Here is a 144179-nt window from a genome sequence, read left to right as displayed (position 1 = left end):
AAACGTATGGGGAACTTCTTAATTAATGTCTGTTTAGTAATTCATAGTTTATCCTTTATTTTCTTTCCAGAAGTCATATTTGAGCACACACGCATACATGTCGATTCCTTTAAATGTTAAGGGGAAGATTAAAAAAGAGAAACTGGATCTGTGAATTCTCACAGAAACATAATTGAATTCATATCTTGCTACTTAGACTATGTTTAGATGGAAACGATCTGAAGAGAAGACGCAAAAGTGGTGTTGCGTTATCACTTTTTATTTCGCGTTTAGACGAGCGTTTTGGGGGGTAAATCTGCGTGCATATGGTGACGCAAAAGTGTGTGAAATTCGATGTAGTATGCACACCAGGTGTCTAAGTGGTAGTGTGAAGCACCAATTCCACGCGCCTGCGTAGAACCTTCCTTCTACTTCTCTCTCTCATAGCACGAAACCAAAACATGGCGAGCTGACAATTTTGTCTGGACAGATGAAGAGGTGGCACAACAGGGCGTGGACTGGGAGTCCTGCCAGTCAAAATATATAGACATATGGACCGAATTTCTTAATATCCTGTACCTGGAGGGACGTCATATTCACACGAGAAAGACGCTATCTGTAAAAGGCAGATATCATCAAAGCTGAAAGCCATCCGGACCAAGTATAGGCAGGCTGTGGATACCCAACGGCGGAGTGGCCATGGGTGATTAATCACTCTATTTTTGATTCATGTAATGAAATATGGGGTGGGTCGCCAGCCACCACAGCAATAGAGGCTGCAGACTTTTGCACTTTTACCTTTTAGATGGGAACACGACGGTGGAGCGTTTTTAAGATTTCCACTCTGGAGATTGGTTTCACTTTTTTGCGTTTTTAAGCCCCAACAACGCCGTCACCGTTTAAATGAAAGGCAGATCTGATAAAATATTTTTACGTTTTCCCCCACGAGCGTTCTCGTGTAAACAGGGCCTCAGTCAGAATCTTATTAACCTGGAGTCCCAGTCTCTGTCACAATAATCATATATGTGATGTGTTAGGCCTATTGGCAGACATCCATTTAAAATGTAGGCAATGGCATATAAAGAGCCTTTTCTCCATGTCCACTGAAGTTTCTCAGCTTGCACTCTAGTAACATTTGTGTGGTCCAGGTAGCTTTGCATAAAAAATGGTTGTCATTCGTAAGGCTACTTTTACTTTTATACTTTAAGTAAATTTACAAGCCTGTACTTTACTTAAATCAGTATTTAGAGTATTTTTTAACACAAGTATCTGTACTTCTACTTGAGTATACGGGAAGTCAGTACTTTTGCCATCTCTGCTGCCATGACACAGAGCTGGATACAAATCTGCAAAGTATCACTTTAAGTAAAAAATATGTAAGCATTATCAGCAAAATGTTAATATTTAATTTCATAAATTGCGGGCAAGCTCCCCCAGATACTTTTCACAATTTTTTTTATTCTTTCTTCAGATATTCACTCGCACTCAACTAGGCAAAAAACAAAACAATTTGTCGTACATAAAGACAAAGACTATCAGAGGTGGTAACTCTGTTGATTGTATTTATTGTCTGACTCAAAGGCTTGTATTTTTGTTTGCCTTGTCTGTTTTCTTGCTTTATCTGTGTATAATTTCCTGATATATCTATACATTTTGTGTATGTTTACCTGTTTGTTGTATTGCTTGTTTTTTATTTTTTGTAGAAAAATGATGTTTTATTTGTATATTTTTGTCCCCTCTTTTGTAATAGGGGAGGCTTCTCTCCTCTCCTGCACTGTAATTGCTAGTTTTAAATTGTGATCTATGTATTTCATATTTTCATTCACAAAACAAAAACAAATGTACTTAAAAAAATAGTATTGATTGTGCGGTGAAATATTCCCATATATCTGATAAATATTCCCATAAATCTGAGGATTCTGGATAAATATTACTGCTGCATTAATGTGTGTGTTGTATTTTACTGCTGTAGATGTTTATTGCTGTATTAGGTTTAACTACTTTATGTTGCGTAGTTTAATGTAAAGCAGGGATGCACCGAATCCAGGATTCGGGTTCGGATTCGGCTGAATATTGGGCTTTTTGACGGGGTTGGATTTCTGCCGAACCTTAGAATTTTTTTCCACCGAACCGAACCACATGCTTGCACTACACTCGCTATGCTGGTCGACGTAATGACGCCGCCGTTGATTACGGGAAGGTGTTTACGTAGGTGGAGCGTTCAATGCAGTAGTCTGTGAGAAAGTGAAAATGGAACTTGTGAGCAGAAAAAGTGTAGTTTGGCAGTACTTTCAGTCAAAAGAAGGCCATTCAAGTCCAGCTACATGTTCAATTTGCAATGCCGATTTGTCTCGTGGTGGCGAGGACCCTAAACAATACACAACATCACCGCTGTTACAACATTTGGTATGAAACATCCAAAAGAATACGAGTTGTGCATGAAGGAATCTACAGACAGCAGCCAAAATGCAGCAACTTAAGGTACGGCAAAGAAAGGACAGTCACTGCTAAAAACTTGTGTTAACCAGACAGTGTCTCTCCCAGGCTGTCAGCTGTTCTCTTGGCAAATGAGTCTCCCTACAGTGGGAGCGGAGCAACCAAACAGCCGGCTGCTGCTCATTAGCTAACGTTAGCTTGCTAATTTCACCCTCATTACTGTGTTAATGGACTTAGGATGGGAGTAGGCTTCAGCAGAATCTTAACCAGTGGATTTGGTATTTGGCTGAACCCCAAAAATCTGGATTCGGTGCATCCCTAATTTAAAGCAACCCATAATATTCTGTAAGATCCTCAGATGTTTGTAGTGTCAATGTCCTGTGAGAACCACTTTATCTATAAAGTCAACTTTTCATGGAAAAACAGCCATAAAGGAACACTTCATCCTTCATTTAATAAAAAACATTCATCTGGAGACGAACAGTCTCTAAAGGGGATGAAATCTTTGTGTCATCTGAAAAGTAACTAAGGCTGTCAGAGAAATGTATTGGAGTAAAAAGTACAATGTTTACCTCTGAGATATAATTGAGTAAAATTCTGAAGTAGCAGGAATGGAAATACTCAAGTAAAGTACAAGTACTTTAAAGGGGCTGTACGTGACATTCAAAACATTAATATGCCAACATGTTATCACATGATTGAATGGGATTTGTTAAAAGTCCCCAAACAGAAGCCGTCTCACCATGCCTGAGGAAGAGAGGATAAATCAACCAATCCTGCGTGAGAAGGAACCGCCCCCCTTCAGGTGCAGCCAATTACCCCAATCAGAGGCTATATATATATATATATATATATATATATATATACACACACACACAACCTTCCTCCCTTTGATCCCTTCATTGTTCTCCACCTCAACCACGATGTGTATGTCCTCTAAGTTGATTTACTTTAACCCTCCTGTTGTCCTCTGGTCAAATTTGACCCATTTTAAAAAAGTTTCTATATCAGAAATTTTGTTTGAAAAAAATGATAAAAGAGCTATGAAAAAAAAGTGACCAAAAATGAAAAAAAAAAAAAACGCAGAAAAAATCAACCAAAATATCGGAATAATTGACAAAAAACTTGGGAAAAGTGACAAGAATGTCGGACAAAAGTGACAAACACATCAGGGAAAGTGACCAAAGTGTAAAAAAAAACCCCAAAAAATCTAAAAGTTGCATGCTCGACGGGAAGACAACACAAGGGTTCATGTTGATTTGAATTGCCCTTAATGCACACAACTTATGTTCATGTGTTTATTTACTGGTAATGAGTTTTTTTGCTGTCTCATTGCAGAGTTAACGCCACACGCAGACAGAAACGGAGGCAAGCTAAGAATTTGAATTTGCGTCCTCCGGTTTACCTGAAGTATTTCCTGCTGACAAATCGCTGCTCAATTTCATCTGGAGCCTGTCAGTGGCAAAAACAGCAACGTCTGGATGGAATTTGTAAACGCCCATTTGCCTTACATGATTAATCGCAGCCTGTTTCGCTGCTGCCGGTTACAGCGTTCCCGCTCAATACTGGACCAATTTCAAAGATTTTTGTTGCCGTTACAGACCAACCAGACGGCCGACCGTGGGCAGAAAAGGCAGTTGGACTGATCAGTCTCCCCGAGTTGGTCAAAAAAAGTGCCTCAGAACACACCAAAGAGACGAGACGTAATACGTCTCGATAACAGCAGGCGGCGCTAATCTGTATTGTCACCCAAAAGATGAAAACAGGCCGCTGACTGGACAAACGCATCACCTGGGTCTGGCTGCTGCTTCCGGATTTTGGATTTTTCAACCAGCCATTAATGGCGACTCATTCAGAATACAATCTCATATTTTACTAAAATAGTTCACCGAAACGTGTTTCTGAAAACATTTTAAGCGAGAAATAGGCCGTGCAGTTGCTGAATCTGTCTTCATTTCAGATCAACAAAGGTCAATTTAAAAGATTTTTGTCAGATTTTGAGAGGCTTAATTACGCTCATCCGCTCGCCATTTCCGGGTGAGTCCCGACTGCCCTGTCTCCGACTGAGCGTGTCAGGTCGGCTAAAATGAAGGCCGACAGCTCCTCCAATGGACGACGGCACGGAACACACCGAACAGACCCGAGTCACCGACCTCGTCAGACTGTGCAACGGCTGATTATCGGCCCGGCGTGTAGCTGCCTTAAGACACAAATGCACAGGAAAATAGGGTCCCGGTTGAAAGAGAAAATGACGCTTTAACGGTGTTGGAAGCTCTTACATTAGTTGGAAGATGAGACCAATTCTTGACTCGGTAACATTTATGCGTGGCACTTTGTCATAATTCTCCTAAAATGTTGTTTTTACTCAGAACGCCCGACGGCGGTCAAATCATGACTTTTCTTCCTGTTTTTATAGCATCAAATGAGTAATAAAAAACAATCTTATCAGAAAAATGAACACTTGAGCAAACATCAGCATGATCTGAACTACCTAAAATGACAGAAACCATCTTTGGGAAAAATTATTTCAGATGTACTTTGATTTATTAGTTTGGCCCATATTTCATCTCCTAACATGGAGGGGGGGGGGGGGGTTTATGACATACTGCAGCCAGCCACCAGGGGGAAACCGAGACGTTTTGGCTTCACTACTGTGTGTGTGTGTGTGTGTGTGTGTGTGTGTGTGTGTGTGTGTGTGTGTGTGTGTGTGTGTGTTCTTGTTTAACTATATTCATGGGATCCTAAAACCAGGAATACAGTATACTTGTACTCCAGACAGCTTACGTTTAAAGGGCTGTTTGAGGGTTAAGACTTGGTTTTAGGATTAAGGTTAGAATTAGGTTATGGTTAGGGTGAGGGTAAGGGTTAAGGTTAGGCATTTAGTGGTGATGGTTAAGGGGCTAGGGAATGCATTATGTCAATGACGGGTCCCCACAAAGATAGTGACACGCACTGTGTGTGTGTGTGTGTGTGTGTGTGTGTGTGTGCATCAGCATCAGTGTGCTCTTGTACTTTTCACAGCCTTTGTGAGGCGTTTTAGGACATTTTAAAGTTTTGGTTTTAGAGATAGGCCTCCTGCACACTGGCTGCGTGGCGTGAGCGTGGCGTTTCTGTTGTGTGGCGGCTGCGTGCCGTTTTCAATGTCTTTTCACACCAGAAAGGTGTCTGACGCAGTGCTGGTACTGCTGCTAGCTTTGTCTGTACACATGTATGTTTCCCATTGATAAAATGAAATAATAGCGTGTTCTTCAACTTTATTTTGTCAATATTTTTGTGTTTGTACATTTGTTTGCCACATATTTCGATTTAGATATTTTTATATTTCAATTCATACATTTCAACATAAATATAATTTTAATATAATAAAAATGTGATTACAGCAAAGACAACGTTGGCAGTGTTGATGGCAAAATAGGCTACAGAATATGTCGTTCTGTATTGACAGGTGCAATATTTGAAAATCGATAATTATTGTTTTTTAAATTACATTTATATCTGCATTTATGTCCATACCTAGAGACTTTCAAACATCAACATGTCATGTATTAAATGTATTTGTGTCAAAATGACATATCTTTTATGTATGCATAACATCTTTTCCTATTCTATTTTGCCTGGAAACGCTTCCAACACGCTTGCGTGTCGCGTGAAAAATATGCGTCGGTCTTATTTCTAGCGTGCATGCGTTTTCTGAGACGTGCGTGTCATGCAGGCAGCGTGCAAGCTCTAGCCTGTTAACATGGGAGCTGAAATAAAAACGGACACGCCACGCAGCTGACACGCTCACGCCACGCAGCCAGTGTGCAGGAGGCCTTAGCATTAGTCTAGGTTCCCTCTGATTGCTGCTATCAGCAGGTGTTTGAGGAACCTGAAGAAACACACACTTGCACAGTTCCCTCCTCCTCATATTTATCTCTTCACTTTCTCTTCCATTGCTTTGCTCAACACTGGAACCACTATGTGTTTCACCTTTTGTGTCGGCTGCAGTTGCAGTCTGGCGATGGAATGTCGTGCTTTTCTCTCTCTCTGGGTTCTTTATTGTCGCACTAGTTAAGCATTGAAGCAAGACGGGGTGTCACCAAAGTCACAAGAGGACGTGGAAACATGGGATGAAGGCATTCAACTTTTTCTCATTCACATCCTCTTCAATCCCTTTTAAATCTGCTCTGATCCCCTGCTGCTCCTCCTCCACTCAGCCTCCAGAGGCGTCTCCGTCTCCACCTGCAGCTTTTTAAAATCTCATCCAATCCTATTGACCTCACTTTGAGATTGACGAACACAACATTCAGGAGCAGGCAGACATTTAAATCCCATTTTCCAGTTATTCTTTACAGATGTTATCCATCCACTCCCAAACCTGGCTTTAAGCAAGTTGTTATATGGGATTGGTGTATAACAAAGGAGAGATTACAGTCTGATTATTGGGGGATTAAACTGAGAAAAACCCCAAAAGCTCTGCCATGCATCCACTTTCCCTCCTCTTGTTTTCCTCTTCCTCTATCTCATTCCTTGTACTCTTTTTCAGTAACATAGTTACTGCTTTGTTTCACCCTATACATAAACCTAAGGCCACAAAAGGCTTCGTTGAATGCAAATTGAATGATGTTTTTTTCTGGTATGTCACTTCAACATCACAAATGCGCAGAAAGCAGCATGGAAGCCATTTAAGTTATTTCTTTTTCATCTCTGTTACTTATTCAGTGTCTTATTCAAACTCTGTGCCGACTACTTTGGAAAGATGTTCGAGCGCTGCTTGCACGGAGATGAGCGGAATTTGTAGCTGAGATGAAAAAGAGTTGCAGAAGCTGTAGTCTATATCCATGACATCCCACTTCCAACATTGCTTCAGTGCCGCCAGAAATTCCGCTGGATGTCCTTCTTTTCAGCCGGATATCTGTTGCTTTCCTCTTTCTTTGTGTTGGCGTTCTAACCTCCATGGATTTCTGAGGACTATGGTTAACTGCTCCTCAGATCTCTGCAGGGTAAATCCAGACAGCTAGCTAGACTATCTGTCCAATCTGAGTTTTCTGTTGCACGACTAAAACTACTTTTGAACGTACACGTTCCACCAAAACAAGTTCCTTCACGAGGCTATTTAGCAGAGGCACCGTGGCTCCGTCTGGCGTGTAGCGCTGCCCAAGACGATTGTGATTGGTTTAAAGAAATGCCAATAAACCAGAGCATGTTTTTCCCCCCCATGCTGGAATTCTGTGTGGACTAGCCAGACCTTCGTCCGCAGCGCTGTGAAGGAAGGTCTGGCAATGCGAGACGCGGCGGTCGTCATAGCATTGCACGAGCAAAGGGGCCAAAATACGCGTATAAAAGTGGGCATCCATTGCTGCAGAGTTGGGAAATAAAATGTATTTGACAGATATAGTTATTGGTTATTTTAACAAGATTTCGCATCTTTTTAAAGTATATATATATTTACCCTGCAGAGATCTCTCTATCTCTCTCTATATATATATATATATCTTTGGGGTGTACTTTGGGCTTTTTCACTTTGTAAACCTATAACGTGCACACAAATAAATATATAACACAATAAAGGAAAGGGAAAAAGCCAAAAAGCATAATATGAGCACTTGAAGACATTTCTAAGACCCTGCGGGTGTATATACTGTAAGAAGTTCAAACTAGTTCCACCTCGACCAGCTACAACACGTCACATACTTAGCAGCTTTTGTATCAAAGTAAAAAACCCAATTGATTTCAATTTGGGTTAGATTTCTCTTGTTTTATCCCTCATATCAACCTCTGATCTTCTCACTGCTCAGGTCTGTCATCATGTCTGTGCCACATTTCCAGGTTTAACAGTACAGTGATAGAAATACAGGGCAAACTATGATCCTTTAACCCTGCTGTTGTCCTCGGGTCAAATTTGACCCGTTTTCAAAGATTCTATAACAGAAATGTGGGTTTCTTATAACCTAATTGCCCAAAAATCACACGGATGGATGGTTCCCTAAAACGCTCTTCACAAGTCAACTCAAGGATCAGATCACTACTTCCATTTGACTTTTGGGTGTTTTATTTAATGTTACTAGCCTAGAAATCTAGACCACCCTAGAGGCAGCAAATGTAATTTGCAGCCAGGGGGGTCTAGCAACTCTCCGAAAAACCAAACTCTAGTCAGGCCAATCACATCGTGTATAGAGTCGGTGGGCGGGCTTATGGCTGCTGCTGCTGGGAACAGTGGTCTTCTGGAAGACTTGGAGTTAAGCTTTTCTTTGAGAAAAGAACAAAGAACGAGATTCTTAAAAAAGGAAGCTGTCTTGCGGACAAGATACGGCAAAAGTTGAATCTATCAACTAGCGTTGCTCTGGTTGGCTGTAGTGCTATCCTATTGCGTGCAGAGAGAATTTGAAAGACAACCGTTTATCCCGCCCCTCGGATTGAGCCCAGTCAATGGTGAGATCCCAGACCCAACATCTGGATGTGGGTCCAGCTTGTCAGGCTATGATGTGACAGCATTATCCTGAAACTAAACTGACAATCTGTGATCATCCATAAAATGACCCATGAACATCCTCTGATTTAATTAGTCAAAATAATTCATAATTTCAGCTTTTTTAACACAAAAAATAGATATAATTTCACATAAAGGAGGTTTATGGAACATAAATTCCAAAAAATAAGTTTAAAACTAGTGGCAATCAGTTGGTGTATATACTGTACTGGTAGTAGTAAAAAAAAGAAATACTTTCAAACAGGTTTGGGGACTATTCTTGGACTTTGTTGAACAAAATGATGAGTGATATTGAGGGGGATTCTGAGTAATTTGGTATTTTTCATGCGGGAGAGAGATGTTTATATTGGCTTGTGACACTGATTGGTTAGATGCTCCAGATGTATCATACAAGAAGAGATCAGAGCAAGATGAAAGGTCATTTTGTCTATATTTACACTTCATAATTTTACATTTTATTTTACATAAGGGTTTTTTTATACATTTGGATTTTTATTTTTAGTCTGCTGCTGTGATTGCTGTCTGTAGTTTTGTTTTTGCTTCTATTGTTTTTCAGGGTTTGTCTGCATTTTTTTTTAAGCAGCAAAATACAGTGAGTGACAAAAACCCTCAACATTTGACCCGTGGGGGGGCAACACAAGGGTTAAGCCCAATTTCCCTACAACTAATGACTTTTATTCGGACAGTTAATTGTAGAGCTGTAGCGGCTGGCAGGACTGCAGAGCAACAGCTGACGTGTTTGTTTAAGATAAGAGAGCAACTGATAGTCAATCCCAACCTCATCAATAAACTCTGGAGATAAGAGACAGGCACATCTCCCACTGAAAATACCTCCAGATAACACAGAGAGAGAGAGAGAGAGAGAGAGAGAGAGAGAGAGAGAGAGAGAGAGAGAGAGAGAGAGAGAGAGCGAGAGAGAGAGAGAGCGAGAGAGAGAGAGAGGAATTAAGTTTGCAAATCAAAAAGAAAGTACTTCTTTTTAATAACATCGAGACATTTGCTGATGAAAGCATGTTTTCATTTGAAAAAGGTTAACTTTAAGGTGTTTTTTTTCCCAGGGTCACATTAATTTTAATGATGTAAATGTTTTTCCGGAGACCGTTTCTTACAACACAAACACTTAACACGTGCAACAAAACAATTTCATAAACCCATCGTCGACACACGTTTATATTTAAAAAAAGGACAAAATGTCACACCAGCTCATACATAGGTTGTGCAAACAGACAAAAGACAAAGTTGAAAAACTCTGCATCTTTTTACAAAGAAAAAAAAAGAAAATAATCACATTGAGCTATACAGAGCATAAAGTTACACCCAACAAAAAAAAAACTTTTCATAAAAAATCTTATGTACAGCTTCCTTCACATAAACTTTGTTCTTCAAGACACTGTAGATACACAGACGAGCTTCCACTGGAAGGAAAGGATCGAAGAAGCAGAGACACAAAAAGTTTGAACTTCAGTCGCTGCCGCGTTCACTGTTCCAACTGCCGATTCCCTTTAGAGGTTTGAAAAAGAGACTGGGAATGGATTTATGTGTGAAGCTGACAAGTTCTAAGCCTGCTCTTCATCATTATATATACAGTACCAAATCCTAAAATGTTAAATGGGTCGGCCAACGTCGGAACAAACACGGACCACCTCTGCCACAGGACGTACAGGCTAGCTGGATGTTTGGGTTGTGGTCTTTGCGGTGTGTTCAAGTGCAACTTTTTGGCGGAGGGCCGAGTGGTGTGGGTGGAGTCCTCAGAAAGATAAAAACACATTTCATATGGCCACCATTCAGAGGAGTTGGGGCCTAAACATGAACCGCAACATCGCACCAAAACAGTCTGACTGCAGCGGTTGAAATCCAGATTATCTGTATTTAACACCTCTTACTTAGAAAGTAGGATGTATTCCCTCATGATGGAACATCTCCTGTTTTCAGACTATATTTGACTCCTCCCCTGCAGTAGCATTTGGAAGAAAAAATTACAATAAATATTAGTTTGAAGCTTTGTAAAGCTCCGATAGGGGTACAGGAAAATGATCTTTAGTCCTGAAGAAGCAGCTCGAGAAATCGTGCGTAGTCTACAGCTGGTGTTGGTGTCCAGCATTGTTTTTTTTAAACCAATCAGAGGAGGGGAAGCAGGGGAAGAAGCAGCATCAGAAACAGGAAGCAGCCGGGCACAACTGTCCTGACAGCGGACGAGTGATACCAACGCACCTCCTCCGAGTCATCTGGGAAGAAAAGACCGAAAGCATTAGTATTGTAACTTTCTCATTTCATCACTATTCACTGACATTTCGTCTCAATACACTACACTCTGTGGTTACTATTTTATGGGCTGTGTATAGTATTTAGTTCCTTTTCACGTTTGTCTTTCAACGCTTAATTTTGTATATAGTAGATACATGTGTATAGTATTCAAGGTTTTAAGGTTACTTATCTATCTAACAATATTTCACTTAACCCTTGTGTTGTCTTCCCGTCGACCATGCAACTTTTGGTTTTTCTGGGTCAAAATGTAACCTTCCTGTTGTCCTCGGGGTCAAATTTGACCCATTTTTAAAAAATATATATATGTATTACGGTGTGGTATTGTTAAAAAAAACGACCGCAGAGAGGGCGTGGAGTAATTTCTTCCCTCCTTTAAAAGTACGTAGAATGTGGGACAACATGAATGTAAAATTTGCGTCTCCTCCGATGTTTCACCTGGATTTCCGGGTGAGACATCGAAGAATTTACACTGGGGGTAATTCTGCACCAGATCAATAAAAAATGTATCAGAAATTTGGGTTTCTTTCAACCAAATTCTCAACATAAAAAATGATGTGGATGGTTGCATACAACCATTACTCTTCACAGGTAAAATACATTATCAGGTCACTACTTTCATTGAATTTGGGTTTTTTTATTTAATTTTATAGCATTTGAAAAAAAAAAAAAAAAAAAAGATAAAAGCAAACGTCACAAAAATGTGTGTGGGGGGGGAGACACAAAAATGTCAACAACAAAAAAAACAGAAAAAAAAGTAACAAAAACTTGGGAAAAAACTGACAAACGTTCAAAAACGTAGTTTGACCCAGAAAAACAACAAAATGCATGGCTCGTGGTCGTTCAGAGGTGCGTTTACACCCAGTGGGAGGTCACTGTGAGCACCCGGGCCGTTGTTTTCTTTGGGATGGAAAGTGTGAACGACGCCGTTTTCTGACAGACGGGCCCGGCTGCCGGGCGTCGGCCACACTCCCGCTATTCATTCATGTGGAAAAACATGGCAGCTGGGGAACGTACAGCATGGAAAACTACAAACTCAATAGTCACGGGACTGAATGAGCACAGACTCTGACTCGGTCCGTGCGTGGCCATGAACGCTTCAGAGGGGGATGAGTTTTAATAAAGCCGAATCTGCTCTCCATGAGGCAAGAATTAAAAAAAAAAAAAACAACCTCTAACCATTTACACTCGGCCAAGTCTGTGCCGTTTTGATTTCCCATAGAAACAAACTGAAACCCACGACTGCCTGAAAGGACAAAAAAAAAAAGCTAAAAACGTGTCAGAGGTGTGTGCGTGTCTCACCACAGTCGTTATTGAAGACGTGGGGGAAGCAGTGCAGGACGCCGTAACCACAGCGACAGTAGGAGCATCCTTTCTGAACCCACTCGCCGTGAGGAATCGAACCGCAGCTCCTGAGGACAGACAGGAAAAAAAGTGCAACAACCACGGAATTAGCAAAGTGTGTACTCAAGGTTCCTTACATTATCCCCCACATATGATGTCAAGGCTCTGTCAAAACCTCCATTTCTATTGGTCAACGCAGTTGATAAAACCCAGTGTGGATGTGCGTCCCCTTCCTCTTTCTTTGTGTTGGCGTTCTAACCTCTGGTGGATTTCTGAGGACTATGGTTAACTGCTCCTCAGATCTCTGCAGGGTAAATCCAGACCTGGCTAGCTGATTGGTGCATCTGAACTACAGGCTGTAGGTGGTGCCAGAGGAGCCGGATTATTTTTTTTTTTAAATGACCTGCTTCATGTAGTTCTACTGGAACATAGGGTCAGTTTCAGCTAATATGACAGAAAGTTAGTTTTATAAGGCTACTGCACCTTTTAATGAAAAAAAAAAAAAAAAAAGGATGAATCTAATTGAAAATAATAGTTAGTTTCAGCCCTGCTTGCAGTGGAATATTTACTTGACAAATTACAGACATGGCAGGTTCTCACGGGATATTTGCAAATGATTACAAATGACTACAGGTCCCCAGGTATTACTGGTCCTGTGCAAATAGGGCTAAAGGAAGCAATGACTGATTAAGGTGGCGATTGAGAGCGTGGTGTACCTGATGCGCTGGTCGTACTCGCAGCTCCTCCCGGTGAAGAACGGAGGGCAGGCACAGAAGCTGCCCAGGATACAGGTTCCTCCGTTCTTACAGCAGCTCCGACTCTGCTCAGCACCTACAAGCCAGAGAGGGGGGAGGAGGGGGAGAGGGTTAGAACTTAAGAGACGATTTCTTGAGACAACAGTATGCTCGGACAAAGCTCAAAAGTACGTGTATTTCAATTTCTTGGGCTACTTTGGTGGAAATAATCTGACCGAATCAATCAAACAAAGTGTAAATATGTTGCAATTAAACAAAAAGAAAAAAAAGTCACAAAGATTTACTTTTGAAAAAGTACAGCATTGAGGAAGGAGAGTAGACCTAACGCAGCTTGATTATTGTTTCTATATTTGTTCTTCCTTATCTTAAGAGCTAGATAAAGTGGGATGTGAGTTGGGGTAGTGTTTTTTTTTTTTTTTTTTTTTTAAACGGTCTTGTTTGACTGGGGGGGGGGTAGGACCTACCTATTCCTTCACTTTCTTTTTATTGTCTTTGAAATCATTCAATACGATTTCATTCATTCGTACAAGCGAAAACACACCTAACAAACTTATGTTAATAATTTACTGTATAATATATATGTATGTATATATGTACAGTATGTGTGTATGTATGTATACATTTATAGTTTTTATTTATTATTTTTATTTATAGTTTATGATACCTTTGTTTATTTGTATTTTACTTCATTGTTGTTCTTGGTTTTTATCTGCTGTTTTTCTGTAACCTTGAAAAGAAAAGTGCTATAGAAATAAAGTGTATTATTATTATTATTATTATTATTATTATTACTTATTTTGTTATTTTCTCCATGTACCTAATGTATGAATCTGTAATGCATCTTTAGCTTTGTTTTGGTAGCTGCTTTTTAATGTTACTACTCTACTCTATGTGGGCTCCACTTGTTGACCAGAGACTCTTAACGTGACTTCCAGAGACCAGTGAGAGCAGCTGACGGCCGCTGCAGGGGCCCTCAGACCTCGGCTTGAGCCTCCCTGTGCCTCTGCCTGTATCTGTGAGATAAACCAGAGTCTCCATCTGGCAGCAAATTCCTGTCCTCGGCTCCACGTCAACAGACAAACGCCGAGAGTCAGAACAAACAGCCGAAAATAACAGAAACACACTAAAACTCAGCCAACGGTGCCCGGCCTGTCACTACTTCTCATCTGAGGATTTGCTTTGAGAGACTTTTTATTCGAAGAGACAGATATGTGGCCCCTTTGAATGTTACAAAGCAACGTACAAAGAATGTTAATACAATCAAACTATATCATATACAGTATTTTCACAACCTTTTTTAAAGATGGGAATGTGACGTGTGCAGCCTACTTTTCCCGCCTTATGGATTTTGAACTTTCTTTTCTCTATTTCATTATTTTATCTGAATCGCTTTAAAAAAAATGTTTTGATTTATTTTAGTTTTGATATTTTTATTCATTTTCCTTGAAATTAATTTCGTAAATGTGCAAAATAATTGTTAATAATGTTATACAGTCAGATGTACAAACTCTCTCTCTGTGTTTTTTGTGTAAAGTGGTCAGTTCTTTCCCTTGTTGGTTTTTGTGGCTTTGCCACCTCTGTCTGAGCACACGGAGGTGAAGTGTGAACTTACTGCCCGTGAGGCCGATGAAGGGCAGGACGGCGCTGGCGTCGCGGTGTTTACGGTCCCCGCCGTTTGGTGAGCTCACCTGGGTAAACTGGCCCAGGAAGTCCTTGGAGGGCTGCTGGGCTTTCACCACCGCGGAAGACGAAGAAGACAGAGAGGGGGATGAAGAGGAGGTCTGGGCTCTGCCGCACTCGTCTCCCTCACAGCCTGAAAAAAACAACAACAACAAAACGCAACAAACTCAGAATTGATCAAATCCTCAATCACATTAACTTTAAATCATAGCTAACTCTTTTGAAAAAAATATGTGGTTACAGGGTTTCCCCCAGAAAAGTTGTTAGGCCCGGTGGCAATCGGGGGCCCGACTAGGGCCAGTCACACACTGATGGCAGCATTAAAGTAGAACCTAATAGTCTCTGTGATAACAGAATCATGGATGGAATTGCTAAATTAAGAATTTAAAAAAGCTATAAGACAGATTCCATAGGGCCCTACATTAAGTCAGTGCTAAAAGCTAACTGGAGATTTTGAAAATATGACTACGTCTAAGTTTCCAACCATGCCCTAAAAAAGTAGTTTTAAGAAAACATCTGAAAATACATTAAGAAATAATTCCCAGTGGCTTAGGCCTGGTGGGCCACCAGCTTTGCAGTACACTGGGGGAAACACTGGGGTTAGTTGTTATCTTGACATTTAAATTGATGTTTTGTACATTTCCATTTCTGTTCATTGTGTAAATGAATGACTAGTGGGCGTCACGTCTGCATTAGTTTCTGTCAAAGTTGGAATGGGAGGAACAATGTGTCCAGAAACCTAAAACTGCACAGCCTTGAAATGATGAATGAATACATGTTATAGGCTATAGGACTTGTAGTGAACATTGTGTATGGTCCTTTAGGCTCATTTTTTTTACTCAAAAAGGTTTTTGAAGTCCAAATCAAACACATGGCCGCAAATTCAAATGATGTTGTAATATAGATTCTGAGTTAGGGCTGCACAATTTTATCGAAAATCGCAACATGGGCTAGTGCAATATCTAAATCGTGGGGGGGGGGGGGCAATATTTGTCTAAGGCAAAAGATGTGACAAACCTATCATACAGACGTAAGAACAAAATCTTTGGTACAGTCAGATCCTCACAAAAAAACATTTTTATATATATATATTTTTCAATGAAAACTAGTGAAACAAAAATCACCAATGTCGTGGATCATATCGCAATGGCAATACTGGTCAAAATAATCGATTTAGAATTTAGAATTTCGATGTGCAGCCCTAATTTGAGTCATTAAATTGTGTTTCAATGGACTTCACGGTCGTCTTTATTCATGTCAGTATTTAAAAAATAAAATATAGCCTACATAAAAACTCGAAATGATCAGCCACAGAGCAGAGAGGTGTGTATGGGGAGAGTGTTACCGACCTGCAGCGGGCGGAGCGGCAGCACAGCGGAGACAGGTCGCTGCGCAGAGCACAACCCTGAAAACACACGTACAACAACGTTATCAACAGGGACCGGCTATTCTAGCTACATTTTAAAAACAAACTAAATAATTGTTATTAATGAATTAAATAATAAGTCTCATTCTGTCTCCAGACTCACCTGAGAAGCTGTATCCAATTCATTTTTACCGGAGAGGTTGAAACAAATCCACAGTCTTAACTCTGCTGAATAAATCAAACTAAACAATTTCCCCAGACCAATGGCGGTAAACTTGTATCTACAGACTTCCAAAAATAGTACACGGTGATTCGTAGGCTACGTAGGTCTATGTTTTGCGGTTTCCAAAAGGTAAAAAGTGTCCATAAATTCCTGTGTGAGTGACTTGACTTCACGGCCAAAGACTTCACGGTTAGAAGATGCGAACTCGGCTTCGAACTCCCTCCTCCGGCGGCGGCGGTTAGTTTCTTCTGAAGGCTTCTCTCTGCTCTTCAGGTGACTCTCATACAGAGGGCTCCGGAAGCCCCGCCTACTCCCGATTGACTCGCATACAGGGGGCTCCAGAAGCCCCGCCCACTCCCGATTGCTCTCTGTTTCCGTCTGTCTGATGCGTTCACGTGGAATCCACAATAACGGAAACTCGCCTAAAGCTGTTGTTTTGTCACGTACGATACTACATGTGAGAAATACAATTTTCCTTATCAATCTCATAACATTCTTTGCAAGTTTAACATTCATAAATGTAAAGTTTCAAAGTAAAACCTCACAAGACACTTTTGGCGCTTTTTTGACGTTTAACACTTCTCTTCACTACTGTATAAACACCATTAACACCAATATATTACCACTAGTTACCACACTTATTTTTGAAATGCATGGTCAATAAACCTCATCTATAGGAAATTATACCTAATCCGAGAGTTAAAAAAGCTGAAATTATGAATTATTTAGACTAATGTTAAAGGAAGGTTAATCACAGTTATACGTCAACATTCAGTTTTGAAACATTTCAATGTTTTTTTCAAATGCTAAAAAATTGAATAAAACACCAAAAATTCAACAAAAGTGGAAATCCGATCTTTTGTTGTACTTGCGAACCGCGTTGTATGGAATCATCCGTGTTATTTTTTGGTAAATACAATTAGGCAGTTCAAAAAAACATTCTGTGTGTGTGTGTATATATATATATATATATATATATATATATATATATATATATATATATATATATATATATATACTTATATTGTTTGTTCTGTTTAACCTGTTTGTTTAACTTATTTTAGAGAATGTGTGACATGCACCTACAACACCAAAACAAATGTATTGCTGTTTATTCATACATCTATAACGCTTAGTGAGTTCAACTAAAGTAATACAAAAATTTTAAAAAGTTAACTGACCTAAGACCTAAAAGAAACTAGCAAATGTTAAAATTGCAAAGCCTTACAATTACAATAAAATATATATTGTCACTTGTAGGCTGATGATGATGATTTCAGATCATTTTGCTTTAGAAGTTCCTAATAAGATAGTTTCCCCAACCATCAAGGACCATGTTATCCTTTGGTGTATCTAAAAACTGAGTTTTCACTGGACAGACATGTTTGGAGAACTCACTGCAATTCAGTGTGATTGTATTGGCTGAAAAGTATTTCTAAACTATTCAGTATAGAGACTGAAAGTGAAGTGACGTTTATTTCAAGAAATAAATGAGAAAAGAGCCTAATAGCAGACAGTATTTGTGTGCCTGTTGCAGAGATGGGGACTCAAGTTTTGGGACTGGGACTCGAGTCGCACTTACAGTAGTCTCGCATTACCAGACCTTCCTCCACAGCGCTGCGGAGGAGGGTCTGGCTAGTCCACACAGCATTCCTGGTTTATTGGCATTTCTTTAAACCAATCACAATCGTCTTGGGCGGTGCTAAGCGCCGGACAGAGCCCCGGTGCTGCTGCAAAATAGCCTCTGGAAGGAACTTGTTTTGGTGGAACATGTGTACATTCAAAAGTAGTTTTAGTCGTGCAACAGAAAACTCAGATTGGACAGATAGTCTAGCTAGCTGTCTGGATTTACCCTGCAGAGATCTATCTATTTATTATTATATCCACCAGAGACTCAGGACTTGACTTGGACTCTAGCGCAAAGACTGGTCAGCATCTCTGGTCTGTTGATGCTGTTGACTTATGCATTAAAAAAAAATTGGGGAAAAAATTGCTTTTAACCATAGTGCCCCCGACTCCTGGAACAAATTACAACCCTTCCTTAATTAAAACCAACTCACTTTTAGAAGTCTACTTTTAAACCTGCAAACTTCTACTTGTAATTCCCTCACATAATTGTACTTTCTTGTGCATCCTTATTATCCTGATGTGTTTGTCAAGTCATTTTTTTCCCTATTCAGAAAGTTTTAAATAGTTTTATTGTCTTTCTATTTTTCTTATGATGGCTTCGCATCTTTTCTGTGTTGTTGTCTTGTCTTTTCTCTTCGTAATTTGACTCGATGTCATCCAAATGAGGGCCGCCCCTCAATTTCACGAATCAATTGTTAATTGGGAAAGAGAGCTTTTAACTTTGACGCTCCAGACGGATGGAACTGGCTTCAGGATTCTCTCCAATTAGAACAACTCGTTTCCATCGGGCACGTTCAAGATGATGCTTGAAAACGTGTCACACAGGGACTGCTCTTGTTTCTAACAGCCCTCTTATTCACCTACATCAGTGATTCTCATTTGTTTTCATCGTTTTATGTGTACTCTCATTTTGTGATTGTTACTTCATAAATTTGTTTTACATGTTGTAATTTGGGTATTGTTTTATGAGCAGATCATTTTCATGATCACATTATTTATGTGTACTGTTATTGAGATTATTTTTGTTTCTCTTCATTTGTGCTGTAATCAGGGCATCATTGGAAAAGAGAGCTTTCTCTTAATGGCCCTCCCTGAATAAATAAAGGTTATAATGAGAGCAAATAAAGAATTGATTTTAAAAAAAAGTTGCTTTTGGCCATATTTGGAACAGCTTCCTTGTCTCCTCTCCCTCTTTCTCACCTTGCACCTCCACCCTCCCCCCCTCTCTCAGTCTCTCTGTTTCTCTAGCTGCCCCCCCCTTCATACACATGTATAGCAGCCTTAGGCCCATACAGTCCTGCCTTCACGTGTTAATGACCCTGCTGCTGAAAGGGAATCCACCTTTTTAAAGGGCACGGCCCTTCTTCTCCACTGACAACAACAAGAAACTTTATGTTTTTTTTTCTTCCATTTTACATACATGCCATCCTTGACCACATATCTTTCTCTTCAATAGTAGTATTTTCAATGTTTATTTTAGTTTTCATAACAGGGCCACACATTCAATAGACTTAAAGGGTAACTACCGTTTTTTTCAACCTGGACTCTATTTTCCTATGTTTTTTTGTGTCTAAGTCACTGATGGGAACAACAGTATATACCAGTATTAAGCGAGATCGCTGCAGTCGGCAGTGACGAAACAAGCTACAATGTAAGTTAATAGGGCAATTGTCCAGCTTGTATTTACCTTCACAAAAGTGCTCGTTTTGCAAACTGACAGACTCAGATTATTATTCTAAGTGTCTGAATAATACTGCTCCGCCTTTCGTGTTTTCGCTGTCACATGATAATGATTGGACCTTTAATGACTTCATTCCAAGAAACCTGTGAGTACATCTCCGGTAAACACAAGATTTAAAGTGGCGCTTTTGCGTGATTTTTTTGTGGAGAAACTCGGTTTTATAGATCTATTATAGATATTAACCCTCTGAGGACGAAAGACGGACTGGCATTGCCTAGAAATGTTCATTTTACTGGAGAGAAGTAAGGGTATATTTTTTATCCATAATCTTGGGCGGAATTTTTCATTTTTTTGGTCAATCTGTTCTGCCCATTAATGATGAATTACTACTCTCATGCCCTTGTGATATGTATCCCCCACCCCCCTGCCTCTTCTTCTTTACTTAAAATGTTTGAACACCATTTAGTTTTTTCTAAAATGTAATTAAGCAGTCACAGAAAAAGTCAGTAAAAGTAACGAGTTTGTAGAGTGTGTTGATTGATCCTGAGCTGAGTGAGCAATAGGTTCATCCATGTGTTCAGGGTGGATGAGTGAGCTAATATGACTCTCTCTCAGACAATGTTGTATCTTTAATTCCTTCTTTTTTATTTTTTTATCTGGATCCTTTTTTTGTGGAGTAAAACCAGAAGAAAAGCCCCTCCATTCTCCTCTGGTTAATCTCTCTCTCCTTTGACCACAGAAGCACAATCAGAGGTGGAAATGGGTATTTTGTAATCTGTGGAGCATCACAATGCAGTCTGATCTCATGCGAATACACAGCAGGAGTAGTCGGCAGCAGGAGGGGAAACCTGATCTGAACACAACAGGCAATCTGCATGTGAAAGCTGTCAGACTGCTGCAAGACACAGAGGGGGAGAGGAAGGCACACACATATATGAAAAGAAAGCACAACTTTATCTTTATGATGCAAAGAAACGCTGTGGAAGTCTTCCCCCCGGACTGCTCGTGGTCATGGCCATGATAGCGCACAGAGGACTGACTTTCACATCACGTTTTTTTTATCTGAACTGCAAATTTAGGACCATATTTTATATAATATACCCCAAAGTTGTCCGTAAGCAAACATCTAACCTCCACTAATCGATAATGTTATGGCTGTCACAGTCGTGTTCTACGGCCAGGGGCCTTCAAACTTTCTGTTTATGTGACTGTACTGCTATGCTCTGCAGTGCCCTGCAACGCCATGAACTACTACAACTACTATTTCTAGTCATAGTTCCATTATCTTTATTGTGACTATTATTACCACTGTTCATCACCCCCCCCCAACCTGCACTGTCAGACACCGCCTACCAAGAACCTGGGTCTGCCGAGGTTTCTTCCTAAAAGGAGGTTTTCCTCGCCACTGTCGCACTGAATGCTTGCTCTTGGGGGAATTACTGGAATTGTTGGGGCTTTGTAAATTATAGTGTGTGGTCTAGACCTACTCTATCTGTAAAGTGTCTTGAGATAACTCTTGTTATGATTTGATACTATAAATAAAATAAAATTGAATTGAAAATAAATTTAATTGTATTTTAGATATGTGACTGTATTTGTTTCTTGTGAATTTGGGTTTTTTTGTTCATTTATTGTGTGGGTTTCCTGTGTCCACGCGACATATTATTGTTTATTGTTTATTGGCATTTCTTTTAACCAATCACAATTGTCTTAGTCGCAGGATGCAAGGCGGCACCAGAAATATCCCGTAAATCAGTGTTTCTCAAATGGGGGTACGTGTCCCCCTAGGGGTACTTTGGAGGGCTGCAGGGGGTAGGTGAGATTCTTTGCAAATGTTTTTCAGCTACAAGTCTGTTGTACTAGACCATTGTTCCTTTTCATATAGACTTAATATCGCTTTTTTCAAAGTTTTTGTCACTTTTTTTCGAAGTTTGTCACTTTTTAAAAAACATTTTTTGTCACTTGTTGATCTATTGTTGCATTACTTCCATCTTTCTACTATGTTTTTTTGTGAAGTTCTTGTTGCTTTTTTGAAGTTTATGTTACTATTATTGACCTATTCCTCCTTCCTTCTTTCTACCATCTTTTTCCAAGGTTTTGTAGTTAAAAAAAAAAAAAAAATGTTGTCACCTTTTCCTATTAGCATTTAAATGTTTTTCAGGTACAAGGCTGTTGTTTAGTAGCCTCGTGAGACTGTCCTGATCTTGCGAGCTCCAGTTTTCCACTCGCAGATCAGTCTGGCATCTTGAGACAGAGAAAATTTGGAGCCGTTCGCCAAACGACCGACTAATCAGCGTTGTTTTTTAGGCGGGTTTAGGTGTGACACAAGGAGAAGCGACTGTTAAGTCTAAACAACATGGCGGCTTCCACGGATGAGATGTGAGGTTAGTGATAGACAGATGGTTTATCCAATCAGCTAACCAGTATTTTCGCCACTTTCCAAAAGTTCTCCAACGGAAAGTTCCCAAATGGATATGCCGAGCAAAATGCGAAGCAATCCATCTGCCGGAGTCAGGTTAGTTGTTTAGTAAATCTATCGCTTAAATCGCTGTATTGTTCCTCTTTATTGAGACTTTTTTTTCTACCAAAAATGATTCTCGCTGGTCAGGGGGTACTTGGCTTAAAAACACAATTGAAAGGGGGAACATTATTGAAAAGAGTTTGAGAATCACTGTCATAAATGAATGGTCATCAATATAGACTAGTACCTTATGTCCCTGTGACCCCGCCCTGCTTGTCTACCCTTGTCAGCCTGTCTTTGGGTTCTCAGTCCTCGTTGTCATGTTTCCACTGTCATGTCATTTAGTTTCCTGTTTTATTTTGTCGTCTGTCTCTCCTGCGTCATGTCTTTTTTACTTCCTGCCTTATGTATATTCCCGCCTTTGCAGAATATCCACCTTTTAATACTACAAGGAACATTTCACATGCATAAAGCCACATTTTCAAAATCTGGGCCAACTTTTAATCACCTCAGAATTGAATTTCCGAATTTTGAGTCTATCCAAATTATTAATAATAAGCAAAGTATTCATACAGCTGACATACTACAATATTTTTTCAAGGAAATGTGATTATATAGCCTAGCTTTCAATTCAATGTTTTATTTATTTTATTTATTCTATTGTTTTAATTCTTAATTTATTTTCTTTTCTTACTGTATATTTGAATACCGTTCTTCTTTGTTTATGCTATGTCATCAATAAGGTTGTAGCGCTCATTGATTGAAAATGACCGCCTGATTTATATATATTGGTTTTTTTTAAGATTCAACAATCACATATTTGTAAAAATTTGCAAATAAAAAAAAAATATTTTCTCACCTTTGTGATTGTGTGCCCCGCCCTGATGTGTTCCACCTGTTCATCGGCCCTCATGTCACCTGTCCCGTGTTACTACCCTCGTTACCTTGTGTACTGATGCTACGTTTACACGTGGCTGGCTATTTTCATAAACGGACATTTCACCCTCTCCGTTTTCAAAAATAACATCGTGCACACCTGTCAGGTACAGAAAAGTGTCCGTTTACACGAACCCGTGTATATATGCCGTTAAGAGCATGCCAAACTTGTAGGTGGCGGTGTAACGAGAAGCTCAACCCCACGTTAGTCAATCAGAATCCCGGAAATAGCAACAACAGCAACGAATCACTTCCTCTTTCTCTTTTGAACAAAAATGGCGCCAGGCATTGCGTCGGCCTCAGCTGCCTAAACCTCCGTTTGTCTCAGTTTACATGCAAACGTGCAAACAAAGTTTTCCAAAATCTCCACCCTGGCCGGAGTTTTTAGAAAGAATTGTTTTCAGATGCGAATTCTCCGTTTGCGTGTAAACGAAGGGCACAAACGAAGGGAAATCTCCGTTTTTCAAAATAACTATGTACATGTAAACGGGGTAATAGTCTCTGTGCTTCCTTTGTCTGTTGTCAGATTGTTGTCATTCCATGCATCTCTCCATGTGTAGTCTATTCCTTGTGGTTTTTGCTACTTCTTAGTGTTTTCAGTATATTGATTTTTGTTTGGATCTTGGTTGCCAGTTTTTCCCTGCCTCCTTCAGGACCTTTTGTTTGGAAGCTGTTTTGATTTATTAAACATTTAAAATCTTCCTGCTGCCTCACCGTCTCCAAACTGCATTTTGGGTCCAAGCCTGCTATTGCACAAACCCTGACAATGGCTTTATTTATATAAAAAAAAAAAAAAAAAATGAGACTTTGCAGTAAAGCATATTTATTTTTATTTATTTATTTATTAAATCCCTTTTCATTATTTTGACAGTTTTTTGTTAATGTGAAGGTAAGATTTTACTTTTTGAATCAAACTTTTACATGTTGCTGTTAGATTGAACGTTGCACTGAATTCTAAAGAAAGGTTTGAAAGGAAGCTTGTCAGAACAGTAACTGCAGACTCACTCTTTATTTTTACTTTTATCAACTATTCCAACCAAAGAGACTAAAACCAAACTACAAATATTGCCTGTGTAGCCAAAGTCTGATCCAGCTATATGTTTCCAAGCTTTAAAACTTCTCTGTCACAACATAATCACTGCAGGGGAAATCTGCTGAGATGGACCGCAGAGAGTCAGTGACTCTGTGTCTCCATCTGGTGGCCGATTTACAACACACATTCAACATACATCAACGTTCTCCTTTGTTTTCAGCCAGCCAAGGACCCCTTACAAGATAGAGAATACACCGGGGACCCCTCATGTATGTCCCATTGAATAATTTGACGTAGCCTTTTTTTGGTACACTTCTATAGTTATAGTTATGTAAAAAAAAAAAGAACAACATAAGAAAAATGTATAAGAAAGATATTAGACATGTATCAAACATATTTGAAGTTTATAGAGATTTGTTTCGAGCTATGAATGAATTAGGAACTCTTGTATGTACTGTATATATACAGTATACAGTATATATCATGATAATTTAAATAAATAAATCTGAAAACCTTTCATGGATTCCCTGGCTGGCAGGGGGCTACAGACCCCATTTTGAGAATCACTGCCTTAGAGGCTCCAGTGTTTATTACAGTCACAAAAAAGAAGCACCAACTATCATGTCTAGCAAACCTATTATAACAATAGACCGTATAAAATAACATGCTGTATCTTGTTTGTTTAATCCACACACAAACGCGGGGGGTTTTAGGGGGGGGAGTTACATGCTGGAACTATTTCTTGAAGAACAACAGTGTATCCATCCTCCCTCTGCTTCTGTGCAGCATTGCCAGATAGTTAGTGAGTACAGGATTTAGTAGGTGTATTTTTGAACTTGGGACAGAGCCAGGCTAGCTGTTTCCCCATGCTTCTAGTCTTTATGCTAAGCTAGGCTAACCACAGCCTGACTCCAGCTCCATACTAAATGCACAGACATGAGATTGTGATCAAAAGTGCATCATCCAAAATTGTTGAACTGTTTTTTTGAATACGAACTGTATTCTTTGTTTGATATATATACGATTCATTACTTTAATAAATGCAGTTATATATTTATACATAATTTTAACCACAATGCTGTAAAGATACACAAACTGTTAAGACTGATCTGTGCATCGTCCTTCACATCTACCACTGAACATGACATTTTTGCACATTACATTTCCTACATATTTTGACAAATTCTTGGTCAACGTCCATCATCTCTCTTAAAGTGCTTCATATTCCCAGACTGTCACTACCTCATGTTAGCATTTAGTGTATCTAGTCCTTAACATGCTCATAGTGCATTCCGTTTACCCGGGAACTCGGAAGCCGGAGCTGGGAATGACTTCACACCCGAGTTGAATGCGTTCCATTTACAAGTCAGATTTTTCATTGTTTTCATTAGCTCTAGCCAGGTTAGCTATCGTTAGCAATACCAGTCGATAACAACGCTGTTTTTTTGTGCATACAAACAGTGTAACAACATGTCCACAGATAGAAGTTGGACAGCGCAGCTAACTGATTTAGTGAGACACAAATAAGACAAATATCTGTATATTACTACAGCTTTCACAACTGTTAATGCACGGGCAGCCATCTTGGATTTTGAGCTCGGTTTACTCTGAGGTTGTACGAGTTCCGAGCTCGGAAATCTGAGGTCAGGAGGCGTGTTTCCGACTTTGACCTCGAAAAATCTGACTTCAGAGTACTGATGGAAAGCACTATCACTCTTTGGTTAATGTTTTTGTATTAAAAATAGAAATTAGAAAGTTGTTGGCTAAATGTTCCAGTTTTTTTCAGTTGTCGCATCAATCTCACAATCTATCCTCAGTTGATTTTTGGTACATTTTCTTAATTTCAGCTTCACTTGGACAGTATTATTTCCCACCTGTGATCATGTGAATTGTGAAAATGTGTTGAACCTTGGCGAACCTTGTGTGTCTTTGGTACAAACATTAGCTTTATAGCAATGGAGGATAGTTAGCTAACATCAGCATTTTGTGACAGGACAGGGGAATCCGCTACAATTGTAGAAGACACAGAATTGACAATAATATTATTTTCTTGTATCAGGACATCTCCGTGTGCTTTACTCTTTTTCTTATTCTACCTTACTCTGATAGGTTATCATTTTACAATCATACAGTTTTATTAAACAGTCTTTCTACAACTTTCTACATATTCTTCCTTAAACATCTGAACTCACGAAGCTGTGTTTTTAATATGGGAATATGAGTACACAAAATATGGTGAATGATTCAGGGTTTTCTTTTCAGGATTACGCTAAGAAAGGAGAGTTCCTTCCCATTAACCTTTACTTAATACAATTTGCAAAAGAGCTTTCAGAAAATTTCAACTTTCCTCTTCTTCATTTTCCTCCTCCTCCTCTTCTACTTCAGTGTTTACATCCTTTTCTACAGTCTTGGTTTGTCTTCCAGCTGAGAGTCCATTCCCTCTTTGGCATCGCAGCATGCATCAGTCCAATGTATCTCTGACTCCGGTTCGCGGTGGAGAAGCACACCACCTCGTCATCGTCAGGCTTCCTCCAGTGGTAAATCCTCCACGACTCTTTCCAAGCCCGACACTCCTCTACCAACTCCTCATCCTCTTCCTCGTCCTCCTCTTCCTCTTCGTCTCCTCCTCTGCGAGCTACCGCCACCATCCACGACTTCTTCCAGGAGGAGAAGGACGTGTGTAGTTTATGGAATTGCAGATGGAGTGGGACATCAGGTTTGCGTTTGATTCGTTTCTTTTCTTTGTCTACGTTGTTTTCCTCTTCTTTCTCGTCTATCTTGTCACGGTTGCCGTCCTCCGCTTCGACCGTCTTCTCCTCTACTTCAGCATTGTATTCGTTAGTCTCCTCTTCGTCTACTACATCCTCTTCCTCGTCTACTTCTACATCCTCGCCTTTGTCTACTTCTACATCCTCTCCCTCGTCTACTTCTACATCCTCTCCCTCATCTACTTCTTCATCTTCTCCCTCATCTACTTCTTCATCCTCTTCCTCATTTACTACTTCTTCTTCTTTGTCCCTCTGATTCACTTCATCTTCCTCCTCCTCCTCCTCCTCGTCTACTTCTTTCTCCCAGCCTTTGTCTGCTTCGTCCTCCGTGTCCTCTCCTTCCTCCTCCTCCTTGTCTATTTCTTTCTCCCGGCCTTTGTCTGCTTCGTCCTCCATGTCCCCTCCTTCCTCTTCCTCGTCTACCTCTTCATCCTCCTCGCCTGTATCTACACTATCCTCATCTACATCTTCATTTTCCCCCTCCCTGTCTACTCTCTCCTTCTTCTCGTCTACTTCTCCGCCCTCCTGCTTGTCACCTTTGTCTGATTCTTTCTCTACCCAATCTTTGTTTAACTCTTCCTTTTCATCCTTGTATTCTGCTTCTTCCTTCTCCTCTTCTTCTTCCTCTTCCTCTTCTTTTTCCTCCTCCTTCTCATCCTCCTCCTCCACACTTTTATCTTCCTCTTTATTTGCTATTTTGTCCTCCTCCTTATCTACTTCTTCATTCTCCTCTTCGTCTGCATTCTCCTCTTCCTCTACGTCGTCCATTTTGTCTTTTTCTTTTGCTTCTATGTCCTCCTCTTCCTCATCTTTGTCTCTTTCCTTCTCATCTAATTCTTTGTCCCCCTCTTCCTCCTCCTCCTTCTGTACTTCTTCATCTTCATCCCCCTCACCGTTTTGGTTTACGGTTTTGTCCTCCTTGTGTTTGTCCCTCTCGTCATGTTCTTCCTCCTTGCCATCCTCGTCTTCTTTTGCATCTTCCTCCTCCTGCACGTCATGGTCATCACCCTTCTCCTTTACTTCTTTCTCCTTCTCTCTCCCCTCGTGTGCTTCTTTGTTCTCCTCTTCGTCATCTCCTTCTTTGCTTTCATCCTCCTGATCCAGATCTTTTTCTTCCTCCTCTTCATCTTCTTTTACGGTTTCGTCCTCCTGATCCAGATCTTTTTCTTCCTCCTCTTCGTCTTCTTTTACGGTTCCATCCTCCTGATCCAGATCTTTTTCTTCCTCATCTTTGTCTTCTTTTACGGTTTCATTCTCCTGATCCAGATCTTTTTCTTCCTCTTCTTCGTCTCCTTCTTCACTTTCATCCTCTATATCTAGGTCCTTGTCCTCATATTTCTTGTTTATCACATCATCCTCCTCGTTGTCGACTTCTTCGTCATCCTCTTCCTCCTCCTCCTCCTCCTCCTCCTCCTCTTCCTCCTCCTCCTCCTCCTCCTCATCTACGCCTTCATCCTCCTCCTCCTTCTTGTTCATTTCTTTTTCTTCCTTCTTGTGTATTTCTTTGCTCCTCTCCTCCTTGTATTCCTCCTTCTCCACCTCCTCATCTACTCCCTCGTCCTCCTCCTCCTCATCTACCTCTACATCCTTCTCGTTGTCTACCCCTTCATCCTCCTCCTCTGTGTCATCCATCATCTCCTCCACTTCCACGTCCTCCTGCGTCTCGGCCACTTTGTCCTCCTTTGCTTCGATCCATCTTTTAGGAATCCTCCAGGCCTCCGTCCACTCCGTGTTATCTGCTGTCTCCTCGTCCAGCCGTGATGTGAGGACTAGGTTTGTGGCTTTACGTCTCCTAGTCAGCATGGCGCTGTGTCGCTGATGGGACTCCAGTGAAGCCATGCACCACCTGCGGATATAGTTGTAGTTTGGGTTTGATTTTTTTGTTCAGATCAGTTTGATTAAAGAGCCCCTATTCAACTCCTATTCGGCGGTGTACTCTTGGAGTCTACTAGAATGGGTGTACATGCTTTGATGTTCAAAAATGTTTCTCATACTGCCCATTGCTGCAGTGCTACCACCTGAAACACTCTGTCTAAGCTCTTGGCCTGCCTTCCCGCAAAGCCCAGTCTGCTCTGATTGGTCAGCTTGCCCACTCTGTTGTGATTGGTCAACTAAATTCAGGTGGGCGGGCTGTGTTTGTTCAGACAGCACCTATAGGCTCCACATATAAAAAAAAATTAGGCTGGCTTTCTCAATTAATGACATCATGAAACAAGGAATTTCAGTGCTGTTTGTGGGAGAAAAAGCTCAATTTGGAGTGAAATGTGTTTTTTTGTACTTTATACATCGATTACATACACAAAAAAACTAAATAACACACTAAAAGACAAAAAACCCCAAAAAGCATAATAGGGGCTCTTTAAAAAAACATTTAAGCATGTACTAACTTAAGGATTGGAGAGCAAAAACACTTAATGTAACTTGGGCAGGTAATCACTGTAGCATTGTCAATGTGCAATCAATGTGTTGTTAATGGTTGCAATGGCGCGGTGCTAAGCTAAATGCTAAAGAGGGAAAGTTGCCACACACACAGACACATAACACACAAACATGCTTCAGGCTCATGAGAGGCATAAGTGAGCCTGCTACTTTGAGTCTATATGTTTGAACAAGCAACCCGTTCTCACTCCGAACTCGTAAAATACGGACGTTTGGACAGTGGCTGTCAGCGTCTGAAGCGACAAAAAAAGCGCCCTTCAGCGTGTTTGTATAACGTACCGGGGAGAGCAGCAGCTACAGGGGGTTTAGAGAGTAGTATGTAAGGGGGAAATTCCACGCAGGGAGGTTGGTCGGGGGGGTGGATGGGTCAAACACAGGATTTTCACCCAGGAGACCGGGGTTTGTGTCCCACGTGTGTCTTTAACCGCCCCGTTCTTCCCGCGAGTCACGGAAACGTAAGCCCACCCACAACCTTTTCCTAAACCCAACTGTCCCGTTATTCCCACGAGTCACAGAAACGTAAGCCCACCCAGGAGCTTTTCCTTAATCTAACTGCGTCAAAAGGGACGCCAATAGTCCCGACCAAGCGTGTTTAGTCAAAGCGCGTTATATGACGCTAAAGGAGACTTTTAGCGTCAATAACAACGACAAAGGCACCTGACCAAGCGTCCATATTTTACAAGATGGGAGTGAGAAAGTGTTGGAAGAAGACATAACTCTCCATGGTTCATTTCAGGAACACGTTGTAGCATACATTTTAAGATAAAAAAATGCCTTTTGAGTATAAAGCCCTTTTCAGACATGGAATATGGCTTCATCCATCTGTTAATAAAGTGATGGATTATTGTCATTCTAACATTGGTAACTTTTATGTTAATGTAGTGATGCACATTCCTGTCTCTCTCTCTCTACATGTTTCACCTTTTGTTGTGGCAGCAATTACGTTGGGACTAGGTAGGGGCCGGTTACCGGTTTCAAGGTATACCGTGGTTTGAAAAAGTCTCTCTGCCAGTGTGCAGTGTGTTTAAAAATTAAATAATAAATAATACATTTTAAAGCTGTAACTGCAATACCGCAATACTGTGAAACCATGATATTTCTGCTGAAGGTTAAGATACCGTCAGAAACTCATACCAGCCTATGCCTAATTGGGACCCTGGTGCGTATTCAGACATGTTAAACAGCCATGGGATAAACATGAATGGGTTCATGCCTGAAAGGTGCTGAACATTAGGCGAAGGGCACTCAGCACCGACCCACCTGATCTGCTGCCTGTATGCCCAGCAGGACTTCCAGTTTTTGTGACGTTCTTCTTCTTCCTCCAGGGGGGCAGCAGAGAGCAGCCAGGAGTCACTCCAGCCAGGCAGGAACACTTCGTTCAGCCTCATCATCACTGTGGTTTCAGTGCTGGAGGAGCCTGCAGTTGGTGTCTCATCCTCTGTGGTGTCTTTTGGTTCAAGTTCTGCCCCGGACAGTTTCCATGAATCCTCCCAGTCTGAGGGCTCCTCCTGTTTGACCATCACAACATACATTTTTAATAACAATAATGCAAATGGGTGTCCTGGTTGCTCAGTGATCATGTAGCATGACGTGTCAGTATTTTCTGTCTCAATTTGCTTCTACGTGGCCAACGAAGTTGAAAGAGCAAAAGACAACAATAAAACAAGAATTGTCTTCATGTTGATCCCCACCTGCTCCTCTAGTTGTTGTACTTTGTCAAACTTGTTGCTGAGGTTTTGTTGGAAATCAGGCCAGATACGATCCCAGTACTTTTGCTGCTGCCGGAAGGCAAAGTTGATGAACTTCCACGTACCGGCCCAGACGGGAAGAGTAAAGATTTCTATCTCAGCTTTGCCAACCGGTTTCCGTTCAAACAAAATCTCCCATTGGAATGGTTTCTCCTCAGTGCGCTCCAACTGGGCAGGGCTCTTCACCTGGACAATAGAACAATGGAGACAAAAGATGGTTAAACAGTTTTAACTGTGTTGCTTTGCACCTTTTAAACAGCTGTCTCTTCTTTTGTGATCTGGGAAGGCTATGGATGAATCAGCTTGACACACATGCTACAACAGGTGATCGACAGCTTTTTCTATCACTCAGACATTAACATGAACCCTTCCTACTCCTGACTGGACAAACGCATCACCTGGGTTTTGTCTCAGAACACTAAACTGGGAAAAAAGAGTGGATGTAGCAGCAGTGACGTCACCTATTGGTTTGTGGACCGAGTTTGGCAATTTGGCTGTCGCCATCTTGGTTTTTTGAAACCGAATGTGGCGAATTTTGATCAGAGGGTGGAGCTGGGGGGAATGATGTGGCCAAGCCAGGGTTGGGAGGGAAAGTTGCCAATTTTCAACCCGTGTGGAGCAAGTCATCCAGTGGAGATTTCCGGGGACTGCCGCCATTCATCTGCATGCACAGTAAAACATAAAATCGGAAAATCTTTTCCTTAAGCCAGTGCTAGCAGTAGATGGATATTTTCATGTACACAGTGCCATGGTTAGCATTGATACTGTAAGCCTAAGTCATGATTGACAGGTCGGCCAGACGGAGACAAAGATACCTCATGTAAATATCCGAGAATACGCCGAACAGCTTTAAGTTAAATGTAACTACGTTACAAGTTTTTGAAATTATATAATACACATGCAATATCAACACAATTCAGTTCAGTAAAACACTTCTTGATTTAATTAGTTGTCAGCTTTATGTAGCCTACAGCTTAATGAGGATAATGAAGCATATTGCTTTACTTCCCTCCTGCCCTACCTGCTGTTAGTGTTCCCTGCACTCTTGTGGTCTAAAAGGTGTGCATCAAATACTTAAAAACTCAAAATAGTCCAATATATTTTGAGATTTGAACCCAGGTATATCGAGGCAATACAACACTCAAACTTACCTGATACTAGCCAAAACACATCTTCCCCCCCTGACTCTCACACGTTGTCCAAAATATGACTAAAAACTGACCAAAAGTCTGGGATTTAGTGTCTTTTAATGTGATGCCATCAGTTTGTGTCTGTCTCAGTACCTGTTTCCAGGAGTTACTCCATTTTTCAGCAGGAGACTCCCAATCGGCCTCTGATCCGTACCCCTGTGGTTTGTACTCCCTGTTGTTAGTCAGCTCTATGGTTGTGAATCCTTGGATTCTAGTTTTCGTCTCCTTGGCCTTCAGATAAAGATACTTTGGAGGTTTCAGGCTCTTCCAGGAGTCTCTCCAGCACAGCCCGAACACATCCACTTCAACTTTACGTTTTTGCCTGCAAAGTTTGGGCGAAGCTGTTTTCCTGGGAGTAGGCGGAGCAGGGGCAGGCTCATATTTGGGTTTGGGAGGAGGGGGGACGACTTTAAATTTGATTTTTGGCTTGTTTTTTTCCGCATCGTCTTCACCGCTGGTGAGCTGATGGAAGTCTCCTTTGGAAACTAGTGACCAGTGATAATTCCACTTTGAGAAACATCTGCAGATTCAAAAAACATTCAAATAAACATACAAAACCAATTAATATATTATCATAATGAGTGAACACTGAGAAACGTAGTGCCCCCGCCAATGGAACAAAGCCGTCATTAACAGTGTTAGTTCCACCTGTGTGTAATATAAATATAGAGTATTTTATTATTATATAGAGAGTGATCATGTACACAGCTAACAACCCGATTTTGAATGCAATGTGTTTCTGTAGCACAACCACATTTGCCCTTTTTTAAATCCTATGTTTAAGTATGACCCACATCTAAGAGCATTTACATAACATAATGATGGGCAACATTTTTCTGAATAGTTGGTAGCTGGCCTGTGGTGTTAGCTAGCCAGGTAGATTTAAATGCTTCAGGGATTGTCGTCCCCCCCCCCACCCCCTGGAAATCATCCTTTGAGGTAGGTTGGATCCAGTTGCAGGTGATTCAGTTATTACTTGAATTTGTGTTTCACATCACATGGTAACCACCATTCCAGGATCATTCGGACATCCGGATGTCCCTCACCTTCCGCTCCGTATGCGTTGCCGTTCTCAAACTCTGTTTGCTTGGGGAAACAACAACAACCTTCGAGCTAGCAGGCTACACGCTGACAATGTCAAGTTTTTGGATCGTGCAACAAGGCAGACCTGCTTGGTTCTTTCGGGGAATATTGTAAATATTTACAAAGAATATGTTTAGGGCATTTCCTCTCTAACTGGGACGTTTTGGGACCGATTGGTGGGATTGTTGTGGACGAAGTACACACAGCAATACACTGGTAAGAGCAAATTACGTTTAACTGTATGTATCCAGCTAATTTAAATAGCTCACGTTACTTTATTGTGTGAACAGTTCAATTCATGTAATATTATATGTGGCATTTTCTTTTGTGGGGTGCAAATGTTCCACCAAAACAATTTCCTTCCTGAAACCATATAGCAGAGCCATCGTCTCTGTGTCCGGTGCTTAGCGCCTCCAGAGACCATTGTGATTGGTTTAAAGAAATGCAAACAAACCAGAGTGTTTTTTTTCCTATCCCAGAATGTATCTGTGGTGTAAGCAGACTGGAGATACCTGGGTCTGGCAATGCGAGACTACATAATAACCAACTGCTGAAGTACAGCAAAGACCTAGTAAAGCAAGAACCTTACAGCCTGTTCATCTCCAGTTTTTAATGATTGCTGCCACAGCAACATTTTCAATATCTCTACTGTGTGGTAATGTAGTGGGGAAGGCTTCCCTTAGTGCAGGTAAATGTGTAGTGGGCTTGAATGCAGCCTTGGCCTGACCCTGACCCCTCCCATGGCCAACCCCCTAATCAGGGCTAGGCTACAAAAGGCACCTGTGCTCTTTTGTCCTGTCTCTGCTTCCTGATCTGTCCATGCTGTGGCTGTAGGCTAGTGGTTGTTACCCCCAGGTATTGGAAAGGCACATTTATAGGCCATATGTCATGTATTGGCAAGTGAAACAGTTGGTAGTTGATCACCTTTCTGTTTAAATCACTGCCAGGAAACTCTGGTGGTCTCTCCTGCCCTGGGAAGGTGATGTTGTTCCCTTGATTGTCCCATCTCAGTGGTGGTGAGTAAGATAACAGTTTTTAATGGGATTTTAGTATTTAAAGTGCTCATATTATGCTCATTTTCAGGTTCATAATTGTATTTAGAGGTTATATCAGAATAAGTTTACATGGTTTAATTTATAAAAACACCATATATTTGTTGTACTACACATTGCTGCAGCTCCTCTTTTCACCCTGTGTGTTGAGCTCTCTGAGCTACAGAGTGAGACATCTCACTTCTCTTCCATCTTTGTTGGGAGTCGCACATGCTCAGTACCTAGGTAAGGACTACTAGCCAGTCAGAAGCAGAGTATGAGGGCGTGCCCTGACAGTACCTAGGTAAGGACTACTAGCCAGTCAGAAGCAGAGTATGAGGGCGTGCCCTGACAGTACCTAGGTAAGGACTACTAGCCAGTCAGAAGCAGAGTATGAGGGCGTGCCCTGACAGTACCTAGGTAAGGACTACTAGCCAGTCAGAAGCACAGTATGAGGGCGTGCCATGCTAGCAGCTAGGTGAGCATTATAACGTGTGTTCCAAAGTGACCACGTTTGTCTCTGAAGTAAAGGCTGGACTACAATAGAGCTGTTTGGAGCAGTTTGTGAACAGTGTTTTCTGTTGGAGTTGGTAAGTCCCTTTGGGGTGGACTTTGGGCTTTTTCACTCTGTCAACCTCTAACGTGCACAAAAAAGACATGACACAAAGGAAAGGGAAAAAGCCAAAACGCATAATATCAGCACTTTAAGTTGAACCTGGTTAATTGTACTTTCCCCTCCTTTCCAGGTTCCTCTTGCCTTTTAATTATTGCTGTTTTGCCCTTATGGTGTTTTGCCCATTTCTTAGTTTCGATGTTTGGTTTAGTTCTGGTTTGGTCTAGTTTTGTTATTTCTTATTTTTGTCTTCAGCTTGTGTTCATTTAGTTTAGGTTTGATTTGCATTTATTGTACTGCCTCTTTATTGTTTTTTTGTGAGTTTTCTTTACTTAACTAACTAGGTTACCGCATATTTGTTTGTGATTATTTTTGTATTTAGTTTATTTCTCTCAGAGCAGGTTGCACCCGTGGTGAGGTTCCTTCACTGTTTTTCATGTTAGTAAATGCCCAGGGACAGGATGTAGACTGCACCATTTCGCTGTGTTGCACCTGAGGTGAGTAGCGTTGGTACGGTGGCCGACGGCGGCAAACGCCCTGCAACTTAAAACACACGCAAATAGACAAAACCCAAGCAAATTCAGAAAACCTCTTCATTAATTTGACAACACATGCGCAGCATTTAGCAAACGTGCAGCATATACACACAACACAACCAAATACACAAACGCGCTGCAAATACACAAACGATGCAAAATGAGAAGCACACAAACCCAGAAAACAAATGCAACAGAAAAACGCTGCATCCAGATTACACGATGCTATGAAAACCTGTTGCTCTTTAATACTATTGTAAAAGACTAGGGCCAAACGTAAAAATAAATATGCACCTTTTCATGTCGCCTCTTTACTGCAATTTTTTCCGGTTTCCAAAACAAACTCTCTCTCTCTCTCTCTCTCTCTCTCTCTCTCTCTCTCTCTCTCTCTCTCCACGAGTGGCCTCTGCTTGGTTTGTTTATAGGTTATTTTGAGCTTAAATCTTATATTACACATGTATTTAAAGGTGCTCTAAGTGATGTTGGGTGACGTTACTTCTTGTTGACGTTCAAAGTATTTTCAAACAAAACGAGGCTAGCTCGCCCCTCCCTCCTCCTCATCCCGTCCCCTCCCTTCCAGGCACTAAGCCCCCCCAACCCCCACCCCCAAATCTGTCTTGTCAGTTATTGGCTGGAACGCTGGAACACTGTTTGTTATGTTTGGTGGTGCAGGTTGGCGCAGTTTGTTTTTGTTGGTGTTTGTGGAGCCTGGACTGTCTACAGACACCGCGTTTTTTTACAGTGTGTTCAGGGGACAGGCAGATAGCAGATAGTGAGGAGATGTTTGCTGTATGTGACAAAAAATGTTGTAGCCTAAAAAACATGTGACATCGCTTAGAGCACCTTCAACATTGCTATCAAGGCTGTTATTTTAACATTATTGTAATAAAGAATCATTTTAGTCACCCCACCATTTTTGTTTATTAACCCTTTTCTTTTTTGACAGCTGTTCAAGACCCTGCCTATTTTGATTTATTAGAAATAAAAACATTTGAAATACTTTGAAACACATCCTGCCTCATCAGTAACTGATCTGTGTTCCTTTTCTCTCATCAATCAATGTTCACATAGTATTTCTTAGGGTGCCATTCCCGAGGTGGCGTGTTTTTTCATTCAAATGTCTTACTGGTGACCCTCGCCACAGTAAGATTAATTTAGTAAGATGCTAAAGTTTTCTTTGCAGTTAAAAACTGTCATGCTTGTGATACAAAAAGCAAACTAAAACATATCACACTTTCTTACATTTTGTTGGAACTTTTCTTCTTCCATTCGGCCTCCTGTTTGTTCTGCTCCGAGATGCTCTGAGCTTTCTTCTCCCATTGGTCTCTCAGCGGCCCGTTGCTGAACGACCTCCGCTCCTCCTTTTTTGACAACATCCTGTTGCCTAGGAGACACAACCAACAAAAAAAACAATAGAAACGGCATCAATCGTGTCACCTGTGGCGTTTATGTTGCATTTCTACAGTGTAACATATACTGTCTCTCTGTGGTTGTTGGTGGTGTGTTCAAGTGCTTGGGAAGAATCTCCAGACATCCGATACTTGATGGGTTAGTTGTAAATTTTACTGCAGTACAAGCTTTGACTGGTAGAAGCGTCAGTCAGACATCTTGAAGTAATTATCATAATGAGGACAACTAATACTGCAACTAAACATTAGCCTATTTCCATCTATCAATTATAATAGTTGTTTTGTATTCATTCATTTGTTACAAAAAATACTGAATGTTCAACTAAATCAATCAACATGGATAAAGCATGTTGCAAAACATTTCTTCATCCCTAAACATTATTTGTAGGTTTTTTTTTTTTGTTTTTTTGTTTTTTAGGTTGTTTTTTTTGATGCAGGTAGCAATAGTGAATTAAATTTATATTATAATATAATCCATTTTAACAAAATGTTACAACATATTACGGCACAAATCTTTTAATCTATTTTTCAGCTCCTCTGCGTGTCTCTACCACGTGTAAAACGTTAGACGGCCAATCACAGACATTATTAGATTTGGTAGAAGCATGCTGCATGCTGATTGGCTCACTGACGCTATCGAGATGTACTCCTTTAGGTACTGAAATTGGGTATTGAATAACGAGGCATTTTTCGATACTCAATACTTTAGAGGCAATTCGGTTGGTGTCTAATAAGTATTCAATTCGGTACCCAGCCCTATTTATTTGAGATGAACCGAAAAACCTAAATTGGTCCGTTTAACTTTGGATTTTTATATTTTTTGATTTAGATAACACAAGCAGAAACTGTTTTTCATTTTTGGTATAAATTGAGAAAAAAAATGGTATTTCCATTTTTTATTCTTTCATTGGTTTAAAAGAACTTTTTCAAAACGTACACCGATCTAAATGAAGAACCATTTCTTCTTTTTGGCTATATAGATAGATATTTATAGATACATATATATCTCTCTCAATAAATGTTGCGATAGTGCTCTTGCTGTGCTTTTTTACAGATATATGAAACATTAAAGGTACACTGTGGAGTGTTGTAAGTATTTTATTAGCTAAAATCAATGTCTTCATTCATAAATATGTCCTCATTGGTGTAAAATGACCTCTGCCAATGATCTGACTTATCCTCGTAAGTGAAGAATTTCTTATCTGTATTTACATTGGACGGGCAAGTCCAAGGAGGCTTCCATGTCGTTCCGTCATTTTGAAAAACTCTAATCACTGAGATGGACATACAGCACTAGCCTACCTGTCTAGCTAATCCACAACGCGTTTTCGTTCAGAGCCAGCGTCACGTGACTGAAACCATCAGTGAGAGGAGCTTGTCACTGCCCCGGCAAATTTGAAAGCCTTAGCCCTAGTTCATAACGCAGGATCAAGGAATCCTCGTCGCCAAAAAACCGAAAATTGGAAGACATGTTGTCATAGCTTCTTGCCACATAATGGCTACCGTAGTTGGAACACGCATTTGAAAAAGCGAGGCGCTAGAGAGCACTATTCGTTTGAATGCAAAAAACAATTTCACCACTAGATGGGAGAAATTCCTACACAGTGTACCTTAAGTATATAGTATATAGTCATATGCAGAGTTCATTAGCTCCGGTATTCTTACATACCGACAATACAAGACAGATAAATGTTAGTCCAGTTTTGTTTCAGTCCTTAGAGCAGTGTCTTGTTGAAGACTCGCTGGTCAAACTGACACAACCAGACAGGCGTCACTCTATAATTAAACCCAGGTCAGCAATGTGCTTCAAGGAGCAACAACAACAAAACTACTTATACTAATCCTACTAATACTACTACTTGTAAAGGACCACAATGGAAACAAGCATCCTGTTTTATCCTCTGATTTCTAATGTATGATGTGTTTAATCATCAAATCAATACATTATTACTCTGCTACTACTCTGCTTCTGACTGGCTAGTAGTCCTTACCTAGGTACTGTCAGGGCACGCCCTCATACTCTGCTTCTGACTGGCTAGTAGTCCTTACCTAGGTACTGAGCATGTGTGATTCCCAACAAAGATGGAACAGTGAGAGGTCTCACTCTGTAGCTCAAACAGAGAGCTCAACACATGGTGAAAAGAGGAGCTGCAGCAATGTGCAGTACAACAAATATATGGTGTTTTTTGAAAATTAAATCATTTAAACCTATTCTGATATAACCTCTAAATACAATTATGAATCTGAAAATGAGAATAATATGAGCACTTTAAAACAAACTGTCTATGCCTTTTTTAATTGTGTGTACTTGAGACTTTTTCTTTTAGTAATGTATCTTTTTTGTATGACAGCTGGGGGTGTGGGTGAGAGAGGGTGAGCAAGTTGTCTGTATCTGTGTATTTGTAGTGTATGTATGTAAAGGCTCCCGTCTCTCAAAAAAGTGCCTCGGAACACACCGAAGCGGCGCCGACTTGAGCGTACATTCTGCTTCAGCGAGTCAAATTGGCCAAAATGAACGCTGACAGCTCCTCTGACGACGGCACGGAACACACCAAACCGACTCGAGTCACCGACCTCACCAGACTCTCCGACGGCCGATAATCGGGTTGGTGTGTCAGAGCCTTAACACAGTTCTGTTTGTATGCGTTTTATAATTATGTATTTGTGTTATAGGACCCCCTCGAAAATGAGATGTTACATCTCAAAGGGCTATCCTTCCAATAAATAATATTTTTTTTTCATAAAACCTTTTCTAAATTATATCTTTTTCATTCAAACTTCATGATTTTGTCCATATTTAGTCGGAAAGATGACATTGTGTATTTGGCCATTTGTTATTCAATTTAAATCTCTCGATGTCAGGATGTCTTTGTACACCCCAACAAAACACTTCCTGCTCTCAAATGTATGACCATGCAAAGATAATCAAACACTGACTGTGATGTAGAGATGGGTTGATGAGACCGGCGATCTGAAGCTTGTTTTACACCTGCTAAGGAAATAACGGTACTAACAGATGTGCCATCTTTAAGAGTGAAGTGCTGTGTAGTGGATAGAGACTTTAGTAAGAAACATTTAAAGTGTTAAATTTGCAATGGAATTTGGTGCGGGTTCCCCCCACCTGCCAGATCCCACTTTAACCCATGCACATGAGAATTAAAGCTATAGTGCAGTTTCTGTCGCCCCCATGAGGAATTCTAAGTAATGACAACGAAAACTGTCGGCGCGTCCTCCCTCTTCCACACAGTTGCTAGTAGCCAAGGAGGACACAAAAAAACATGATGCACTCTTCAGAAGAGGTCATTATATTCACTCTAGTTTCTGCATGGGAAAGTCACCGGACGCCACAATCTTCTGAACATAGTCATACTGAGAAATCCAGAGAGAGTTGTGTGGAGCTAATAGTCTTAATTAGCTTTGTAGCAACATTTGGCAATGGCTTAAATGTAACGGACGTTCATTAATATCAAAGTTATGCACTAAAGCTTTAATCTAGAAAAGTGCTTCGGCTGATCTTGAAGGGCTGCTCTACCTTTTGCAAGCTACCAGATGTCACTGTTTGCAGTGTTTGAAGCCCCAAAGCTTTGTAAAGCGTGATTAATGCTTCTGCGTAAAATCTACAGCGTAGCTACGTACGTAGGTACGTGGAGACACGGACCTTAGCTGGACCCTACAACTTAGCCTGACGTGCATCTCTCAAAAAATGTAACTACACGTTGCGGTGACGCATCGTTGTGGCTTGGCAGCGTTGCAGCTTGGCAGCGTTGCATTTCCCCCGACTCATTTCCTGGTTCTCCTTCTCCATTAACAACATGAAATCAAGGAGAGGGTTAACTTCTCCTGCTCCAGATTTCCCACCGTGGTCAGAAAGAACAGGGGAGACACTTTGTTTCTCTCACTATGACTCTAGAGTCGGTACTCGCTCCGAAGATAATCGCGGTCACTCTCTCACTCGATCTACCACACATTCCCAGCAAACACACACACACACACACGTCGGCCTTGCTACGAGATCGGCGCGCACACACCAACGCACAAGTATAATCTTCAGGCCACTTACGTAGGCTACGGCGAAAGTTCTGCGCGGAGCCTCCCCAGAACCATAAATCAAGCTTTAGGCTTCATTCACCCATCACTACTGAGATGGATTATCTGTCTAAAGTTCCGGTCTCTGTCAGCTGATTGATTTATAGAAATGAAGTGAAACCAATGGAAATCAATCTTTGGGATTTGGGAAATGATCTATAGCTAATGATCTGAACTATATATATGAAAAAAAAACATCTGGATGGTCCTTTTAAGTACTATAACATCGACAAGCCATAGAATCAAATGTGTTATAGAGAACTCTGTGTTAAATGGAGTTCACAGACTTTAATCCCTGTCTGTCTGGAGGATTTAGCAGTGACAGTGTGTTGATAATGAGGCTGACTTATCCAAACAACCATGACTCAAAATTAGGAAATGAGCTCAGGCGCCTGCACATGATGATGTTGAAGTCCCTGATGAAAACTGCTGAGAATCAAATAACACTGACATCTTAAGTGTCTTTCAACTATGGATACAAGTGGAGTCTCTGCTCCTGGGATACATGATCTTTTAAACATAATCAGAGTTGTTGGATGGTGGATTTTTCAATCTTTTGATTAGCTATAGTTAGCAGCTCTCTCTTAAGCTATGCTAAGATAGGACAAACACGTCTTGGACTTCTCTTGTCCCTTTCACACATGTACTGCAAACCTGAAATTCTTTAAACATTACCCAGCAGGGCCTTATGTGAGAACGCAAATGTCTGAACCAGTCAGTTCTGATCTCAACTGTTTACCCTGCCAGCTCCCCTGTACAACATCTCTGTAATCTCTGATTGAGCCCAAAGTGTGACAATTCGCAGCGAGCCAGTGGGCATGTTGATGACATTTAATGCCGCTCGCGCAAAATGGGAAGAAAACAAACATCCGAGGGTGAAGGAGGGTGATTTACATGACAACAGCAACAAAAAAGTCTATCTGGAGAGACTCTCCAGAGATGATGGAACTTCTCTTGGTAAGGGCAGACGCCAAAATCGTCAGACAAATTCAAGGAACCGCAAGAGACTCTGTTGTTTATGAATAAAGGACTCCATGACCCGGTGTGAACAACATCATGTCCTGTCTGCTGCCGGCTCTACCCAGGCCCGACCCCTCGTCTAAATCAAACCGAGTATTTCCAGTACGTGAACCAAGCTATTTTCCTGTGGAACCAGCTCCCAGTGTTGGTTCAGGAAGCAGACACCATCTCCGCATTTAAGAGTTGGCTTAAAACTCTCCTCTTTGATAAAGCTTATAGTTAGGGCTGGCTCAGATTTGCCTTTGACCAGCTCTTAGTTATGAGACTATAGGTTTAGACTGCCGGGGGACTTCCTATAAAACACTGAGCTCCTCTCTCCTCTCTCTCTTTCTCCATCTGTGTGCATTCATGTCCCATTAATGCATGTTACTAACTTAGTTCCTTCCCCGGAGTCCATGTGCTTTCTCGCTTCGCAGATTTCCCTGGATTGAGGTGGCACCTGGATCGTGGTTGCAGCTGCTGCCGTAGTCCTGCTTAACGCCCTGCACTGCTACTAGTATTATTAGTCATAGTTCTATTGTCTATACTGATACTATAATTGCCACTGTTCATCATGTCATTCCTAATATCAACTGCTATAATTGTTATGAGTCATACTTCTGTATTTATTGCAGTTATGCCCACCAAGAATCAGGTTACGTCTTAGGTTTCTGCTTGTTTTAAAAGACGTTTTTCCTCGCCACTGTCGCACTAAATGCTTGCTCTTGTGGAAAAATTGTTGGGTTTCTTTAAATCATGGAAATTATAGAGTGTGATCCCTACTCTATCTGTAAAGTGTCCTGAGACGTCTGTTATTATTTGACACTATAAATAAAACTGAATTGAACGCAACTGGCACGGACAATCTCCTGTTGTGTGCTACATGTGTGAATGGAAAACTCCAGACTATGTTGGGACCTGATTCACCGGACGTTGTCCGGAGTTCACATGTGAAAACGGCTTCTCTGCACTGGACACACATAGATCCAATTAATATCCATCTTCTTATCTGACTCTGGAAATGTCAACCAAGAAGCTTATTTTCCGAAATATTGGAGACTTCCTTTCATAAAAGCAGTGGTGTTAATGTCCAGATTTCTGTGTCCAGCCCAGAAATCCAACGTGTTGAGCTTATTTTAGCAGAAAGACTGGTAGCATAGTCACTCGGTTGCCCATTGGCTGGGGTTAGGGTAATTTCATAAAAAAAAAATATATATATATATATATATATATATATATATATATATATATATATATATATATATATATATATATATATATATATATATATATATATATAATTTTTTTTTTTCCATAAATATATTTTACAGGGTTAAGATTTCTGCATGAGAAATTCTAAAATGACAGATTTATAATTCCAAACATTCTGCTTTCTTGTCAATACATGACTCCCACAATTCAAATCGACTGCCTACAGCTCCGACAATGATTTGGGTGTGTCCCAATCTGTACCGGAAACCCAATTTGTTCTACGCATTTGTGTAGGTAGTTGAGGTTAGGTATTGACCTAGAATGGTTAGGGTCAGGATAGCCCATTGGTCAGGGGATAGACCCTCAACAAATCGGGTTTCCAGTACAGATCGGGTATATTATGTTAGCCGTGACTAATGTAGCCTCGAGCCTCTACCCTGCATTAGGGATGAGGGGCGGGCTACAGAGGTTTAGAAAATCCACACACAGATTTCTTTCATTTTCAAACTTATAGTCTTCCCAACTGACACTGACTCAAGTGACATCAGACATTTTTCAGACTTCACACAGCTCCCTCTGGGAACACAAAAGGCTTTGTACCACTTTATCACCTATACAGTTGTACTCCACAAACACTTGTGGCTGCCTTTGCCACCCATATGACCCTCAGCCTCCACATAATAGCAGTGCCTTCCAAAGAGTTTAACCTAGCCCTAGCTTAGCGCAAAGATTGCTGGATTGACCTCCTTCAAAACCTTAGAAATACTCCTTCCAACAAGTCTAGCACTGTTTTGAAATTAACATTCAAACCAAAATATATATACACCATATATATAGGCTATAATGTGTATATATATATATATATATGTATTTCAGCTTCGATAAATTCAGAGTTTCACTGTAAACCAGTCCACACTTACCTGATGTATTTCTGTCTCTCTCTCACAGTCTGCCTGTCTGTCTGTTTACATCCCCTGCTGTGACCAATAACAGTTTACATTAAGATGAACTACAGTATGTGTCCACTGTCTTTCTGCCTAAATCTCTACGCCTGTCTGTCTCTAATCTTTACAGTAGCACAAAGGTACCTGTCTATCTCTTTGCCTGTCTATCTGACTATCTGCCTGTCTGCCTTTATCTGTCTCTTCAGTCTGTTTAAGCAGTTAACTTTTATTAGCTTACACTCAGTGTCTGTCCTGTATATCTGCTGTTTGGTGAGCAGACTTCCCTCCTCTCTATTTTTACGTCATACGTTAAAAGATCCAGAGCTGCAGCGCTAAATTTAGCATCGGGGTGAGGCAAACGGTGTGGCCGGCAGCCTGGAAATGCAGAGAAGTGACTTGATTTGGATGAAAACACTCAAGTGAAATCAATCTTTATTCAACAGGTGCCACGGCAACAACACAACAACAACAAACCACTGACTCAGAAACCAGTGCAGTGTGCTAACTAGAGTCATTCTGCATGCTAAAACACAGCAACAACATGCATTACTTTGGCAAAGATCCGAGTAGAAGCTCCACCTCCAGACAACACTCCCCCTGGCATCCAGCCAATCAATGTGAAGATTGTGTAGCACTTCTTGATCTAGGGTTGCAGGCATCTAGGGCTCCTGCAGTAAAATTCCTTGTTGTCATAGACAGTTTTAGGTGACTGACAGCATTTTAGGGTTTGGGTGGACATTAAAACCTGGTTGAATCATCAGTACAAAAGATAAACAACGTGTTAGAGCATACATTTATGGTTCTTAGACAAAGGTTTAAAGTGGCCATATTATGCTCATTTTCAGGTTCATAATTGTAATTTGAGATTGTATCAGAATAGGTTTACATGGTTTAATTTTCAAAAAACACCATATTCTTGTTGTACTGCCCATTGCTGCAGTTCCTCTTTTCACCCTGTGTTCAGGTCTCTGTTTTAGCTCCAGAGTGAGACCTCTCACTGCTGTAACATCTTTGTTGTCAGTCGCACATGCGCAGTAGCTAAGTAAGGCTCACAATTGCTAGCCAGCTGTTTCTCCAACTTCGGCCTGTACAAGGCAGGATTAGCCGGGAGACTTCTTCTTAACGAGGGCGCACTTCCAACTTTGCGTGGAATACCTACAGAACAGGGACATGTAAGTAGTTCTATACAATTTATTTTGTAGATTAGGGTGAATTTGTGTGTATTGTAGCAGTGTTTTGCCATTGAGAATGAGCTATCGGCTAGTGACGTAGAAAGCCGTGCAGATTTTGACCAGCTCACCCAGAGACTGAAGGCAGGACACATTCAGAAACCGTATCTCACTTAAAACGGCATGGATGCTTTTTTTTCAAAGTTTGTATGCGTGTGGAAGCACCAGAGACACAACAAAACACCCCAAATCCCAGAAAAAGTGATTTTTTTTTCATAATATGGGCACTTTAAAGGTACAAACGTGGACATAAAAACTCAAGTAGGGACGTCAACGAGTCAGCGACTACCAAGGTACATTTCAGTAAGAATTATTTATTCGCAAAGTCAGGGACTATAAATTTAGTCCTAGTCTGGATCAACGGAAGTACATTTTCAGAATAAAGCCTGACATCCAGTGCAATGCTAGGCTTTGCCCCTCACTTTCCGCTCGCTGTGTGTTGCCGTTCTCAAAATCCCTTTGCTATGGGAAACAACAACAAATTTCAAGCCAACGAGCTACATGCTGAAAATGGTGAGTTTTTAAGAACATTTGGACCATGCAGTTAGGCAGGCCTGCTTGGTTCTTTAGTTAATGGTTGTAAAGATCTAAAAGAATATGATTCCTCTCTAACTGGGACGTTTTGGGACCGATCGGTGGGATTGCTGTGGACGAAGTACACACGGTGATACACTGGTAAGAGTAAATTTAGTTTAACAATGTATCCAGCTTATTTAAATATCTCATGTTACTATATGGTATCAACAGTCAACATCATTTGATCTTGCATGTGCTGTTTTCTTTTGCAGGGTGCAAATATTCCACCAAAACAAGTTCCTTCTTGGGACTATTTCGCAGAGCCGCACACCTGGAGACCATTGCCTTAATTAAGAGGTTATACTGCATATAGGGAGCACTCAGGATCTCTTTATGCATTGTGGTCCAGTGTTGTTAGGGAGCATGTTAGTCTCCTGGAAGGTATGTGTCAAGGCTGACTTTGTTTTAACTTTTGTGAAAATTCTCCAAAGACTTTTGATTGGTCCGTTTTGCAGGCATTTTAAGCCACCTGTTTGCCAGACCCTGTAGACTGCATGGTTGCATTGGTTCACTAGAGCTTAAAAGCTTCTATCTACTTCAGAATCAGAAATACTTTAATAATCCCATGGGGAAATTATTTTTTGTTACCACTCAGGTATCCAACATATACAACGCTAGAGCAGGAACAGGCAGCATGCAGCTTTCGCGCATGCGCTACTTACTTCATCTATGAAATTCTACCTATATGTATGTGTTTGTATATGACCTGTCATATCATTGATTTATATTGCAGTTGGGTTAAACTTCCTGTTATTGCATGAGGCAAAGCCAGATCTTAGTTGACCACATGCTGCGTTGTTTGAGGTAAACAATATAAACTAAGGTTTTAGCAGTTATGGTTTGTATTAACCACTTTAAATTCTTGTCATTTTAGGGTTTTATAGCTGCTGCTGTTTTTTGCCTGCCTTTTAAACTGTCCTATTATGTGTTTTGCTTTTATGTGGAACTACTTGACACCGCTACAGTTGGAAGGGCCTTGTAAATGTTTGTGCCAACTGCTAGTACTGCTAAGGGGATTATGAGCTCATTTATGTGATGTTTTACCTCAGTCTTCTGACCCTTTTTCCTTGTTTTTAGTGTTCGTCTGACAATCTCTCTCATCTCTTCCCTTCACTGTATGCGGTGGTGTGTATGTGCTAACTGTGTGCACGTCTAACTGAGCCTTGTGTTTTTGCTGTGGTTAGGGGGCAGCGCACAAGTGTGAGTCTGGTGTTGCAACCCAGTCTCACGGCAGTTCGTGAAATGGTCACGTTATTTAATCTATTGATTTGTGTTCACTGGGACGTTTTTTCTTGTTTTTTTTCGTGGTGGCCAGCACGAAAATGTAAACTAATGTATTTCAATGGGAAGCATATTTCGTGCTCGCAGCACAAATACGGTAGGGAGTAGTATGAAAAGCCGAAAATCCGCGTAGGGAGGTTGGTCGGGGTGGTGGGTGGGTCAAAGAATACAGGACTTTCACCCGGGCGAGCGGGGATTGCGTCCCGCGTGTGACGTTTTGTTTCCCCGTTGTCTTCCTAATCACAACCGTCCCGTTATTGTCGCGCGTCCCCCGCAGCCGTCTCCCGGCGTGTGAGGCGTCCTTTCCCCGTTGTTTTTTTCCTAAACCCAACCTCTGAATAGATGGTTCCCATGTCGTGCTGGCCACCACGAAAAAAAAATTAGATAAACGTGTTGTTGTACACGAATCAATAGATTAAAAATAACGTGACAATTACACGAACTGCCGTGAGACCGTGTTGGGTGTCCAGGCATCCAGAACACCCAAGTAACCACCTTGTATGTCTGAGTCATTAGAGGCTGAGGTGTTTTTATTAATTTTGTTTTTGTGTTTTTAATTATTTTTTTTACCTTGTTTCTTTCAGCATCCTGGCACCGTTGGCATTAGCATCTTTTTATGCCATGTTTTTATGGTGTTTAATAAAGTTTGTTTTGTTTGTTTAATATTGCTATTAAATAAATTGCCCTTCCAGTCAAAATTAAGTCTCTATTTTATCAATTGTGGGAACCCATAGCGATATTTGATTAGCTGTTGATGGATTTGAACCCCCGCCACTTGCCTCGGTTACATGAGATTAATGTGTTCCTAGCTTCTTCAAAATGTGAGGCCCAGTGTGACTTCACCCATAAGTGCAAGTCTTTCAGTTGTTAAACAGGACTTAATACAGCTCTACTCATGCCATTTAAGTACAACACACATCGGGAGTGTCCCATCCCACCCTGTAGCACACACCAAATGTGTCATAGAGACAGTTGTAGCTGGGATGTGTCAATCTCATGTGGAAAAAAAAAAATGCTAAGATGATGCTGCCAGTGTGCAGGTTTACATTGAAAACAATGGGTTTGGATGTTTGGCGCGCATCACACTGCCGGTGTGTTGCCCTTTATTGACTGTACTGGCTCCAACGAGAAGTCTGTTTATGTAGAAGTCTATGAGAAAATGACCCTACTTCTCACTTGATTTATTATCTCAGTAAATATTTTCATAATGAGTTTATGGCCTCAATCGCTAGTTTCAAGTCTTCAATACAGCATGATCATTTTGTAAATTATGGTCCCATTTATTTTAGAATAGACGATTAAGCACGGGATGCTTTAGGGGCGTGGCTACACGCCGACTTGTCAATCATGACAGAGGCTTAGCAATGCTAACCATGGCACTGTGGACATTAAAATAGATCTAAACTTGTTTTTGGGTGATGTCAGTGTAGTCATCTTAAACTTTGACCCTCTCACTGTGTTTTCACTTCAAAGTTAATTGGAACATTTAGTTGCCTAAAATGTCTTGTTCAGCTTTGTGCCAACCAAGCTAGTTAGCTAGCGTTAGATTTTCAACCCGCTCTGTGTACTGCCGCATATGCAGATGAATGGCGCCTGTACCCGGAGGTAAGCGTTTACCCGCCAGTGAATCTCCACTGGAAGACTTGAGTCAGGTTAAAAATCTGACTTTCCCTCTTTAGCGTTTAGCTTAGCGCAGCGCCATTGAAACCATGCACAGCACTGGCTTAGATACATCATCCGCCCTAAGCTCTGCCTTTTTGTCCAGTGCATGAATGGGGCCTGTAGTGTAAGCGCTGTGAGTGGTCATTAAAAGGGTACCGTTTTTTTTCAACTTGGACGAAAACAAGCTACAATGTAAGTTAATAGGGCAATTGTGCAGCTTGTATTTACCTTCACAAAAGTGCTTGTTTTACCGCTGACAGGCTCAGATTAATATTCTGCCTGAGCCATATTTTAAGTGTCTGACAATATTATTAAGTATTTCTAAGGAGGTCGACCTTTCTGTTAAAAAGATCCTTTTTTCAAACATACAAACATCTGCGAAATTGCGCTTGCTAAAGCCACCAGACTCCATGTAAATAAACAGTAATTTTAGCATCGTAAAACACACTTCATTCAAAGTCGACAGAAACAAAATAATTATTATGTTGTGTTGTGGGTCGTCTTTCCACTTTTCCAACCATCACAACTCTAGTTTTGGTTAAAATAAACACATAGTTTACCGATTTACATGTGAAAATATGTTGGCTCCATACCATCCTCCAAGTATTCTTTTTTTTTAAAAGAAGTCTGGTGGGTTTAGCGCTAGCGACCTCAGAGCTGTTTCTGTTAAACAGAAAGGTCTTAAAGAAGTTTAAAAAAGGTCTATCTATGTAGGGATCCTTACATAATGTTGTCAGACACTTAGAATAATAATCAAAGCCTTTCAGTGGCAAAAGAAAGCACTTTTATTAATTTTTTTGTATCCTTGTAAATTAGGTGTGAATGTGTTTGTAAAATTGTATGATCTGAAGCGTTGTACTATACTTGCATTTAACATTTATTGTTTTACCTACCTGCCCAGGGACTACAGGCGGAAAATAGCAATTGTGCTACAACCTGGTGCAATGCATCGGTCCTTGTTCTTATAAAAGGTTATTGTTTAATTGTGCATTGTCCCTGTTTAAATAAAATTACATTACATAGAAAAGCGCTATATGAATGCAGTCCATTTACAGCAGCAGAGATGTTACCACTGCTATTCACGGGTCAGTTTTCTGTCAGGTCACTCAGCAGCGGGAGACCCTTTCACCTGAAACAGTATCCTCGCGTCACCCCGCTGCTGATGACAGAAAGCTGCAGCAGGTCAATTCGAGCTGCAGACCAGGCGGCTCTCAACCAGGCGTCACTACTATTTTTATAACAACCACTCGGAATCAATCTGCAAGGACCCTCTGTGAGACCATTTTTATATTTTCAGGTGCGTATATGTCTAAAATTACATTAATTCTAATAATGAATGAATTGTAATAACTTTGGTGAGCCTCTGACTTTTCCATCAGGTCAAGGTTTTGATTTGTCTAGCCCGGTTTAAGACCAAATATCTACAAAACTAATGGCTTTCCCATCAGCCTCAGCTGTACTTTGTGTTTAGTGCAAATGTGAGCATGCTCACATTCTTAAATAATATGAATATTCAGCGCAAAGCACCACTATGCCAAAGCTATGCCACAACCTTACAGACATTCCATCAGTCCTTCTAAGGGCCCTGTAGACAGGCAGCTGTTAGTCAAAGTTAAGCCTAGTTGAGCTAGTTTTTACACTGTGTGTCCAGCACTGTCGCCACTAGTCGACCCTCGTTGGCTTTTCTTCAGCTGATTCAACATGTTGAAAACGCTTCAGAGCTGATTGGCTGTTCAGTTTTAGCAAATAAGTAGCCTGACGTCGTCATACTCAGATTCAAAACATCTTTTCGATCGACAAATGCCTTGATCGCGGTTCTCTGTTCCTCTTTTAAAATGAATGTGCTTCTTGTTACACATTAATGTGATCTTCTATAACAGACGCAATGGCGGAATCTACACATCTCAATTCTCCTGCGGCAGCCACCTTTGTTGTAAACAAATTCAACCCGAGCGCTCTTTGGTGACGTGGTTGATTACGTTACTGTTGATCATCTGTCCATCATCGCCCTGACAATTTGATTGGTCCAAACAGCTCTGGTTCGAGCATGGTTGCTCCACAACGGATCAAGTCCAGATCGAACTTCCCGACTTCAATGTTGTGGGCGGGGCAAAGTTCGGCTGGCAGCCTGGCTAGCAAATCAGTGCATGAGAAGAAAAACAGAACTAAGGAAAGCAAATGTAAAACGGGATTCAATACTACTTTTATAGGGAAATTTATGAATGTATTACCCCTGCTGTGTCTTGTTTGCTGTGTGATATATCGATGACGTTTCATCTACATGGCCGGAGGTTCTGTTGGATGTCCCTCATTTACAGCCGGATGTCCTTCACCTTCCGCTTTCTTGATGTTGGCATTCTATTCAATTCGTGAAACATCCTCCGCACTAGGGCCGACAATCAAATTATATCGATCTTCATTTTTAGTGAAAATCCCATCACACATTCGATAGCCATTTTAATGCCAGAGCTCACCTCCCTACGTGCACGTGTTCCACCAAAACAAGTTCCTACGATACACCTGGCGCTTAGCGCCGCCCATGATGATTGTGATTAGGCCTGCATGATTCGGGGAAAAATATGAATCACGATTTTTTAAGCTTACAATTGATATCACGATTCTCTGCCACAATCTTTTTCTCGCAAAGTGTAATGTTTAAGTTATTTAAAAATTAAATCGTGAACAGGGTGAATCGAGATCGCGATTTTATAACGATTAATCGTGCAGGCTTAATTTTGATTGATTTAAAGAAATGCCAATAAACCAGAGCACGTTTTTCTCCCATCCCGAAATGCTGTGTAGACTAGCCAGACTACTGTGTGATTGACTCTGCTGACTCTGTAGGTGTAGCGTTAGTGTAACCTTTTTTGGACCAAAAAATTAACGATTAAAAGTCAACGCTCATCTTCAACCAACAATGTTAAAAACAACAGACAAAACAAGAAATCTTGGCATAATTATGGACTCTGACCTGTATTTTGACAGCCACATTAGGTCAGTAACTAAATCTGCCTATTATCACCTCAAAAATATAGCAAGGGTAAAAGGACTTATGTGCCAATAGGATTTGGAAAAACCTATCCATGCTTTTATCTTCAGTAGACTTGACTACTGCAATGGTCTATCAACAGGTATTCCTAAAAAGTCTATTAAACAGCTGCAGCTGATTCAGAACGCTGCTGCACGAGTCCTTACCAACACCAAGAAAATAGATCACATCACTCCAGTTCTGAAGTCCTTACACTGGCTTCCTGTGCACCAAAGAATAGATTTCAAAATACTCATGTTAGTTTATAAGTCGCTAAACGGTTTAGGACCAATTTACCTTTCGAATCTGCTACTACACTATGAGCTGCAGAGATCTTTGAGATCATCAGGGATAGGTCTGCTTGCCATCCCCAGAGTCGGAACAAAAAAGAGGGAAGCTGCGTTCAGCTTCTATGGTCCGTACATCTGGAATAAACTACCGCTAAACTGTAGATCGGCACCTACGCTCAGCTCTTTTAAATCAAGGCTGAAGACTTTTCTTTTTGATACTGCCTTTGTTTAATTCATTGCACTACACTGTATTAAATCTATTTTTGGCTGTTTTAATTTTGTATGAAATGCTTTTAATTTTGTATTAACTATTTTTAATTTTGTATTAACTTGTATTGATTTTTAACTGTGTTTTATTGTTTTATGTAAAGCACATTGGATTGCACCGCTGCTGAAATGTGCTATACAAATAAATTTGCCTTGCCTTGCCTTGCCTAACCTGGAACACCAGGAAGTTGCTGACTTCTGAGTGTGTTGCACTTGATAAACTTGCAGCAAATACACATGGGCCATGGCGCTGCCTAAATTAATGTAATGAACCCTTTCATGCATGAATATTAACTTTTTAAACACAGACTTTTTCAAATGTCCACTCAGGTGGCCTGCATGCAGTTTGAGTTATTAACTGAAGAAATATGTATTAAACAAACCAATGAATACAATTATATAATATGTGAAAACTAAAATAATGTTTTTAATGGTGTTAAGCAAATGTGTTATATGGATATATATACACATACAACATATTCTAATATCGTGCAAAAAACATTGAACCTCACTCATAACTCCTCAGACACCCCCCCCCCCAGCATCCTCATCTCCCCCAGCATCCTCATCTCACTCAGCATCCTCATCTCCCCCAGCATCCTCATCTCCCCCAGCATCCTCATCTCCCTCAGCATCCTCATCTCCCTCAGCATCCTCATCTCCCTCAGCATCCTCATCTCCCCCAGCATCCTCATCTCCCCCAGCATCCTCATCTCCCCCAGCATCCTCATCTCCCTCAGCATCCTCATCTCCCCCAGCATCCTCATTTCCTCCAGCATCCTCATCTTCCCCAGCATCCTCATCTTCCTCTTTGCATGATATTAGAATATGCTATATGTGAATATGATCTCGAACATCAGTTTCTCTTCAAGTTTTTCTTCAACAAATTAATTTGGAAATTGTCACCTTAGTACAGAAAAATTGTCGCACATCTGCAACATGAGACATGAGAAAGTTTCAAAGAAAACTCCCGCACACTGTCCAACTTGCAAAAAATATATAAAGTTTAATAGTAGGCAACGTTTGGGTACTAGACCATCTTCAGGCAAATGGTGTTCCATCCTGAGAAGCCATCTTTTGTAGGAGGTGACTGTTTTTTGTGCACCAATCAACAACTTCCACATGAAATCAGGCATAAATATATAACATTTATTCATGTATCTATTACTATAGATTGATCTTAAACTTCAATACAACCTACAGTAACCGTAATAATATATGCATCATACCAGACTAATCTATAGTAGATAGATGTCGATTTCTGTATTATGAATCCACACAAAAAATTATGTAGAGCATTCATATTCAGGCATTTTTCCAGAACCTGCTGGTACCGTATCCATTAATAGATGGAAAAATCACAATAAACACAACAGAAGTCCTCACAAAAATCATCAAAGGGAAATAACTTCATACTTTACATTACTTTTTGTGTTAAATAACACTAGCATTGTATAGGAAAATAGAAAAAGTCACACACAAGACTCCACACTATTATACAAGTACAAAAAACCTTCAGGGCCTCAAAAGATTCAAGCAGCATCAGTGCATACATGGAGAAAATGTCACATTAAAAGTATTTACTTGTGTGAACAGAAACTTTTACAAGATAATGTTGCCATGGATACAATGAGTTACACTGTGGGCAGCAGCGTGAGCCGTGTTTCATATTTGTTAACATTTTGGCAATGAAGTTTGCCGATTAACAATTAACGGTACATTTTTGCTGTGTACCATGGGATGTACTGACAACTATCCCCGAATGACTTTGATACTGAAGAAATGTTAAAAACTGGAGGATTCTCAGGCAAGTTCTGCAGCGTTCCCATTCCTGTACTTCATTTGACTTGGCACTTAATTGTATTTAAAGTGGACATAGTATGCTTTTCCGTATTTTCTGTCATATCTACAATGTTAAACGTGGCCAAAACAAATAATGAGGTAAACGTAGTTTAGAGAAATCCCTGTGATCTAAAACGTTCAGATGTCCAACTGTTCTGAACACTTCTCTTGTGTGTTACGCAACTCCAAGCCGGCCTTCTCCGGCCTTCTATGATTGCAGTTTCCTTTAGGATTTTTTTTTAGCAGTGGGGGCAGGTCTGTGCTATTTCTGATACTGTGGCGGCAGATATTTTGACGTGGCGGGCCGCCATTTCCAAATCAACATAGAGGAAACACTGGATTGGTCATCTGGAGTGTGTTTTTTTTAAGCTAGCTAGTGTTAACATTGTCGCATGTAGCTACATGCTAACGGCAGTAAAAGCAGTCATCTTGGCTGCCAATGTTGTTAAATTCTCCCCAAATCCGGGTCACATTACTCCTGAAACATTTTCGGTTATGTAGTATTTGGTTTAAAAGCCTTTATCTGTGTGCTGCTACACTCTATTAGTAGCTACATGCTAACAGCAGTAAAAGATGTCATCTTGGTTGCCATTGATGTTAAATTCGGCCTGAAAACTTAAAACAACGTTTATCCTCACACGACCAACTCTAATGCACCCGTGTTGATGTCGTGAACACTAGCACGGCATTTGTCTTTCCCATCTCTACCACCCATCCCATATGACTTCAACTGCATAACCAACAGACTCCATTTTAAGGAATAATAGAGAACAGGAACAATAGAGAAAATTTAGAAATCTTTTGGTTTGTTTGATGGTTTTTTTGTGTTTCTGCTAACCAAACTAAGTTTAAAGTTAGAATTCTGAGAAAAAAAGTTAGTATTCTGACATAATTCTGAGATTAAAGTTAGAATTCTGATTTTTTTTTAAAGTCTAAACAAAAACGGTTAGAATTCTGAGAAAACAGCCAGAATTCTGAGATTAAGGTCAGAATTCAGACTTTTTTTTAAGTCTAAATTTTTTTCTCAGATTTCTGACTTTAGTGGCTGGGGCAGCTCAGTTGGTAGAGCAGGCGCACATATATGGAGGTTTGCTCGTCAGTGTAGCAGCCGCTGGTTCAACTCTGACCTGCGGCCCTTTGCTGCATACATCGTTCCCCCTCTCTCTCCCCTTTCATGTCTTCATCTGTCCTATGGAAATAAAGGCCTAAAATGCCCGAAAAAATAATCTTTAAAAAAAAAGAAAAATAATTCTAACTTTAAACTCAAAATTCTGACTTTTAAGTCAGAACCATAGACTGAAATACATTTTTTATCATATGGCATAATCCTTTTCCGTAGTCCACTAATCTTTTTGCTCCACAAAAAAAGAAACTGCGCCACACTCCAGTCCAGCAGGTGGCGGTAATGCAACAATAAGCTCATTTGCGAACCGCCATTAAAACTCAAAGAAGACGAAGACCAACAGACTCCGCTCAGTTCCTTGTGGAGGAACAAGAGGAGTTATTTTGTTACTAGCCACTTTTCTTTAGCTAATGTTAAGCTGGGGGACCACTGAGGTCAAAATGCGTGTAACTTTAGCTTGCTGCTCTTATGGCTTTTGCACTTGCGTGCTCTGATATAGAGTTGGGATGTTTTCAACCAATATGGAAACCAAAAGAGTGGAGATCCCATCCGGCGTACTGGACGACCTATGCAGGTAACGTTAACTGGACGTTTTGCCGACCTTTGCCATCGTCGTTTATTTGTCCATGAGGCATTGAAGTGCATACTTAAAAACTGACTTAACTGTAATTTCTGGTAAGCAGAAAAAACTATCGCTGTGTGCGATACACATACACTACAACTAGTTATAAGCTCACATGCTGTTGAGCCGTGTTTGTTGCATGATGCTTTCATGCTAAACGCATTTAGCTGGATGAAATGTTGAACGTTAACGTTACCCACAGACTGTACACAGCAAACTATAAAGGGCATGCAGTGGCCAAAAGTGCTTTTTAAAACATTTAAAATTTTTAATTACAGAAATGTCCGACGACACATAGTTTAGGATCAGGACCATAAAGTACCATCAAATGTACAGTTATAAACAAACAAACATGAAAGAGGCAGCTACACATTTTTTTTTTTTTACCAAGAACTCGCAAATAAAAAAAACTTAATAGACATAGTAACCGTTTTGACTGCTTTTGTGTTCGCACAAAACCAAATACCACATGCACCCCAAGTGTAGGGCTGGGCAATATATTGATATTATATCGACAGTGATATATGACTAGATATCGTCTTAGATTTTGGATATCGTGATATGACTGGTATCCTGGTTTTAAAGGCTGCATTACAGTAATTAAAGTGATGTCATTGTCTGAACTTACCAGACTGTTCTACACTGTAAGCCTTTGATGCAAATTTACAGCTATAATCTCACAGTATTTTACTGTGTTATAGTTATACAGGATCATACTGTAAATGGCAATGCATTCTGGGAGGAAATAATAATATTACAGCACTATCTGCGAATGTTACAGATTACATTTACTTTTAATACCAATGCATCTTAGGAAAATAGAAGGAAAAGGAGGGAATTATACTGCAGCCAGTATATTACTGTAAATTAAAATAATACAGTAAGAAACTGTATTTACAGTAAAATACCTTCAAATTTAAAAATTGCATGCTTACTGTAAATATACAGTAGTTTACTGGCCAAGCTGCTGCCAGTATATAACTGTATATTTACGGTGAAAAGTTTTCCAGTGTAGTTGTTCTACTATTTTGCCTTTACCCACTTAGTCATTATATCCACATTATTGGTAATTATTTATCTAAAATCTCATTGTGTTAATATTTTGTTAACGCACCAATTGTCAAACCTACAACATTGCCGTAATATTGACATTGTGGTATTTGGGGCAATTATTGAACTTAAAAAACAGTAGAAAAAGTTAAATAAATCAACAGTAAAAAACACATACAACTGTGAAATTTGCCTTAATACTTTTTCTATTGAAACTTTATTTTTTCATTTAGAACACAAGAGAAAATAAGAGTTTATATTATATATAGGAGTGTGAATCTCCACTTGTCTCACAATTTGAATAAGATTATTAGGGCTGAACGACTTGGGGAGGGGGGGGGGGGGAATCTAATTGCGATTTTTCTGCCAGGTATTGGGATTACGATTTGAATGTGATTATTTTTTTTTAGCTACATATTGCACCTTCTACGATCATGTTAAATAAAGCAATACAAAATAAATTAAAAATCCAATGAAAATAGGACATTTCTTTATACAATCTGTGCTATGTAACATTATTCCAGCATTTAACTCTATAACTCTATAATATCAATATAATATTTAAAATGTTAAATAGGGCTGCACGATATGAGGAAAATGCCTTATTGCAATTACTTTGACTGATATTGTGATTGCGATATGATTCACGATATTGGAGGGAATGATAAATTTTGTATCATTCTCATTTTCATTGAAAAATATTAAAATTAAATTGATTATAGTGTGACTTTTGCGAGGACTTAGTCTGTTGGATACGATTTGTAGGCTAGGATGTCTCGGCAGCACCACAATACTTCATTTAGAATGGTTTGACTAGGGCTGGATGATTAATCGAAAAATAATCATAACCGAAATTCAGAGCCTATAACCGACGTAATTTTACCAGGTCGGTTATTTCGGTCTTTTAATCCTATTAATATTTCCGCGGCCGCCCACTGTGTGTTAATGTACTTTCCCCTTAAAACATATTACTGCCGCCACGTGTGTAGTCACGTGACTCCGCCCCGTCCAGTCTGCGACCATAGGTGCTTTCCGATCGGATAGTACTTGTACTTTTTAGAGGAAAAGTACACTTCTAAGCAGTTCTAAGAACTACTCTTCCCCCAAAATCTTTTTTCCCGTTTGCATTCCCACTGGCCAAGTGGCCATAGGGACTGGTAGGAGGGGTAAGGGAGGGATGTAACCACGGCAACGGTCTTTATAGCATCGTCACTAGACCTTAGCGCCACATACAACAACAACAAATGATGCTAATACTTGTGCATTTTTCCTATATTAAATGCACGTCCATTCTCGTAGTAATTCACGTAATGTTTTGCTCAACACAGACGGGGCTTTATTATACTCTGAACAGACCCCGCGTGTGTGTGTGTGTGTGTGTGACGGCCGGCGAGCCACAGGACACGCTTGTGGAGTTTAACTCCGAAAAGACAGTTAACCACAGGTTCCCGTTAATCTTATGATGGACATTTATTATTTATTTTCTACATTTTTTTTTTTTTTTTTACATTAAAACTTAAATTACTTTTTTATAAGACGTTTTTATGTCATTGTAAAATCTACTGTTGTAGATTTCAGGTGTTTGAAATATTTAATAAATAAGCATTAATTGCTATCTGTGTGTTGTTTCCTTATTTTAGAATCACAAAGATAGGATTATGCACTCTTTCATTAGAAAAAATAACCGTCAACATATTTACAGTATAGGAAAAGATTTTTTTTTTTTTTAAATCGTTTAATAATCGTAATCGAGGTAACTTGTTCGATTAATCGTGATTATGATTTTAGCCAAAATCGTCCAGCCCTAATATGAGTGCATACATGTACATATACATGAACCCTTCGTTACATTCAAGCCCTTGCCAAACGAGTTCAGACAACACTGAGTGAGCCTGTCACCGCCAGGAGAGAAGGTATACTGGCGTTGTGGTGTCTGGTATTTGTGGCGACATTCTTGCGCCGGTACGCCAGAACTATGCCGATACAGCTTATGCACTTCTACCCGGCCGTCATTGAGTCCATCCTCACCTGCTTCATCACCATCTGGTACGCTGCTGCCACTGCTAAGGACAAGGGCAGAGTGCAGCGCATCATTCGCTCTGCTGAGAAGGTGATTGGCTGCAATCTGCCGTCCCTCCAGGACGCTGAGGCGGGCAGGAAAGATTGTAGCCGAGCCCTCTAACCCCGGACACAAACTGTTTGAACCTAGTCTATATCCACGGATGAGGTATATGATCGACTGTGAAGAAAATACCTCTCAAATCGGTTATGTGGAAATGAAAATACATCTAGTCGGGACTCATATCATCTCCCGATGTAAACGCTCTGTGAAGTAATACAGCTTTTTCATCAACGGGATCGTCGATAAAAGGACATGCAATGTTTGAGAAAAAAACGTTTTATAATCTGCCATAAACCAATACGTTATTTTATTCATGCAGATAACAAACTGCGCTAAAATGCGCCCGATACAGACTGAATGAATGAATGAGGAAATGAAAGGGCGCTGTGTTAGAGGGAGGAGACTGAGAGAAGAAAATCTGCTCCCGACCAGGTTGGGTTCACAGACTCAGTTACTAGAGGTGTGAATCTTCACTGATCTCCCGATTCGGTTATCATGTCTTCGATTCAATATCTCGATGCATGACGATGCGTCAAATACGTTTTTCTATTAAAGCCATGTAGGATATTTAATTCATAGCTTTTCAGGCTTCAAAAACAAAACATTCTTCAGTGCTCTAATACTAAATTGGATACATAAAACTACAGCACTGAGCACATGGCACTTCCTGAATGTGCAAAACATACCAGAATATGTAAACAGAAAGGTTGTTAGGCCTACGTTAAATTGTAAACAAATAATCGATTATGGCCCGGTCGATTATCGATGCAGCATCGTCCATGTCCATGATTTTTGGTTTCTGTATTCATTGTTTGTTTATTGCATATTATTGTTTAAATATGTTTTTAATGTATGCACCATCAACCAGGGCAAATTCCTAGTAAGGGCTGCATCTTTTTCAGATTATTTGTTCTTAGAATGAGTAATTCATTAACTCCACAACCGCGTCGCTACATGAGCACAGCACAAAGTGCCGTTCGCCAACCTTGCCCACTCGCTTCCCGTTCTTCTTCATGGCGTAGCTGCGCTAAGCCGCTAACCCCTTCTCCCATCCCATCTCTCCTGTCTCTCCAGCCGGTTCATCCTGCACATCCCCAGCGAGGAGCGGGACAACGCTATCCGGGTGTGCTTCCAGATCGAGCTGGCCCACTGGTTCTACCTGGACTTCTGCATGCAGAACACTCCGGGGGCTCCTCACTGTGGGATAAGAGACTTCGCCAAAGCAGATATCCTTACATTACATTACATTCACGTCCTTACATACATGTGAATGATGATGATGTTAAAAGCTTAAGTGTGTAACTTTTTGATCATAATGAACGTCCGTTACATTCAAGCCATTGCCAAATGAGTTACAAAACTAATTAAGACTATCAGCTCCACACAACTCTCTCTGGATTTCTCAGTGTAGTGGCAAAATTAAATCTTGTAATAAATCCACTTCTGTCAGCGGTAGGCACAATTAGTCTTGACTCGTTCTTTATTTCCAATCCTTTAGTTAAGCTTGCAGACAGGTACTCACCGAATAGACATAACCGCGTTGCGTTTTGTGAATTTATTAGCAAACTTTCCTGTACAGCCAAAGTCCTCTGTTTTCGTCCAAACATTTCCCCGAGCTTCTCTCAGACAGAAATCCACATTGAAAACGTCCAACATGCTGTTCCAACTTTCTGACCTTGTTACATGACTTATTCGTTACAAACTTTACATTTCATCAAAACCATTTTTCCCCGCAGCTACCGCTGAACCAAAAAACACTCCTTCTCTAGCAAAACAAAAGGCACCTTCGCAGTAGCTCGAACATAGAACTAGAGTAAATTAGATCTGTAACAACGCTCATAGTTGAATACAATGTACGTCAACATCAAATAACTATAATAATACAGAAACTTAAATATTAGTAAATACAAAAAACTCAAAATGACCATTAGTTAGCTTTGGCTCTTACACTCAGTATGGTTATGTTCAGAAGATTGTGGCGTCCGGTGACTTTCCCGTGCAGAAGCTCGAGTGAAGATAATGACCTGAAGAGTCCGTCATGTTTTTTTAATCCTCCGTGTCCTCCTTGGCTACTAGCAACTGTGTGGAGGAGAGAGGGGTGGGGGTGCGTGCGCGATCACGGAAGGCTTGTATCATGTGGATGCGCTGACAGTTCTGTTGTCATTACTTAGAATTCCTCATGGGGGCGACAGAAACTACACACTATAGCATTTTTTTAATGAATTTATTCGGATTAATCAACTTTATTCGTCTTTTTTATTTTTATTTTTTAAAGATGCATTTCTATACATGTTTCTAGGGATCGACCAATACTGGTTTATCAAGGCTGATACCCATTATTAGTAGTTAAATCTAACCAATAACGGATATTTGGAACCAACAGGCTTTTACAGTGAAAATGAAAATCTTTAAGTTAAAATTAAGATTTTGGTATGTTACAAACTCCAGCACAAAACTGTGTTTAAATGCTTTAAGCCAGGGGTCTTCAGTGTTTTTTAAGCCAAGGACCCCTTAACTGAAAGAGAGACAGATCTTTCATATCCACTGTACTGCACTGCACATATTACAAATTAGCACTTTTTTGAACCTCTTAAATGTATATCTTTTTTTCTTGGCACCTCTTCAGGCTTATCCTCGGAGCAAAAAGCCAAATGTGTTGCTCACATTGGACGTCTTTAGACGTTTTTTTCCCTTGACAGCTGCAAACTTTTCCATCACTGTCCGTTTCTGTTGCCTCACGGAGAGGATGTTCAGAAAATCCTGGAACAGTGGAAGGAGTACAAGATGGGTGTACCTACTTATGGAGCGATCATTCTCGATGAAGCACTAGAAAACGTGAGTTGCTGGGGTTTTTTTTTGTTACTCATACGCTGAAGCAAAACCTGACATCGTGTTTATAATCTGGATGTTAATGATTAACCGTCTAACCATTAACCGACAATAACAATTGTGACCAAATTAGTTTGAACCAAAATTTAAACTTAACTAAAAGAAAAAGTTATTATAAAAGAAAAATAGGCTATACAGTCTATTTCTTAACTGCTAATTAACTTGTTGGTGCAACCTTTGCAATGGCTAGTTGTGTTTTAACCCTTGTGTTGTCTTCCCATCGACCGTGCAACTTTTTGTTTTTCTGGGCGTCTTTTTCAACACTTTTGTGCCACGTGTTTTTGTGCCATGTTTTTGTCACTTTCTTTTCAACGTTTTTGTCACTTTTTCCCCAACGTTGTTTTCTGCACATGTTGACGTTTTTGTGTGTTTTTTCCTCACATTTTTGAAGCTTTTCCTGACATTTTTGTCACTTTTTTCAACGTTTTTATAAAAAAAAATGAAAATGCTATGTAATTGAATAAAACTTACAAGAGCGTTGTAGGGAGCCATCCATGTTATTTCTTTTGAAAATTTAGGTTCAAAGAAACCCAAATTTCTGATATAGAAACTTTTTGAAATGGGTCAAATTTGACCTGAGGACAGCAGGAGGGTTAAGTAGGGCTGGGTACTGAATTCAGTACTTTTTAGGCACCGACCGAACTGCCTCTAAAGTATCCAGTAACCCAGCCGCCCTGCTGGAACTGTGGTTTAAAAAAATCCCCAGTGGCTTAGGCCTGATGAGGGACAACTTAGGCCCGGTGGGCCTCCAGGCTTGCAATACACTGGGGGGGAAACCTGCACTCTTCCCCAGCGTAGTGATGTTGAGGTAAAGCAGCACACATGATGCAGCTAACGGGTGAATGTTTTCCCTTCAGGCGCTGCTCGTTCAGGGCTACCTTGCAAAGTCAGGCTGGGGCTTTCCGAAGGGGAAAGTTAACGAGGATGAAGCGCCTCATGACTGTGCAGTTCGTGAAGTGAGTCTCCTGTTCTTTGCTGTTCAACTGCAAAGTGTAAGCATTCCAAGCCATGTATAATTCATGCTTGTCGTTCGTAGTTCAAAAATGAATGGGTGTTTTTCCAGGTGTTGGAGGAGACGGGCTTCGACATCAAGAATCGCATCTGCAAAGACATGTACATAGAGCAGAAAATCACTGACCAGGTGGTGCGGCTCTACATCATACCAGGAGTGTCAATGGATACCAAGTTCAACCCCAAAACAAGGAAAGAGATCAGGGTAGGAATTCCTTTTTTTTCCACATGTAATCATCACACTGACTGCGTTTACATGCACATCATTTCGAGACAACATTCCGACTAAGCAGTTTACATGGCTAACGAAAGTGAATATTCCACTAATATTCCCGGTTAAATGTAACTGTGCAAAACAGGTTGGATCGTGCGAACTCAGCGTCCCTCTTTTTAATTCCTTCAACCAGCTTCTTGAAAAGGTTGTTAAGGATGTGTGCTCATATCCAAAAACCTGTTGATATCCAAGTCTTTGATAATGTTTAAAAGTAGCTGTTTCTCTTTTCTTTTAAGCATGCATCTCTACCGCAAACCAGACTCACTTGAACTGTTGGCTGGTTGGTTTGTGTACAACAACCATAGCAACGCACAGAGCTGACTGTAAGCCGTAAACGGGCTGTAAACTGGCCCTTAACTGTTGCAAACTGCAGTAAAAACCTCGATTGAGACGCATATTCTGAATCTGCTGTATACATGTCCAAAGAATGCCTCTAAAACCTGAATAATACCGGAATATCTCACATCTTAATCTTAAAATGCTAAATTCAGAAAAAAGCCTTAATCGAAATATCCAAATGGAATATGCTGTTTACATGACCTGAATCAAATTTGGAATATTGTCATATTCAGAATAATAGTGGAATATTAGAGTGCATGTAAACATACTCATTGATTTCCAGCTTTTTGTAGTTCATAGAAAGGTTTTAAAGTCTTCTTCTTCTCTTCTCGTAGAACATTGAATGGTTTCCTATTGAGAAGCTGCCATGTCACAGGAACGACATGACCCCAAAGTCTAAACTTGGACTTGCCCCCAACAGGTTTTTCATGGCCATTCCATTCATAAGGTGCGTGTAGTAGAAGATTGTAATTCATCATTGAGTTATCCATTCATATTTTTTTCAATAAGGAAATAGACACCTTATCAACTTTCAATTTTATTTTTGTCTCCGGAGGGCAATTGGTTTTACAGCAACGCATACAAAACATGAAAAAAACAGACATACAGTACAAAGGGAGATGTGGGGGGTGTCCTGAATACCAGTGGGCTGGAAGTCCAACAACAGTCACTAGTATCCAACTTTAACATTTTCCAGTTTACAAACCACAGCAGCAAAAACGTCTATAAAAAAGAAAAGAAACGCCGAGGCAACTAGTGGCAAAAATAACTTGAGTTTTGTGGATAGAACCATCAGGGGGGCTTTGAAACTAAACTTGCCATTCAAAAGACCCTTTTCTTTGGGCGCCTGGGTAGCTCACCTGGTTGACCGTGCGCTCCATGTACTAAGATTCAGTCCTTACCGCAGTGGCCCCGGTTCAATTCCGACTTGCAGTCCTTTGCTGCATGTCATCCCCCTCTCTCTGCCCCCTTTTCTGTCTTCAGCTGTCCTATCCTTAAAAAAAAGGCCCAAAAGACCCTTTTCTATATCCATTTCTGGTCAAGGAGCTTTGTTTCTTCCAGCAATCCACAACGTTTCTGCTGCACCGCAAACTACCGAGCGGCCCGAAGCCCAAATCCTAGAACGTGCGTGCGTGAATCGCGCGTCAAAAACTTAAGTTGCATTAAAAGGAATTTGCGCTAACTCATTATTGTCGCGTTAAATTAAATACACACAACAAAGTGCATAGTGACCGGACATGTTGAGTACATGATCAACATCTCTGTCATCATAAACCCAATCGTCATCATCAGCGGCATAGACATCACCCTTTAACAGAAACATAGTCTATATCCTTGACGTTCCACTTCGGGATTGCTCCGGTGCTGGAGGAAATTCCGCCGGATGCATGTATTTTGCTGATGTCCGCTTCCTTCTGCTGTCTTTGTGTTGGCGTTCAAACCTCTGGTGGATTTCTGAGGACTATGGTTAACTGCTCCTCAGATCTCTGCAGAGTAAATCCAGACAGCTAGCTAGACTATCTGTCCAGTCTGAGTTTTCTCTCGCTCGACTATTTTACAGCGGCTCCATGCGGAGCTTAGCGCCGCCCATGACGATTGTGATTGTTTTAAAGAAATGCCAATAAACCAGAGCACGTTTTTTTCCCATCCAGGAATGCAGCGTGTGGATGGTCTGGCAAAGTGAAACTAACAGAATCATAACACAGGTCCAGAATTTAGTGTTGTCTGGTTTATGCATAGTTACAGCTCCTCTGCTTTCTTTTCAATGAGCAATGGTAAAAGTCCCCAAGGACTAGGATGCCAAGCAAGGTGCCAACCTGCTCATCAGGAGTGGTTTGGGGTTCAGTGCCTTGCTCTGAGCCGGGGATCGAACTACGAACCTCCTTTTAGTTCAACAATGCACCTACCAATGCCTCCAAAGGTCCCTATAAAATGGGTTGTATCTCATTGGTTAAATCTAAAAGATCAGTGTGTGGCTGCCTCAGTGGTTTTTATGTTTGTGTATGTTATGAAAAATGTGATTTAGTTTCGTTCTAGTAATTGAGTGGTACTGATGGCACACTTCCTGCTCCACCTGTACAGGCCGCTGCGAGAATGGATCAGCAGGCTGAAAGGCGAGTCGACAGACAGCGACGAGGACTTCGCAAACAACGGCAACACTTCAAGCAAACCTTCAGACAACGCTCGGTAAAGACACTTCATCAGTCGCCAGGAACTCTCAACCACCACTTCTCAAGTGATGGCAGGAGCTTCTGTTTTTTTAAATAAAGGCCAATTCTTGATAGAAAATGATCTCTAATCCTTAGGGCTGGGACGATATGCTTTGGTCCCGATTCGGTTTTTCTTTTTTTCTTTCACGATACATGGGCGCCGATTGGATTTTATTAGCGTGTATTGGGATTCTGGAAGTATTGCGTTTCGACAGTATTGAGTATTGGGATTTTCTTTACCTTCTTTAACAAAAACAAAAGTGGAATAATTCACTTCTAGAGACAATATATCATGAGACATTACTACAAACTGATTGTTTTCTAAGACGAATGCACATCACAAGTCAGTCAGTCAGTCTGACATTTATTTCATTTGTAAAGAAGAACAGAACATGGATTTTCTGCTGCCCTTGCGTTTTGCTGGAAACTGACATGATGTAGTTGCCGTCCGCAGTACTGTAGAAACAAAAAATATTTAGGTCAATCATTGGTAAAAAAAAAAAAAAAAAAGAAAGAATCGATTTTAAAAATCGTCGCAAAAAAAAAAATCACGATACATCCGTAGCTCTACTGAGCTTTAGGGGTGGGAACCACCAGAGGCCCAGAGGCACAAAATGATTGGGATGTTAAACATATTGCAGTATTCTGCAATATATTGCGATATATAACCTTTTTTCCAACTTCAAATGATGTCCCCAAAGGAAAACTTTGTCAACATCTTTTTTATCTGAAAGGATTCATCTCACTTCAATTGTATTGCTACAAAATGGGAGTGGACTGAAAAAGCAATTGTTCTTATTATTCTATTACCAAAAAGTTTATTTTTCATGTGCAATTTATATAATAAAAGATCAAAACTTGGGGGCGCCTGGGTAGCTCACCTGGTAGAGCATGCGCCCATGTACAGAGGCTCAGTCCTCGCGGCCGCGGGTTCAATTCCGACCTGTGACCCTTTGCTGCATATCATTCTCCCTCTCGCTCCCCTTTTGTGTCTAATAGCGTTTTTCCATTACACGGTACCTGCTCGACTCGCCTCGACTCTAATCTTTGATTGTGTGTTAGAAGCTCCGTTTTAAAACCAGAGTTGAAATGGAAAGCCAGTTGGAACAACAAAGTGATTCTACCGATTTATAAAAATATATATTGCTCTTCATTACTTTGACAGATTTTTACCTGATCCTGGTTGCCATGGTGATCTACCTCGGTTAGAAGTAAATCGCTGTGATACTGGAAAACCTGAGCTAAGCCAAAAGACAGCTGGCTAATTCACTGATCTTGCCTCGTGGTACAGGCCCACGTCACTTGTTTTTGACCCACAATGTCTTTAGTTTTACACACTATAAATTCTTGCTTCATTTTCTGACATTTGGTGAGGCAAGGCTATTTTGCAGAGGCACAGTTGCCCCGCACGGCGCTTAGCGCCGCCCAAGACGATTGTGATTGGTTTAAAGAAATGCCAATAAACCAGAGCACCTTCTCCCATCAAGGAATGCTGTGTTGACAAGGCAGACCCTCCTCCGCAGCGCTGTGGAGGAAGGTCTGGTAATGCCAGACTAGTATCATAATGACCCTTCAGCAGAAGTTAAAGGCATTACCTTCTGGGCCACCATCAGATGACCATCCATCGTGTCGATGTAGAATATGTAGAAATATCCACGTTTTTTTTTTTTTTTTCTTCTTCTTCCATCTTTTAGGTCAAAATCCCGCCGCCTCACAGGTGCTGATGCGTTTCCAGGAGACGGCTGGGCGAAACACAAGCAGCAGAAGGCTCTGGGCCAGGCGAGCCAGCAGGAGCTCAACCAGGTCAGAAAAGACAGTTCACCACTATGTAACAGCAGCATTTCCCAGTTTGGCTACATGTTACTAACCGTTAATATTGACATGTTTGCTAGACTGTGGAAAACACTGGCTAAATTCTTCCTACTGTGTGAAGCTACCATCACCTTATTATCGGTTCGACCAATGGACAAGCAGCACTATTCACAAACATGAAAAATAATCTGCAGCTAACACTTGTTAGCACTGGCTAACTATACTTTGTTTTGTATCTGTATTATCCTAACTTATTTATCAAATTTTGTTCATCAATTCTTCAATTCAGAAAGTTTTAAAGTTGAATTGTCTTTCTTATGATGGTGTATTCTTGTCTGTGTTGTTTTGTTGTTGTTTTTGTAATAACTCGATGTCATTGTAAATGAGGGTCGCCCCTCAATGATCTTTTGAGTTTAAATAAAGGTTGAATGAATGAATGGTAAGCTCATTTAGACAAGGCCTTCACAATGAAGTCTGTCAGTATTTTTTTGCAAATTATGGTTATCGCAAAAGCCCTGCTAGGAGCATAATGTTGTTTTGTTTTGACAGTTTTGTTGCCAAATGATATCAAAAAACAAACAGTAAAGCACCTGTTTGATATACCCTATGACCGTGGTTTCCAAACTTCAGCTGCAGGGCCCCCCTCTTGTAGATGAATATGTTTTGATACTGGTACAGCCACTGAAATGGGACATAGAATCTGTCAATGGCTTGAGACAGAGTTGCTGCATCCCAGTCATCTCATAGCTTCTGTTCTTTGCGGTGTAGAATTCACATTTGAAAGGCAATGGAAAGAAATGCCCGGACTCGTCTAGTGTGAAGAAAGGAGCAAATGACAATGGAGCCAACTGCCAGCAGGTAAAACCCATATCTTGTTGTTTTTAGTATAGAGACCACATGTGATTCTGACCTTTTTAGCAAAGAAGGAAGGTTTAAACCTCAACACCACTCCTCAGTCAAAAAGTGAAATTGACATTCCTGAACATTGCAGACTTTTTTTTCCAGTGGATCTTTGACCAGTTTTAAACTGTATGTACAATTTGAAAATGATCAACTTTGGCATGCTGCTGCACTGTAGGTGATGGTTTAACTACAAGCATTGCACTCGTATTACTATTTCTACAGAAAGAAGTTAAAAGACTTCAACCCAGAAGACTTCAAGACAGTTTTGAGAGAGGTATGGTTTGTATAGTTACCATGTCTAACTTTGAGACTGCCCCATTTTTCTAAGCTAACTTGACTAACTGAAATATTTTTACTACTGTTTTTTTATTATAAAAGTTACCTACTGAACCTTTTAAGGGTTAAATTCGTTTTTTTTTTTAAACTTGGACCCTTTCCCCCCCTATGTTTTTGTGTGTAAGTGACTGATAGGAACAACAATCTTTGAAATTGGTCCAGTATTGAGTGTGAACGCTGTAACCGGCAGCCACAGACCGGGCTGTAACCCTATGGGGCAAATGTGCATCGTCAAGTTTGTCCACTAAAAGTGCTGATAACCCTAACTCTCTTCTGAAGGGTCCGTCGTGTTTTTTTAATCCTCCGTGTCCTCCTTGGCTACTAGCTACTGCGTGGAGGAAGGGTGGGGGGGCGTGTGTGATTACAGAAGGCTTGCTTATATTACTGGTTATTTACATGGAGTCTGGTGGGTTTAGCGAATGCAATTTTTAATGTTTTTTATGTTTAAAAAAAGGATCTTACTCTTTAACAGAAAGGTCGCCCCCCTTGAAATCCTTTCCATAATGTTGTCAGACACTTAGAATAATAATCTGAGCCTGTCAGTGGCAAAACAAGCACTTTTGTGAAGGTAAATACAAGCTGGACAATTGCCCTATTAACTTACATTGTAGCTTGTTTCACTGACTGCCGACAATAGCGATCTTGCTTAATACTGGACCAATATCAAAGATTGTTGTTTCCATCAGTCACTTAGACACAAAAAAAGTTGAAGTTACCCTTTAACAACCCCCACAAATAAAACATCCCTCATAAAATGAGCTTTTCTCTTCACAGATGTGGCTCCATACAGCTCCAACGGTCACCAGGCAGTCCACAGCAAAGACTCTGAGCCCCTGCTGTCCTCGAAGGCTTTCCTCAATTTTAAATTTGACAGAGAAGCCATCATGAAATGTTTTGACTACTGACATGGCTGATGAAGCGCTGTGCCTCTCCTGTAAGAGCATCAAACTATAGACCAATTTATGCTTCTGCGTTAAATCGACGCCAGGGGTATGTATGTAGGTACGTGGAGATACCGACCCTACACCGTAGCCTGACGTGCACCTCTCAAAAAATGTAACTACACGTCGCGGGGACGCACGTCGCTCTGCCGTGGCTTGGTAGCGTTGCATTTCCCCGACTCATTTCCTGGTTCTCCTTGTCCGTAAACAACATGAAATCAAGGAGGGGGTTAACTTTTCCTGCTATAGATTTCCCACTGTGGTCAGAAAGAACAGGGGAGACACTTTTGTTTCTCTCACTAGGACTCTATGCCTCCAGAGTCAGTACTCACTCACTCGCTCTACACACACTCCTCACGCACACACCAATGCACAAGTATAAACTTCAGGCCACTTACATAGGCTACGTGAAAGCTCTGCGTGGAGCCTCTGTAGAAGCATAAATCCTGTTTATGGCCTCAAGGACTTTTTCCCTTTACAGTCTAGGCAAGGATGTTACTAAACATGCCCTTTTCCTTCTTGCCTTGCTTGCCATGAATACACATTTACAGTGGGGAGTTGCCTATTTCTCATTGAACACATCCAATAAGCTTTACTGGAGTAGTTTGCCTTTGCCGCCCAACAAACAGCACTGTCTTCCATCTGTCCGAGGCGGAATCCAAACTTCAGGTTTTACTTCTACATCTTTGAATATCTAAATCCATGATTCAATCTGCAGGAGACAACACATTAGTCTTTTAAAAGCAAAAGATCAAACATTTTGAGAACCAAAAATGGATTTTAAGCACATATCGTATGAGGTGACAGTGAAACCTAAATCGGCTGTGATATCTTAGTGAATTTGGCCAGTAAATCAGATTTGTCATGTTACATATTGCTTTTAAGATGTAATCATTTAGGTGTTGTTCATTTCCTCCATTCTTCCAACTGAGTCCCAAAAAGGTTTTTGATACAGAAGAAAGGTGGATATTAATAGTGTTATTGGCTTTATTACCAATATATCTTAAGATTTTATCCGGGAATGTAGAATGTAATAGAATATTGACTTGGGTCTTGGGAGTTTGTCTTTGCAAGTTGATGTCACATTAAATTCACATTACTTTGTTGTTGGTATGGAATTCTATGGCTGCCAATATTAAGATTAAATCATTAGATCAAACTGATGTTTGGAAATCCATAATTTAGGCCAGAAAAATGGCAAATTAAAATGAAAATTTCATTGACAGATAATTGTCAGTAAACTCCACTGTACATCACTGATACAATGGCATGATGCAAATAATTATTGAACGAAATTGGTTGACAGTGTGCAACCTAATGCAATTGCAAACTTGCATTTGGATTTAAATGATGTCCTGTTTGTCACGAATGAAAGTGAAGATTTCCATAATGGCCTGAACTTGTCTTTTACCATTATGAGATTGACCACTATGAAAATGACCATGACAATGGCCACCTTCCAGAGGGGAAATCCATTTCATCAGAAATTAGTTAATCTCAATTCAAATGCAAATAGAAGAGCCTGGTTTGCAATTTTACTTTCACCTTCTATTTGAGAATACAAAGTCAATTTCACATTCAGTTTAATTATTGTCGCAGGGTAGTGCTCAAGAGCACACTGAAACCATGGTCAAAGTAGCTCTTATTTTATTTCATTCTGGCAGTAATTGTGCATTTTACATCATATATGGAAATTGGATTTTAACATTTTAATTTTGTCAAACATTAAGAGAATTACATTTTAAGTGAGTAAATCGTTTAATTTTAACATTTTTAGCCACAGGCTTCCATTCATTGTTGTTTTTGGCCTTAAAGCGACCCACATCCCATTTGCGTTTGTCTGGTTTTCAGCAGTGTTGTCATTCAAAGTTGTTCTGTCCTGCAGACTGCAGGGTTTACAGGTTTAAACTCGTGTTGAGATTTCGTAGACCAGAAAATCTCAATCATATTCCTCCCGATCACTATAGTTAGCTGCTTTAGTGTTTGGTTGGTATGAAAACTTGGAGACTCTTGAGCTATAGTGCATGATGGACGACCACTGCGTTACACTACTGTGAACATAAGTTATTCTCAAAAACATTACAAATTACTCTCACAGGGATCTCTAGCCACTAGAGCTGAAAACAAAAGCAAAGGCAGTTTTCATGGAAGTTTTAGACATCTTGAAAGTTCAACCCACAGTCTAACAAAGTTATATTTTCTCAAGGTAATATCATATACATGCATACATGTGAGATGACTAAATCTGGATGTGAGATCTCCCTTTGTGATTCTCATCGGGTTTTCTTGGTTGTTGATTGTACAGATGGTGATCTCAAGTTGTACTTTGGCTTCAATGGTGTTTTGACTTAAAATGTGAATATTAATAAAAGTCTGTTTTTTTCACTCGTGTTTGATATGCTCAAAATTTCAATTTTGCTCAAAAGTGCTACACCATTTATTTCCTCATGGAGAAAGGCTCACATTTTGGCGCTAATAGTACATTGATTGTTTCCTAAGTCTAGTAGGTTTGTAAATGTGTTTTCTATATTGAATATAAAATGTAGGCAATTACTGACATTACTCACCAAACATGGAAGCAGGGGAACATGCTACTGAAGTGAACAGAAGTGAATGGCACATACAATTATACATACAGGATGTATACGACTGTGCTTTTATTTTGAAGTCCTAATTTCAGCCTATTAATCTTTGAATCATTTTTGTCTCATAATGTCAGAGGTGTACAGCCGGCCATGCTGACTTTGACGACTCAAAATTAATCTGCAATCTCATGATTTATTTGCTATGGCAGATAGCAATACAGATTTGGTCTGGTGATGCCAGGCTAAATTTTACGCGCAATGACAATGAAAAGTTACCTAGAATATACACTGCATTGTTCAAGAAATATGTAATCCAGAACCACTTGTAGTTCCATGGGTTTTAAACAAACAAGTTGGTACCAAACATTAATTGCAATTCAGATATTACAGATAATGTACATCATTACTGTTTGAGTAAAAATACTGTATGTTTTCACATCCACGTTAGGTTTGTCATAATGCCTTCATTTTATTCTGAAGGTGTCGGACCGGATGTGCTTTCGTTGTTGGCGGCACCATTGCGGACGGAACCGAACGCAGGCAAAATACACGCGGAACCTTTCAATTCAACGGAGGACATCCCACTAACCTGACAGGATGCTTTTCGTTTGAGAGCACTGCCGAAGCTCTTCACTATTCAAGGTACAGTATCAACATTAATTAGTTTCATGACAAGATTGGACATAAAGCTGGCTAACGTTACCGTTTTCTTATCCCAATGTTTCTCTCACCCGTTCAGCTAACGTCAGCTTAACTTAGCTAAATTACTTCTGTGTTTCGATAACGTTACCGGTGAAATGACAAACACAAGCCACTTGTTGTAAGGCTTAAGCTAACTTAATGAACCCGTTAAAAGGTTAAAGGTTTCTTGAGCTATCTTAGCTAACAACAACGCTTTTGCTAGTCTCCAATATAAGTTTCGTTTACGTTATCTCGCAGCGTGAAATGACATGAATTGCCAGTTGATTTGAACTTAGCCGGAGTCTCACACGGAACGCAGACACATTCAGTAAATGTCATTTATATTTTTCTTTTTTGTCAAGTCTAAGTCTCAAGTCTTACATTTTAGCTGCCAGCAACTAAAAAAAATACAAAACATCGACAGTCATTTAACAAAGGTTACCAAAATCGGTATACGTGGAGTTTAGTGTCCCAGATTATTTTCCAAAAACTGAATGTCCCAAATGATGAGTAGTAATTAAAGGTATAGCACAATATTATGATATAACCAATAGGGCTGGGCGATATATCGATATTATATTGGATTTTGGATATCGTAATATCGTGATATGACATAAGTGTTGTCTTTTCCTGGTTTTAAAGGCTGCATTACAGTAAAGTGATGTACTTTTCTGAACTTACCAGACTGTTGTAGCTGTTCTATTATTTGCCTTTTCCCCACTTAGACATTATGTCCACATTACTGATGATTATTCATCTAAAACCTAAGTGTGAAGATACTTTGTTAATGCACCAATTGTCAACCCTAGAATATCGCCACAATATCGATATCTAGGTATTTGGTCAAGAATATCTTGATATCTGATTTTCGCCCAGCCCTAATAACCAGTAACATTCATGTCACATTGCTGAATCTAAATTATCCCCTCTCACTATGTTGTGCTCTTGCAAAATATTACTATGAAAACATTTTTCACGTGTCTAATTATCACCCCTCTGCAAAAGACAAGTTCCCCAATATTATCATGTAGCCTTTTAGCCACATAGACACTAAAATTAGTAACGGATAAGAAGAAAGCAGAATGCCTTCAAGTAGGAGCCAATAGAAGTCTGCTCCACCATGATCCACGTCTATCGAGTTGAGACAGAGACAGAGAGAGTTTGTGGTGCCAAAGTGGAGGCAGCATTCAATTTAATTCAATTTTATTCATAGTATCAAAAGGATAACAAATCTGGGTGGGGAAAGTGAAAAGAGCAGCACTTGTCCCTCCCTCATTACCACCACTGAGGTGCCCTTGAGCAAGGCCCTTAACCCCGACCGCTCCAGTGGAGCTGCTCAGTGGCCAGCAGATCAGACTGTGGTAGTACTGGGCAGCTTCCAGGTATGAATGTGATCAGATCAGACTGTGGTTGTACTGGGCAGCTTCCAGGTATGAATGTGGTCAGATCAGACTGTGGTAGTACTGGGCAGCTTCCAGGTATGAATGTGATCAGATCAGACTGTGGTAGTACTGGGCAGCTTCCAGGTATGAATGTGATCAGATCAGACTGTGGTAGTACTGGGCAGCTTCCAGGTATGAATGTGATCAGATCAGACTGTGGTAGTACTGGGCAGCTTCCAGGTATGAATGTGGAACTGTGTGAATGTGACAGGTTGTCGTGGCAAATAAGAATTTGTTCTCAATCGACTTACCTGGATAAATAAAGGTTTAAAAAAAATGATATTTCCTCAAAATGTTTCACAACAGATGTTCTGAGAAAATTGAGTTAGTATGTGCTTGTTAGTATCTTTTTAGGCAACGCAATTGTATATCACGATATCTCGATACATGATTTCATCACGATATGATTCCATTGAAAGACGATAAATTATCATATTGACTTAGGCCTAACAAAAATAATTGTTTGTTTCCGGTTTCCGACCGACCCTATCAGTTTATGTGCGACCCAAATTTATTTTATGAGCTTGGGGAAGAAATGATGCAAATTAAATAAATACCCAAATAAAAAGTTTGAGGCGAACTATAATTACATTTTTGTACAGCACTCTTGCGATGCAAGATGCCTGTTGTCCTCCAGCAATGCTGGAAGAAGACCCGATGTCGCCGCAGCGCCACTAAACGTTGCCGTGTCCAGTTTTACGGCAGCAGCGTGAGGACGGCACCTTCAAGCAGCCCTCTCCGGCCAGCTACAGCGCTACTGCGCTGCCGGGGAGCTTCAACACGTTAAACAAGGCAGATAAAACCACTCATGAACTAGATGTTGTGTTTGTCGTTCAAGAGGATGGCAACGTAGCAAGCAAACACGATCAAATGGAAGGTAAACACCCTTTAGAGTGCTCTAACGTTACAGCAAGTCCCTGTGGCTCAATGGAGGTGGCTAACAGCAGTGAAGCTAATGACAACTTCACAACACAATTCATTTGGATACAAGCGTTGCATTATGGAAGATAGACGGGATTCTGAACAACGATGCCAGTTACTTCACACAGCACATGTAACTGATTGGAAATGATACAGATTATTTACTTTTTATTATTTACTGCCGCTGGCGCAGATGAACTAACGCTACACTCGTTACTGTAAGTAGCCTACAATAAACCCTCCATGATTAAAAAGTCAATACTTATCAATAACCACCTACCTGTTCTACAGGCATAAACATGTACATGTATGTACCCATATTTCAGTCTGCTCTGTCTGCGCTGTCCACTCTTGTCCACCGCGCTGTGCAAACACAGCTCTACTCTGCAAATAGCGACTTTTTACAAACAAGCTAAAATGAAAGATGTCAGTTTGTAGACTAACTGTTTGTTAGTTTGCAATGGATCTTGACTTTTGGACAAACTCTTGTAAACTTAGCTGCTGTCTAAACGAGCCATCCTCTCCGCTGGAGCTGTAAACGTGTGGATGTATAAGACCAAAACAGATACATGTGGCTACTTAATATGCACGTGAATGATGCCTCACCATGTTTTCAATTTACTAAGTGACAACTGTACATGTAGTAACAGGTAGGCTATGTTATGAAAAAATAGAGTATCCATCGCTGGTGTAAAGAAGAAAAAGAATTCCTACCTAACCCTTGCTGCCACTGGGGAAAAAAAACTAAATTAAAAATAAAATAAATTCCCTATCGACCCATGACCTCAACTGACCACCAACCAGAACCAAACAATTTTTTTTAATGCCTTATTGCCCAGCCCGAGCTGACATATGTTTCACACATTTCGTGCCACTATTTTTTATTTTGCTGAGACAGCTGACGTCTGATGGAGACAGAGCCAGTGGATTGGCCAGTAAGAGTGGCCAATCAGCTTACTAACCCCGGACCATTGCTTATGTCGAACCAAAGATCCTCTATACTAAAGATAGCGCAGTTCAAGCAGCGCCAATGGTATGAAACGGTCCACACTTCCTGTCTCCTAAAGGGGCGTGGCCTTGTTTGACCGTGTAGTGAACGTCGTGTGGATGGATGAAAAGTTATATTTTAATACTTTATTAATATGTTCTTTTGCTAACGTTAGATATTTACACAGCTAAATGACATATTTAGCATCTCAGAGATTAGTTTGGTTTGGGCGTTCACGAACATTAGCTGACGTTAGCTTCTCTGTGTTGCCAGATCTCACGAGAGTTTGGTCCTGAGACAGAAACAGGTCTCAAATTAAGTTCATTTTCTCCTGATGTGTCTGTCCGAAAAATGCCATTTCAGCGTCAGAATGTTCTGGAGATATGTGGCTTGTGAGGAATGGCTCCAATATTTACTTTGGTGACAACAGGGGGGAAGGAATCGCTCATAATCTGTGTTCATGTTCACTTCTCCCGTTGGAATCAACAGACTCAGGACCTGCTGCTAGTCTCCTGAAGAGGTGTGGTGGTGACGGAGCCCACGGGACACAGAGACAGGAAACGACTCTGAGTTGGGGCGTCTCGGTTCTAAACCGTCTCTTTGTCGAACCCTGTACGTGTGAATGTTTACCCCTTCCCTTCTGATGAGCCAGTGGCACCTTGCATGGCAGTCTCTCCGTGCATGATGTGTGTGTGGGTGATTGCTGGCTTGTATTGTAAAGCGCTTTGAGTGGTCGCTAAGCACTATATTCATGCTGTCCATTTTCTAAGGCTAATGTGGGCAATGTTGTAAATCCGTGAGCAGAACTGATAAATAGCACCATTTAATTTAATATGACTTTTGCGTTGAATATCCAAAACAGATCCCTGGCTGGGCTCCAAGGACAGGCATTCCAAGGTAAAACAGACATTCCTGTTGGGTGCTTTTATTCATAGACAGTTCCTTTATTTCATGTACTGTATGGTATCGATATCACAATATGTAATCGTTCTACGTCTCAAATATTGAAGCACGCATTCTGTCTTAAAGGGGAACTATGCCGTTTTTTTAGCTTAATTGACCTTAACTGAACAGCTTTTGGAGTCATTGGAATGGTTATATGACTTTTTTTCGGGTTGAATGGTGGTCGTCTCGCCTCCCCCCTAGCGCCTGCGAGTGGAAAAACCAACCTTGCGATTTATCGCGTGATATCAGGTCTCGCGATGTAACAAATTGCTTCACGGCACTACACACGTACGCCCATTCAGGAACCGGCTAACAAGGTAGCGATGGAGTTTTCCACACTATCGTCATGGCTGAGCCGGCAAACAAGAAGCAGAAAGCTAGGAAAGCATTGTTCAGAGGAACAGAGAAAGAGGAAACGGCAGACTGACTGAGAGAGGAGTCAGACACGAGTAAACATAGGAGCTGTAGGGGGGGCTCTATAGAGAAACCTGTAGGGGGGGCTCTATAGAGAAACCTGTAGGGGGGGCTCTATAGAGAAACCTGTAGGGGGGGGGCTCTATAGAGAAACCTGTAGGGGGGGGGGGCTCTATAGAGAAACCTGCCAGCAAAAAGCCAGAAAACAGCGAAGAAATGGCCAAAACTGCATAGCGCCCCTTTAACACAAGTAGCCATAGGAATTTGTAAATAAATAGTATAACATTTGGAAAGGTTATGACTTGAGTCAGGAAACATTTGATGTTTTGCCCAAACTTGGTGAACACCAAAAACTTGTTGCTGTCCCTGCTGTAAGATGAACTGTTGTTGTGTTGCAGTGCATCATGTCGAACGCTGGTACAGCATCACAGAAACCTGCCAGGAACACACCGCCCCGTGGATCCAAGTCCAGAGGCCTCAAAGAAATCCACATAGATGAAGAAGTCAAGATAGCTGTGAACCTCTCCCTGGAGAGGTTTCGCTACAGTGACCAGAAAGGTACCACCTGTTTTTTTTTTTTTTTATTATTGTGTTATATCAGAAAATAAAAGCAGATCTCTTCTGCTTGGTCAACTACTACTACTCGTCCCAGTGTGAGCAGCAAGGTATGATGGTTGAGTCTTGTAGAGTGTCCTAATATTCACCCTTTCTTTTCCCTGACTGAGCAGAGATGGAGTTTCCCTCCTCCCTGTCTAGCACTGAGAGGGCTTTCATCCATCGAGTGGCACAGTCCCTGGGTTACATTTCGAAGAGCAAAGGGTAAGTTCCTCCACCAGGACCTGGGGTCATCAAGTATCTGAGTATCACTCAGAAATTGTGCTGAAAGTATACCTAGGACTGAAAGTGACATGAGTAAATTTACTGTCATTAAAATGTGCAATAATCCTCACTACCTCACTCTACTGTGCAATATTTGCAGTATTTATTCTCGTTACAAATGCAATATCCCACATAGTTGTATCCTGCAGTTACCATATTCACAATTTATTATATTTTTTTGCACTCTTTTGTGTAGTATCTAAACTTACTCTATTTGAATTTATTTCCCTGGTAATTTCTTTTTATTTTAGTGGTGTGCTTTTTCTCTTTTTACTTGACTCAAAGAGCCTGCACAAGAATTATTATGTGCCTGTACTGTTTGGTGTACGCACTAATGGCTAATAAATAAATCAAATCTTGAATCTTACTAATGTATACCCACTCAGTCTCATAAAGGGGTAGAAGACTAGGCCCTTTACAGCAACAGTTTTTGGCGCTTGAATCAGTTATAACAAGTGTTTTAATGAGATAATGTCTCTCCCTCTCTCAGGAAAGGACCAAATCGCTCCCTCACCCTCAGGAAGAAGAACGGTTCAGAGAAACCTCGGCCCACCATGCCCCTCCCGCTCTCCCACAATTCCTTGTATTTCATCCGCAGCCTACTTCAGAGGTTTCCCATCAGCAACAAGGAACGCATCGACATGCAGCCCAGCAACAAAAGTGGCATGTCTGTGGCTTCAGAACCCGGTGAGTGTCAGTGTCTGTGGTTAAACTACAGTACAACCGTGCAATGAGTTGCACCAATGATGATGGTATGGTGCATACTTCCACTGGGGTGCTGTCTATACTGCCCACCTATTGTAAAACATGTTCACAAGTCTCTCCTCTCTGAGATACTCGAGCAAAATCTTAAAAAACCTTGTGCTTTTTGGCTTTTTCCCTTTCCTTTATTGTGTTACAGTATATATCTTTTTGTGCACGTTATAGGTTTACAAAGTGAAAAAGCCCAAAGTCCACCCCAAAGGGACTTACCATCTCCAACAGAACAAACTGCTCCAAACAGCTCTATTGTAGTCCAGCCTTTACTTCAGAGACAAACGTGGTCACTTTGGAACACACGTTATAATGCTCACCTAGCTGCTAGCATGGCACACCCTCATACTCTGCTTCTGACTGGCTAGTAGTCCTTACCTAGGTACTGTCAGGGCACGCCCTCATACTCTGCTTCTGACTGGCTAGTAGTCCTTACCTAGGTACTGTCAGGGCACGCCCTCATACTCTGCTTCTGACTGGCTAGTAGTCCTTACCTAGGTACTGTCAGGGCACGCCCTCATACTCTGCTTCTGACTGGCTAGTAGTCCTTACCTAGGTACTGAGCATGTGTGACTCCCAACAAAGATGGAACAGAAGTGAGAGGTCTCACTCTGTAGCTAAAACAGAGAGCTATACATCCCGACCATGCAATGTTCCACACATGCCAAGACATTGACCTAATTACAGCTAAGCTTATTCAACAGTAATTATTTGGTTTGAACAGAAGGAATTTGCATGGCATACCAGATGTCCTTTTTTAACGGCACACACACACACACACATACACACACACACACACAGTGTCATAAACTTTTGCCGCAATATACAAATCGCGAAGGCTGCAACATATCACAATAGACACTCCGAGATTGTTTTGTGTTAATTGAAAGAAAATATCAGTAAAAACTGCACTTTTAAAACGTAACTGTCATTCTTTTTTTTTTTAGTGCTGCCTTCTATATTTAATTTGATGTTCAATTTGTTCAATAAACATGTTAGAAATGATTTCCTTTTAGTTGTTTAAAAATTCAACAAGCAATTTATTGAGTACAGAACTGAGTACATTTAAATATCTGTTTATTTATTGCAAGTAATATCGTTATTGCGATATTCATCAACATTATCGCATATTTTCCTCATATGGTGCTGCCCTACCTCAGATAAACCTCACTGTTCACTTTGCACATTGTTCAGTAAAATGTAAATATTCCAATGTATGCAGTAATGTCAGGACACCAACCAATCTAAATCATCATATCATGCAACCATGACTAAGCATTTCAAAATGGGAAACAGCCGAACCTGAGTGTCCCGTCAACAGGTGTGTTGTATAGGGTCAGGTAATATTCTCCAGCTCTTCCCTTTAGACGGCAGTTGTGACAGGACCAGGGCAAGCGGTCGCCTTAACAACGGCATACCCATGGTGCCTCGGAGGAGGAGTCCCTCGGAACTGGACAGTTTTCGACGATCCCTGCCTGTGCACGAGCGCCAGAAGGAGATCATTCAGCTCATCAGAGAAAACAAAGTGGTGTTGGTGATGGGAGAAACCGGCTCTGGAAAAACGACACAGGTGGGTCTGTCTGACAGACGGGCCAACACTTTGGTCCCGACTGAGACACCTCCACACCTACCAGACACATTGAGATGGAATTTTGTGCAGTCATTGTTCCCAGAGGATAAGCCTTTTGCTGATCATTCCGGCAAGCCTCAGCCGTACTTTGTGTTCAGGCCTAATTAGCTCATTTTAGCATCCTTACATAATCTTAATCTTGTTTCTGCCTTTTTTTATACATGTGTTGTTGTTTTTTGTCATAATTGACCTTATTTGACAGTTGAAAGTGAAGATACAGACAGGGAATCTGGTGAAAGAGCGGGCGGGGCCCTATTTATGTCAATAGAATTATTACGTTTGGAACTATTTCCCAGATTCAACCATTTTCTTTTGAAATATTGTGACACTAAAACCACACTTTTGTGTTCACAAACTTATATATTTTTGGAAGGGACAAAATCCACTGATATTGGATAACTATTCACAGTATGCGTGGTAAAGATAGAGCCTTAGGATGGACTCTGTAAAGGTAATAGGGTGTCCCTGTGCGTTGTCCAGATCCCACAGTTCCTGCTGGATGAGTGCAGCAGGAATGGAGAGCCCTGCAGGATCTTCTGCACGCAGCCCAGACGCCTGGCTGCCATCGCTGTGGCTGAGAGAGTGGCAGCTGAGAGAGGGGAGAGTGTTGGCCAGACTGTTGGTTATCACATCAGACTAGAGAGCAGGTAAATCACACCAGAGCCTTTTTATAAAGTTTGGTAGAAACACATCACAAATTACACTTACATTAGAGCAACTAGTTCACTTCAAGGATGAGCTACAAAAAACAAGTTTGAACAAGTGTACGGTACAACAACATAGGATTGTCCGTTTGTTTCAGTTCCTTGTCTGACGACCTGTGACCTGAAGTCAAGACACAATTGAGTGCGTCTCTCTCTCTCTGCCAAAGTACACAATCTGAGAGCACAGAGAGTCTCTATGTACCCGTTTCTGCGTACTTTTCAGTCTTTTAGCCTGATCTACAGTCAAGGAACCGGTTCAGGGTCTTGAACACTGAATTTCTTCAGGCGACGCAGAGCAGAAACCTTCCTGTTGGCTGAGGTCAGCAGGTGGTCCACCTGACTGGTCCGTCACAAGTTGCTATGGCCACATGAGTGACGGCTTTATTCGGCTTGTTCTCTGTGAACAATGCAGTGAGGGGGTAAAGCAGATGTTCGCAAGCTAATGTTAGCCAACATACAAGTCGTCCAGCGGCTGGCTAGCTTGCTGGTTCCGCCGTGATTTTAGACTTACACTTAGAAAACTTTAATGTCCCAGAGAGGCAATTAGTTGTACAGTACAGGCATATTGACACATAATCCACAACACAAACATTGAACCAGACGTCTACAGCGCTATTTATCTAACACATAACATTCAATCAATAAAAAGGAGTATGTTGCACTTCCCTAAAAGACCTAATATCATAAATAAATGAAACTACTGCACAGTACTTCACATATATTCCTCCTCCAGTCATACCCCTCCCCATATCTTATTTAATTGGGTTATTGCCATGGGAATGAATGAGTTTTTTTCTTGGTTAGTTCTGACGTTAGGGTATCTATATCTACGACCAGAAGGGAGCGGCTTGAACTCCACTGAGTGGATGGGTTGTATCCATGTAAACCATGTCTGCCTTCTGTGCCAATGTGGTTGTAGTCTAGTTCTCGTCTAGTTGGTACAGGTCTACCTGTTGCTTACCAATGATTTTTCAGGTTTTAACAATCTTCCCCAATTTATTTCCCAATGGGTGATTTTTGAATGTCCATACCAGCATACAATACAATAGGAGAGAAGACTCTTGATATGCCGCATTGGATACAGAGAATGAGCTGAACAGCGGGATGGATACAGCCATCCTCTGACACGTTGCCGCAGGATTTAAATGTCCCTCCGCCTCACTCCCCGCCGCTCCGAGAATGTCTCCCGAGCTGCGGCGGCCGGCTCTCCTCCCAGTTTACGGCCCCACTGACGAACCTTGTCACCATGACAACTAACAACAATCGCCATTTTGTTGTGTACCAATCAAATGACCGCGACAAACCGTTCAATGGCCTTTCTGTCCATTTTATTTCTATGGTTACAGCTCAGCCGATGAGGACGGCATTAATATTCGCGGTGTCAGTCTCGTCCATGAGTACGCTTCCTTCTAGGGCTGCAACCAACAATTATTTTCATTGTCGATTTAATGTCGATCCTTGTTTAATCCGTTTACTGTCGCGGAGAAGTGAAGAAACTAGAAAATATTCATATTTTAGAAGCTGGAATCAGGGAATATTTACTTTTTTTCATGAATCTCAAAATTGATTATCAAAATAGAGCGTCATGAATAAATATTTTGTGTGTGAAGCGTTTCAGTTTACTCCATTTGGTGAGACTTGGATGTTATACGACAGTACAGTTGCTGTTTACGTCAGGGTTTTGACATATATGCTCTTGACCGTGGAGTGTGCGTGAGCTCTGGCCGTTGTTATTATATATCCATGGCTCTGGCGCCTATCGGTCAGAATTTAGGAAAAAAAAAAACTTTGCGCACCATGCTACCAACAAGCCACCGTAGAGATGTTTCGATATCAGTATCTGAAAAGCCTCCGATACCGCCTAAAATGCTGGTATAGGCAAGTTAATGCACCGATCCGATACCCCGTAATTTAGCCCTGAAGAAAATCTACTTTAAAGTAGCTTATTTATGTTATTTTTCCGTTATGACTGACTGTCAAACTGGATATTAATATAAAGTTATATGGCGTTCATTGTTTGTGTTTGCTCATGTTTCACAAAAAGTTTAACCTGAGCCAGACCGACAACAAAGATAGGAATCCTCACACATCCATACAGAGATAGTAGTATACAGCTGTTAAAGCATAACAAAATATATGTAGTTTTTTACACACTGGTATCAGATCTGTACTAGGCAAGTTCAGGTATCAAAATCTGTATCAGGAAGGAGAAATGGTATTGAAACATCTCCTCTTTAGACGCAAAAGCAGATTGGGATCAAACAATAACTCAAGTGATGTTGAAAAATACATCTTTGTGTATCCATCTATAGCTTAAGAGCTCTAAATGCAACAAATACACCTCACAGAGCTATTGTGTATTACATATGAATGTGAGTATTATAATAAAATGTTTTGTTAAATTTAGGTAACTTTACTTGGAAAATAATTCTTTTCTCAGGTTTAAAAAAAATCCATACAGATTTTCCATTATATGGCTGTGAAGTTTGGCATTCCATTTCAACCTAGGTGGCATTAAAAAAAACCCTAACACTTACTGTTGACTTTGAAACTTCAGGGTCTCCCCCAAGACGCTGCTGACCTTTTGCACCAGTGGAGTGTTCCTCAGGACGTTGATGGCTGGGGACGCCAGCCTGACGACGGTCACACATGTCATTGTGGTGAGCATCGAGACTGCACATACACAGGACATATCTCAAAAAAACTGCTTCACTCTGTAATCCTGCTTTATGGGATCAGAATCAGAAATGGTTTCATTGCCACAATAAGTTACACTTATGTGGAATTTGCCTTGGTGAAAGGTGCATACATAAACAAACAAACATGAAATAAACAATAAATACAGAAAAATATATACATACAAAATAACTGTTGCATAAGAAAAAAGAGGCTGAATGGATTGAGTGCAGAATTTGCAAAGAATATATAGTATGGGCAGATGTAAAGTCCAGGATGAAGCTCAGTGTAGTAGTGTAAGTGTAGTGACTAGGGATACACATATTTGAAGCTGCGATTGTTCTCTGAAAAATAACATAACAGAAGGATGAAACACAGTGTTTTGCAGCCCTTTCGGGGTGTAAACACACCCTGCAGTGATGTCACTGGGTGATGGCGTCCACCAGTAGATCACCGCTGCAAGCGGAAAAGTTGAACCGCTGGAGGTCAGCAAAAAGAAGATTTTGTAAAAAAAAACAATTGGGGTGGTGGGGGGGGGTGACTCAAAACGGGGGTTGGAGGTAGGCTAACGGAACAAAACAAAAAATGACACTGTCTACGTAGCTTCTCTGACTAAAAAAACCTATACAATGCTGTGTGTACATCAGGGCAATGTCTATTTTTATTTCAGAACATGCACTGCATCGGTGAGAAATGTAAGAAACAAAATTAAAAAATACACTTCAACAATCGTTTTCACAAGCAGCAATTATCCATCCACTCTGTCTCTCCTCCCTCCGTCCCTCTCCCCCCTCTGTCTTCCCTCCTTCCGTCCCTCTCCCCCCTCTGTCTCTCCTCCCTCCGTCCCTCTCCCCCCACTGTCTCCCCTCCGCCCCTCTCCCCCCTATGTCTCCCCTCCCTCCGTCCCTCTCCCCCCTCTGTCTCTCCTCCCTCCGTCCCTCTCCCCCCTCTGTCTCCCCTCCCTCCGTCCCTCTCCCCCCTATGTCTCCCCTCCCTCCGTCCCTCTCCCCCCTCTGTCGCTCCTCCCTCCGTCCCTCTCCCCCCTCTGTCTCCCCTCCCTCCGTCCCTCTCCCCACTCTGTCTCCCCTCCCTCCGTCCCTCTCCCCCCACTGTCTCCCCTCCGTCCCTCTCCCCCCTATGTCTCCCCTCCCTCCGTCCCTCTCCCCCCTCTGTCTCTCCTCCCTCCGTCCCTCTCCCCCCTCTGTCTCCCCTCCCTCCGTCCCTCTCCCCCCTCTGTCTCCCCTCCCTCCGTCCCTCTCCCCCCTATGTCTCCCCTCCCTCCGTCCCTCTCCCCCCTCTGTCTCTCCTCCCTCCGTCCCTCTCCCCCCTCTGTCTTCCCTCCCTCCGTCCATCTCCTCGCTCTGTCTTACCCTGAAAATTCACCTCAAAACGCATTGAAAATGCAAACACAAGATTTTTCTGGAACTTCAATGGGAAATAAAGACTAACAAGACAGATAACAACATTGAACACTACACAAACAGTAATTCATCAATTAATCATTTAGGCGATTAGTTTTTCATGGTGACACAGGAGGTGCCTGATCCAATAAAAAGGTTCCGGATCCAACGTCGGAGGGTGATGGTAAAGGTGCAGTTTTGATTTATTTTTGTATTTATGCTTGTCTTTGCTGGAGGTGCCATTGCTCTGTACATGTGATACTGTCATATCATTTGCTTTTTTTTTGTTATTGCGATGAAAAAATGAATAAAAACAAAAGGGACTTGCTGTATTTTGTTACAGGACGAGGTGCATGAGCGTGACGGTCTGACTGACTTCCTGCTCACAAAGATGCGGGAGGTGCTTCAGAAGATCCCCACATTAAAACTGATCCTCTCCAGTGCAGCTCTGGATATAGACCTGTTCCTTCAGTACTTTGGCTCCTGCCCTGTGATCCACCGTAAGTCCTAACTGTAGTCATTGAATCGATGCTCATACCAAACTGTTGACCCTTGTGTTGTCTTCCCGTCGACCATGCAACTTTTTAGGTTTTCTGGGTCAAAATTTAAAATTAAAACATTTCTATAACAACTTTTTCGCTTTCGACACTTTTGTCGCTTTCCCCGATGTTTTTGAAGCTTTTCTCGATGTCTTTGTCACCTTTTTCGACGTGTTTGTCACTGTTCCTGCCTTCAAACGCTATAAAATTAAATAAAACATCTAAATTCTGTGAAAGTAGTAAACTGATCATTTATTTTACTTTCGAAGAGCGTTGTATGGAACCATCCACGTTATTTCTTTTTGACAGTTTGGTTGAAAGAAAACCCAACTTTCTAAAATATAGAAACTTCTTGGAAATGGGTCAAATGTGACCCGAGGACAACAGGAGGGTTAACTGCTTTACGAGGGTGCTTCTGCATCAGTGCTGTTTGCACGTTTATCAGCTAGTTGGCTTCTCTGTGACAGTTGGAAAGGATGCAGAAAACACCTCTAATCTGGTTCTTGCAGATTTTCCCAATATAAAAACGGTCAACTGTATCCATCTAATCCCATGTTCCCACACAGCTCCCAGACCTGCACCACTAAAATCAGGAATCAGTCATTTTTCACACTTGCCTAAGAGGGAAAGCACACAAACAAACCCAACAGAAAGACAACACACGACCACAAAATAAGTCAAAGGTTTATAGCCATGGGGTTACATTCTCGGTGTTCATGTTTTCTACAAATGTCAAGAAAGGCTTGGAGAGAATGTCCTATCTTCTCTAGCTTGAGATATTGCCTAATCTTTTTGATCCACCTGGACAGTATAATTCCCCTGGCTGAAAGAGAGCAAAAGGCCGGCATGTTAAGAACTCAGATGCACACCCTGTGGTGCATCACCAAATAGAGCATTAAAAGGTGATGGATCAGCCATTTTTAAAAAGGTTTTGAAAAATAGGTTGCCAGGAATTATATATGTCCAAAACATATATAACAATAACAGTAACAGTAACAATTTCCCCGAGGGGATCAATAAAGTATTCTGATTGTGATTCTGCTTCAGGTCCATATGTAATAGACCTGCAGGAGCTTTCTTGCATCTATCCCATGTACCATTCAAATCCGGTCTAAATCTAGACAATCTAACTTTCGAGCATTGAAGTGGGTGTACTATCTTAATTTGTACAACAGCGTGCCATAGACAATAGGCATGCAATAATATCCAATAGTTTGGTTTAATTTTTGGAAAAAGCAACATTTTTATTGCCTACATTGCTTACAATATCATCTCTCAAAAAACTAAACATAATAAGTGCATTTAAGTGCCATATTACATTGTTTTTAAAGAAAACATTTTCTGAAATGCAATAACATCCTCAAACTAAGGCACACATTAAACATACATAAACATGACCTTAAGTTGTGCAACTTAACTTTCAGAACTACAAGTTTCAACCTGAGACTGATCTGTATATAGGCCTATATGTAAATATTAGTTATACTCAACCTATTTTCATTTATATATTTGATTACAATGCTACACAGCTCTTTGACACTTATGCTAGTAGATCATTGATCAACTGTTTCTCCGTGAAGAGAGAGTGAGAGAGTGGTGCGCAACAATCAGCTGTTTTTCCGAAGGGATAGTCAACAAGTCGGCTCTTTAGATCAGATTGTGGTCACCACTACGTATTTTCTTGTCTTTGGTTTTGATAGTTGTTGTGTTTGGTGTAGTTTCATCGTCCATACCACTCTGTGATTTACTTTTGTCAGGTCGTCTTCGTGGAATGGATGATTAAGTTAGACTCAATGTTTTCTGTTGAGATGCTGAAGCATTGACGTCGTGCTATTATTGTGGTAAACTAGTTTGATTTTGCAGTAGACACACTGTACAGAGTTTTCGTTTTTAATTACGTTTGAACTGATTCCAAACTTTGGACACTTTCTGTCGTTTTCTCCAGCCTGTCTCTGCTCTTAGCCCCTCACTATTTACGCTGCCGTCAGTCTTCATGGCATGTGTCGCAAGCAGCGTCAGCCCGGTGTGCGACAGGAATAATCCTCCGTGCGGAAACACCATGAGCGATACAACGTTGGTAATAACATTAATTAAACAAAGCTTTTTAGTAATCGAATTATTCGAGTTACTCGAGGAATCGTTTCAGCCCTAAAATACATACAAAGATGGGATTTTATTAACTCAAAACATTAGAATTCAGTGTCCCCCCCGGGTGTGTGGGTCATCGGTGTATGTGGAACTGCATGTAAATCATTTTTATCATTATTAAATGAAGAGTTTTGTCTTGTATTTGTAGTCAAAGGAAGACTGTTTGAAGTGAGGGAACTCTTTCTGGAGGACATTCTGAGGCTGACGGGCTTTAACAACAAGGACTTGATGAAATACAAGGAAGAGACACAGACAAGTATGACGCTTTTAATTAACGAGTCCACTGAGTCAGACTGAATTAAAAAAAAAAAAAAAAAATTAAAAATTAAGCATTACGGCCTTCCATCTGGCTTCATGTTAATCTCCTGCGTGTATCACCCGCTCTGGTTCTCAGAGGAGAAGAAGCAGAAACGTTTGATGGAGTGGTGTGAGGCGGTGGAGAACGGTTCTGTTGAGGAGACACAGAGGACAGAGGTGTCTGCCTTAGGCTTCCTCCAGGACAACAGCTACCCGGACAGAGGGGACAACACCTTTAACAAGCCGGTAAACATCACATGCACACGCGCACACTAAGCATGGGCCGGTATGAGATTCTGACGGTATGATAACCTTCAGCAAAAATACCACGGTTTCACAGTATTGCTGTATTGCAATTACAGCTCTAAAATGTATTATTTTGACATGTCTGGGTAAAAAACAACAACTTCTTTTCCTCCACTGAACACATATAGAATATTTGGTATACTTTTAAATGCGTACCATGTTAAGTTCAAATAAATATTACAATCATATTTTTAGTTGTGGATTCCCCTTTGCTGCCAAAGCTACTGCTGCCCTAAAAAGAAGGAAAATAAAGACGCTTTTAACAATAAACACAATTGTTTCATCCAGACAAGGTATGTTCAGTGTGGGTGTATTATGTAATCCCTAATAAGTCTTTCTAGGTGTGTCCAAACAGCCCCTACCCATACAGACTCTGAAGGGTGCCTTTTGTGTCGGTGTCCGACGCTGTGAGCCACTGACCAAGCATCAGTATTTGAGAATGGGTTGTCCCAGCATGTCTTCGCAGTGGGCTAAAAAGTGATGTCTGTCCACCCTACATGCAAATGATGAAATGAATTGTACACAGACACACGTTCGATGAATGCCCAGGCTCTTGGGCTCTCCAGCACGTTGTTTTGTTGTCTGCGGTTGTGCGCATTTCTCCCCGGCCGTTCTACGTGCTGTAGTGGCTTCCTCAGCTGGCTGAGCCAGGCCCCCAGCCTCCCCTGCCCAGACCACATCGCTACCTGGATGTGTGACTGCTGGACGAAAAAAAGGGGGCATGCCGAATATCTAGATGAGCCGCAGCCGAGCCACGTCTGATTGAACCGCGCTTATGGTTAAAGTTTTGTGAAAAGAAAAAATGGGAACCAAGCAATCGCCCCATTCCAAACAGGCACACGCTTCAAACGGGCACTACACTAGTATTACAAAAGGGAGTTCCTCAATTACTAAAAAAAAACTAAAAAAAACAAAAAAACAATCAATATGCAACCTGGAAGTCCAGTATATTACTTTCTCTGTAACCAAGTCAAGACTGACTCCACCAGGGCCAAGGCAGCCCCTTTTAAACTGGTAGTCCCTCCCATGAGGCTTAATATTCACATAGGAAAATGCAGTTAGCACAATTGGTTTAGCCACAGAAGTTATGTTGAGTTATGTTGCTGTGTTGGTTGAAACTGTCGATGCTTGGCACCAGGTTGAGTCAGTGTACCATTTTGTGTCACAGCCTGACAATGATGCAGAACAGCTGGAGCCGTGGCTGCAGAAGGAGATGGACTCTTGCATTTCCAACGTTTTCCTCAATGAAGACCAGGATGCTTTCATTCAACTCTTCAACCTAATCCTCTATGAAAATGTTAACGGTATGGCTTACCTTTCTGGAATCATTCATTATACTATTTTGGATATGTGGCATGTAAACACTATTAGAATGGTAATAAATGCTAAGAATTGCGCATGGTACCATGGTGATACAAATTCCAGCAGATGATTTATATAGTACAGGTGGTATATGTGGTCATCTCTCATGTCATGTACCTTTTTATTTGTAAGGTATAATTCACTGGATTAGACATTCCTTTTTTTATTTTAACAGTTTTTCAGCTGAATTTCCAGAAAAGATTTTATCCATATGGCCCACCCATTACTGCTCGTAGCGCATAACTCCCCATAAAACCCCAAGTTGTTGAGGTGTAAGTATGTGTATTTTTGAACTTCGTATTTACCGTACTCTAACTCTCAGCAGAAAACATCTATTGTAAAGAAGTGTATTTCCAAAAATGTTGAACTGTTCCTTTGACAAATAACATTTGTCCGCGATCCGGCGATTCGCCGCAGGGTTGTGCGCAAGCACAAGTAAACTTTATATTTCACTATAACTGTTTTCAGTCAAACCTGTTTATAGATTTTGACGTTTCCGACCACACTTGAAGGCAGCTTCATTTCACAGGGGAGAGAGCGAGAAAAGAGAGGAGCAACTATGTATTTATTTATTTATTACAGGGACAGTGCATATTAATATACATTTCTGTCAATATGCCAGAGTTAGCCAGAAGGCAAATTTTTATCTGCAGTCCCTAGACAGATGGTAAAAGTCACCCTAAAAGAAAGTAAAATTACATATTTACATAACAATATAACAATTACAATACATTTGGTAAAAAGTGCTATTAAGCTAAATTGTACAATAGAAACATAACAGACCAACAATCAGACAAACATCAGACAAAGACATAAACACATGTGCACACACACAAGGCAAGAAGCCAACAGGGGGCAGCGAGAGCAGGTCTAAAAGTTAATGGTAATGTTGATTTGTTGTTGCAGGAAACATTCAGCTATCACACAAACTCCCGGGCAGTTCAGTGCTTGTGTTTCCTTTTTTAATTCTTTTTTTTAAACATATTTTATTGAAATCAGAATCAAGTTTTGAAAGTAGACATTTTGTACAGTTTAGATTTCAAACAGAAAAAGACAAAATGACAGAGCACAACAAATTATACATAAAAGGCAAAGAAAAAAAAAAGAAGGCACACAACCCTCAATCATCAAGAGATGGGGGTGGGAACAAATTATTCTTACATAGTGGACCAAATGGAGATGTGCTGTTACAAATTTACCAAATTTTTAAAGTATTAAGCACCACAGGATTTTTAACATACAATGAGATTTTTGTTGGAAGGGAGGAATATATGAGAGCAGATATAGAAGATGTCCGACAGCAAGATAGGGCTTCCAGTTTGCAAGTTAAATTAGAAGAGACAAACCAGCAATGTATTTTATGAATGTGAGTAGCCCAATAATAAAATTGAAAGTTCGGTAGGGCAAGACCACCACCAAACTAGGGAGTCAAAAAATATTTAGGTAGGAACAGAGGAATTGATTGGAACAGATAAAGAAATTTAGGCAAACCATTAATTTTGACGACATTAATCTTCCCAACAAGAGAGGGAGGCAGATTATTCCATCTCTGAAGGTCGGACTTCATTTTGGTTAAAGGCGTGGGAAAGTTAGCAGGAAAATGTTCATGTTATGTTAATACCAAGATACTTGAAGCCAGAGTGACTGATATTAAACGGCAAATCCATTTGCCGAAGTAGCAAACCTGCTGTTTTAATGGGATAACATTTGCTCTTTTGTAATTTTATTTTTATATCCAGAGAAAGAACAAAGCGTATCTAGAATAGACAGAATGCCAGAAAGACAGGACACAGGGTCGGATACATATCACAACAAATCATCCACATATAGCGAAAAGGGGAGCGTGCCTATGTTCCCACAACCCTATGTTACCACATTTCTAAGATTTCTTTAAACAAATTTGCCCTATGTTCCCACAGTTCCCACATTTCTAAGATTTTCTTTCTACAATTAGGCCCTATTTTCCCACATTTCCTTTTTCATAAATTTGTTTCAGATTTTATCCCCCTTTCTCCCATTTTGGTAGCCAATTACACCCAACCTATTGTCCAGCAGCAATGGACTACAGATGGAATGTACCTTTTAGCTAAATCTGGTAACTAACCCTAACCCTAACTAACCCTAACCCTGGGAACATAGGGCCTAATTTGAAGAAAAATTGTAGAAATTTGGGAACATAGGGCTGTGGGTGTTCACAACGCTGTTTTGAAAAACACCTTTTAAAACAGGTGGAGGATCGTAATGCGATGGACAGTGGTCAACTGATCAACAGCCAAGGCCGAACAAAGATGGTGATAAAGGACAGCCCTGACGTGTCCCTCCTTCTAGTAAAAAATATTCAGAACGGCTATTGTTTGTTTGAACACTAGCTTGTGGCATTGTATATAATAATCTCACCCAGTTTATAAATTTATTTCCAAAGCCAAATTTTTTTTAATACAGCAAATAAGTATCCCCACTCTACCCTGTCGAATGCCTTCTTGTCGTCTCATTATATTACAATCTCAGGTGAGTTAGTTGAATAGATGATGTTTAAAAGAGTACGAGTATTAAAAAATAAATAACTTCCTTTAATTAAACCATTCTGTTCTACAGAATTAATACTAGGCAAAACCCTTTCGAAACGGAGAGCAACAGTCTTGGCCAGTACTTTCACATCAACATTTAGTAAGGACAAAGGTCTATAGGAGCCACAGGAGGTGGGATCCTTGTCAGGCTTCAAAAGAAGCCGTTTCGTTTTTTTACCCTCATAGTGTTTTAAAACGTTCTTGTGGCGGTGATGTTTCCCGTTTCCTGTACGGGACTCTCACACCGCCTCAAACCATAGTTTAAAACACGCCGACAAGTCTGATCTCCGGTTACATGATTGGCCACCGCAGCGTGACACGGGGTTGCGTTTCTCCAAAAGTTTTCCCAAACCCCGACGCACCACTCCCATATAAAATGAATGGAAAGACCTGTGTTTTAGATATGAGATATGAAGGCTCCAGCTGTTCCTCATACTTGTCTTCTTTGACCTAGTGGACTACAGGCACAGTGACACAGGGACTTCTCCTCTGATGGCGGCAGCAGGTCGAGGGTTCCTCACACAGATGGAGCAGCTGCTCAACATGGGGGCAGACATCAACTTGAAGGCATCCAATGGCTGGTAGGACATCCACCATGTTATGTTACCAAGCTGACGTTAGGCCGCAAAGCTAATTGAAGTCCCATCACAATTGCTACTGTGATTCACAACCATTTGTTCATAGAAATGGAGGAGGCGTATAATAGAATATATATATATATATAGTATCTCACAAAAGTGAGTACACCCCTCACATTTTAGTAAATATTTCATTATATCTTTTAATGGGACAACACTGAAGAAATTACACTTTGCTACAATGTAAAGTATTAAGTGTACAGCTTGTATAACAGTGTAAATGTGCTGTCCCCTCAACATAACTCAACACACAGCCATTAATGTCTAAACTGCTGGCAACAAAAGTGAGTACACCCCTATGTTAAATTCCCATAGAGGCAGGCAGACTTTTATTTTGAAAGGCCAGTTATTACATGGCTCCAGGATACTATGCATCCTGATGATGTGGGGCTATTTTAATTCCAAAGGCCAAGGGAACTTTATCACGATGCTAAGTCAGGGAAAGCTGTAATCTTGGTTGCAGATGTTGATTCCTCCCCAGTGTTGGATCACTGTTATGTAGTATTTGGTTTAGAAGCCTTTATTGATGATTTCTCACAGTACAAAGTCCTGCTCATTTGCAGTCCTCATGCAACGGACTGTACAGAGGAAGTGATAGCAGCGCCCAGACGCGGAGACTCCAGAGTTCTGGAAACGCAGGCCATTTAGAGCAGACGTTTTCGGGAGGAGGGCTTAAACAGACAGGCGCTCCAGCAGAGCGTCCCAGACAGAGGGTGAATACAAGTGCAGCAGTGTTTTTTGAACAATAAAGGATGTAAACATGTTCTAGTAGAAACACAAAATATGAAGTATGAACCTGAAAATGGGGTACAATAGGTCTCTTTTAATACTCCTTCAAGCTGTTGGGCATATATGAAATAAATGCATTTAATGCATCCAGTGCATTGAGCGGCAGTGTTTTCATCTCATTTCAGGACAGCCTTAGACTTTGCCAAACACTTCCAGCAGATAGATGCCATGGATCTACTCAAATCTTCCATGTGAGTGTTGACTTTGATTAACTACCCTAAAAAGAGGTAAAGGAGTTCTTCTCTTTGGTTTGTTCTTTTTTGCTATAGAGAGGCAGTGAATGCTATGGATCATTTATATTTAGTAGCTCTTGTTTCAAGAAAGAGTGTGTCCGGAATGTTCAGCGTGAAGATGTATGTATGCCTATATGGAAATGATGATGATGAAGAAGATTTAAATTGGGCTTTAGCACTTAAAATTCTTTATGCTTTAACTCTTTTAGTTATTAATGGTGAAATGAGTAATGGTCCACTCTTTCCCTGCCTTCAAGCATCTTTTACATGCCCTAAAGAAACTATACATAAAGTAAAGGCTTGTCCACATTGAAATACTGTTTTAGAAAGTTTATATACTTATTGGATTACCTACCTACATTCCTGCTACTGTGCAGTCCTTTGGGGGAGGTGAGCAGCCTTGGTGAGTCCACTCTGGTGCAGTGTGGCAGTACTGAGACGAGCACCCCCGAAGAGCAGGAGCTGCTCAAACTGTACCACCACAGCTTTGATGATGAGTGGGTGGACCTGGACCTCATCATGGATCTGCTGCACAACATCTGCTCCACCACCAGTGACGGTGAGCCTCAGCACTGGATTTTAACTAGAGATGGTCCGATACTTTATCCCTGTATTATCATACCATTTTATGCTCACCGATTCCGATACCAGTGTGTCATATATTTTATAATGTTCTAACAACTATGTACTACTATCCCTGTATGGATGTGATAGCTGTATGGATGATGCTATCTTTGTTGTACGGCCTGGCTTGGTTAAACTTTTTGTGAAACCTGAGCAAACACAAACAATGAATGCCAGAACTTTCTTTAATTACCCAGTTTGACAGTCAGTCATAACGGAAAAAGACATTAAAGGGGCGCGCTGCAGTTTTAGCCATTTCTTTGCCGTTTTTGCTCGTGGGTTTCTCTATAGAGCTCCCCCTACAGGTTTCTCTATAGAGCCCCCCCCCCCACAGGTTTCTCTATAGAGCCTCCCCTACAGGTTTCTCTATAGAGCCCCCCTACAGGTTTCTCTATAGAGCTCCCCTACAGGCTTCTCTATATAGCCCCCCCTACAGGTTTCTCTATAGAGCCCCCCCTACAGGTTTCTCTATAGAGCCCCCCTACAACTTAAGAATAGATATTTGGCAACACTGTAAAAACTTGCTCGGTCAGTCTGCCGTTTCCTCTTTCTCTGTTCCTCTGAACAATGCTTTCCTAGATTTCTGCTTCTTTTTTTGCCGGCTCAGCCATGACGATAGTGTGAAAAACTCCATCGCTACTGGTATCAGAATTGGAACATCTCTAATTTTAACATAGCTGCTTATTGAGCAGTGTGATGCATGGCAACAACAGAAGATTCACACTGCCAAGTTGACCCGTTGCCTAGTGAACATGGCTATTAATCACAGCCAGATTTTTTTCGGGAATGTGGATGATATTTCAGGATTATTAGAATGTGATCTTTTATCTCTTGGTCTTCAGGTGCTGTACTGATTTTTCTTCCTGGGTACGATGACATAGTGGCACTCAGGGGTCGCATCCTGTATGACGACAAGAGATTCTCCAACCACTCTGACAGGTAATATACGTATACTGTACATAAGAAAAACTGAATATATTTAAATGCAATATCTATAGTAGTATGTTTTCAGTTATGTTGATTTAAAGTCATGATACGGTAGAGATGTGTCTTTATTGCATTTTAATACACAGATAAATGATGCATTCTTGTATTGTATCAATAGATGTAAACTCAGTCCTCAATGCATCTTGATGTAGTTTGGTTTTTTTTTTAACTTGGACCTATTTTCCTATGTTTTTGTATGTAAGTGACTGATCGGAACCACAATCTTTGAAATTGGTTTAGTAGTAAGCAAGACCGCGGCAGTTGGCAGTAGCGAAAGCTGCAACGTAACGTTAATGGGAAATTGTTCATCTTCAATTTTCGTCCACTAAAAGTGCTGTTTTTGCCGCGGACAGGCTCAGATTATTATTCTAAGTGTCTGACAAGATGTGATATTGTGCTATACTATAATGTTATATGCTATATTATACTATTATGCTTTTCTGTATTTTACGTCATATCTTTAATGTTAAAAGTGCTGTATGTTCATGTTAAACGTGGCCAAAAGCTTCAAATAATGAAGTAAACATATTTAAAAGAAATCCCTGTGAGCCAAAACCTCAGTTATTTTTTCTATCTGCTCCGTATCATGTCAGCAGTGTTTATGTTACATACCCTGCCACATGTAGCTAAGTCAGGGAAAGCTGTAATCTTGGTTGCAGATGTTGATTCCTCCCCAATTTTCTCCCTGCAGAGATAGACCTTTTTGTTTGAGACTAAGATCCTTTTCGTTTTGAAACAGCCCCGAAATCGCAATAGCCAAACCCACCAGACTCCATTTAAATAAACCGTAAGTTTATCATTGTAAAACACACTTCTTTTAAAGTCGACAGAAACAAAATGAAACTATCAAAAGCCGTCTTGCTTCGTCTTTTCACTGTTCCAACAATCACCACTCTGGTTTGGCTGAAATGTACGCTAAAAGTATTGTTTATTTAAATGAAGTCAGGTGATTTTGGCGATTTCCGATCCGTTTCTGGTTAAACACAAAGGGGTTTACTGGTTAACAAAAAGGTCAATATCTGTATGGATCATTTCCATAATGTTGTCAGACACTTCTGAGCCTGTCAGTTGCAAAACCAGCTCTTTTAGTGGATGGAAACTGACAATGCCCATTTGCCCTATATGATTACATTGCAGCCGGGTTCACGGCTGCCGGTTACAGCGTTCTCGCTTAAAGCTATAGTGCGTAGTTTGTGTCGTCCCAATGAAGAATTCTAAGTAATGACAACACCACTGTTGTTGCATCAACATGACACAAGGCTTCCATAATTGCGCACGAAAGTCGCCGGCGCCACAATCTTCTGAACATATCCATACTAAGAAATCCAGAGAGAGTTGTGTGGAGCTGATAGTCTTAATTAACTTTATATCAACTCATTTGGCAATGGCTTGAATGTAACGTTCATTAATGTAAAAAAGCACTAAAGCTTTAATACTGGACCAATTTCAAAGATTTTAGTCACTTAGACATCAATGAATGGGAAAATATGGTCCAGGTTGTAAAATACAGAAATTAAACTTTAAACAATACAAACATATATTTTAACATGGACCTTTATTAATTGTTTGTGCCATCTGGTCCGTTGATTGTGTTGACCATAGTATAACACAGCTGCACATTGTGTAGCGTGTCTATGACAGAAGTGTATCGTCTCTCAGGTACCAGGTGTTCACTCTACATTCAGACATGCAGACTCTGGATCAGAAGAAAGCCATGAAGACCTCTCCACCTGGTATCAGGAAGATAGTAAGTCTCTGATCTCACTCAAGGCACACATTTTTCGTCATTCAACAGCAACACAGGCCAGCAGCATCTTGACGCACGCACGCCCTGACTGGTTTACTGTTCTATTTCCCAACATCAACACTTGTCAACTTCATGTCCACTGAGCGGCACATTCCAGTAACTGTACCCTACTTCAGTCTGTATTATGCATTCTGTCTATTGACTATGTCAAGTAGCTGCTGACTGATGGAATTTTACATGACATTTGAAGGAAATGCACTCACTATTGTCACATCAGAGCCACAACCCTGTATCCTGGGAAAACCCTGACGAACATCCGACAAATTTGAGATTTGCTCTGCAAGTCAGTCTGGCCAAGAGCCCATTCAAGCCCATTTCCAATTGTTCCAAATCGAGGCACCAATCACGTTGAGGTGGCCTTATACAATGACGATAGCGCAGCGACAGCAAGCAGCGTTTTGTTTACATTCAACATGACGGCCACCGAAGCGCAGCAAACCGTTGATGCCGCTGTCGCTGCTACGTCACCCGGATCGTTGGTCTGATTGGTTGAAGGACTATCCAATTGCGCCCAGAAGCCTCTGAGCGGCGTCCGTTGGTGACGCCCCTTTGGAAATGAGCTTTGAATGATCCTTCCCCAGACCCACTCTCAGTTACAACTGAGAAGGGTCTGGTGTCAACCAGGCTAACAACCCTGGGGAGAGTAAACACTATCGTAATATCTAGGATTCTAACAGAGCTTGGTTAGCTGTGCATTTTTTTAATCAACAGTACTAGATACTTGGTTCACCTAGCCGAAAGGATAGGATGAGATGGCTTACCTGCCATTCTGTGGCCCTCTCCGTGTTTCAGCACTCGTCAGTCGGTGCGGTGTCAAACAGCGTCGACACTGGTGACATTTTATTTGTAAACATTCAAGACGCGGACATCACATTAAAGCATAACTCTCGCCAATATGCAACCTAGGGTCTTTTTGTGAATGTACCCGAGTCAAACTTTCATTTAAAAGCATATTTAGGACGGAATCGACACTTTTAAGATTTACCGTATTTTCGTTTTTCGGTCAAATGGCCTTTTGAATGGGAGAGCTAGGGGCACTTTTATGCTAGCCTCAAAATAGCTATTTTTAAAACACTAAGAAGGCTCGACACAACATGAGACCTTGCTCGAAGTACCACCAGGGGCTCTACACCTTAACCAAAGCATTGAGAACATTGTTTGTGTGCCCAGAGTTTATTAAAAGAAAGGTTTTGAACAACTCACCGTAGCTCTTGTTGTTTCTGGCCGCTACCACCTCGGCAGTCAAAACGAGTCAATATCAAAACAAGTAGCCACAGATTTAGGATATCCCGTGGTCACCGGTGGAGTTCATGTGTAGAGCCCCTGGTGATACTTCGAGCAAAGTCTCATGTTGTGTCGAGCCTTCTTAGTGTTTTAAAAATAGCTGGCGATTGAGTCCTAAATATGCTTTTAAACCAAAGTTTGACTCGGGTACATTCACAAAAAGACCCTAGGTTGCATTTTGGCGAGAGTTACGCTTTAACACAACTTGGTGGGGAAATATCCCGACAGATCAGAAACGCATCCTCCTCTCACTGAGCCTCCTCTGTGTCTGCTTCACATCCGCTTTGTGATGCACACAAGCCACACCCACCCCAGCCTGGCGACCAATAGTAACCAATAGGTGGATTTTGCCGTGACACTATAAAACTGGTCATTTTTTTTTCCTTTTCAGATTCTTTCTACTAACATTGCAGAGACAAGCATCACCATCAACGACGTGGTCTTTGTCATTGATTCAGGAAAGGTCAAAGAGGTACGGTTACTGCTCAAGAGTTGTGTGAAGTCTAACAATACATAGAATTTCATACTTGTGGTAAGTAACTAACTCTTTTCATGTTTTTTTCCCCCCTGTTGTAGAAGTCCTTTGATACCCTCAGTCATGTGTCCATGTTAAAGACGGTTTGGATCTCAAAAGCCAGCGCTCTGCAAAGGAAGGGAAGGTAACATCAACAATGTCCTTATTCTCCAAAGATGTTAAATCTTAACATCTCACCTGAGTTTGTGTCTATTAATATTTGTCGTCATAGGCTGCAATGAGCTAGAAACATTAAACGTGGCCCAATAAAATAGGTCTTTACACACCGGGGACGTTTTCTTTCGTGCGATTAATTCACACGTCAACATATTTTTTCCAACCTTTGTTATTGTCATGAGTACTGTCACATAGAACGCGAGTATTACGACGATAAAGCGGCGTCATTTTTTTTTCTGAAATGAGGCAGATTATTCTGAACTTTCACACGGAGAATAAAGAAATCAACCAAGAGATGGTGGACAAACTAACTTGCATATCTCGGTGGATGCTTGCATATGCTGGCTGGAATGCAGGGTTAATCACGGACTGTTGGCTGACTTGAAATTAGAAGGCTGAGAGTGGATACTGGTAGCCTTACAGCAGGAAGCGGGGGCAAGGTAGGGAAAACCACAGCCTTGTGATCCGAGAGAGACTGGGGGATACTGTTGTCAATAATGTTAGACATAATAAAATCTTGAGATATAAGACTTGTTTGCAAGGGACCTCACATTATGAAGACAAAACCCAGCAAACGTTAAAGGCCACCATGATGGATTTTTTGCTAATTTGCGTAATGTCAAAAACAGAAATGTCAATAGACTTTTTTTGATTCTGACTATCAACACCAAATTTGGTATATGGTCTTGTGCGGCGGAGATACACAGTTCTGTAAAAAATGATCCAGATTGGGCAAAACCATGGCCGCCATCAATCAAAAAACTTCAGTGTGTGGGGCTTAGCAGGAAATAGGCCATGACTCAAATGTCTTAGACTCCTGAGTTGCTCTAACACTTAGAGCAATGCTGATTAAACTCAGTGGAGACATTTTGCACTAAGCCCTGAACTTACACACCAAGTTTGGTTCACATCCTATAAAGAAGGGCCAAAAGCTGTGTACAATTATTAAAATGCTAGGCACGTTGTGATGGTGAAAGTGTGTGATTGAACTGTTGCTTGTGCCTTTGATTTTGGAAATTGGCGCTGCTTCCTTCTGTTGACAGAGAAAGGGTTTGAACCCGAGATGTACTTCATGCTTGAGACAAAATGTTAAAGCCTCTGCTGTTAATATCAGTGATATAAATCTAAGTTTTAATCATCTAAAGAATGCACTGAATGGGTGACCTGTCCACAGAGCTGGGCGCTGCAGACCAGGGATTTGCTTCCACCTCTTCAGTCGTCTCCGGTTCAACAACATGCTGGAGTTCCAGGTTCCACAGCTGCTGCGGATGCCACTGCAGGTACACGCTTACACACACACACACACACACACACACACACACACGCACCACATCCTATGTCACGCAATGTCCTTTTTTTTAATTTATCTTAAACACTGACTTTACAGGTTCACACAAGATAAAGATAAATCACTTCTGCATTTTTTTTTTTTTTATCTACATCATTGGACCTGGAACTTGTTTAAAATACCAGAAACTTATTATCCTAAAAAAAATTATATTAACTTAATACAATAAAAAAGATTCACAGATATGTTTGTTATCTTACAAATAAAGTAACAGGTCTACAAACACATAATATTTACCGGTAATTGACACACGTCATTCAATATACATAACCTGGTTAATCCTTTAAAGACATTCCCACAGCAAGAGCTGAAGATTTATTCCAAACACTTAGTTTTTCCATAGCATAGCTAAATGCACTGCTTAGTGTTTATCATCTATTGACTTATTGGCAAAGCATACCTCTCTTCACACATGTAATTGTTTCAGTTGGTCCAGTTCAGGCTAAGAAAAGGTAAATAAATATACTATTCCTGGGACTGACTCGCATCTTATAGCCTAATATTACAGAGCCATACACAGAGTATACACATAGCAGGTCACAAGAACACACACACAACACTTCACACCTAAGGCCTTTTCACTTTTTGATGTTAAAATTCCCCAGGTAACATACAATGTGTGTCACCACCGTTACCATCTTGCATAATTCTAACGGTAGATTACTTAACCAGATTGTTTTAAAGACCACTGAAGCCTGTCATAGTGATACTGTGTCATGTTGTGTGTTTAAGGAACTGTGTCTGCAGACCAAACTGCTGGCCCCCTCCTCCTGTCCAGTAGCAGAGTTCTTGTCCAAAGCTCCACAGCCTCCTGCTGCACATGCCATCAGGAACGCTGTGCAGATGCTAAAGGTAACAAGAACCTACAAATACTACTTTATTACTACTTTATAGGGATGTCCCGATCCGCCTTTTTGGCCCCTTATCAGATAAAAAGAAAAAAAGGAATATCTGCCGATACAGAGTCTTGATCACATACTTGTATTTGCCTAGATAATAGAGCTGTGCACCATTTTTTTTGGTTTACAAAAATTACTAAGTTAACAAAGTAACTAAATGTTGTCTTCAGCTTAATACATTTAACTTTAAGTGCAGCTAGCATTTATGTTAAACTTGTATATGAAATCATCTTCTCAATCAACTGCTTGGAATGGTGTAGAATTTACTAACGTAAATGATCAGAGTAAGGTGATCGGGGTGACTGACGATCCCTGATCAGTATAACCCTCTGAGGACAAAAGACGCCCCGGCAAGTCCAGGCCATGTTTGACAACACTCTATTTAAAAAGCGATATTACAAAATTTCATTTTAGACATTTATTTACTATTTTGTTTATATATTACGCTACTTTTGTGAACCCAAGACCTTTGTAAATTAATTTCAAGCACCAAAACAACAAAAAAGCGAACATCAGTCTTTCAGCTTTAGAGCCAAATTATCTCTTAACACATTGCTCTGGAACAAATTTGGGCGTCACTAGACAGAAAGCTGAGTTTGTTCTCAACATTTTGATACGAAATACACAGGGATCAGGTTATATACAAATAGCCTTAAAAGGTGAATTGTAAAAGATATGTAAAAATGCCCTTATACCTCACAGGGTTAAAAGAAATCCCATATTGCCTTCTTTATACCTTACTATACACACACACAGACAAGCCTCAACATCCTCATACAGTATTCCAGCCATTTGAGCATCTCAGAGTCACTAGGCTCGTTGGAGATGAACCATGCCTGCGCAGAATCAATCACCGGCGATCGCCTACAGTGTGTTATTCACATCGGCAACACATCACATGTAGAGCACATGACAGCTACTCTGTCATAATAAAAACAACTGGAGACTGTGTACAAGCTGATATTTGGGTCTGATAACATCTTATTAAATCAGAATCAGAACTAACAGGATGTGAGTGTTTCTGTGACTTCCTGTTCAGCCTGAAGGCTGCTGGAAACGGCTGGAATCTGTCTGACTTGACCGAGGCTTTTTGTCCCCGCCCCGGCTGCTGCTGCCTGCTCTCGTCCACTTTACAGGCGAGGCGACGCTCATCTCCAACGAACCTACTGAGTTTGTATTGATTCCCGCCAATTTCTCTTCAGACAATAGATGCTATGGACCAGAATGAAGACCTGACTGATCTGGGCTACCACCTGGCAGATCTGCCTGTGGAGCCCCACCTGGGCAAGATGGTGCTGTGCGCTGTGGTGCTCAAGTGTCTGGACCCCATTCTAACCATTGCCTGTACTCTGGCCTATCGGGACCCCTTCATCCTTCCCGCCCAGGGATCTCAGAAAAGAGCTGCTCTACACTGCCGCACACGTTTCACTTCCAACACCTTCAGCGACCACATGGCCCTGCTGAGAGCCTTCCAGGTAGGTGGGGGTCCATGTAGGATGTGCGTTGAGGGGTTTATTTAGGAAGTGCTTGTTTTGAGGGAGGGGGATGCTCCAAACCTGGGCATTAGGACCCTCAAATGATTACATTAAATTGACGAGGTCACAAAATCATTAATCTGGATCAACGGAAGTACATTTTACTCTCCGTGTGTTGCCGTTCTTAGAGTCCCTTTTTTTACGGGAAACAACAACAAACCTCGAGCTAGTAAGCTACACGCTAAAAATGGCAAGTTCAAAAAAAAATTTGATGTTGCAATAAGGCAGGTTTGCTTGGTTCTTTCGTAGAATGATTGTAAAGATGCACAAAGAATACGTTTATGGCATTAACTCTCTAAAGCGTGATTTAGGCTTTTGTGCTGAATCTACGCCGTGACTACGTACGTAGGTACGTGGAGACACGGACCCTTATGCCGAACCCTACCCCGTAGCCTGACGTGTACCTCGCGAAAAATGTAACTACACGTCGCGGTGACGTACGTCACTCAGCCGTGGCTTGGTAGCGTTGCATTTCCCCCGACTCATTTCCTGGTTCTCCTTCTCCATAAACAACATGAAATCAAGGAGAGGGTTAACTTTTCCTGCTCCAGATTTTAGTTTCTTTGTTTCTCTCACTATGACTCTGGAGTCGGTACTCGCTCCGAAGCTAATCGCTGTCACTCTCACTCACTCCACCACACACTCCCCGCGCATACATGCTAACCCTAACCCACATGCCGGCCCTTCTTTTCTCTTAAAGAGATCAACACACACACACCAACGCACAAGTATAAACTTCAGTCAACTTACGTAGGCTACGGTGAAAGCTCTGCATGGAGCCTCCGCAGAACCATAAATCCCGCTTAACTGGGACGTTTTGGGACCGATGGGTGGGATTGTTGTGGACGAAGTACACACGGCAATACACTGGTAAGAGATAATGGGTTTAACCAAAAATCCAGCTAATTTGACTTAATTTCCATACACTGACTTTATTTAATAATGTTTGTGGCGTTTTCTTTTTGGGTGCACGACTAAAACAACTTTTGAACGTACACGTTTCACCAAAACAAGTTCCTTCCCGAGACTATTTAGCAGAGGCACCGTCGCTGCGTCCGGAGCTTAGCACCGCCCAAGACGACTGTGACTGTTTTAAAGAAATGCAAACAGCCCAGAGTGTTTTTTTATCCTATCATAGAATGTATCTGTGATGTAGCCAGACCTTACTCCACAGCGCTGTGGACTACAAAATGATTAAAACATTAGGAAAGAAGAAAATGCATATTTCCACTAAGCAAGATAAAGTTTAAATTTACCTTCTTTTTTTTTCAATTCCAAATTATGTCTCCAAAACTTTGTCAACATCTGTTTTATCTAAAAAAAGATTAGTATTTCTCCTGCTGACCTCACCAGAAACGGAACCCCAACTCCACCATCTAGTGGACTGAACGGGCAAGGCAATTGATTTTATCATTCTGGTACCAAAAAGTTAAAGGTGCTCTAAGCGATGTTGGGTGATGTCACTTCTTGTTGACATTCAAAGTATTGTTAAACAAAACGAAGTCTAGCTCGCTCCTCCCTCCCCCTCATCCCGTCCCCTCCCCCTCCCTTCCGCGCACTAACCTCCCAACCCCCACCCCCAAATCCTTCTTGTCGGTTATTGGCTGGATCACTGTTTGTTATGTTTGGTGGTGCAGGTTGGCACAGTTTGTTTTTGTTGGTGTTTGTGGAGCCTGGGCTGTCTACAGAGACTGCGTTTTTTTACAGTGTGTTCAGGGGACAGGCAGCTATGTATCGATTACATAGCTGCCTATGTAATCGATACATAGCTCCCCTGTGATGACCCGTGTCACAAATTGGTGTTGCTTTGGTGTAAAGGTAGCGGAGGGGCTTGTTATCTACTCACCAGCAGATTACTTTTTCCACCCAAAACAAAATGGGCAAGTTAGAAAACAGGGCTTCTGGGCCTTCTCCACTGTTTGAGAACTGTTTTTGTATAGATGGTCAGGAGCCTGACCGCAGCAGGTAGCCTGCACTGCAAGGATTATGATCTTGCACATTGGAGTCCAGCTGAAAATAGTGGACTGTAAGATGTTTTTTATTTTCAACAAGATTTATTTCAACTTGACGGTGGACACTTATAGGGAGCAACTCACACTCATGTACCCAGGCATTTTAAGGCAATTTAAATTCTGTCCATTCATATTATCAGCAAGATTAAAGCAGAATAAAATGTCCTATCAAAAAGTCTAAAGGTGTAAATACATTGATATATACCACAACATTTTGAAATAAAGAAATATGAAAAATGGATATCTATATTTTTGCCTGGATGTACTTGAAGAAATGACAAATATAAAATAAAATTGAAAACAATAGAAGTAGTTTTTTTAAGGGAAGGATTCACAGTAACAGCCATGGCATTCCCATCCCCCTCTTTACGGTGGATCTGTGTAACATGCTATGTTGTCTCTTTGTAACTATAGCATAGTATGTAAGTTAAGCTAAATTTTAGGAGATAATTTAAGAAAGCACATCATCAATATAAAATGTTTTTCCGATCAGATGTCTGAATCTCATATGATTTACTCCTATCCCTTTCAAACAGAGTGTATAGAAGCCCACTGTTTTCTACTGGTCATAAAGTAACTCATTTGAACAAACAAATCCAAATGGAGAAAACAATTGGAAAGAATGTCCATGGTCTGGTGAAAAGATGATTATTGTTATCAATGTAATGTTTGACAATTTATCATGCTACAGATATGAAGTCATATTCCCTAGTCGAAACAAACACAGGATGTTTTTCTTCATGTTTGGTCTGTGTGGTTCCAGGCATGGCAGAAGGCCCGCAGTGACGGCTGGGAGAGATCCTTCTGTGAGAAGAACTTCCTGTCCCAGGCTACCATGGACATGATACTTGGCATGAGGACACAGCTGCTGGGACAGCTCCGTGCCATTGGTCAGTTCCTCTTCATTTTCTTTTATATTCTACACTAGGGCTGCACCATATGAGCAAAATATGCGACAACGTTGTTGAATATCGAGATGTTGATATGACTTGCGATAAACAAATGGATATTGAAGTGTACTCAGTTCTGCATTTCTGCTGCTTTCAGTATTCTGTAGGGGTGTAAGAAAAAATCGATACACTTGAGTATCGCGATATTTTATTTTGCGACACTGTATCGATTTTTAAAAACACAATATCATCTTGTTTTTTTTAGTTTAGTTTTTTTTAGTTTACGTGCAAAAATATTCATGTAAGACAGTGGTTCATGTTTATGTTGTGTTTAAACCCCATACCGCTAGATGGCTATGCTGAGACGCACCACTAGTGTCCTCGCCTAACAGTGCCTAACAGTGTCTGACTTTTTGCTAGAAGCTAACAATGCAATGCCTACTTTAGCATCTAAACATTAGCTCACTAAGAACCTGTGAACCACAATCCCAAACTGGCAGTTTGATTTTCTGTGTACTGAATTGTTTACCTAAAGTAAACTTATTTGACTTTTATGCACATCATGTCTTTTTTTAAATATTAGTTTTACTAAAATTATACTTGAAAGAATCCCAATATATCGCCTTACGCACAAAATCGAAATATATTGCAATATATTGAATCGTGACCCATGTATCGTATCGTATTGCCTGATTCTTGCCAATACAGCCCTAGTATTCTGTTGAAAGGAAATCATTTCCAACATTCTTTTTTTGGAAAAATTAAGCATTTGAATGGAATATAAAAGGCCCCACTAAAAAAGGCATTATAAAAGGCAGTTTTCTACTGAAATTTTCTTTCAACTAACAAACAAAGTCTCAGAGTGTCTGTCGCGATACGTTGCAGCCTTTAACAACGTGTTTATTGCATTAGTTGATATTGCGATGACGATAAAAAAAAAAACGAGTTGCTAGTAGCCAAGGAGGACACGGAGGATTAAAAAAACGTGATGGACTCTTCAGAAGAGGTCATTATCTTCACTTGAGTTTCTGCGCGCGAAAGTCGCCGGACGCCACAATCTTCTGAACATAGTCATACTGAGAAATCCAGAGAGAGTTGTGTGGAGCTGATAGTCTTAATTAGCTTTGTAGCAACTCATTTGGCAATGGCTTGAATTGTAATGACGTTCATTAATATAAAAAAGTTACGCACTAAAGCTTAAAGCTGCAAAAAAAGTCCAACACTCCCTCACAATAAATAAGTTCTGTAATATAAAAATACAAATGTGGACGTCTGTGTTGGCTGAAACTCAGCTTTGAAGGATTTGGAACAGGCAGAAAACACTTGATCAGGACATTTCTGATTTGCCTAGTTTTGTCGAATGAATGAAGGCTTGAATTTCAAATGGCCTGTTTGTCCCTCAGGTTTTGTGCGAGCCCGTGGGGGCAGTGACATCCGCGATGTGAACCTGAACTCTGAGAACTGGGCTGTGGTGAAGGCAGCGCTGGTGGCCGGCATGTATCCGAACCTGGTCCATGTGAACCAGGAGACCTCCCTGCTCTCTAGTAACAGGGAGAAGAAGGTCCACTTCCATCCCACATCTATCCTGAGCCAGTCCCAACTAAAGGAGGTAGGAAATAATTCCGTCTTTCCATTGTGGTCTTATCACTGCAGGGATCTTAACTCCCCTTCTATCGACTAAGCACTGCCCGGAGGGATCAGACCTTTACAAGCCGGGATCCATGTCTGCAGCCATGACTAGTTATCACACACATTATGAACCTATATGTTGAACGAAAGAACACAAATATATAAATTCCAGCATATTTGTTTTCTAGCTTTTTGAAAAATACAATTTACACGTAGGTTTGTCCACCTCCTACATGGAGAAAGATAGTTGGGGGAAGTCACACGGTTAGGGAGGCAGAGAAGAGAGAACCACATGTACACATGGATTCCTGCAACCATTGCTTGGTGCATATTTCCTTATGAAGTGTTTTTTTTTTCCGGTTACCCCTAGACACAACAATGACAGACTGATTAACAACCACTTTCTTTAAACATTCCATACATTCCCAAGCAAAAGCTGGTACTGGAATAATGAACAGTTCTCAGATAATGACTAGGTGCAGTCTGCAAAAAAACAATCCATCCACCCATGTAGGCGGGGTACACCCTGGACAGGTAGTCAGTCAATCACATGGGAAAAAGGTAAATGCAGCCTTTAAAACCAGGAAAAGACAACACTTTTGTCATATCACGATAATACGTGGAATTTAATATCTAGCCTCATATATTGATTAGGGAGAGACTGATTATCGGCCCTGGGCGATTTTATCGGGTCGTTTTTTGGCAGTCAGCAGATGATCTGTTGTTTTATTTGCCTGATAACTGATAAAGTTAATGAATTAAAAAGTGTTGTACTTTGGCTCCTCTACAGCTCTGTGTATGTCCCTCTGCTTCAGTTTACTCACCACTGAGTCTGACTTCATGCCCCACAACACTATCTGACTCTCTGTTACTGGGTGTTCTGTTCAAAGTTTATCATTTATTAAATAATTAAAGCGTTTAAACAGAGTTTTGTGTTGGAGTTTGTAACATTCCAAAATCTTAATTTCAACTTAAAGATTTTCATTTTCACTGTAAATGCATATCGGTTCCAAATATCGGTTATCGGTTTCATTAACTACTAATATTTGGTATCGGTATCGGCTTTGAAAAACCAGTATCGGTCCATCCCTAATATCGATGTCAGTATAATATCGATATATCACCCAGTCCTAAGATGAAGTCTCCTGCCCTGTATACCCCCAGATATGTATCTTATATGTTTCTTATATATATATATCTTATCATTGGAGCCTGCCCTGCCAAAGACAAATTTCTGTGAAAAAAGTTTCTTCTTATCTTATCTCCCGCCGTGCTGCCTGTGCCCTGTCGTTAAGCGCCGAGCTCTGGGCATATTAAATATTCTGGACCCCCCACTCCGCTCACATGCATTTACCAGGCACATTTGTTACAGACAGACAGGCTACTGAACACTCTTTATTGACAGTAACACACTTGCAAGAACAGTGGTCATAAGATGACTGTGGTAATGTGGTAACCACGACACCCTACATTTGAAATAAAGGCCTGATTCTGTCTTCATTTCAGGTATATACTGTAGAACCCTTAATCTCAAACTGTGGAAATGAATGGAATGGAACTGGCAACATCAATAAAGTAGGAGGGTTGATATTCAAACTGCAGGATCTTTAATAGGATTTAATAGATATAATAAGGGTGGTTATTGTATCATTCTAAATCCTTTTAATCAACATTACTTGCAATTAGCACTTACTTTTAGGGGTACCGAATTCAAGACTTTTTAGTCACCGACCGGATTGCCTCTAAAGTATCCAGTATCACAAAATGCCTTGTCATTCAGTACCCAATTTCAATACCTAAGGAGTAAATCTCATCAGCATCAGAGAGCCAATCAGCATGCAGCATGCTTCTACCAAGATCTAATAATGTCTGTGATTGGCTGTCTAATGCTACACGTCGTAGAGACACACAGGAAAAACTCTACGTTACACAGAGACGACTCATGTAGTAGGAGCTGAGAATAAAATTAAAAAAAATGTGCCGTAATGTTGTAATTTCTTTTTGTTTTTATAAAACTTTGTTTTCGATACAACAAATTGGTATCGAAAAAAGTATTGTTTAGGAACTGGTATCGAAGTCACATTATAGGTATCGGTATCAAACATTTTTGAACGATAACCAGCCCTACTTACTTTACCAGTATGATACAGACTTAATTGCTTGCTGTGTGTGTGTGTGTGTCTGTGTGTGTCCGTGTGTCTGTGTGTGTCTGTGTGCTGTTTAGAACGGCCCAGCCAAATCGGCCCAGGCCCTTCCCACAGACTGGCTGATCTACGATGAGATGAGCCGAGGCCACAGGATGGCCAGTGTTCGCTGTTGCTCCTTGACGACTCCCATCACTGTGGCCATATTTGGAGGGTGTGCCAAACTACCCAGCTCTGCCCTGCAGGAACCTGCTGTACAGAGAGGTACTGGTAAACAATTTAGATTTCATCAATTTACCATGCTAGCGACATGGGCTAAGTATGGCCATGTCGGTCGCTCTTGTCCACAGCAAGATATTTTGACTAATGGCCAGAAGAAAAAAGTCAATTCCTGCATACACGTATCACCTCTGCACTGATTTATTTAACAGAGTAAGATGGTAACCACCTTCATGGTACCCGTTAGCTCTGATTGGGGCGTCAGGCTTTGTTGAGCCAGCTAGGGCAGAGAAAGCCTGGCTCTGTCCATCTTGCTTTCTGTTACACCCTTCTGCTTTGTTGTGCTTGTTTTTAGCTGTAGTCTATTTCTGTGTAACTACATTGAGAGCAACAAAACAGAGTCAAAGTCAGCACTTTGGAACTTGGTTTTGAAAAGTGCTATACAAATATTATTATCATTATTAAATTCCTTGTATGTGTACAAAATACTTAGCCAATAAAGCTGGGATGATTGGGATAAGCTTTCCCAGGGAGGCTGTGCAAACTTTGAAATGAATGTTAACCAAATTATCCCAACACTATCCAGATACGTGAGCATTCTCTCCTACAGAGATGGGTCTCGCTTCCCTTGAGTTTTCCAAACATGGGATTCTTTCACCATCCGGCGTGATTGGTTTCCTAGGAACTCTCTGACGCCAATCCAAAGCAGACATGGCCTTCCCACATTCCTCAAGTCTTGACCATTGTTTAAATCCCTTTTTACAACATACTTGAAATTATATTATTGTTTTCCAAAAATGTATAGACATTTCATCTTTTCCATGGTGTTTTACAAAGCACTCTTTCCTGTGATGAATGTTTGATGACAGAAGTGGATTTTGAAGCCTGCCTGTGCAGATTCAGCCTTTGTCTCCATGTTCTTTCCTTCAGACAGTCTGGTTGACGTCAGTGACAGTGAGACTGAGGACCTAGCTGAGATGAAGATTGATGACTGGCTCCTCTTCCAATTGGACAGAGAGGTGAGGGATCATCACTGTTGACGTAATGTCACCAAACATCGCTTAGAGCACCTTTAAAGTAGCCTAGAAATCTAGACGCACCCTAGCGGCAGCAGATTTTATTTGCAGCCAGGGGGTCTAGGCACTCTCCGTTGGCTTGCGAGTTGGAAAAACCAAACTCTAGTCAGGCCAATCACATCGTGTATAGAGTCGGTGGGTGGGCTTATGGCTGCTGCTGCTGGGAACAGCGGTCTTCTGGAAGACTTGGAGTTAAGCTTTTCTTTGAGAAAAGAACAAAGAACGGTACTGAAGTCATTCTTAAAAAAGGAAGATGTGTTCGGAGTTTTGCCGACCGGATACGGCAAAAGTTGAATCTATCAACTAGCTTCGCTACCTTCTTCGTTGCTCTGCCTGGTTGTAGCGCTATCGAAAGACAACCGTTTATCCCGCCCCTCAGATTGAGCCCTGTCAATGGTGAGTTCCATGAGACTACCTTTTAAAGAGCTGTAAACACAAAATATGTTTAGAATCACTGACATAGGGAAATCTAAAATGGAAATGCTTCGGGTTGGCTGGATCTTAGCTTTGCCGTTATACAGTTAAACTGGATTCTCATTGAGCAGTTGGTGATGACATCACTGATGTGCCTTAAGGGTCTGTTCTTTGCCGTATTTTATTTTCTATCTATATGCTATCGTAGGGCCTTTTAAATTATTTTGTGCAGACGACAATTAGCCGTTCGTAACCCAAATGACTGCCTGGATATGAGAGGCAGGATGTCCCATTATATAAAACCAGAATCTCGTCAGTGACCTGAGAGTGCTCAAAGGACTGCAGCAATCTCTGGAACCTGTAATTTATCTAATTGTTTTGTTAACTTTAAGTTCCAAATACTTTTATAGTCAACCATGAACAGGTGTACAAAATTGTCATTGGATAGTTGAATACAGGATTTAAAATGTGTTGGCTAATGGATCCAAGGTTGGAGTTGCCAAAGCCTGTGCCAAACCCCATGCACGGCAATCACACCAAGAACAAAAGAACCCAGATCTATCTTAAAGTTACAACAGAAAGTATGAGTACTGCATCCATCAAGTGGAATCCATTAGAGGAAACATGACAAAGTCAGTTATTCATTGAGGCCAAAAGACCCAATTGTGTTAAGAGCATGAATAAAAAAGTCTTTCCCAGAATGTTGAGCAATAGCATAATCCATGTTTTTATGTGCTTACTGCAGTTTAGTGTTCGCTTCTGTGATTCTTTTTTTTTTTTTTTTTTAAATTAACTTTTTTATTGATTCCATTCAGCATTGCCCCATTAGCATTTAACATCTCACACATATGTTTTCCACGTATACAGAGCATACACATATTTCACAACAGGGATCATACACATGAATAGACAAAAATTCACAATTAAACTCAAAACTCAGTAGACTCGAAATGAGTACATTTTTCACTTCAATCCACATTTTCATTCCCCTCTTGTAAAGACCTTTCTCTCCTGGTGAAGGATAATGCCGAACACAATCTTATGAACAATTGAACAGTCAAAATTTGTAACAAGAACCAAGGGGATCCATAAGATCCATTGTTTTTACCAAATAGTCTATTCTCAATGGTGTTACGAAATCAACCCAGTTACTCCAGAAATTCTTAAATTTATCTGATTCTAGTCTAACTAAGAAAGTCAACTTTTCCATCCTGTAAATGTTATACATTACTTCGACCCAATCCTCCATTTTAGGTACCTCCGTTTTCAGCCACTTCCTGGTGATAGCTTTTTTACCTGCCACTAACATTACTCTGAATAAATATTTGTCCCCTGAATATATTATTCTCTGGTTCCCTTTTCCCAAGTACAAATCAAAAAATGTAAATGGAAGTTCCATTTTCAAAATTCTTTCCATGCATTTCTTTAATTCGAGCCAATAAGGTATAATAGAGGAGCATTCCCAAAAGATATGAAAATGATTCCTTTCTCCACATAGTCTCCAACATCTCGTATCCTGAGATTTCTGTTGTGCTGGTGTAATAAAATATCTTACTATGTTCTTTCAACCATATTCTCTCCATGAGAGGGAGCATGTTGTCTTCCATTGTTGTTCATTGATCTCTTCCCATTCCTCCTTTTGACAATGTCCTTCCCCCCCTTCACCCACTTTTCTTTTATATATACTGTATTATGACCTTTTAAATTTTCCACTTCTTTATATAATTTTGAGATTAATTTCTTGCCCAGATCTGATTCATATGCTAAAATAAACAATTTAATAATTCCCGACTCTACCTCATCTAAACTGGACTTTTGTATTGTTTGCTCCATATAATGCCTCATCTGTAAATATCTGTAGAAATCCTGATTTTTTTTTAAACCAAATTGACTCTTTAGATCTTGAAAACTTTTTTATTTTCGCCCAGAATATTGTTGATCCCCCGCCCCATCTTCTGAAGCTCCCATCCATTGTATTAGGTGTAAAATCTGACTGCAGTTACCTACTCTGCTCTATAAGGTTATTCTTTGCTATAATCTCAAACCAAATCTTAAAAGGATAAACCCAGCCATGGATTTAGTTCCTCATTAAGATGTTTTCTCAGTTTTTTATCATTTATTATAGCTTGTATTGGAATGCTGGTTGATGTGTGGCCTTTGATGTCTTTCTATCTTGCACTGTAGGCAGGATTGCACAAGTTCCACATAGTTTTCGGTTATGTGGTTCTTTAAAGTTGATAGCCCTTTTTAACACATCCTGTTCAAGGCGGGAATGTTGCGCTGTTATCCCGCCTTGCTGTTCTGTATAAAAGGTACAGACACAGAATGCTCCGCCGCTAAGCAGGCAGCAGAGGTGGTCACAGAGCCAAATCTACTTCAAATACACACACACACACACACGCACACACACACACACACACACACACACACACACACACACACACACACACACACACACACACACACACACAAAATCTAAAATGATAACTGGGGTAGCATTATGCTTAAGTTGTTTGGTTCAGTGTAAAAACCAAAGCCAGTGTAATGAGGGGTCTACTTTACAGCAGTATTGCAGGATGTCTGTATAAAAGGGGGTCTTTAGTTTTTCCGATATAAACCAGACCACAGGGACATTTTAGCTTGTAAACAACATGTGTGCTGCTGCAGTTAATGAAAGATTTCACAGTAGGGTCAAAACGTTGGTCTGTTTGCACTATTAAAGGCTTTAAATCTATCAGTATGCTCCAGTCCCTCTTCTTTCTTGGAAGTGTGCTGTCCTCAAGCCGAAAAGCTCCTCGTTCAGCTGCATTCTGCTGAAAGATGTGTGGAGAACACTTTTTCTTCCATAATAAGAAACCCAAATCCTGCTTTTCCACTAAAGAAATGTTCTTAAGATCACACATATTTCATCATTTGAAAGGCGTGACAAATAAAACCATGCTCTTGTGTGGTCATGGCCACATTATTGTATGCCATCCACAGCTCATTACTCCAGCATCACTGGCTACCTTGAGTTTTAAATTTAATACAAAATTTGAGTTATCACCTATCAGTTATTTCCTCTTGAGATTACCGCTATTTTATCGTCAGTGCTTCTCAGTAATTGTTGTTCATATAATAATAACTTGAAATCAGGCTCTACGCAATAAAGCCCTTGATTACAGTTATGAAATTGTTTGTCCATATATGAACTTCAACTCTCTGAGGTCGGCTAACAAGTAGGGGTGGGGCAATTTTTTTTTAATATCGTATGTATCTTCATTTTTTTTAATCACTTATTTTCCCTAGAATCAATATTTTTTATTTTTAACCAATGATTGACCTAAATCTTCTTCTGTTTCTACGGTACCGCCAACGGCGACTACATCACATCCGTTTCCAGCAAAACAGAGCGGAGGCAGAAAGTCCATGTTATGTTCTTCTTTCCAACGGATATAAATGTCACTGACATGTGATGTGTGTTCTCTTTAGAAACCAATCAGTTTCTAGAAATGTCTAATGATGTATTGTCTCTAGAAATGTATCATGCAACTTCTGTTTTTGTTAAAGGACAAATCCGGCGCAAAATGAACCTAGGGGTTAATAACACGTGTGTACCGAGTCGACCGAACAGTACTGTCTTTCTAAACTATCTTTTTAATAAACTGTCTGTACACTTACAAAGTTCTCAATGCTTCGGTTAACATGTAGGGACCCTCATTATGCTACCGTGGAAGTGTGGTGGTATTTTGAGCCTTTTTAGTGGTATAGAAATAGCAATTTCTTTTTACTTTACCCGTGCCCCGACGACTAGCGTTATAAGCTAATAAGCGGTTTGCGATAAAACTGGTCACATTCGATTAGCATGAAAACATATTCCAGAGAACGGTCGACTCAGTACACGTGTTCATTTTGCACCGGATGTCATTTTAAAGAAGTAAAAGAAAATCACAATACTCAATACTATCAAATCACAATGAATGAAAATCACAATAAAAAAAATCTAATCGGCACCCATGTATCGTGAAAGAATCTTTTTAGGACAAAAGCATATCGTCCCCGCCCCACTAACCAGTGTCTACTGGGTGTTCCCAAAAGGAAGGCTGAAATACATTGGTTGTCTTAGCCTCTACACTTTAAAAATAGTTTACCTTTCAACTTAAGATCATCCAAATCAATTTACATGTTTAAAAAGTTTGCCAGACTCACATATACAGTATTTCTCTCTTAACATGTTTTGCCCTTTTGTTCTCTTATGGTAACTCCACTCTGTTGCTCTTGTGTTTGTTTCCATCCTGCCTGCCTGATATTTTGTACTAAGCCTTTTCTTATTTACATGCCGTTTTATCTCATGTTGTCAGGCTGCAGGACTGGTGTTTGAACTGAGGCAGAAGTGGCAGAATTTGTTCATCAAGAGGATCCGTTGTCCTTCAAAGCCCTGGTCTCAACAAGACGAGGCCATTATCCGGACTCTGGTGTCTGTATGTCTCAGTCTTTTTTCTTTCTCTAAGTTTCACTTACAACAAACACTAGAGGGCTGTACCACGAAGCCAGATTACTGGGTTAGTGAGGTATGTTGAGTCTGAAGCCAGAGTTTTCCCTGTCCAAAGGTGCCTCTCAGTTAATGTTCAGAGTTTTGGATTGAAATTGGCTAAAAAGCTCCTTCGCTAATCAACTCCATGGAAAAAGCATTACTATATAGTCAATAGTCAATCTATGAGCTATTCTCAGCCGAGGAAGTACGTTATAAATGCAAACGTGTTGAACCATAAGGTTACATTATTTTTTCCACCAAACAAAGCTGTGGAGTTACAGTAGCTCTTACTGTATGCAGGATTTTTTGCCACAAGAACCTAAAACAGGAATGTAGAAAATCCGAGCAAGAACGCGTTTTCTTCCATTTTTTTGGAAGGATTTTGTTGCTTTGTAGTGTTCTCTGGACATTTGCCCACGCTGGCTCTAAAGAAGCTTCTATAAATCATACGTTAGTAGTTCACTTTATTATAAATCAGTGTGGTGTTTACTTTTATATGAAATGTGGTATAATTCCTTCAAGCCATAACGTTACCACTTTGGAATATGTTTTTGTGCTTGATGTTTTTATATGCTTGGTCCCAAGCAATTTACGCCATTAGTCATTTTTTGCCAGCATTCCTCTTGCCTTCTTTGCAGCAACGGTGTTTCTTTTTTGCTGTAATCACTTTTTTAATGTTTTTTAAATGCAGAAGTAGGTGGCAGATCAGGACAGGCCCGTTTTGTACGGTAGTAGAGTCAAATGATGCCAAGCACCCCGTTTTAATGGGAACAGGCACAGAACCCGAAGAAGAAAGCCTGGGTTAACAGAGCAAGATGGTAACCCCCTTCATGGCATCCGTTATCTCTGATTGGGGCGTCAGGCTTTGTTGAGCCAGCTAAGGCAAAGAAAGCCTGGCTCTGTCCAAGTCGCTCCGTGGTACGCCCCTCAGTGTATGTGGGTTTCAAATATTGGATGAGCAGCCTCAGACAGTTTGTCATCCTCCTCTTCCTTTTAGAGTATTATGGCTGTGTGTAATTGTCCTATATTGATTGCATTGGTTGATGTTGATGTTAAAATGCAGCCACCACATGTTAAAAAGTTGGGGCATGCATCTGTTTTATTTAGAGTGCTGGGTGCTGTAACAAAACCTTTAAAAAAATGATAATATTTGCTCCTACTAACTTGTACTTGACAAATGTCTGCCTCAGTCAGCTTGTAGTCAAGTAACAAATCTATCAAACTATACTTTTCATAATTTGCACCAATCAAGTCATTAACGCCAACAACTCCAAAACTCAAGGCAAGAACCAAACTGTGGGTCTATCCTATCACTTTACTATTGTACCCCGATTAAAACTCTGACCTCTGTGCCCTTTTCAAAGCCGAACTGACCATCATTTTTCTCATATTATTAACATGTTTGAGAATGCTAGTCCATTTTAAAAAAACAATCTTATTTTTTTCCATCTTCAGTCAGAGTGGAACTGGATAGATCATGTTGGGACTTGACATGGGAATGTACAGTATGTTTGACAAGTATGTTACCAGTTGAGAAGTCCTTGTATCATCCATGTGCTTAACTCTAGTGTGTGTGCACTAGGGCTGAACGATTTGGGGGCAAAAAATTTAATTGTGATTTATTTTTTTTCGCCAGGTATTGCGATTACGATTCAATTTGCAATTTAAAAAAAAAGTTTAGCTAAAGTTCAATATTCATGGGTAAACAGATAAAACATGTCATGGAGCATTATAACACGAGACACCATCAAAACTGCTCTATATTCTTATGCAGGGATGAGAACATGGATATGAATGGCCAGCATAAGCATTTTTCTTTTAATAGGCATGGGACATTGAACAGTCAAACAGAACATTTATCACAAAAGCTAAAGTTATAATGATGTAATATCTACATATTACGCCTTCTACCATCATGTTAAATAAGGTAATAACAAATAAATGGAAAGTCCACTGAGACCCGCCGACCGTTATCTATCGGACCGAACTGCAACGCGGATTCCGGTGCCACTGAAATGCCTGCGCTTTTCTCTGATGCTCCGAAAACGGACGTTAGAGGCAACCTAAACATCGCCGCATGTCACGCTAGTTAACACTACACTTAGCACCAGGTAACGTTAGCCTACTGTTAGCTAGTAGCTTGAGTAAACACGGTTAAAATGCTAACAGCTAAACGGTGTAAAAGTTTGTCTGCATTTCACTGGAGAGGAACGTATGACAGTGTACAGCTGCTGTTGTCGGAAAAACAACACAGATGTTGCGTTCACTTGCAACTCGCCTCGCCAGCCTCGTGCTGCATTCAAAGTTATTGTAAAATACCCTTTTCCCATCCAGTGGTTGTTTTTGTTGTTTAACAGAAATGAATTTTTAAGAATTTAAAATGGACATAAAGCCTTTGGCTCTGGTGTTTGCAGTATGGATACCAGGATGCAGGTAAATGACTGGAGTTCAAACTGATGTCCCTCAGGTGCTTGCAGCAGAGGAGCAGGGAGCCGGGCTGCAGCAGCCCACAGGGATTGGCCAGCGGCCCCGGCCCATGACATCAGAGGACGGGCCCCAGGCTTCTCGGAAGACCTCCAGGCACAGCCCCCTACCCCCCACCAACACCACCAATGACAAGTACCAAGTAGTCTCAAAAACATTTACATTGCAGTGTCATGTATTGTGCTTAAAGGTATTTACGTTTGACTGTCCTGTCTGGCAGTCAAGGATCCATGTCAAAGGACAAAAAAACCATCATCTCCTCTTTACTTATTTAGCTTCTGGTTGTACCAGTGTTTTCCCTATAATTGTGACCAATGAGAACCCCCACAAGGCCAGAAAAATGTTTTTTAATGTAAAAAATAACGCCAAATATCCATAGTTTTACCCCTGTATTAATTCTGCAGCGTCTCACTGCCGTGAGTCCATAAACGGTCAACGGTCTGAGTATGTTCACGTCTGTAGCAGCAGGACAGTCCAGTGTGTTATCTAAACTGCTAAATCAGTTGAAATGTTGTTGGTAGTCTGACGGTTACAAACCAGGGTTTTTCCTGGCTCAGAATGGGCCTTTGGGGGGGTGACTACACGCGGCAGTAATGATCAGCCCACGTACAGCAAAGGCAATGAGTTTAATATTTAAATAAATCACCGGGAGAGTCTGGTACAGGCTGACTCTCTCCGCTCCTATTCCAGTTTATGTTCTGCTTGTTTAACGGTTGTTTGGTAAATTGCTCTTAAACACATTTGGAGAGGATTTGAATTGCTATTTTTATTCTCAATTCTTATCACTTTGGTGCTGGTGATTTTCCTTTGGGGCTGGCTAAAACCTCTTTGGGGAGACGCCAAATATTCCTCTATGCAGGAAAAACCCTGGAAACAGACTCGGGAGTGAACGACACGCTAACGTGCTGACGGATTCAGTTTTTTTTTTAGGTTGAGATGGACCAGAGAATACTTGGTTAAAACAGATCGGTGATGCTGTTTTGACCTTATTGTTGTTGGTTAAGTTTGTGGGAAGTGAAGTGATGTAGTGTTTTATGTAGGGCTGGATATCGTTTACAAAAAAATTGAAATACCGATACCATAAATTCCATACCAGATCTGAACGATATTTTTTTCAATACCAATTCTATAAAGCTTATTTTAACAAAAAGAAATTACAACATTACACATTACGGTACAAATCTTCTTTTAGTCATATTATATTTCCATGGCTCACTTCATACTCATACTGCTGCTCCATTTTTCCCACTTCCCCTCAGGTCTTGTAGGATGCCAGCAACCTCAAGCCTGCTACAGATGAAAGCCCAAAGCAGAGAAGAGGCCTCACTACCCATAAATCAGCTCTCTGATGACCTGCACTCCTCCAGTAATTCTTCCTGCTCTGTGACCTTGGACAGTCCCTTTGACAGCCCCTGTCCTTCCTCCTCAGGAAAGGTAATCACCGTCTAATAACCTGTCCAACCAGATGGTTTGTTACACAGAACATCTCCGAAGCTGTCATTGGAAACTGTTTGGGAACGGGCCGGCACAAACAACCTGGCAGGTGATTGGATGAACTGTCTGTCACGTCCGCCTAAACCTTTTTCAAGCCTCTGTGTATAATCTTTGCGTGTTTATGACATTTGTCAAATTATTTGGATGCATGTGTCTTTGATTGTAGGATAAGTGAGACAATCCTGGTGAAAACGGTCGCAGCCCGTGTTGTTTTTAGGCCTTCATTCCCATCGGACTTGATCAAATTAATTTGGGGTAAAATTTGGGGGTTATTATTGCACTTGTCGAAATCACAGTGGGTGGTTTTGGAAAAAGGATCAAAATCGATGCAGCTGAACCAAAGATCGACAGGTCTTTTTTATTCCATTTATTTATTCTTCCTGCTGCCTAAGCTACCCGCAATGCAACTTGACTGCTGATAGTTTGGTCACAGATTGGGGCGTGTTATGCTTGTACCGGCTAATGTAGCCTGGAGCCTTAAGCAGAGATGAGCAGCGGGCTGCAGAGGTCTGGTAAGCTCACTGTTTTCTAAATTTCATTGTCAAAGTAGTCTTCAGACCCAACCAACACTGACCTGAGTGAGGACACTTATCAGCTCTGGAGACACAAAAGGCTTTCTTTCATATATGCAGTAGTGCTCCCCAACACACACTGATGTGTAGTGTCAGTATTAGCATGGGGCCACAACAATGCACACAGCAGAAGCACTACAGCAGAACAAAATGCAGTGTCAACTAAAAATAGTGTGTGCGGCTCAATACAGTATATATTTTATATGTATATATTATATATTCATCAAAATCCATTTAGTCAAGTATGTTTAAAGTTGAAAGTTTCTTACTAATACTGTACTAATGAACCGAATACAATGCACAGAAAAATATACACAGACATACAGCTAAACAGAGACTGTCCTCTCCCATAAGTCGGTTGTTCAAGCAGAAATTACGACTCATATTTATACTCTTGTGGCCAGGAGCAAAGCTGGAGTGAGGGGTGACGAATTCTAAGAGTTATATTATAATTCTGCTTAAGGACGAAGGTTGCAGTAGTGGAAGGATCAAATGAGTACTGGATGTTGACCCAGGAGACCGGGTTTCGTGTCCGTTTGAAAACAAGGGAAACGGCAACAACAACAAAAACAAAACATAACCAGCCAACGTCACTTTCTGCGCCATGTGCATATCCAGAACTTTAATAGTGTAACCAACTGTGACGTTTCACATATCGTCGTATGATTTGGAGGACTTGTTGGCTAAACAGAGACCGAAAAGATGAGGAAAGAAACAAAAGCAAACATGAGGATATAGTTAATATGTAGCAATGCAAAATGATCTATCAGATGTACCAATGCAGCAGAGGAATTTTGTGTCTGTGATGTAACATCTAAGGTGTAGCATTTCATAGTGGTATATTCAAATCTATTCATATCAGCTCTATTGCGGCAGTGCTCATGAACATTTTCAGTATCTTCATAAACTGAAAACGTGTGTCAGTTTGCTGTCAGCTTAGTAAACACCCCCCCACTGTGTTTGCCCCTTAAAGTGAGCATCGTCATGGAACATTCCTGAATTTACCACTTTATTAGTCTGGCATTGCCAGACCTTTCCTCCACAGCGCTGCAGAGGCAGTTAGTCCACACAGCATTCCGGGACGGGAGAAAAACGTGCTCTGGTTTATTGGCATTTCTTTAAACCAATCACAATCGTCTTGGGCGGAGCTAAGCCTCGGAGTCTCTGCAAAATAGCCTCGGGAAGGAACTTGTTTTGGTGCAACATGTGTACGTTCAAAAGTAGTTTTAGTCGTGCAACAGAAAACTCAGATTGGGTTAGGGTTAGATTGTTAGATCGTTGATATAGACTACCACTTTATCAACCACTTTGTCAGCTGTCCTGTGGTAATTTCTATATTAAGCAGCAGAGGAGGCCAGGGGCAAAAGCTTGTTATGATGCTGTGGTGAATCCTCTGTAGAGCGTCTCATTGGAACAGGAGGTGCAGGTCACACTGAGAGCCTTCGGTGTTTGGATCGACACGTTTCATTTTAATAGTCACTATCTCATCAACACATAATTAACGCTGCTGTTTTCCTGCCCTGATCTCCTGCAGATCTCAAAGCCAATGTCTCCTGAGCTGGTCTTTTCATCAGTGCGGTACTTCATCATGAAGAGCAGCAATGTCAGGAACATAGAGATTTCTCAGCAGAAAGGGATCTGGTCCACCACACCGAGCAACGAGACCAAACTCACCAAGGCCTTCCTGGAGAATAACCTCATCATCCTCATCTTCTCTGTTCAGGGCTCCGGACACTTCCAGGTAACGCTCTGACAGAATGGAAAAACAAATGTTACATGTAGCTTAGTTTTTTTTATTATCATAGTTTAGACTAGAGATTTTCCAATACCACTTTGTCTTTGCCGATACAGATTACCTTACAGATACCTGAACTTGCCTATCAGTCCAATCGAGTATCAATAAGATACCAGTGCGTTTAAAATACATATAGATATTAGTTGTAAACGGCTCTGTATTTCTAACCCTGTATGCATGTGATATGATTGCTGTCAATGGTGTATGGCCTGGCTCAGGTTTCAGAAAATGAATGCCAAAGAACTTTCTTTCTTTATTATTTAGTTTGTCGTCAGTCATAATGGAAAAAGAAGATAATCGACTTTAAAGTAGATTTTCTTCGATGCTTAATTACGTGGGATCGGATCAGTGCATAGACTCGCATACTACCGATACCTAGGGTTGGGTGCTGTGCACATTTTTACCGGTACCTGATATTCGGTGCTGATACCCAACGTTTTTTTTGGTGGGGTACTAACCCTCTGTAATGAATAATTAATTTCAGTTGTAAAATGTTTATTTAGAACATTTTACACACCGCACAAAATAAAACCCCACCCTACCTCCCTCTTCCCTCCCAAACCTGTCCCTACAACCTATTAAATCAAATAATTATTAATTTCTCACACTGCACTGTAAGTTTTATTCTTGCATTTGTATCTTATTCTGTTTCAGGCTTTTTATTTTCTCTTTCATGACTGACTTTCATGACTCTTATTTTTTTTATTTTATTTTATGAAATTAACTGTTTTATGTTTTATAAGCGTTTTGAATTGCCTTGTTGCTGAAATGTGCTATATAAATAAAGTTGCCTTGCCCTACAACCCCCATCCTGTCAGTCAGTCACCAGGGCAAAGAGAACGCATGGACAACACTGCTGTGCCTGTCTGTCTCAGAGGAAGGGTAACCGCACCGCGACCGCTTTCGCCTCTCCATTATATCACATTGCTGTGAACGCTGTCTGCGTGGAGTTTTTCGCGGTTCAGTACCCAAACTCTACCGATACCAGCATTTGAGGCAGTATCTGAGGCATTTCCGATACTGGTATTGGGATCAGAAAACTCTATTTGAGACCGTATATGGGCCGGAATCTTGGTCCCACTGTAAAAAATAAAAAGCACTGTAAATAAGGATATTTAAACCAAAAAAAAAACAGGAAGTGTATTTTGTCTTTTCACAGGGCTATGCTCGCATGACATCAATCATCAGTCAGGAGAGCTGCCAGGACTGGGGCTTCATGGGACTAGGAGGGGTTTTCAGTGTAGAGTGGATCCACAAGGACAGTGTTCCCTTCCAGTGCACCCAACACATCGTCAACCCATGGAACGACAACAAGAAGGTCCAGATCAGCAGGGACGGACAGGTGAGACTGAGTCAGCCTCTGAGGCAGTGCGGCGAGGGTTTTGTATTTTGTGGAGCTGACAGTACCATGCAAGGCGAGTTGTTAAAGCCACAAAAATAAGCTTATATTCCATTTTCCCTCTCATGCAAACCAACTCTTTTGATTGGAGTTGTTCCGATACCAATACCCAAATCGCTCACCGTTAGCTCCAAAAAAAGCTGCGTTGTATTTATCAGATGACTAGCGCCCACCCTCCCTTCATGCCTGGTGCTCCGCCAGCAAAAAGTCCACCGGATGACCGGCACTGTCAGGCATGTAGTGAGGCTGGGCGCCGTTCATCTGCAGGTACTGTACTGGGGTAACACAGATACAGGCTCGGGCATGATTCAAGCTTATGGTGTGGAAATTAAAGCGGGACAAAGGCGACACTCCAACATTTTTAAAAATCGGCTCTGCGCAGCTAGCGAGCATAGAAGGCGAACTAAGTGTTAGCAAAAGGGTAGCAACATTTCTGCAGAGACTTCATCACTTGCAATTGCATGTAATACAATATCCAATATCAGAGGACAGCAGGTTGATTGAAATAATTGAGAAGCTGTACAATGTGTAGCCTATATCTGGTTTCACTACAAATATGTAACCTGATAAAACAATAGCTAATGCAGGCTACCTATATGGTGTGAGTACAAGGCTAACAATGGGGCTAACCATTTTGAAATAATTCACAAACAGTTCTGGTCCTCCAGTTCTTCTCCAGATGTGGTGCAAATGCAGCAGAAGCAACACTTGCTAGCTTATTAGCTCGCTTGCGAGGTAGCCAACTAACCTGTGCATTACTAGTGCTCACATGCTAGCTAGTTAGCTCACTAACTTGTGTACGCACAGCCATTCTGAAGATACTGTGAAAGAACATAACAAGATAGCTGTTGACTTATTGATAGTCTGAGCTTGAAGTTATTTTTCAAAACCGAAAAGCAGACCCTCAGACCTTTTATTCTCCCAATAACGGTCAATAAAGTTGCTTGAAGACCTTTGAGGTTTTTAGGGTTTTACTTTGGGAAGAGTTTGTCACAAACGGATCAGCCTTTTTCCAGTCAGTACAGACAGTATACATTGGTGCTTTTGGATGTGCTTGCCATTGATTACCAACGACGCTGGGAGAGACACTATAATTTAGAAAGATTTACATCTTTTTCTCTTCATGTGTAGCCAAATTGGACCTCCTACAAGCACTTGCAATTTCCAAATTTATATTTCTCTTATAACATGGTTACACCTAAATGTCAACAATTGTTGCATTTATTGTACTATGGAGCTAAAAGAGTCTCAATAAAGATAAATGCACACACTACATTCACATATGCACACACAGGATTCATAAATACACACACAGGATACACAAATGTGCACAAAATTCACAAATACACACACAAAATTTAAAAAGCACAGAAGATTCACAAATGCATACAAAATTCAGAAATGCACACAAAATTCAGAAATGCACAGGACAAGATTCAGAAATGTGTTTCTGATGCACACACAAATATATCTTGATTTACAAACTGCTTGCGGTCTGTGAACTTCACTGCATTTGTGTGTGAATTTTGAGACTGCCCTGACTTGGCTCGACACACAAATGCCTTTTTTTAAACAGGGAATGATCTACAACCAATCAGATATCTCCCTTGTTTTAGCCAATCACAAGAACGCACCCCACGTGGGGGATCATGAACGCGTTCACACAGCGCTATATGAATGTGGTGTAGGAGTCATTGGTCGAACTTATAAATCACGCCCACTGCCAACTCGGAACTTGCAGACAGAGTAACAACCAACAATGGGACATTTTTAACAATTTTCACCATCTTATTCATCATTAAATTCACTTCTGACAACATTTTAGGCGAGAAATGAACTATGTAGAGGTCAAATATGGGCCGTTTTATGAAAATTGATGGCTAATTGCAAATTTTGTCCGACTTGTCGCCCGGCCTGCTGTGACGTAGATGGAGCTCTGTCACGGCTGGCAGCCCACGGCACTCCATACCCGCACAAAATCACCGTTTTTTGGGTTAATGGACTTCCAAACGCCGCTGCCCTGACAGAGCTCCAGGGCCTGCAGCTCCCCTCTTCCTGCTAAATGGCCGCTGTGTGTGAGTGAGAGCGCGGTCAGCAAGCTTGTTACGCCCGCAATCTCTTACCACAGGTTCCAGTTAACCTCATAATGGATATGTGTGTTGAGTTATTTAAACAAACGATCATGGAAATAAACACCTCTTGTCCGCGATTCTCATTGATAGAGCCTGTGGCTGGATGGAGCTCTATCAATGAGAGCTAGCTAGCCTCCTCTTAGACCTCTGAAACCAAACCCCTAATGTTCACAAAAAAGCATTAAATTGAAATCGGACACCATAGGTAGCTTTATAAGACCTTGGGGTAGATGTTCTATAAGTGGCATGACGAAATTCAAACTGTAAATATACGAAAGTTATGCCGGCAGCTGGCAGCCAGTCGTCCAATAACCGAGAAACGGTGACTTTCACTGGGTATGGAGTTTGCCGCTTTCTCGTCAGACTGTGTGGAGCTCCTAAAGTTGAGCAAAACATTACGTGAATAACTACGAGAATGGATGACTCCACCCACATTCATATAGCGCTGTGTGAACGCGTTCATGTGATTGGCTTATAAGTAAACAATCCCCCACGTGGGGTGCGTTCTTGTTAACCCTAAAACAAGGGAGATATCTGATTGGTTGTAGATCATTCCCTGTTTAAAAAAAGGCATTTGTGTGTCGAGCCAAGTCAGGGCAGTCTCAAAATTCACACACAAATGCAGTGAAGTTCACAGACCGCAAGCAGTTTGTAAATCAAGATATATTTGTGTGTGCATCAGAAATCCATTTCTGAATCTTGTCCTGTGCATTTCTGAATCTTGTGTGCATTTGTAAATGTTTGCATTTCGGAATTTTGTGTGCATTTATGAATTTTGTATGCATTTGTGAATCTTCTGTGCTTTTTAAATTTTGTGTGTGTATTTGTGAATTTTGTGTGCATTTGTGTATCCTGTGTGTGTATTTATGAATCCTGTGTGTGCATATGTGAATGTAGTGTGTGCATTTATCTTTATTGAGACTCTTTTAGCTCCATATTGTACAGTTGTTTTAGTTGGTACATCTTTCTGCTTCCACTGTGTAATGCGTTCATGCACATAACAACACATATCCTCATTCAATACAAACAGCACTACTTTGTGCTTTCAGTGCTCTTCCACAGGTTTGAAAGGAATGGTTTTGTTTTAATGGAATAATTTACCCAGAGTTCTCTGTTTTATGTCTGTACATGCATAACTGAAGGTACTGTGTGTTAAATGGTGACATTAGCATAGCTTAGCTCTTTAGCTGGATGTCAGTGGGGTCATTTGGCAGATCAGTTTAAGGGAGGTTCAAATGGGTAGTTCTCCTTTTTTGTGCAGAGCTGCTAGCTGATCCCACAGACATTGAGCTAAAATAAGCTCATCTCGATGTTATAAGATACCATCAAACTGCCGTATCGGTAACACAAAAGTAAAATTCCTCTAGAAACCAAACTTTAATACAGCTATATCTATCTACCAATTTGTGCAGAAATGGCAAAATGTCCAAGTCACAGCAGGAAGACATGCTAATGTCTGTAATGGGTGGGTTTTTCCTCAACCAACATGTTTCTCATTTATTTTGAATTATACTCTGTGTGTCCGGTTTGACAACTCTGTGTGTTTAAGAGTTTTGCTCGGTGTGTGTGTGCTTAGCCGAAAATGCATTTAGCAGAGTTAGCGTTGTACATATAACAAAAACGCTACAGCTTTGTTGCAGCTCAAACGTACTTTTTTGCTTGGAATTATTTATTTTTGGTCTTTTGTTTGTGTTCCAGACCACATACTGGCTCCATTGTTTGAACATGTTTTTTATATATATATTTGAGGGACATGGGTATAACGGTAGGTTTCTACACAGCGAAACACCAAGCAAATTTCGGCCAGCGAAATATTGCCTCTGGGGCGTGGTCGCAAAAACAACACGCAAGACCGCAACAGAACAGCGGCTGCTAGGCAGCTAGCAGAGAGGGTTGAAGCTAGGTAGCATAGGTAGCTAGCAGGTAGTTTGCTAGCAAGCTATCGTTGCTATTGTAGCTTGTGAAATCCGTGTTGAAGGGTCAATGTTTGCCAAAAAAACATGTAATCAAACAAATGCACAAGTAGCCTAGCTGCCTGGCTAGGCTTACAGTGAAATCCAATGTCCGAACATGCTAGCGATTAGCCTGTCGGCTAGCTGAAAAGTTTGAGTGTTTAAACTAACATATACAGTGGTCTATTTAGTGGTCTGTGTGCCCTGACTAAGTTTGTGTGTCATATAAATCACAATTCGTGTTGATACAAGTACCAATGTTGGTGGAGAAACATTTTAATCACATACAAATGTTCATGATACAGCGCTGATAACCTCCACCATCTTGGTCAGACTTTTTTTTGTAACTCCCGCCTCCAAACACAAACATGCGGACCTGATTTGTTCTCGAGTGGTCCTCATTTGAATAAACTTTCGTCAACTTTGTTTCGCTTGCCTCGGCGATTTGCATCTTCATTCAACCTCAATGAGAGCGAAGTGAAATTTCGCTGTGTGGAAATCTGCCGTTAGCATTGCGATTACACATAATGATGCGTCTTCCTGTAAACTATATACAATAAAAGAAAACCGCGACTGAGGTAAAAAGAATCGGCTTTGTGCTCCATCTAAAAACCTTGTGCTCCCGCTCCCTGCTCGCTTGCACTTAGCTCACATGCTTTGCTCGGTGGAGAGGGTGGTCAGCTTTAAGTACCTTGGCGTCCACATCACCGAGGGTCTGACCTGGGCTCTGCATACTGATTCAGTGATGAGTCAGTAGTTGTAGTTTTATTTTATTTCATGTGAAGAATAATTGATTGATTGAGTGATTCAGTCAGTCAGTTATTCATTCATTCATTTAATTAATTGATAAGATCACATTCAGCTAGTCTGTAGAAAATATCACAGGTTGGTAGTGTTGTGTTTTGGCCAGTAGATGATGCACTTCCTTTGCTTTTCAAATGTGATTGTGACTGTTGGATAATGTGACTCTGTTTTTTGTTTTTATTTTATGTAGCATGGTTTGACCACTGGGTGGAGCATTGACACAGGAAATGCATATAGGTAATCAACAGCCACAGCTACAGGTGTGTGGCAAAGGGGAAAGCAAACAGCTTTTTACCCTGTCGGCGTGGCTCGTCTGTGGTATTCTTTGATTTGTTTAAAGACCTCATATTATGCTCATTTTCAGGGTTCATAATTATATTTAGAGGTTGTACCAGTTTACATGGTTTAATTTTCAAAAAACACCATATATTTGTTGTACTGCACATTGCTGCAGCTCCTCTTTTCACCCTGTGTGTTGAGCTCTCTGAGCTACAGAGTGAGACCTCTCACTTCTAGGTAAGGACTACTAGCCAGTCAGAAGCAGAGTATGAGGGCGTGCCATGCTAGCAGCTAGGCGAGCATTATAACATGTGTTCCAAAGTGACCACGTTTGTCTCTGAAGTAAAGGCTGGACTACAATAGAGCTGTTTGGAGCACTTTGTGAACAGTGTTTTCTGTTGGAGATGGTAAGTCCCTTTGGGGGGGGACTTTAGGCTTTTTCATTTTGCAAACCTATAGCATGCACAAAAAAGATACATAACACAATAAAGGAAAGGGAAAAAACCAAAAAGCATAATATCAGCACTTTAAGACATTTTTTAAACTAGTGGGGTGGCTTGGTTGGAAACTTAGACGTAGTCATATTTTCAGATCTCCAGTTAGCTTTTAGCACTGACTTAATGAAAAGCCCTATGGAATCTGTCTCATAGCTTTTTAAATTCTCAATTTCGCGATTCCGTCCATGATTCTGTTGTCATAGAAACTATTTGGCTCTACAGTAATGCTGCCATCAGTCTGTGACTGGCCCCAGGCGGGCCCTCGTCAAATAAAGACACTTGCCACCGGGCCTAACATCTTTTCTAAGGGAAACCCTGGGTTTATTTGCAGCCCAGAACACGCATCCGAACAAGTTCTCCCGTTCGTCGCACCACATTGGCCTAATGTGGGTCTGATTAAAAGACTCTACACTGACTACTACTACTATTTTTTAACTTTTTCCCCATCTCTTTTTTTGTCTCATGTAGGAGTTGGAGCCCCAAGCAGGCAGCCAGCTGTTGTTACTGTGGGACAGAAACTCAGGGAATTAAGTTCATTAAGAGGTAGCAGCGGAACACCTCTCTGCACCATGTTTTGTTCTTCCTCGACCTAAATCTGACTCAAACTACATGCATCCATTTTGTATTGATAGAAACGTGTATTTTTCTATCAGATCTATTAGATATTACATAACTTTTATTTTGCCTGAAACAGTAAAAGGAGTGCAGTACCAGTTGAGGCAAGATGACCGGACAATGGAAGGACTGATTTATTTGAAAGTTCAGCTGTTGCCGTCTCCTGTTTCTGTGTTTTGTCTATTTAATAAGTATGTTCTATTTCAGTTTTTATTCTTGTGTTCAAAATGGTACTCATGTTCTTCTCAAACACTACGTTGATAAAATGTCGGTGGCTCTGCGAATGTTCTAAAGAGGATTTTTTTTTTAATTCTGACCTTAATTACAATGGATCAAATGTTTATCACTAATTTGATTTGATAAATGTAGAAGCTATTACAGTTTTTTCAGATTGTTGTAATGATGTCCACTTAGTTTTTATGGTAATGTTTCGACAGACTGACATATATGTACACTATTTACAACACATGAACTATGCTTCTCTGCACATCCGGAAAGAACGTCTTAAGATTGTGTCTTAGAATAGTTGATGTTCTGTTTTAAAGCTTCGCTCGGAGGATGTTGCAGTGCCTCAGAATCCACTAGGCATCATCGCTATATTTATGGGACTCATTGTAACACATTTGTCATTTTTTTGTTTCCTGGATGAAGACAGAAAAAAAGTGTAATATATGTGGTTAGGATTTAAATGTGGAACTTTAAGCTTGTTCATTTTGCTGCTGCATGAGGAGAGGTGAAAAGTGAACTTTACACTGTTGATTTCAGGCATCCTCATGATTGTGTTAATGGGTTGACAAAAATAAATGATTTCATCTTAAAACAATGTCCGTGTGACTTCCTCTGACTGTCTAAGCTGCCAGAATCCACAGGAAAGAAGTAGGTGCTTTGTTTTTATTTATTATTTTTTATGCTGTGCTAGACAGGAAACTTTTGAAACCCTCCTAAGGGCTGAATAACAACTACTGTACCACCTTTAAATCTTTTTTCGGTGGGGGGGGGTTATCGTGTGACAATGTAGCAATTCTCCTAATTGATCATGAAAGATGATTTAATAATGGACAATGCTCTTTTGTAAAGATGCAAATACATGCTTATCAATTCAGGCCAATTGTGCTTCTATCAATGAAACTAACTGTAAGTACATCAACATCAGAGACCACTGAAGCTAACTGATGAATGTAATGCCCTTTGTTTAACTCCCCTTTAATTCACAAATGCATCATCCTCACTGAGATCCTCCATGTTGCATTAAAACCTGTGTATAATTATCTCTTTAAGATAACAGAATGGACTATGATTTACCGACCACTGCTGATATGACGTGCTCAGAGGAAGAGCCACTATGGATTCTAGAGAGGAAGCCAAAGAAAAAGACCTACGCAAACTACCAAATGGGTAGGTAGGACACTCTAAAGTCCCTCCTCAGCCATTGGTTAGATCCTTAAAAAATCATCTTTGTCCAACCAAATGACATTTTAAAACTTGGACGCATTACAAATTCAAAATGTCTTATATTAAACTCTGAATGATACCACTTGGTATTGTATGTTTCTAAGTAGGTATAATTCTTATGGTCCACAGTCTTAATTTATTTACCAAAACAATCGTACACATGACATGACTATATAGTAAATATAGTTCCTAACGAGTTTCCTAAGGCAGGGCTATAAGTTGTCCATTTGGTACATAGTCTATATCCACGTAGTTCCACTTCCAGGATTGCTCCGGTGCCGCCAGGAATTCCGCCGGATGTGCGTCCCTTTCCTCTTCCTTTGTGTGTGTGTTCTAAACTCTGGTGGATTTGTGAGGACTATGGTTAACTGCTCCTCAGATCTCTGCAGGGTAAATCCAGACAGCTAGCTAGACTATCTGTCCAATCTGAGTTTTCTGTTGCATGACTCAGGCTACAATTACACTGCTACTGGTTTTTAAGCAGTTTTGAGCCAAAAGCAAACTGTGCACACAAGTTTTTGAGCAATTATATCCTGCAAACAGTATGAAAACTTTCAAGAGTACATACAAAAATATAAATATACATCTACGAAAAATGTTATCGGGACAAATAGCATGTAGAAGGAATTATATGCCCATGTCAACTGGCTTGAAGCCTTAAAGAGAGCCTAGTTAGGTATAGACAGAATGTAGAGAGAAAACGTAAAGAAAAGGGTGGGTAGGAGAAGCTTTAGGAAACTTGGTCTCTAAATGCAGAATATCAGATTAATTTGGAGTTAAAAAGCTGATCTGTCTCAGCACACACACACACACACACACACACACACGTACACTCAGATAAACTCACCTGTTTTCCTGTAAATGAAGAGAGATGGAGCAACAATGAGCAGGTGATCCAGATACATGAGAACAGAGAACCCTAAAACTCCATTATAAAGTCGACAGAACAGAGCAGGAGGAGGGAAACTGCAGGGTGAGTGTTAATCCAACATTTTATTATTTTACTCTCAAAGTCAGTTTTCTCCCTGTGGACTGGAGAGGAAAGACATTTTAGAATGAACTCAACAGTTTGATTTGTTTGTGAACTCAATGTCCTGATTGGCTGAATAATACACTTTTAGCCTGCTGTAACCTAAGAAAACTAAAATTTAAAACTAACAACTATTATTATTATTTTTTTTATCATGGTCAGAGAGCACTTGACTGTTTGTAAAATATTTTCTTGCCGAAAAAAAGAGCAAAACAAAGACAACATTGGTAAATCCCAGAAATCAATGGGTACTAACAGAATAAGAATACATTGTGGAAACAGCCAAAAATGTGAGGACATTTGTTTGTACAGTATACCACTTCCTTCATGAGGCCCAATGTCTGTTTGATATTGATTCTTCAGAACACACACAGCTGTTAAAAGGATCAACCAGAGGCCTGTACTACGAATCAAGATCAACATGCCCTGGATTTATTTCAGTTACCCGGCTTCACTAACCCTAACAACCGCGGTCTCAGCAGGAAACCGATGGAGTGCCTTCTCCAGGTAGGGAATGAGTCCTTACCCTTATGGGTTTCCTCAGGAGAGTGGCTGGCGTCTCCCTTAGAGATAGAGTGAGAAGCTCAGTCATCCGTGAGGAGCTCGGAGTAGAGCCGCTGCTTCTTCGCGTCGAAAGAAGCCAGGTGAGGTGGTTTGGGTATCTGGTAAGGATGCCCCCTGGGCACCTCCCTAGGGAGGTGTTCCAGGCATGTCCAGCTGGGAGGAGGCCTCGGGGAAGACCCAGGACTAGGTGGAGGGACTATATCTCCAACCTGGCCTGGGAACGCCTCAGGATCCCCCAGTCGGAGCTGGTTAATGTGGCTCGGGAAAGGGAAGTTTGGGGTCCACTGCTGGAGCTGCTGCCCCCGCGACCCGATACTGGATAAGCGGACGAAGATGGATGCAGGAAGGAAAGCTGGCAAAAAAAGCAGACACTGTTATGCGTAAATCGCAACGCTTAGCCTATCAGTATCACTTCCAGTGGTGTAGTCTACGTGATGGTAAGCTCCAGGATTTCCATATACCCACTTAAAAATGCCCAGTGACACGTAACAACATACTTTCCATTATATTTTTGATATATTTTGAATTGTCGTCTGTGCTTTTTTCTTCACATAGGCTAAATAAAGGTAATTTTCACCGTAAATTGGTGCATAAAAGTGTATGGAATGCAGGAAATGAAGTTGTTGATGCTCAAAACTTCCCTGGGGGAGGACACCCAGACCCCCCCACTATGATATGCCACCCTCCTCCCCCAAAGGCAGATTCTGGCCAATCTACAGTACAGTACACCCACTACAATACATTAGACTACACTGGTCACTTCCCCATCAGTCAGGCACAAGATCTGACCATAATTACACTTTTACTTTGCTGTCGCAGAGGAAGAGGGCGGAAAAAATTTGGATCGCCCTTCTGCAGACCACCAAACCCAGAGGTCTAAACAATGTCTAACTTCCTATATATCTTCTTCTTAATTGTTGCCCCAATCCATTACTATATCTCCATGTGCAAAAATCATACTCCATACATCAAAAATCAGTCCCCCCTTCCCTTTGTTTTGAGCCAGGGGGGACCTCCCTAAGAGTCAAACCCCACCCTCCCAGGGGAGGGGCGCCAATACTTCTACTACCCTATCTACTCTTTTCTACTCCATAACATATTGTGTATTTATTTACTATTACTAAGTAGATGTGTTTTGCATATTTTATTAATGTATTTTATCACCAAGCACTTATATCTTGTTGCAATTATTTATTATTTATTACTTCCTAAACTATCCATTTATTTTACTGCCAGCCAGATGTGTTTGCATGATTTTTACTGGCCCTTTTAACCCAGCACTTATAGATTTATTTATTACTTCCTAAACTATTTATTCTGCTGCCAGCTAGATGTGTTGGCATGATTTTACTGGCCCTTTTAACCCAGCACTTTTAGGGTGGATCCCTTGTGCATGTTTGCTTGCTGTGATAAATGTATTCTTATATCAGATTACTATGCAGGTTATAGCACTTATTTTAGCTTTTCTTTTAGAACTGTTTATATTACTCTCCCTACGTCAGTTCTCCATATTTACCTCTCTCCTTTCTATCTATAGTCCCATTCCAGTTATATTTCAACCCTTAGGCGCCCCTCCCTTCTCTTTCCCCCTCTCCTTTCCCACCAAAATGGACACCCTGACCTCATCGCAGCACCAGACCCATTGCCCTTCCTCAGCCCTGCGGACCAGCAAGTGTGCCGTGCCTGGGGTTCGTACCCATGTCCCCCAGGATCGGGGAAAGAGAGTTGCCTCTACACTATCAACCCATTGGCCTATTCCTCAATAGCAGTCGGTATACCTCTTCATACTTCCATCTAACCCCTTTTTTTCCCTCAGATCAATAGAAAAAATGAAAACCCTTAACCACAAACCCAAACCTAACCATAACCATAACCATTGACTTCAAGGCAGCGCTGCGACCGTTGACTTCAAGGCACCTAACCCTAACCATAACCATTGCCTAATCCTAGTGCCGTCCAGGCGGCGCTGCCTGGAAGGAGACGTTGGGGGCAAAAAAACACCGATAAACGTACAGGCCTCTGACTGAGATCAGCAGCATTGATGAGTTATTGATCTGTGTTGACATGAATAGGTGTACGAATGTTGTGGTGACATTTGGATGATATCTGTAGAAAGTACTATTGAGCTTCACATTTAAAACTGATTTTTATGGGCGTCATTTATTCTTTATTCAGATTGTGGTGCTGCAGTTTGGCACAGATCAGCCGTGCTTCTCTAGCCTCAGCTCTGAAGTCCAACCCCTCCCATCTGAGGGAGCTGGACCTGAGATTCAACGAGCTGCAGGATTCAGACGTGAAGATGCTGTCTGAGCTGAAGGAGAGTCCACACTGTAGACAGGAGACTGAGGTCAGTAGAGGGTTGGAGTCAGTCCATGCTGGTTTCAGTAGTACTGCACTAAACACAGATAGTATCAAAGCAAAGATCCAGTATTTCCTCTAAACATCCAGCCTTCTCAGTGCAGCTGTGAGAGGAGAATGGTGACAGGCTTCAGGATTGGACAGAAAGACAGAGAGAGGGAGAACAGTCAGCCAATTAGATGGGTCAGAAGCTTGTTGGGATCATGTTTGACTTGATGAAGACGACTGTTGTTGTGTTGTCTACAGGAAATAAAGCTGGATTACAGCTGACAATGTCACAACATGTACAGAGACATCAAACTTTCTAACCACCAAATCTGATCTCAAAGTGTTTGCTCTCTCATTTCAACACTAAACAATTGATCAGTTCATCTTTATCACAGCTCTGAGATCAGTCTGACTGAAGCCTGCAAATCACCGGCTCTCATTTCATAGACCATCATTACATTTAGTAACCATGTGGTTTTTATACAGAGCAGCAGCTCTGCTGGAGACCAGTAATCACAGCTGACGTTTTACTGTTCAGTCTTGTCTGTGTCAACATGTTCTGAACCCAACAGCATTAAATCAATAATTATAGTGAGCAGGGAACATCTCTCTACTTCTAGAGTAACTATGAGTCAACAGACTTGATGTCCAAAGTCTCTGCAGCTCAGTGTGTTCACTCCATGGGCAACGGAACCATCGTATGTGTCTGCAGAGTAGTTCTTCCGTTGAGGACACTGTAGATTAACACATTTAAATGGATATGTCTGCTTTCTGTTACACCACCACCCTGTGGAACTACAGTGTTATAGCTGTTAACCCTTGTGTTGGACAAAACAAGGGTACAGCATTTTGGTCAGCTTAAACTGTGTTTAAATGTGCTCTAGAAATAAACTTTACTTACTTACTTTACAAGAGACAGGGTTTAGAGAGCAATTCTCAACAAAGTAAACGGAAGTAATTCTTCCACGTGTAATTTGCAGCCAGGGTCATCTAGCAACCCTCGTAGGCTTGCGAGCTGGAAAAACCAAACTCTGGTCAGGCCAGTCACGTCGTGTATAGAGTCAGTGGGCGGGCTTAACATAAGGATGGCAGAGTGGCGACGGTTCCGCGTGAATTCCCTGCTACTTGAAAACAAAGAAGATGGCTGCTGCTGGCGAACAGCGGTCTTTGGAATCGGCTTTGACTCTGGAAGACTTGGAGTTCAGCTTTTCTTTGAGAAAAGAACAAAGAACGGAACTGAAGTCATTCTTAAAAAAGGAAGATGTGTTCAGAGTTTAAAGTTTAATCTATCAACTAGCGTTGCTCTGGTTGGTTGTAGTGCTATCCTATTGCGTGCAGAGGGAATTTGAAAGACAACCGTTTATCCCGCCCCTCGGATTGAGCCCTGCCAATGGTGAGTTCCCAGACCCAACATCTGGATGTGGGTCTGGCTTGTCAGGCTAACATATTTCAACTAGGGCTGTCAAAATAACGCGTTAAAAAAAATAACGCAGATTAATTTATTCCAGCCGTTCTAGCCACCATTGGACTGTAAAATGAAGGAGGGAGACGAGAATGTGCTGCCTGGATCATTAACTGGAACATTTACTTGTAAAAATCTTCCTGCCAACCCTGGCTACCGAAATGTGGTGCCACTGATGCTCTGAAACAGACGATACAGGCAACACAAACACCGCTGCACGGGACGCTAGTTAACACTATACTCGACAGCAGCTAACGTTAGCCTACCGCTAGCTAGTAGCTGGATTAAAAACGGTTAAAATGCTGACAGCTAACGCTAAACGGTGTAAAGTTTGACTGTGTTTTAGCCGTCGGAAAAACAACACAGACGGTGCGTTCAATGAAACTGGTAAACTACAGCCTCGTGGTGCATTTTAAGTTATTGTAAATGTCCTTTTCCCACCTGGTGGTTGTTTTTGTCGTTCAACAGCAATTTACTAGTGAAATAAGTTATTGTTATTGTTATACATTATTATTAAATCATTTAATTTTGACCATATGGCCTTAGCAATAAACAAGCCGTTCTTTAATGTCACCTGTTGTTTAGTACCCTTTTTTTTCTTTTCTTTTTTTACTTTCTTAAAAAGTATCGGTTCAGGCACCGTTAATATTATGTATGCGATTCATTTCGATTAATTAATCACAGCGTATGTAATTAATTAGATACATTTTTTTAATCAATTGACAGCCCTAATTTCAACATATCAATGTAAGTTGATGTTGCATGTATAAAGTTACCTTATTACACCAGCCGTTTCTCACATTATAACGGATAAATATTTGCTTATAACCAACAGAAAGAAGATGAAAACCTAAATCTGAATTGAATCAAGGCCTCACTGATGTTTCTCAACTGGCTACAAGCAGATTGTGGATTTGGTTGGAAAGTCAGCACCTTAATATTTTATTTCTTCCATTTCCATCCACAGTAATGCTGTAACTGACAGGAACGCTGTACCTCTCTTTAAAAGCATTATATCAATACAAAAGACTATCATTGTCAAATAGTTTCACAGGCAGAATATTGTTGTTAAACCAATGTTCATATTACACAGATTAATTCTATATATGATATTTGCATCAAACCTTTGTGAGGGGAATCATTTTGCTTATAAAGAAGGGCGCAACCACAGCTTGCCTATGAAAGTTGGACAGTTTTATCAGAAGTTTACCAACAGCATAAGGGCACGTGAATATAACATTAAGACCTACTTTTTGGAACAGAAAGTTTGGGATAATGTTTCTCAAGCTATCTGGATTTTCTTTTAGAAAACATTTTATCCAAATAGTTTTGATGCTATTGTTTAAAGAAGCAAAATCTAGAATATTAAAAGACTTAACTTCCTTCTTGACTTTGTGGGGTTTATTTTTCCAGATAAAATTTAAGAGAAGCCTGTCTAAACTGGTGGTTTTACGTTTAGTGACCTCGACAGAGGGGAGGACATAAGAGGATCGACCTTTGCCAATACTCTAGGCTTCAAAACAGACTAAAAAAAACTAAATCAACTATGAGTATGATGGATGGAACAAAAGCTTTGTGTCATAATTTATCTGTAATGTAATGTCTGTGCAATCAATGGGATTGTGATGTGCATTAGGTCAAAGTCAACTAAATTGAGACAAAATGGTCAACACACAGTAAAAAGAAATAAGGTGTGTGAGTGCCTGACAGTTGCAGCCACGTTATCAACTGCGTGACAGCAGGTGTGGCCATCCCAGCATGTCTAAATTACTTTTTCCATAATACAAAATAATGTACTCAAGATCTGTACTTATAGACCTAAGTATCATTTTTTTTCTACTTGCGCATTAGTGTTATTCGACTTAATACTTATATTAAACCTTTTACTCCACTACATTTATCGGATTTAGTTATTAGTTAATGATTCATATTTTACACATTAAACATATGATCACTTTATAAAATATGATATAATGTCATGTATCAAAGGACCTGGCTACAACATTAAACTGCTACACCTTAATGCATTAGAGGCCCATAAGATAATGGAACACATTAAGAGGTCATTCAGTGAGTAGGCTTCTTTTACTTTTGATACTTGAATTATATTTCATGGTATTTAGTAAGAGTTTGAAAGCCAAGCTCTCTGGACATCCTACAGGTTACTTCTTCTGCCACTGCCAAAGACACTTTGCATGCCCCTTCCATATTATCCACAAAGCTTGCAGAATAAACTGATGTGGGCTGCAGTGAAATGTATTTTTATATATTAGTATGGTAATTGAATTACATCTCTATGGAATTGAGTACTTATTAGTGTAAGGCATTTTATTCTAGACAATATAAGAAACCCTCGGTTACATTAGTATTTGAGTACTGATGGTCATACCCGCTGACTGTATGAATGGTTGCCATGGACACACTGTTCTGTAATTCAAGCGCTGCCCACTGCTGTTTACCGCGCCAGGAATTACTTTTGCAGTCTGATTGGCTCCTTCTCTGTCACCAGACATCGTACAACTCACAGCATTGGACCGCAGATACAGCTCTGGCGCGTGGTTGTGATTCCTGATTTCCGATTGGCCAGAATTCTGCGGGACTTGGTAGCGCCGCATGTTGTCTGTGAGCTGTGATTGGCCAAGAAGCAAGGTGCTGTAGTGCAGGGTGTACACTGCTCTATCATCGTTACATATAAATACACTTCTGCCGGCTGGTGGGCTGGATACAAATAATAACCGAGTAGTAACTCACCGTCTCTGGAGTTAACTTCACACACAGGTGAGGAGCCTTATATACGGTGTGCAACTATATATTTTAATCCCGAAGAAGGCACACAAGAAAATCACTGTACTTTTGTGTATGTCGTTTTTTTTAATATGTTTGATTCGTCTGTTTATTCTCAATAGGGGCTATATTAACGTAAGTATTTCGGGTTTCTGTGTGGAATGTTCATAAATCTGAAATGTTTAAGTCAGGGTTTTGCTAACCTTACTCGCAGCTAGCGTTAGTCCATTTCTAACACGGTTAACAAAAAACACAAGACGTAAGTCCGCTAAGTCAAGCTGCTGTATGTTAACTCTAGCCCCATGAGTTGGAAAAGAAGCGGGTCCGTCAGCTATTTGGTCCGTGTTGCAATCTTAACTGGCTGAAATCATGCTGTTTCTCTGTATTATGACCATTATGACCAAGCAATCTCGGTGTTCAAAAATAAAAAAAATAGGGATTTTATCCAACTAAATATTTTTAAAACCATTGTCAAATAGTCTTTTAGGCATAACACACATTTGACCCTTGAGTGTAACAGAGTCTTACGGGTTACAGATGTCATTTTCGGTCATAGACACTGAAGTTCCAGGAAATCCCGTTGTGCCCTTTCACCCAGTTTTGCTCTCCTCTTAACACAAGCTTTATGTAGCTGTTTAGGTACGTGTAATACGCAATATAAGCTAAGCTAGCTGTCAAACTTAAGACCTAACAAATGGCACATTAAACTAGTTACCGGTTATGAAAATGTCCTGCTTATGCCTTTTAATTAGCTAGCGTTTGCTACTTTCTAGGTGGTTTGCTGTCTTTTTGTTTACCGTAGCTAGCTAAGCTAGTGGCTTGTTCAACATGACCGGTTTAACAGTTAGTTTGGTTAACGTTAGTATTATAATGTCAAGTAAAGCCGACAGGTAATAGTATCTCAGCCGTCTTGTGTCATACTATAGTAGAACCACCTTAGCTAACATGCTAGATGGTTAATGTTCTCGTTTACCTTGCCAGATAGCTAACCTTACATTAGCTATCTAAATAACGCCAGCTGTAACGTAAAATGTGAGACCTTGGCTAGAAATCCTATATGCTGCACATCTGTTAAAGTATTGTAACGTGTTACAATATTTTTTGCATTGTCCCTGACAAATACATAAATAAAAAAACGACACAAACCTAGTGTATTATGTCTGCTCTGCTATGACATTTGTGTGTGTGTGTGTGTGTGAGATGTATCTAGTCATTTGTATTCATTAATTCCTACATTAGCAGTCGTGAGGCATTGCAGGCACCTGGTTAAATACTGTGTACTCCAACACACAACATATTTTTCAAATTAATATAACGCTGAACATTAAAACTCTTCTCAACTCATTCAGGATGCCGGGATCAGGACCAATCAGTTGCTTGGGACCATGGCCCAAAGATGTGGGTATTATTGCCTTGGAACTGTACTTCCCATCCCAGTATGTGGACCAGGCCGAGCTGGAGCAATTAGATGGCGTGGCAGCTGGTAAATACACTGTGGGCCTGGGCCAAGCTCGCATGGGCTTCTGCTCCGACCGCGAGGACATCAACTCTCTGTGCCTGACGGTGGTCCAGAGGCTCATGGAGAGGAACGGCCTGTCTTACGACAGTGTGGGTCGACTGGAGGTCGGCACTGAGACCATCATCGACAAGTCCAAATCTGTCAAGACAGTCATCATGCAGCTGTTTGAGGACTCTGGCAATACAGATGTGGAGGGTATTGACACCACAAACGCCTGCTACGGGGGTACAGCTGCACTCTTCAACGCTGTCAACTGGGTAGAGTCCAGCTCATGGGATGGTGAGTGAACAAACTTGTGTAAATGTTGATGTCTTTTTAGTATCGTATTGTTTTTTAGTCTTAATATGTTTCAGCTTGTCTTTTTGGCAGAGTAGGGAGACGTTTTTATTCACTTGCATCGTTGTTAAGTGTTTCATAGTGATTGCTGCTAATGTAACTGAGACAAAGATTTGTTACACTCTTATACAACCGATTGCTGCAACAGTGTGTGGAGTTAAATCCCACTGTGCTGATGATTACATTTTAGAGAAGAGACGTGTATATTTAAAAATTAAAACTCAGGCTTGCTGTTTCCCTTCTTTTCATGTTTCCTGTCTGCAGGGCGATATGCTTTGGTTGTAGCGGGGGACATTGCTGTCTACGCCACAGGAAGTGCCCGGCCCACAGGGGGTGCCGGTGCAGTGGCCATGCTGGTCGGGCCTAATGCTCCTCTGGCCTTTGAACGAGGTCAGTTAAGTGATAACCGTTGTACGCAAGTCGTCAGGCAGCACCCTGTACTATTGACATATTGATAAGACCCCACTGTTAGTTAGCTGTTCCCATCATCCAAATGTTTACTGTTGACTTAACTTTTGTACCACGTCACTGACATTTTGATTGAATTTTCTTGGCTGTTGAGCACTGACATGAATGGGCCTCATTCTCCAACCGTTCTCATAGGGTAACTACCGTTTTTTTTTTCAACCTGGTCCCTGTTTTCCTATCTTTTTGTGTGTAAGTGACTGATAGGAACAACAATCTTTGAAATTGGTCCAGTATTGAGCGTGAACGCTGTAACCGGCAGCCACCGACCGGGCTGCAATGTAACCCTGTGGGGCAAATGTGCATCGTCAATTTGGTCCACTAAAAGTGCTTTATTTTGCTACTGAAAGGCTGTAAGTGTCTGACAACATTATGGAAAGGATCCCTACAGAGAGAGACCTTTTTAAAACCTTTTTAAGACCTTTCTGTTTAACCAGAAACAGCTCTGAGGTTGCTAGCGCTAAACCCACCAGACTCCATTTAAAAAAACAATACTTTTAGTGTGTATAGAGCCAACATATTTTCACATGTAAATCGGTGAACTATGTGTTTTATTTTAACCAAAACTAGAGTTGCGATGGTTGGAAAAGTGGAAAGACGACCCAAAACGGCTTTTCATAGTTTTATTTTGTTTCTGTCGACATTGAATGAAGTGTATTTTACGATGCTAAAATTACTGTTTATTTACATGGAGTCTGGTGGCTTTAGCGAACGCAATTTCACAGATGTTTTTTTGTTTAACAAAAGGATCTTACTCTTTAACAGAAATGTCAACCTCCTTAGAAATCCTTTCCTTATGTTGTCAGACACTTAGAATAATAATCTGAGCCTGTCAGTAGCAAAACGAGCCCTTTTGTGAACTTAAATACAAGCTGCACAATTGCCCTATTAACTTACATTGTAGTTTGTTTCGCTGCTGCCGACTGCAGCGATCTCGCTTAATACTGGACCAATGTCAAAGATTGTTGTCACTTAGACACAAAAACATAGGAAAATAGAGTTGAAAATCCAGGTTGAAAAAAATGCTAGTTACCCCTTTTTTAAGAAGAAAAAAAATCCTCAAAAACCCACTTATGCAGTTTTCTTATTTGGGATTTTTTTCCTAGGTAA

General features: G+C 40.8%; 5 protein-coding genes across 12 annotated transcripts in view; 3 read left to right on the top strand and 2 right to left on the bottom strand.

The window, feature by feature from the left end:
• Nucleotides 1-10984: 10984 nt before the first annotated feature.
• On the bottom strand, nucleotides 10985-16905 carry tdgf1 (teratocarcinoma-derived growth factor 1). Of its 2 annotated transcripts, none has more exons than XM_031287375.2 (6): nucleotides 16455-16905; nucleotides 16275-16330; nucleotides 14934-15058; nucleotides 13207-13321; nucleotides 12449-12558; nucleotides 10985-11109 (listed from the first exon to the last, which is right to left on the bottom strand). In XM_031287375.2, exons 1-6 carry the CDS (start codon nucleotides 16475-16477, stop codon nucleotides 11035-11037), a joined length of 504 nt encoding a protein of 167 aa, XP_031143235.1. In that variant the 5' UTR covers nucleotides 16478-16905; the 3' UTR covers nucleotides 10985-11034. The 2 variants fall into 2 exon arrangements, with proteins under 2 accessions (XP_031143235.1, XP_031143234.1); XM_031287374.2 differs by having other exon boundaries at nucleotides 14858-15058; nucleotides 16455-16893.
• Nucleotides 16906-25291: 8386 nt separating this feature from the next.
• LOC116041460 (glutamic acid-rich protein-like) lies at nucleotides 25292-44588 on the bottom strand. Of its 3 annotated transcripts, none has more exons than XM_035991144.1 (8): nucleotides 44289-44588; nucleotides 41663-41667; nucleotides 36905-37046; nucleotides 32493-32919; nucleotides 31153-31395; nucleotides 30722-30969; nucleotides 28451-28868; nucleotides 25292-28405 (listed from the first exon to the last, which is right to left on the bottom strand). In XM_035991144.1, the coding sequence occupies exons 3-8, from the start codon at nucleotides 37036-37038 to the stop codon at nucleotides 26636-26638; spliced, it is 3240 nt and encodes a 1079-aa protein (XP_035847037.1). In that variant the 5' UTR covers nucleotides 37039-37046; nucleotides 41663-41667; nucleotides 44289-44588; the 3' UTR covers nucleotides 25292-26635. The 3 variants fall into 3 exon arrangements, with proteins under 3 accessions (XP_035847037.1, XP_035847038.1, XP_031143222.2); XM_035991145.1 differs by lacking the exon at nucleotides 41663-41667 and having other exon boundaries at nucleotides 25292-27375; nucleotides 27439-28405; XM_031287362.2 differs by lacking the exon at nucleotides 41663-41667.
• An 11322-nt stretch (nucleotides 44589-55910) lies between these two features.
• Nucleotides 55911-72502, top strand: dcp2 (decapping mRNA 2). 2 transcript variants are annotated; one of them, XR_004894962.1, is made up of 11 exons: nucleotides 55911-56184; nucleotides 60479-60630; nucleotides 62112-62239; nucleotides 63151-63249; nucleotides 63357-63509; nucleotides 64253-64365; nucleotides 66000-66104; nucleotides 67822-67930; nucleotides 68708-68813; nucleotides 69065-69116; nucleotides 69953-70148. XR_004894962.1 is itself a non-coding variant. In XM_031287366.2 (11 exons), exons 1-11 carry the CDS (start codon nucleotides 56117-56119, stop codon nucleotides 70081-70083), a joined length of 1200 nt encoding a protein of 399 aa, XP_031143226.1. In that variant the 5' UTR covers nucleotides 55911-56116; the 3' UTR covers nucleotides 70084-72502. The 2 variants fall into 2 exon arrangements, 1 of the variants encoding a protein (XP_031143226.1); XM_031287366.2 differs by having other exon boundaries at nucleotides 68708-68797; nucleotides 69953-72502.
• Nucleotides 72503-73192: 690 nt separating this feature from the next.
• On the top strand, nucleotides 73193-131931 carry LOC116041457 (3'-5' RNA helicase YTHDC2). 3 transcript variants are annotated; one of them, XM_031287356.2, is made up of 31 exons: nucleotides 73193-73346; nucleotides 78494-78653; nucleotides 78824-78914; nucleotides 79465-79661; nucleotides 81095-81297; nucleotides 81838-82004; nucleotides 84619-84721; nucleotides 86481-86637; nucleotides 88973-89080; nucleotides 89219-89367; nucleotides 90596-90731; nucleotides 93811-93937; nucleotides 94909-94974; nucleotides 95394-95575; nucleotides 96483-96579; nucleotides 98287-98374; nucleotides 100110-100190; nucleotides 100295-100377; nucleotides 101584-101689; nucleotides 102490-102609; nucleotides 103859-104131; nucleotides 106967-107093; nucleotides 108497-108702; nucleotides 110947-111136; nucleotides 112016-112104; nucleotides 116916-117035; nucleotides 119556-119707; nucleotides 120832-121006; nucleotides 123173-123379; nucleotides 124593-124775; nucleotides 130965-131931. In XM_031287356.2, the coding sequence occupies exons 2-31, from the start codon at nucleotides 78500-78502 to the stop codon at nucleotides 131025-131027; spliced, it is 4200 nt and encodes a 1399-aa protein (XP_031143216.1). In that variant the 5' UTR covers nucleotides 73193-73346; nucleotides 78494-78499; the 3' UTR covers nucleotides 131028-131931. The 3 variants fall into 3 exon arrangements, with proteins under 3 accessions (XP_031143216.1, XP_031143214.1, XP_031143219.1); XM_031287354.2 differs by having other exon boundaries at nucleotides 123170-123379; XM_031287359.2 differs by lacking the exons at nucleotides 73193-73346; nucleotides 78494-78653 and having other exon boundaries at nucleotides 78828-78914; nucleotides 81082-81297; nucleotides 123170-123379.
• Nucleotides 131932-140574: 8643 nt separating this feature from the next.
• Nucleotides 140575-144179, top strand: part of hmgcs1 (3-hydroxy-3-methylglutaryl-CoA synthase 1 (soluble)) — a 16774-nt gene continuing 13169 nt past the window's right edge. The window contains exons 1-3 of one of the 2 annotated variants that reach the window (XM_031287365.2): nucleotides 140575-140743; nucleotides 142099-142547; nucleotides 142869-142994. In XM_031287365.2, the coding sequence (XP_031143225.1) occupies nucleotides 142100-142547; nucleotides 142869-142994 (574 nt within the window). In that variant the 5' untranslated portion in view covers nucleotides 140575-140743; nucleotide 142099. The remainder of the gene's footprint in view (nucleotides 140744-142098; nucleotides 142548-142868; nucleotides 142995-144179) is intronic. The other variant, XM_031287363.2, reaches the window with a different exon arrangement.

This window comes from Sander lucioperca, chromosome 14 (genome assembly GCF_008315115.2).
Source record: "Sander lucioperca isolate FBNREF2018 chromosome 14, SLUC_FBN_1.2, whole genome shotgun sequence".
NCBI lineage: Eukaryota > Metazoa > Chordata > Actinopteri > Perciformes > Percidae > Sander > Sander lucioperca.
The sequence above is the reverse complement of the archived record's forward strand: the minus strand, read 5'-3'. Positions and strand labels throughout refer to the sequence as shown.

What these genes read in the sequence shown, in the direction of transcription:
- tdgf1 (XM_031287374.2), bottom strand. Translation starts at nt 16,477, where the DNA reads ATGAATTGGATACAGCTTCTCAG. An exon ending in TGCCGCTCCGCCCGCTGCAG is followed by an intron (nt 15,059 to 16,274) that starts GTCGGTAACACT and finishes TGTTTTTTTCAG; the next exon opens with GCTGTGAGGGAGACGAGTGC. An exon ending in CTTCATCGGCCTCACGGGCA is followed by an intron (nt 13,322 to 14,857) that starts GTAAGTTCACAC and finishes TCTGGCTTGTAG; the next exon opens with GTGCTGAGCAGAGTCGGAGC.
- LOC116041460 (XM_035991144.1), bottom strand. Translation starts at nt 37,038, where the DNA reads ATGTTGTCAAAAAAGGAGGAGCGGAGGTCGTTCAGCAACGGGCCGCTG. An exon ending in GGAGTAACTCCTGGAAACAG is followed by an intron (nt 31,396 to 32,492) that starts GTACTGAGACAG and finishes TCTATTGTCCAG; the next exon opens with GTGAAGAGCCCTGCCCAGTT. An exon ending in GCGTAGATGAGGAGGAGGAG is followed by an intron (nt 28,406 to 28,450) that starts GAGGAGGAGGAA and finishes GAGGAGGAAGAG; the next exon opens with GATGACGAAGAAGTCGACAA.
- dcp2 (XM_031287366.2), top strand. Translation starts at nt 56,117, where the DNA reads ATGTTTTCAACCAATATGGAAACCAAAAGAGTGGAGATCCCATCCGGC. An exon ending in TCGATGAAGCACTAGAAAAC is followed by an intron (nt 62,240 to 63,150) that starts GTGAGTTGCTGG and finishes TTTTCCCTTCAG; the next exon opens with GCGCTGCTCGTTCAGGGCTA. An exon ending in AAACAAGGAAAGAGATCAGG is followed by an intron (nt 63,510 to 64,252) that starts GTAGGAATTCCT and finishes CTCTTCTCGTAG; the next exon opens with AACATTGAATGGTTTCCTAT.
- LOC116041457 (XM_031287354.2), top strand. Translation starts at nt 78,500, where the DNA reads ATGTCGAACGCTGGTACAGCATCACAGAAACCTGCCAGGAACACACCG. An exon ending in TGCTGCGGATGCCACTGCAG is followed by an intron (nt 101,690 to 102,489) that starts GTACACGCTTAC and finishes TGTGTGTTTAAG; the next exon opens with GAACTGTGTCTGCAGACCAA. An exon ending in AGATCAGCAGGGACGGACAG is followed by an intron (nt 124,776 to 130,964) that starts GTGAGACTGAGT and finishes TGTCTCATGTAG; the next exon opens with GAGTTGGAGCCCCAAGCAGG.